The 144,179-nt window shown below is 42.9% G+C and overlaps 5 protein-coding genes across 5 annotated transcripts in view; 3 read left to right on the top strand and 2 right to left on the bottom strand.

The window, feature by feature from the left end:
• The window catches only part of LOC138971640 (NEDD8-conjugating enzyme Ubc12), a 12,141-nt gene extending 4,660 nt beyond the window's left edge, over window positions 1-7,481 (bottom strand). Inside the window, exons 1-2 of the mRNA XM_070344406.1 lie at window positions 7,248-7,481; window positions 315-409 (exon numbers count right to left, since the gene is read on the bottom strand). Of these exons, the coding sequence (XP_070200507.1) occupies window positions 315-409; window positions 7,248-7,347 (195 nt within the window). The 5' untranslated portion in view covers window positions 7,348-7,481. The remainder of the gene's footprint in view (window positions 1-314; window positions 410-7,247) is intronic.
• A 14,346-nt stretch (window positions 7,482-21,827) lies between these two features.
• Window positions 21,828-45,126, top strand: LOC138971639 (phosphatidylserine synthase 2-like). Its single transcript, XM_070344405.1, has 12 exons — window positions 21,828-22,179; window positions 26,617-26,718; window positions 27,750-27,832; window positions 28,495-28,562; window positions 29,801-29,932; window positions 31,771-31,821; window positions 34,010-34,123; window positions 34,526-34,644; window positions 35,555-35,669; window positions 42,960-43,105; window positions 43,564-43,782; window positions 44,476-45,126. Exons 1-12 carry the CDS (start codon window positions 22,031-22,033, stop codon window positions 44,606-44,608), a joined length of 1,431 nt encoding a protein of 476 aa, XP_070200506.1. The 5' UTR covers window positions 21,828-22,030; the 3' UTR covers window positions 44,609-45,126.
• A 13,091-nt stretch (window positions 45,127-58,217) lies between these two features.
• On the top strand, window positions 58,218-64,616 carry LOC138971636 (uncharacterized). The gene is made up of 6 exons (XM_070344403.1): window positions 58,218-58,526; window positions 59,577-59,676; window positions 60,631-60,753; window positions 62,487-62,643; window positions 63,551-63,618; window positions 64,179-64,616. Exons 1-6 carry the CDS (start codon window positions 58,304-58,306, stop codon window positions 64,357-64,359), a joined length of 852 nt encoding a protein of 283 aa, XP_070200504.1. The 5' UTR covers window positions 58,218-58,303; the 3' UTR covers window positions 64,360-64,616.
• A 1,757-nt stretch (window positions 64,617-66,373) lies between these two features.
• LOC138970219 (histone-lysine N-methyltransferase SETDB1-like) lies at window positions 66,374-122,655 on the top strand. Its single transcript, XM_070342716.1, has 26 exons — window positions 66,374-66,556; window positions 72,070-72,187; window positions 75,166-75,253; window positions 77,434-77,507; window positions 77,720-77,793; window positions 82,969-83,027; window positions 83,460-83,580; window positions 84,622-84,748; window positions 86,658-86,930; window positions 87,953-88,048; window positions 89,616-89,690; window positions 90,170-90,275; window positions 92,323-92,506; window positions 93,658-93,843; window positions 94,347-94,462; window positions 96,633-96,737; window positions 98,277-98,370; window positions 98,763-98,944; window positions 102,908-102,955; window positions 109,529-109,642; window positions 110,085-110,314; window positions 111,142-111,318; window positions 113,991-114,047; window positions 116,281-116,399; window positions 116,916-117,004; window positions 117,550-122,655. Exons 1-26 carry the CDS (start codon window positions 66,374-66,376, stop codon window positions 117,665-117,667), a joined length of 3,213 nt encoding a protein of 1,070 aa, XP_070198817.1. The 3' UTR covers window positions 117,668-122,655.
• A 2,442-nt stretch (window positions 122,656-125,097) lies between these two features.
• On the bottom strand, window positions 125,098-131,933 carry LOC138971635 (uncharacterized). Its single transcript, XM_070344402.1, has 5 exons — window positions 130,217-131,933; window positions 129,429-129,511; window positions 128,723-128,890; window positions 126,982-127,412; window positions 125,098-126,452 (listed from the first exon to the last, which is right to left on the bottom strand). Exons 1-5 carry the CDS (start codon window positions 130,399-130,401, stop codon window positions 126,132-126,134), a joined length of 1,188 nt encoding a protein of 395 aa, XP_070200503.1. The 5' UTR covers window positions 130,402-131,933; the 3' UTR covers window positions 125,098-126,131.
• Between the last annotated feature and the right edge of the window lie 12,246 nt (window positions 131,934-144,179).

Genomic DNA, 144,179 nt, shown 5'->3' with positions numbered 1-144,179 from the left:
TAAAAACCGGTCATACACGTAAAATTCCACTCGTGCAAAAAACACGAGTGTACGTGGGAGTTTCAGCCCACGAACGCAGAAGAAAAAAAAGAGAAAAAATATACAGGTATAACCGTTATTATATAAACCTTGAAATGACAATAAACAACACAAAAAAATTAGTCTTAGGAATGATCAATATTTTACTACAAAGATATCTGCTTAAATTGTGATAGTTTGGTAACAAACAAACATGTGATTAAAAGTTGAAAGGAATGAATGTAAACTCATTCACATTAGACAGCTTAAAATATTGAATATCTTTCAGCACATACCTCATCTGGACAAATGATGAGTTTGAAGTTCAGAAGGTCATCTGGGTCTGGGAAATCCACCTGGCATGTCTTTGGGAGGTTCAGCTCATTGATATCTGAAAAAAGACAACTGTCATTACAGTATCTCCGAGTGTCTCCACAACGTGACTCGTGCCCAACAGAAAAGATAAATGCATAGGAGAAAATATCAAACAGACATATACACGTTTGTGCCTGCGGAGATATGTACAAACTGTTTTCCATCATTTCTAAAAGCTGTTTCAGTAGTTTTCCTTTCTCGTTGTCGATTGCGGGGCGGGGATATAGCTCAGTCGGTAGCGCGCTGGATTTGTATTCAGTTGGCCGCTGTCAGCATGAGTTCGATCCCAGGTTCGGCGGAAATTTATTTCAGAGTCAACTTTGTGTGCAGACTCTCTTCGGTGTCCGAACCCTCCCCCCGTGTACACTACATTGGGTGTGCACGTTAAAGATCCCACGATTGACAACAGGGTCTTTCCTGGCAATATTGCTTAGGCACAGTTAATAATTGTCTACCTATACCCGTGTGACTTGGAATAATAGGCCGCGAAAGGTAAATATGCGCCAAAATGGCTGCAATCTACTGGCCGTATAAAATTTCATCTCACACGGCATCACTGCAGAGCGCCTAGAACTGTACCCACGGAATATGCGCGATATAAGCCTCATTGATTGATTGATTGCAAAGCTGCAGATGTTGATGTTCATGCAGGAATGCCTGACCGACTGCTTATTGTGCAGCATCACTTTTTTGAAATCACAGCTGCTGTTCATACAAAAACACGAGCAAGAAGTTTTATTTCATGTTTAAAAAAAAAACTTAATTCGTTCGATGATTTTACACGTTTTGAGGCATAGTCACACACACACACACACACACACACACACACACTCTCTCTCTCATCCTTTTTTTTGTCTGTATGGCTGTCTGCCTCTCTCTCTCTCTCTCTCTCTCTCTCTCTCTCTCTCTCTCTCTCTCTCTCTCTCTCTCTCTCTCTCTCTCTCTCTCTCTCTCTCTCTCTCTCTCTCTCTCTCTCTCTCTCTCTCTCTATCTCTCTCTTTCTCTGTCTCTCTCTTTCAAACTCACTGACTTTTTATAAGAAATAGGAGGCATGATTTGACAATAGGGTATTAATTTCTCGAACTAAACAAAGGTTTTCAAGTGAGAAATTGCAAGAACAGATAGCAATGAAACATGCATTCATGTAATTATGCTGGCAAGAAAGCAAAGCTGAAAACCAAGAAGTCCATGGACTTGCTTCTGAACTTGGCCAAACAATTATTGCAACAAATTCCAAATTAAAGCATTAATTCCTGTGTCATTTCAATAAAACTTTATATGCTAGTAAAGGCCGTTTACTTAACCTTCAGGATCCCGTTTTGGATTAAATATTTATTTTACAGGGATCACGTGACCGCCGCTCAAATAAGGGTAACCTCAAAATCGACCAGACAAAAACGGAAGGGTCGAATGAAAAATCGACAAAAAATCACAATAGGCAAAACTTTGCAGCTTTAAATGACACGGGAATTAATGCTTTAATTTGGGTTTGAAATTTGTTGCAATAATTTGTTGGCCAAGTTTATTTGCCAGTTTTGTCCTTTAATTAAAATGTTTTAAGTTGACTTGCTTCTTTAAAAAATCAATAATAATTGATTGCACAACTTAGACATTTTGACAAAAGATGCGCCTTTGTTTTCTATGTAATATAATACGATAATCTAATTTTGACCAAATTTGGACTTACTGCCTTCTGCCAATACACGGCAGCATTCTGGGAGTATGTTTCATGAACTTTACACAGCAAAATTCTGACCAAATTTAAAACATGTTTTGTATGGCCAGTAACCAACAATCATTTTAATCCTTTAACTGAATTAACATTATTTGAACACACTTACGGCCCTATGCTCCACAGGGAGTCTACAGGAATAAGTCAAGTCAAGAACACACTTACTCTTTGTTTGCAAAAGTGACCCACACAGACAGAATCTCACTAAAAGAATGGACAGTTTTACAGAGGAGGTCATACAATTTTTGCTCCTCGATTTTTGTTTCTCTTGAATTTCTCGGAAGAGGATTTTTTTCTTCTCGGGAAATGTGTAGCTTTTCTCGGAAATCCTCGGATCAGAGGAGAATTCCCATGCCTGAAGTCAGGACTAAATCCTTGCTAAATCGCCAGGACTGTTGACATGATCAACGTGGCCCTAGTAACTTCTGAGCGACTTCAGCGTACAGCGCAACAAGGCTTGGAGCCCTGGGCATTGAATATGCGGCTTACAATGCAAAAGGGAAGGAATCAGGAAATGCGCCTTCCTCCGAAAACGGCGTATGGCTGCCTAAATGGCGGGGTAAAAACGGTCATACACGTAAAATTCCACTCGTGCAAAAAACACGAGTGTACGTGGGAGTTTCAGCCCACGAACGCAGAAGAAGGAAATGCGCCTCTTTTTGATCGGGAAATAGCTTTAGTGGTGTTTTTTTTCCCCCAGATAGGTAAAACCTTGCTCCACATGCTTACATCATGAAGCAATCTTGATGCCTGCTTAACAGAACCTTTCCATGAAGTACAGTACTACAGTGGTACCTGTCACCATGTCCCATAGCAAATAGCAGCTGCCCTCTGATTAGTCCAGCAAACCAAAGGCAAAGAACAACAGACCTGTATTTTGTGTGTGTGTGTGTTTAATTTGTCAGTGTCACAGTGTGTACATATGTGTGCACTGGGTTTATGGTTCACTCCCTGGAAGGGCTTCACATCATGGGTTCTGCTGTATACTGAATCACTGCTTGACTGTGTCTGCAAACTAAGCAGCATACTGAGTCACTAATGCCAAGACACAGCATTCATCTCCAAAATATAGTGCATAAATCATTAAGTTTAACTGGACAACAAAGATGACTTTTTTTTTTAGTTTTTCAAGTTACATGTACTTCTTATAATTTACTAGCCAGAGAGCAAATTTTACTTGTCAAACCAACCATTTCAATTCAGTGTTTCAGCAACTTGACTCGCCTTTGATGAGTTGATTAACAATTCTACTCCCCATTTACAGATTTCTAGTAAAATACTCGCCACTTTCAGGCCTGAATGGGATCAAACTGACGCCTGATCCAGCCAACCGCATCTCTCACTTCAGTTAGTTGATCTTCATTTCCCTGCTGCCACAATACAACTTACAAGTCTTTTAAACTCAATTTCAGCCTGAATTTGGTACAATGGTGGATAGATCTCTATAAAATTGACTATAGAAATGAAACTACAGACATCGATCAGTTCTTCTTCACCTTTCACTCAATTATTGTGAGTCGAGGAGCATCAGGTCTACAGAACCAATACTGTACAGTACCAGGCGAAAGAAACGCAACTCATTCGCGCCCACTGTTGCAAGTGATTTTTCGTCATTTTCAAATTGTCGTAAAATATGAACCAGATAAGGTACATCAAAAAGGAAGACAGATTCGTGGAGGATATTTTACTGGCTGTACGTACCTCAAGCCAGTTAGTCTTAGTCTAAAAGTAAAACTTAATAATATACCATTTTCGGAAATTATTCTGTCACTGTCACTGTCAGTCTATTGAGTGTTGTAGGAGAGTTAACTGCGCCCCAGAACGTGAGTCAAACAATAACAATTGTAATTCAATCAAGTTGGCGTTTTAATCTTCTTCTGCGTTCGTGGGCTGAAACTCCCACGTACACTCGTGTTTTTTGCACGAGTGGAATTTTACGTGTATGACCGTTTTTTACCCCGCCATTTAGGCAGCCATACGCCGTTTTCGGAGGAATGGCGTTTTAATGAAACAGATCCTGTGATTGGTCAGAATGCCCCAACTCATTAAAAATTACCGGTCATTAATTGTCGATAACCACTCACTAAAAAAGACATTAACCACCTGCTGGCGAGGCGCATTGATACAACCTCAACTAGTCTCGGTTAGCTTTGAGGGTCATTTTACAAGTAGGAAATATGAAGGCCAACGAAATACCGAGACCATAAGGTATGCGAAGTGATGACGTCGAATATGTGACGTAAGTTGATGCCAGAATTCTTCCGGACATTGTGAGTCAATTCCAAAGATCGCTTTCGTGATGAAAAGAATTTGTTTTAGAGTTTGCTGTCCAGAAACCCGTCAAAAAAGAAGGGAAAATGTATTTGAAAGAAAACAAAACAGGAGCAGAGTGATAAGATAGGAATACAGAGACATATTTCTAGGGACTTGACCCTTGCAGGTAGGTGGACTGAAAGAAGTGTGTGAACAGAACAGAACCAATTCTGTCTGTTTACCATCGCATGAAAGCAGGAAAGAGATCGTCGTCAGATTGAATTACAATAACATTAACATGCTTCCATTTGAAACTTCTCGGTCTTCATCGTGGATTGACGGCCTCCCAAAGTCTAATTGAAGCTCTCCGTCGCTTCGCTCCGTCGGGCTTCAATTACCTTTGGTCGGGCGCCAATCCACGATGACGACCTCGAAGTTTTAAATGGAAGCATGTTAATGTGTAATTAACACATCGTCAACCAGTTAAAACCAGCTATCGCAGCAAAAAACTGACTCTGAGTCTCATGTGTATGTTATGCAGTGTCCACTCGACATAAGCCCATTTCGTTCGCAACTACTTTATATTCACATCAGACGATACAGAGTTTACGATTTGTTACGGCAATGATCGTTTCCTCACAAAGTGTTTAGCCCAAGTTTACGTGAGTTTTGCTTAAGAAACATGTGTGCTCAGCGATCACTTCAGGCCATGCATGACCAATGAATTGTGGCTCTTATTGCACAGGTTTTCAAAATAAAACAAGTCGCGTAAGGCGAAAATACAACATTTAGTCAAGTAGCTGTCGAACTCACAGAATGAAACTGAACGCAATGCAACAAGACCGTATACTCGTAGCATCGTCAGTCCACCGCTCATGGCAAAGACAGTGAAATTGACAAGAAGAGCGGGGTAGTAGTTGCGCTGAGAAGGATAGCACGCTTTTCTGTACCTCTCTTCGTTTTAACTTTCTGAGCGTGTTTTCAATCCAAACATATCATATCTATATGTTTTTGGAATCAGGAACCGACAAGGAATAAGATGAAAGTGTTTTTAAATTGAATTCGAAAATTTAATTTTTATCATAATTTTTATATTTTTAATTTTCAGAGCTTGTTTTTAATCCAAATATAACATATTTATATGTTTTTGGAATCAGAAAATGATGGAGAATAAGATGAACGTAAATTTGGATCGTTTTATAAAAAAATTTTTTTTTTTACAATTTTCAGATTTTTAATGACCAAAGTCATTAATTAATTTTTAAGCCACCAAGCTGAAATGCAATACCGAAGTCCGGGCTTCGTCGGAGATTACTTGACCAAAATTTCAACCAATTTGGTTGAAAAATGAGAGCGTGACAGTGCCGCCTCAACTTTCACGAAAAGCCGGATATGACGTCATCAAAGACAATTTATCAAAAAAATGAAAAAAACGTCTGAGGATATCATACCCAGGAACTCTCATGTCAAATTTCATAAAGATCGGTCCAGTAGTTTAGTCTGAATCGCTCTACACACACACACACACACACGGACAGACAGACACACATACACCACGACCCTCGTCTCGATTCCCCCCTCTATGTTAAAACATTTAGTCAAAACTTGACTAAATGTAAAAAGCATCATAAGATTATGACTATGACTATGAGGAGCGCACACTGCATAACAATTATGCACATCCGAGTCAGTTATTTGCTGCGGTTGCTGGTTATCTTCTTCTTCTTCTGGTTTCCACCCGCCTTCATTGGCATCATATTGAAGATTCTGGTGTACTGGAGGTTTTCTGATGCATACACAGGATTTCATCTACTAGTGCGCCCTGCGCCATTGGCGCGTTAAATCTGAAAATGTCCCATCACAATTCCCTTCAGTGCGTCAAAGGGCGCATTGAGATTACGTACCACTGCGCCACCAAATGTACACTTTACATCGGATCACTCACACACACACACACACACACAGATAACACGACATGGCGGCTAATTCTCAGATGGCACCATATTGCACCATTGTGCATCTTTGGTTAAAAATGCGTACATGCATCTTTGACGCTTCTTGCCTTTGACTATGCCCCATCGGAATTTAGTTGAGGGGGACAAATGTCCCATTGCCTTTTTCTCCCAGGCTAAACCCTGCATACATGGGGGGAGGGGGTGGGGGGGGGGCGGTCAGGAGGCTAGGGAGTGTTTTTGGAGTGGGAAAGGAGGGGGGGTTGGGGGGTGGGGAGGGGGGTGTCTATATCTGGGTTTTGAAGGCTTCCACCGAGGCTGATGATACTGCCTGTGGTGGGAGGGCATTCAACTCGCCAATGGTGCGAGGGAAGAAAGACTGCTGTCTGTATGCTGTTTTACAGGCTGGTATTTTGTTAAAGCCTCAGCATGGGTTGAGCGAGTTGATCTGGTGGGTGGAGTTGGGGCAGGTTTCCTGGTGGAGTTGATGGTGAGTTCAAGGGGGACCATCGCAGCTGCTCATACATCTGATCTCTCCAACGCTGGAGGTCTGACGATGGCGGTTGACCACCCAGCGGGCTGCCCTACGTTGCACGACTGGATGACTATGTGATATTGTTTGACTCACTGTCGGGGGTTCAACTTTTCCACAATGCTTGTAAATCCTGACAGTTATTTATGGAAGTATGACTATCATACTAAAACAGTAAAAGTAATGTAATCTAAAAATATTTAAAAAAATAAAAATAAAAAAAGGCTAAAAAATCATCAGATATTCCAATCTTTCAATCCTTTTAAAACAAGTCAAAGTTTGACGTCGAGCGATTTTACTTATTAATATTTTACCGTGTTACCGTGTGTCACTCTGTCAGCATTACTTTATTGTTTTGTCATGGTGTTCCTTTGCGTTTCCTCACCTTTTTGGATTCGCAGCTGAGCAGCTGATGCTTTCTTTCCTCTCTCCGGACCAGACTCGCCGTCCTTCTTCTGTTGCTTAAGAGAAAATAACTTAATCATGCTGACTTCCCTACAATTTTGTTTGAAATATTTCTTAAACACGAGAAGAACAATGAAAAGTAGAGTTTTTACTACGTCCTAGATTTCGCCAGTTCTGCTGCCGTGATGTTTTTAGTCTGCCTTCCGCCTGGGTTCGAAACTACAAGAAAAATCAGGATGTTTCATAAAATACCACAACTACCGTAAGGAGATTTACTCAATTTATTTGATTAAAACAAAAGCTTTTTCAGAATTAAAATATTTAGGAATTTCTTTTATTTTAGAGTTTGATGCGATAATTACGAAACTACTAACGCACGTGGCTTTATTTATATGAGTAGCGTGATTTGAGATGTCGTGGAGGTTGGGGCTCCACTACCACGAGCGATTTGTTCTTCAATCCCAGCTTCTAGGGAAAGAAGTGGAAACGGTTCTGTGAAGTTGAAAAGAGAGAAGGTTGTCCAGAGGATAGTAAAAATCAAAGGCAAGTGAAAAATCCGCTGTGATTTCGTACAGCACGCCCGACATGTCAGCCCATACTTGCTTGGCAACATCTGAACATGCATTGCAGACGATCCATTTTTGGGTGGGTTGCTAATGGGAAATAATCGGGTGACAAACAAGTACTTTTTAAATCAGTCACACCATGGTGGTGAAAATGTTGACGACATGCGAGTGTTTTTATATTTGAAGAATGATGCGACAGTGTCTTCACAATCATCAAGGTGCCAGGTGTGTGTGTGTGTTTTTCCAAGTTTTGCCTATAGGCTATAGGTCCAAATAGCAGAAATGATGAAAAAGAAGTATCACTGAGACAGACAAAATATATTACTTATTAGTGTCCTATAGGCATATATTGTTAGCCTCTTAAGGACATGACTTGGGTTATATGATATCTTAAGAGAAAGGGAGGAAAGGAAAAAGGCAAGACCGAGCAAGCCAGACCCTGGTGACTGGGACAGTATCACTCAGTGAAGAGTCACATGAAATATATCTAGGGTGGTGCCAGCTGTCATCAGATGACATACCTGAAACAACAGAAAGCTGTCCCTTCTTTGCAGACATATTTTCGCAAGAGGGATACTGGGATTGATTGTGATAACGTTGACAGATCTATCAACAAACCACAAAACATTGAAAATATATAAACTTGGCCAAAAAATTGTTGCAACAACTTTCGCACGCTAACAAAAGTGGTAAAACACAATTCATTTTAGTTCAACTTTATATGCTGGAAAAGGTCAAAGAAAGGGACACTCGGCTACATTTGGCCCTAGGTTACACAAATCAAGCACATTATAAACTTGGCAAAAAAATTATTGCAACAACTTTCGCACGCTAACAAAAGCGGTAAAACGCAATCCATTTTAGTTCAACTTTATATGCTGGAAAAGGTCATTATGTCCACCGTTTATATCATTTGTCCGATCGGTGGTAATTTGTATAGGCATCCCGTTACAGCTAGTCAAACAAGGTCACCCCTAAAATCGACCTGACAAAAATCATAGCCCCGTGTTTTAAAATCTGCAAAAAATGAGAATGTGCACTTACCAAATACATCTGGATCTGGATCTGGATCTGGATGTAGTACATTGCAGTAGCCAATAATGGCTGTCGTCGCAATGGGCGAGAGAGCGCAGCGTGACGGAGTTTAAAAACTTTCTATACATGCATGCCCTTCCAGGTTGGTGGTGTCAACTGCTGGAATTTGGGCAGTGTTTAAAAGCAGGATAAAAACACCTGGCGGTGCGCCTATGGTGGTGGGGCCCTGCCAACACCTGATGTAAATGTGTTGGCAGTTGCTGAATGTACCACGGAGTCTTGTAGGCGGTTCCATTCAGTCGGCGTCCTGACAAAAAAAGAGTTTCTATACGGTTCAGATCGGCTATCCGGAATTTTGAAGGGTCTCGAGTTGTTGTAGACTCGCTTCTCAACGGGGTTTTCTGATGTGCACCCGTAAAACTTTGTTGATATAATTTTCCGCTTGGTCTTATCTGCGGGGGTGAGGAAACTTTCTGGGGGTATAGCTGGTACTTGTCCTCCCGTTATTTTATATAGCATTGTCAGGCGGAGTTGTTTGCGCCGATCTGCAAGTGTGGGTAGGTTTAGTCGCTGTAGCATTGCTGTGATGCAGCCAGGTTCTCTGGATCTGTAGTCTTTGCAGATGAATCTGGCTGCCTTGTGCTGTACCTTCTCGATTTTGTCGATGTCCTGTTTTAGATAAGGGTCCCACACAACTGCCCCATACTCAAGGGTCGATCGGACAAGAGTGACGTACGCCATGCGTCTGCACTCTTGCGGGCAGTTGTGCAGGTTTCTTCGTAGGAATCCGAGGACGGACCCTGCCTTGTTGCAGATGTTGCAGATGTGGGGTGACCATTTCAGGTCGGAGGATATTTGGATGCCGAGATAGGTACTCTGGCTGACGTGTTTAAGGATGGTATTGTCCAGTGTGTAGAAGTACTGGGATTTGGGTTTGGTGGATAAGATGTAGCATTTCTGCGCGTTGAATCTCATGCCCCATTGTTCTGCCCAGCACTCTAGGTTCTTAAGGTCTTTTTGAAGTTCGATGTGGTCCTGGAATGAGCGTATGTCACGGTAGAGTAGGCAGTCGTCTGCGAAGAGTCGTACGTTTGCCTTCACTTGATCGGGGAGGTCGTTTATGTGCACAAGGAAGAGAAGAGGTCCAAGGACCGTTCCCTGTGGGACTCCCGAAATGACTGGGACTTCGTCGCTTGCTTCTCCTTCCAGCACCACCTTCATCTTCCGCTTTGTCAGGAAATTGGAGAGCCAGGTGTGGATGGGTCCACGGACACCGTAGTGGTCCAGCTTGCCGAGCAGCTTGTGGTGGGGGACTGTGTCGAAGGCCTTACTGAAGTCCAAAATGGCAATGTCAGTTTGCCTTCCCTGGTCGTTTGAGTGGAGGAGGTCTTGCATAGTGGTAAGCAGTTGGGTCTCGCAGGAGTGTCCGGTTCTAAATCCATGGTTTCTGACTACCATTAGAAAGGCCATTCAATTTCCAGTTCAAAGCATTTTGTTTGATGCACCTTACTTCTCTAGTCTTTGTGTAGCCTTTTGACAAAGACGGTACCTAGGGGTCAACCGTTTCAGAGGCCAAAAAAGGAACGTTTTGCGGCCATTTTTGAGGGGGTCCTCCACTCAAAGAGCCATATCTGCTCAAGTTCTCAATGAATTGCTTTAGAAATTTCAGAAGTTATGACTAATAGGCTAGGTAATATTCTAACTTGTCTTTTCAAGTCCTTTCATCGGTCCCGAAGAATTAACCTTCACCGGGCGTCATGGGTCGTGTACGCCCCAGAGCCCCACAAAATCGACTTTATCTCTGAAGCTATTTCCATTTTCTGACAGTTACGGGCCCCAGTCTTCCCCTGTTACGTGCCCCAGGCATTAAAACTTTTCTCTAACCTCCATTTTCGTGTATTTTTTAGCTAGTTTTACGTGAAAGTAGTTGGAGGTTTTTGCATTTTAGTCAAGTAACGCAGGTTTGTTCTTTCCGCTTTATTACAGTAAAACACATAGATTTCAGATGCTACTACGGTCACTCTGATCATGAGCTCTTTGAAGATGTTATTCTTTCTTTCTTTATTTGGTGTTTAACGTCGTTTTCAACCACGAAGGTTATATCGCGACGAGAAGATGTTATTAACCATGCTGTTAATGCCCATAGTGACAACAAACTTACAATACGGGTTCTCACACTAAATTCACAGACTGGGAAAAGATCATACCTACTGACAGATTTTAAAGTGGTCCCATCAATTCTTCAAAAGCATGTTAAAACTTTTATTGCAAAAGAAACCACACACACAAAAGTTAAATCGTGTTTGATGATGCAAAGAAAATAAATATTCCAGCAATAATAGGCCGTGAAAGGTGGATGCAGCGCCTAAAGGCAGTCGATCTACTGGCCGATGTGAATGCGTGATATATTGTGTAAAAAATTCCATCTCACACGGCATTAATAGGTAACATGCGCCTTGAGTCGCCTTGTGTGGTGAGATACGTGCGCGATATAAATCCTCGTAAATAAATAAATAAATAAATAAATAAATAAATAAATAAATTTATTTAAAAAAAATTTTTTTTGTCTTTTCAAGTTCTTTTATCTGTCCTGAAGAATTAACCTTCACCGGGCGTCATGGGTCGTGTACGCCCCAGAGCCCCACAAAATCGACTTTATCTCTGAAGCTATTTGGAATTTTTAATTGAGACTTCATCTAATCTCCAATCAGTGAATCACCATACGAACCTCCTGTTGCCCAACTTTTGAAAGATTATCTTTGTAAACAAACAAATAAACGATGACTTTTTTTAACTACACAGTCGTGGATGTAAGGAATTTTACGCTGTTTATCCTTATTCGGACGGCGTGGGTCGACCATACTCTGCAAAGAAGAGACAACGCGTTTATTCCTATTCGGATTGTCACAAACAGGCGATAATACCCATGCCACGAAATGTATTCCAGCAATCTAAAGTGGCACAGTTATGATCAACATTGTCGGCAACAAATTGCAGAGTCTGACTGGGGACAATGTTCCGAAGTTGAACACCTTCGGAAACTGCAGCATTTCGTTGGAATCTTTGCACCTCTGAGTAGGATGAGCAAAACCCCAGTTTATGTAAGATGTCAATGAGGTATCGTGAACCAAAAGATCTCTGCATCTGCACACCTAATCCCAACTGCAAAGGTGCGATGCGTGTAGTTTGTCTTCTTGTGTGCATGATGCTCTGCCCAATAGAAGCTGCTTTCAAGGTCGGGTCTTTACCTGACAGAATCTGGGAAATTCAGCCTGTGAAGCTGCAGTAGCCCCAGCAAGGACAGGGTACGTGCTTTTATCACAAGTAATTTCCATCACTTCGCGGCGGATCAATGAAGCTGCAGCTTTAATGACAAGAAGAGATTCATCGTAAGATTTTTACAGTTGCTGCTCCTTGTGAAAGTCATTGATTCTTAAAGCTGTTCTCTTCAGAGTCAGTACGTCAGGTTTTCCATCTGCCTCGGCAATAACGATACTATCGCCGAAATGTTCATTTAGTTTTTCATGTATGGAATATTGTAGGGACTATGCTTCTCTCCCTCCTCTGAATCGGTTTGCATTATGTTTTTCATCACCTGCACCAGTTCACGAATGGTAAGTTGTTCATACACCCTGTCTTGACAGTATTTGACTACCTCCTCGAAGGCAGACACGCGTGCCTTGTCTTCTGGTCGGCCTACACGCAATTTCTTCTTTGCAGGCTCATGTGGATGAACGAAAATCCCAGGAATCTGTATCTGTAAGCCGTGTCTGAAACTTGTTGCACATGTATGCAACATGATATCTTATGTCTTTCGCAAAGCAGTCTTGCAAGAAATCTAGCCTTGTCTGCACTTGTCTTCACCAACTGTCATCTCTTGTTTTGCAACTCAGGCTGCATCACTGTGTCTTGAAATTTGTTCTTTGTAACTTTCACAAGATTCACTCCAACAGATTTGTTCTTCTTCGAGAGATACTCACCTTTTCCACAGAAGAGACAGTGGGATCTTCAGTCATAAAGGGCTTCCTCGCATCGAAGTCGCTTCTTCAGGCTTTACTTTGGTCGGAGTTTCATTCTCGGATGTCTTCTTTAACTTTAAGCTAGTTTCAATTCTGTTGGGATCAGTGTACTCGCGACGACAGTCTTTGTGAACATAATCTCCAACATCTGCGTGCATGTTTTCTTCACCCCTTCCTTGATTTGCGGTGTTGATTCCGGCAAGCAATTTTTTGATTAGTGCTTTTGTGAACAAGAAACAATTAACAAGTGGCTCTATCCCATCTCCCCTCTTTCCCCGTCGCGATATGACCTTGATCGGTTGAAAACGACGTTAAACACCAAATAAAGAAAGTAAAGAAAGATGATTCCGGCACAACCTTTTGCCGTAAGTTTAACTAGTTCATTGCAGGACTTGATTTGGCAGATGATGCATTGTCCCTCGTCATTCTGTAAAGGTATCATATTAATGCTTAGATGAAGAAATCCAATGCACAATATTAAACAGACTGACCTCTTTTGTGATATGTTTCACCCCCAAAGCATTAGTTTTGAAGTAGAAGTAGCTTTTACACACCCGCTACTGTAAGCATGCACGCGTATAATTATACGCACGTGCGCATACGCAGTCCGCATGTAAGTACGCAAATGCACGCCGGCATGCAATTAAATGCATACACACGCATGCATACACTCACACGCATTAGCGCATATGTTCACAGGCGCTCCTAAAAAAACAACAAATTTGAACATCAAACGGAAACATTTTAGTCATATTCTTGTCATAAGTCGGCTTGCCATACTTTTCGTACACGGCGGAGAGTAAAACCCTACTTCACCCCTTAGTTTTGTTTGCTTCAGTATCAAGGCAATAAATGCAAGAGAGAAGACTAAACCAAGATGAAACAATAACAAATCTGCAGCGCTAGGCACAAACACTTGAAGTACACTCAGTGCAAGTGTTCGAATTATCGTGGTGGGTAAACTTCGAAGGCCCTACCGACCACGCTATCGCTAAATTCACTCAATAACCATGCGTACGCTATAAAAACAGCTAAATCAGTTGTGTCATCTACTTGTTGAATCTCTACATTTGGCAATAATCATTAATATTCAAGGTTCCAACACAAATTGCTCGCGTACCTCTGAGTTTTTTCTTGCCGACTGGCAATCGGCGGTGTCGTCTGCTGCAGACATTTTTTCAAGGTTATGTCAACTTCCGGTATGGAAGGCGATTTGAGTCAATTATGCGACGCAGCTCATTTCAAGCGAAGATTTAACGTTCTTCCGACATGTACAACGGCGGATTTGTTTGCCCTAACTTTATTACTACCTTGTAATTCTAAAACCGTGAAGTTTTTATTTGATTGTATTTGTTTGTATTTGTTTAACCTTTAATTTCAAAATTCTCAGACTATATATTGGGACAGGTATAGGTACACGGATGTTGCCACAAATTCATACCAATAGGACAAATGTCCTGAACTCTTTGGCATCAATAGGACATTTGACTGCTTTCTGAAATTTTAATAGGACATTATAATTTTGTGCTTTTTAAAATCATGTACACACAGACATATCAGTATATGCACCAACATTGTGTGCGTATATTGTTTTATTACTTTTGTTTCAAACAGGACACACCTAAAAAAGAAACAAACAAACTAAAAAGCAACCAAAAACTTCAGCACTCTTACTTTGATTGGCACACAATCGGTATGATTTCCTGACAGGGCTTTTTCTTTTGTTTTGTTTTTTTGTTTAACGCCCTGCCGACCACGAAGGGCCATATCAGGGCGGTGCTGCTTTGACAGTATAACGTGTGCCACACACAAGACAGAAGTCGCAGCACAGGCTTCATGTCTCACCCAGTCACATTATTCTGACACCGGACCAACCAGTCCTAGCACTAACCCCATAATGCCAGACGCCAGGCGGAGCAGCCACTAGATTGCCAATTTTAAAGTCTTAGGTATGACCCGGCCGGGGTTCGAACCCACGACCTCCTGATCACGGGGCGGACGCCTTACCACTAGGCCAACCGTGCCGGTTGGCTTTTTCTTGACAGATTCAACAAAACAGTTTGCCTATATAGATGGTCTCTTTGCTGCCAAATTCTAACCTAACCAACTAGTACTAAACAGCGTTTGTGTGATTTTCCTGCTCTACCGACACCATCTACAAGTGACGAAACTTTACTTTCCGTGATTGTGGAGGTTTCAGCGGCGACATTGTCATTGGCACTGTAATTTTCCAGAATAATGCTAGCTGTGTTTTCCCCTGTTCTTGGCCCTTATGTAGCACACGATGTCGTTGAAACGCCGAACGTGTTCAGCTTTTGCTGTTCTTTGGCAGGCTTTAGTTTTTTCGGTGGCATAATTCAGTGCCGTGCGCTTCATCTCTAACCAAAAAAAGCAAATTAAAGCAGACACGAGCCTTGGTCAGTTGGAATTGTCTCCCCTACTCCTAACTTTAGTGTGCAGCGCTGTAGACGGGTGTACGCAAACGGCTCATACCGCAAACGTTTTGGAAAATGCAAGATCTGCACTGCACAACTTCAGTGCACCTGTACGAGTAAGCGCTCGGTCGCTTTTTGAAGATATCTATTATGAAAGGAAAATTATCAAATAAACCGGCACGGTTGGCCTAGTGGTAAGGCGTCCACCCCGTGATCGGGAGGTCGTGGGTTCGAACCCCGGCCGGGTCATACCTAAGACTTTAAATTTGGCAATCTAGTGGCTGCTCCGCCTGGCGTCTGGCATTATGGGGTTAGTGCTAGGACTGGTTGGTCCTGTGTCAGAATAATGTGACTGGGTGAGACATGAAGCCTGTGCTGCGACTTCTGTCTTGTGTGTGGCGCCACGTTATATGTCAAAGCAGCACCGTGGTCGGCTGGGCGTTATTAGCAAACAAACAAACAAATAACGCACTGTCTGAAGGAATGGAGTTCTTATCAGACAATGACCGCGCTCAGTTCAAAACGATAGGACATCTGACCGCCATGCGGCTATGTGAATCGGACATTTGAGCCTTTTAATCGGTCTATGTCTGATGTCCAATGCCTAACGACATCCTTGTAGGTATAATAATACACTCAGGATGTGGTATGATATTTCGAACAGGCATACTGTGGCTGTCTTCTTTGACATTTGGCGTGTCTCATCAAAATATATTTTATATGATTATACTTATAGGTGAGGGATTATGATGAATGCATGTTATCGCGTTTTTAACGCACTGGTACTGTCGCTGTGAACTTGAGATATTTATCGTGCACATGTGACACTGAGGAGAGTGCACAACGTTGACTAATTACACTAGTCTACTTTTCAAGTGTGAAGACTTAGCTGCCATGAGCACACTGGCTTAAAAAAAGAGATTTTTATCGGCATGGGATCAACCCCAGGTTTGTCAAAAGATTTAATTGTTTCCAAGAGTCAAATTTATGCAGACTGAACACACCCGTGTGCGTCAATGGGTAGGGGAGGTGGTTTCCTTTGAATTCTACTAGAACAGCCGAACAGTTGTTTTTTGTTTTTGTTTTCTGTTCAGACACAGGATTCTAGCTGTTTCCAAACTTCTTTTAAACTTTAAAAAAAAAAATCTTAAATATCACGACAAATAAAAGTATACATATATATGAATATTGAAAGTTGTAAATATGAGGAAAAGTCAGTTGTGATTTTCCTTGCTGTCCCAATAAAACATTACAGCTTTTTTTCAGAATTTGGAACAAACAAACAACATTTCTTTGGGAAACAGATGCAAAACACACAAGCATATGTATTAACAATATTACACACACACACACACACACACACACACACAAACAAACAGTGAATTTTTCTTTTTTATCTTGCAGCTCTCTGGTGTCATCAAATTCAAGAGTAAAACAAACCTGCTAAAGGCATAAGGTTGAAAAATCCTGGATAGGGTTATGAAACCATACCAACCCTATTTTGATATTTATGCTGCCAAATTGTACTCGATCTCTTTCCCCAAATGTCATAAAATCACAAATATGAATACAAAAAATATGTTAAAATGTCACGAAACCCACAGCTGAACACTAATAATTATATGCTTGAGTGTTCGGGAAATTTTTTATAAGGGTCACTGTTTGTGTGAATCAGTCTTTAGCTTACAACAAAACTCAGTTTTCTCCTTCCTTTTAACTACCTTTTTTCCCCATGTTATCTTAATTACATCTTCTTGTTTTGTTGGCTTAACCTTTATCGGTACATGTACAACAGTTTGTGTTAGCATCGATAAGCTTTTAGTGCATTCCCACAGGTAAGTGGTGACCTATTTTTTCACAGGGGAGGAAATTTCCACATCACAAATTTGAACTTTAAGTGAATGAGAATTTTACTCTGATAAGCTCTCTTCACATGTAAGCTTTTTGGTGACTGACATCACGAACTCTGACCCCAAGCCAGGTTGCAGTGGGTTTATGGTGGTGGGAGAGATAGTACAGGCAAATCCAGCTAACTCACAAACGGTTAAGTCAAAAATTCGCTTAGCACACAAAGAAATTCTGGTCCGGAATTATCCCTCTTTATCTATGTGTACAAAGTACCCTGAGCTCGAAATGGGATTTCTCTTACGTAAGTCGAAAGACGGATAGCACACAACAGAAAGTCAGTCCCAAAGACAAAGTTTACTCTATATTTACTACAGCAACTCGAAACACGAAACTTGGCGTCTCACACTAGCGCATTGTGTAACCTTATTCCCTTCTTCTCTACACGGACGCCACACCGACTGGTCAGTCGGCACGCAATAAAGTATGAACTGAAGTTAGGAGGGGGCGAGGAGTAAGGAGGGGGCGAGGAGTAAGGAGAATTATCCAACTCCAAGAAAACATTCTGAAAAAGGTGGGGAAGTGGTGACAAGGCAGTGAACGCACTCACCATGCACTGACATCATACGAAAGCAGCCACACAAACACAGCACAGAGGCAGAGGCAGGTGTGCAGATGCTTTGTGAGAATAAGCGTTGAAAACCAGTTTGAATAAAAAAAAAAACCCAGCAGATAGAGCCGCATGTCATAATCATTCTTCTTGTCTGGCTTTATTGACTGCATGCCGATCTTGTGGCAGTGACTTTTCACTCTTCAGTCGGACTGTACACAAACAGCTCTCACTCTCCCTCACTGACTACCCTAAGCCCTACAACTGATGTTTGGAAGAGTACACCTCTCTATTTCTCTCCAATGCTCTTCCTGCTGACTTCAGTGACACCGGACACCCCACTGAGTTTAGCCAGCTACCCCCCACCCCCCCCCCCCCCCCTCTCTCTCTCTCTCCCCAGCCATGTACTGTTTGGTGCTGTGGCCAGAGAGGTGTCACCGGCTAATTGAGGCCAGCTGCACCGCTGTTCACTCAGAGCAAAACTAGTTGACTGTGTCTAACTTTTGACAAAGCAACACAACTGAAGGGTTCACAGATTAGGTAACCGACTCACTGGTCAAGGCTGCAGGGAAACAAGAGTATCTTGTCAATGAAAGAGGTTACACACAGATACCCGATGCTGAGAACGGTGGCCGATTTTTCACTCTCTTTCTCGGAGGGCCTTCATCATTGCAGGGACTGCTGTAAAGAAATGCTTGCTCAGAAACTAACTCTTTTTGCATTGAAACATGCACCAGAACTGGTGGACACCATCGACAATGTCAAACATGAAATCGAAGCAGTTTACTTGAGGAAACGGTCGTCAGCAACTCAAACTTCTCTGTTTTCTTTTTTTAAGAAAATCTGAGGTGACTTTCTTTGTGGCCCCGCCCCCTCCCTCTGTAAGGACCCCCCTCCATAAGGACCGATTTTTGTCAACATTTTCAAGGTCGCTAGAGAGGGGTTCCACTGTACTATGACCAAGTCGAAATTTCGGATAGGACACAATAACAATTCGGTCCCTTCAATTTCGTCTTATCCGGATTTGCCTGTATTAGTAGTACAGTGGTACCTGTGATGAAAGAATACCAGTGTGACCATTCAAAAGTTTCCCTTCAGTGCATTTACAGTTGTCCTCTTACCGCATGTATATATATTTATTAATATTGTACAATAACTTAAGACAATTAAAGGGACAATAGATATAGGGTCCTCTCATAGAAGATGTGTATCCTCTCAACGGATGGGCCTCAAATGACAGGTACCATTGCAGTACGGTAGTGAAGTAGTGAATACATGCCTTGGTTTAGATCATTATGTACATGTACACCAGTTAAGTTTCCATGGGGACCGGAATATACCTAACAGAAGGTTAGAGATGGGCCACTTCGTCTGTGCCCGGTGAATACAGAGCAGGGACTTATGTTTCTGAGGAAACTTCTTTTTCTAGAATTGTGAGTTTTATTTTGTTGTACGCAAGTGTGTGTGAGTGTTGTGTGCACACTAAGTGTTCATTCAATTTTCTTTTCATGTTTGCTTGCTTTTCATTTAAACTGTACAATAGCCGCCATTTATATGTATTTTTCTAGAAAACTGTAAACACCACTATAAGCATTATGCTTGTTGTTTACTCTATATGCGGTTTTTTTTAAATAATGCACAAACGTTGAATAAAACAGTTTAAACCAAGTGTTTATAGAATGTTATACAGTGGAACCTCACTTTAAGACCTCCCCAATTTTAAGACCTTGTTGGTGGGTTTATTATTAGGCCTACAAAAAAAATAGGTGTGGTTACGGTAACCCGACCTACCCTATTTTTAGGGGCCGATCATATAACTTTTTATTACATTTGTAAAAAAACCCAAAGAAAACGAGTGCAGAAAACGCAATGAAAGCGAATTAAAGCGCTTGAGTCGCACACTTATTTTCCAGTCAAGTAGGTTTAATATGTACACATTAGAAAAAAAAGTTTTAAAAAAAAAGTGATTGCCTACCTTCATACCCTATTTTTTTGGTGCTATATTACCTTAACCACACCTCTTTTTTTTGGGGGGGGCCTTAGATTTTCTGTCCATAGCGTCTATCAATTTTATCAAGGTCTTAACAAAAAAGGGGGGGGAGGGCTCTTTATACAATTTTAATCTGTTGTATATAATTATATTTGTCATGCCAGAAACTTAAAGCCAGTTTGTGAAATTCATCATTTTACATCAGCCCTGAAAATCCAACAAATGGTGTACTCACCTTTGGCTAGTGATTCTGAAAATTTACCAGCCAGAGAGCAAACTTTACTATCCAAACCAACAATTTGTTTCAGCAACTTGACTTGCATTTGGCGAGTGGATGAACATTTCTACTCGCCAGTTACATGTCTCTACTCGCCATGGCGAGTAAAATACTCGCCACTTTTAGGCCTGTACATGTTGTGTTTGGGTTCATTTTTGTTTGTTTGCTTAAATGCTGTCCCAGCCACCTAACTTTTGTTATATTAAATAACCACTGAAAGTCTAGAAAAAGCATTTAAAAAACCATGCAGTGGTACTGTTTAGCAGTTACATACAACTTTGTACGGAGTATAGGCATGAAAGCAAACCGCAGGGGAATACACAAGGTGAAGGAAGCATAAATATTGGGCATAAAATCAGTATCTAGAAAGTGTCACACTTGTCAGTTTCTTTCAACATAAAATACATCTGATGGCATAGTAAAAACATTTCAGTTTTTTAACTCCTTTTTTTTTTAAGAAATAGCAAACACTTGTTAAATGTGTTTTATACTGTATTTTACCCTTGAAGCAATACTTCTGTTTTGCTTCAACACGCTTCTTTTATATTTGAGTGTGCACAGGAACTCCAAATCTCATCATGAATAGTGGTTGGTGTTTGCAGCTTGTGTGTGGAAGATCTTCCCTCAGGCTTTTACCTGAATTCACTCTGCTTTAGAGTCACAATCCTTCTATATATATATATCCACCTTTATGGGTGCAGATATTGAAACTGCATGCGCATTAACCTGTTTAAAAGCTCTAAAGAGATACTACAGAAATGCCCATAATATTAAGAGGTGACTCTCAAATAGGCGCTCTCCCAGTTTACGTTGGGAGGATAGCCAACACTGGCTCCTGCAATGTACCTATACCAGATCCAGAGGCCTCTGAAGTTTCAGTGAAATAAAATGTTGTTAATAATATATATATAGAAATAAAAAAGTGGTGCAGTCAACAGTGTTTTAGTTTTACTTTCATCTTACTTGTGACTTTATCTTTCTTATTCCACTGATTTGCTTATCTTTCTCATTTCACTGAGTAACGTATCTAATTTCTTATTTCACTGATTTACTTCTTTTTTCTCTCTTTATGAATTACAAAAATATGTTCTTTATTGTATGTATTATGTGGAATTTATGTTGCGATTTTCCATCATCATCATCATCATCATCATTATGATATCATCTCATCATCATCATCATTATCTTCATCATCTTCATCATCATCATTTACACCATATAATCATTGTAAGCATTAGTGTAAACGTTGGTATTGTGTGAATTTTACCGTCGATCACTTTACATGTGTAACCTCAATTAACATGTTGCATGTTTCGCTTTTGATTTGTATGTTGCTTGTCATTTTGTTGTTTGTGTTTATTTGCTTGTTTGCTTACTTGTCGATTGTTTGCTGGGTCGTTCGTTTAATTTGTTTATTTGTCATGTTGCTTTACTCATGGGTGCAACTTTGCCGGCTACACGCCGGCAGCCGGTTTTTGGTTTCATCGGCTGCCGATGTTTTTGTTCCAGGAGAGTTTTCTTTGGCATTTTAAATACTAAAAAAGCTGGACCCCAACTTTTGCCGGTTTTTGGAATTTTCCAGCTTGCACCCATGTTTACTTGTTTAACATTTATTAGACATTTGTACTAGAAGTAAGGACCGGTTGTAAGAAAAGGCGTCGCCTTAAACCTCTATCCTTGAAAAATAAAGTTCCATCATCATCATCATCATCTCAATTATTTACTCATCTTTCTAATTTAACTGCATGATTTAACTAATAATTTTCTTTTTGATTTCAGGAATGTTACGTGTTGAAAGGGAACAAGCTGCGGGGACAAGACTGGAATACGGAATTTTCAAGCAGCGACCATCTTGAAAAAGAATTACTCGCAGTACTTATGTAACAAGCAGCTGTTGCAGTGACAGAAAAACTTACATAAGCATCGGCGGCTATGATTTGCATTTAGCTGAGAACTGAGGTGTGTGTGAAGTGAGAACTGTGTGATATGGCCTCGGCACGGAAGGAAGACACAAGCGACATCAAGATGCATCGAGACAAGCTTCTGCAGATGCACAGTGCCACTGCCCATGACTGGGTGTCTGACAAGGACAAGAAAAAGGACGTCTACGACGATGGGACCATGTCCTTCTTCTGGTGAGATTCTGTGTGTGTGTCTGTATGTGTATGTGTCTTGGTCAGTCTCTCTCTGTTTTATGACATACCCTCTCACTTTGTCTTTGAATATCCCTCTTCCTGAGTCTCTCTCTCTCTCTCTCTCTCTCTCTCTCTCTCTCTCTCTCTCTCTCTCTCTCTCTCTCTCGCTCTCTCTCTCTCTCTCTCTCTCTCTCTCTCTCTCTCTCTCTCTCTCTCTCTTTCTCTCTTTAAGCCATAGTAGATTAGTCTCTATTTAGGGCTTAGGCCGTTAGGGTCATGTGCAAAAACGCATATATTTATGCTTACTCTTATACCCTAGTTGAATAAAGAATTGTTATTGTCCTTTCATTTCTCTCTCTCTCTCTCTCTCTCTCTCTCTCTCTCTCTCTCTCTCTCTCTCTCTCTCTCTCTCTCTCTCTCTCTCTCTCTCTCTCTCTCTCTCTCTCTCTCTCTCTCTCTCTCTCATGCACACAGAAATTGCTAGCATAGCATGCAAATGTGTATGATTATGAGACTTATGCATTCTTGATCATAAATGCAAAATGGGTTGGTTTTATGTTCTTGGGCAATCCCTATTATTAGATCTGTTTGTGCTCGGAATTATTGATCACAAGCATAATTCACAGTGTCTTGATTTTTAGTATAGAAGATCCTGATCATTGTGGGTACCACGTCCTATGAGCACTCAGTATTCATTGCTGTAGATATATATCTTAGTGTGCTGAAACCTCTTTGGTAATTGAGCTTGAGACTGTACCATTCATAATACATACATGAAATAAGCATGCTAACTAGTTATGTTCATTCAGCTTACTTGCCATTCCTGTTCTATGGTTACACTGTACTTCATGTGATTATTCCCTTCCTCTGTTGGGCCCAAAAGAAAAATATGTCTGTTTCCGGTAACATCCCCGGAAAAAATAGTGTCGGTGGGTCCGTATTTTTTTATTTATTTTTTAAAAATTTTTTTTACCTTTTTCTTGACGTTTTTTTAATTTTGTAAAAAAAAATTTTTTAAACGCTTCCTTAGTTTACTAACAATTATTTAGCACATGTTTTTGACCTAGATATATTGAAACTAAATAAAGTGTACTTGACTTCATATTTTGTATTTTTTTGTATTTTGTATTTTTTTGGGTGCGAAAAGGGAAAAAAAACCTTTTGGGTCGGCGCTTAAAAATAGGGTCGGTCGGGTTACCGGAAACAGACATATTTTTCTTTTTGGCCTTAACACGTGTGTGTGTGTGTGGGGGGGGGGGAGGGGACTTTTGTTTCTTGTTCTTCCCATTCTTCTCATCTTTCTTATAAGTGGGGGGGGGGGGGGGGGGGGGGACAAAGATTGACAGAATGAAGTCCAGAATGGAAAAGAAATGTGAGATAGCACAGAAGTTCCTGTTGGCTGAAGTGTTGATGGAATTTTCCATAGTTTTATCAGTTCTGAGGTTGGTCTTACATGTTCCTTCCCTGCAAACATGAGGTTGGATGGAGGTCATGCAGTGTTTACTGAACTCACCCTTGCAAACATTTGCCGGAGATTAAGATGGACAGTGTCACCTCGAATTGCTGGTTCAGCATTTTATTCAGGACATACTGTTCATTCTCAAATATTTATAACAAAAATTGTACTTTTGTTCATAAAAATGTATTGGGACTTAATAGTTTGCGATCAGGGTTAACGGCTGGGGATCATGCAGAGAGTTATCAAAGAAATTAGTAACATTGTTGGTGGACCATTTGTTCTTGAGCTCTCTTCAAATAAACTGACATAAATGGTCAGTATAGACACATATCATTTTTATAAACATACAACATGTGCATGCATGCATGCATTGCTAACACACACGCAAAGTGCACACAAGTTAGAGAAAGGTTTTGAGAGAAACGGTGTACGTCTCTTTGTGTTTAAAGTAATGATTACAAAGATCTGTGGAGGGGCCTCCATCATTACAATTTTGTTGTTTAGATGTTACCCATCACAGAACTCCAGGTATGCATAATTTGGTTCTGCGAAAAGAGATTGTTATGCCTTTAACTGCTGTGACATAATTTGCATTTCCCTGCTGCTCCCTTAACATGCTGTCATTGTAGACGGACTCAGTGGCCTAGTGGATAAGACATTGGCCTCCTACAGAGTTGCCAACTGATACGGATTTCCCGTATCGGATACGGATTTTTCGTGATTTTCGAGTGATACGGCGTATCACGGGGATTGATACGGAAAAACTTCATTGATACGGGAAATTTCAAAAATGACATTTGTAAAAAAAAAAGGGGGGAGAAATATTCCGATTGGACGAAAGCGTGAGATCGGTTTCCGATCACGGGCAAAACGACTCACAAAGATCAGGAAGTAAGTCCCAGCGCATGCGCACAACGGTCGACGCATGCGCAGTCACCGTTTTCGGACACAACATCCGCTTGTTTCGCGCGATTCATCCTCACTCTGTCTTCTTTGTTCAACACGACAAGACGTCAGCATGGAAAACCCATCGAAGAAACGCAAGAGGAATGCAAGCGGTCAGCATTTGACTTTCAAATTCTGCCTTACGCGGTAATACCGCGGTGCCGCGCGCTATGTACAGTTTTTTGGCCTGATGATACAGTTTTTTGGTAATGTGATACAGGAAAACACTGATAGGGGTTGACATGTATGCTCCTAATCAGAAGCTCGTGAGTTCAGATCCTGGCTGCGGCAGCTAGTTGGGTAAAGGGTGGAGATTTTTCTGATCTCCCAGGTTAACTTATGTGCTGAACTCCTAGTGTCTTATCCCCCTTCATGTGTACATGCATGCAAGCACGTGACCAAGTGTGCACGGAAAAAATCCCGTAATCCATGACAGACAGTGGAAACACGAAAATACCCATCATGCTACCCCCGAAAGCGGCGGATGGCAGCCTGAATGGCGGGGTAAAAACAGTTGTACACGTAAGAACCCACTCGTGCAAAAACATGAGTGAACATGGGAGTTTCAGCCCATGAACAAAGAAGAAGAATAAGTATAACAAAAATTATGATTTTGGACATAAAAATTGGTTGAACTTTAGCTTATAGTTTTGGATCAGAGTTAACGATTGGGGATAATGTTGAGGGTCATCATAGAAATTAGTGAAATTGTTGGTGGACCATTTCGGCCATTGAGCTCTCTTCAAATAAACTGACATAAATTAAAATGGTCGGTATAGACACATATCATTTTCATAAACAGACATGTGCATGCATGCATTGCTAACACACACGCAAAGGCACACAAGTAGGTGTCACATTCAGAATTCAACTTCCACAAAAATGAAACGATAAAAATAATGAGAACATTTTGAGAGAAAGAGTGTAGTCTCACAGTGTCTCTTTGTGTTTAAAGTAATGATTTCAAAGATTTGTGCAGGGGCCTGGATCATTAATTTTTTTTTTAGATGTTATCCATCACAGAACTCCGGGTATGCATAATTTAGGCCTGCGAAAAGAGGTTGTTATGCCTTTAACTGCTGTGGCATAATTTGCATTTCCCTGCTGCTCCCTTAACATGCTGTCACAATGGTATTGTCAAAATCTGCTAAAGTTTAGGTATAGGTGTAACACTGGTCTTGATAAATCCAAACATGACTAGACTGCTAAGGTTTTCTCTGTACATGGGTGCTAATTTATTAAAATTAAATAAGTTATTTAGCTGATTAAAACCCACTCTTCTGCATGATTGCAGACATACTTATCTGCTCTGCAATCGGTTTTTTTTTTACTGGAATTAATACCAGAGCTACCTGACGTTCTAGTAAGTAGTATAGGGTTTATAGCTTAAAGTGTTCTCTTGACTCTTGCTCATTTCCATTCTTTACTGTTGTTGTTACCCCCCGCGGGTTAGGGGGAGTCCCATATTGGTTGGGACGAGAAAGAATTACCCGATGCTCCCCAGCATGTCGTAAGAGGCGACTAACGGATTCTGTTTCTCCTTTTACCCTTAAGTGTTTCTTGTATAGAATATTGTCAATTTTTGTAAAGATTTTAGTCAAGCAGTATGTAAGAAATGTTAAGTCCTTTGTACTTCTCCCAGTAAGGTAATATATTGTACTACTTGCAGGCCCCTGGAGCAAATTTTTGATTAGTGCTTTTGTGAACAAGAAACAATTGACAAGTGGCTCTATCCCATCTTCCCCCTTCCCCTGTCGCGATATAAACTTCGTGGTTGAAAACGACGTAAAACACCAAATAAAGAATTAGAAAGACTGTTGTTGTTTGCCTCTTTTGTATGTCAGTTGTTTGTAATTTTTTGCTGATTTTCTTTAAAAAAAAAAAAAAGTGTTTTTGCTTCTTTTTTTCTCTCTTTTTTTTGAGGGGGGGATGATGTTGTTGCTTTAAGTTGTGTTGGCATTTTTGTTTTTAAAGATTTTTATTTTATTTTCCTGTTGCGCATGTTCAGATAGTTTCTGTTGTTTTTGTTACAGGCATGCGCACACAATCACAGTACTGGTCATCTTCAGTGCAGTCCTGTTGCACGTGGCCATCTTTGAGGAGAGCGTACCTGACCGCGACTACAATGCCAAGAGGTGACAACCCTTGTTCCTCTTTAGTTTTACACTTTGTCTTGTATTTTATCAACATTTTTCTCTCTTTATTTTTCTTCGTCTTCGGTTTTCCTCCTGTTTTTATTTACGGTACTTCAATTGAGTTGTAGGCTGCACTGTTCTGACTGTACCTTGTTGTCACTGAGTTTTATACAGTGTTAAAAACATGGGTGTTTTCTTTATTTAAGATGGGAAACAAAACCATTTTCAGTACTTCGGAGGCTTAAATCAGTTTCACAGAGATGATATATATATAATATCACTTCTGTACAGGCATCACTGTAAGTATTTTCTGTACTACATGTATCTCTGGATTTATGGTATTTTATTACACATATATTTCTAGGATTGAGAAATGAGGGTACACATTCCTCTTGTAAGAGTTACTTCTGACTGGAATAGCTCAAAAAAAGACAAAGGAGACAAATGTAATTTATGTATCATTGTCAGAGAGAACCTGAGTCAAAGCTGGGGAATAAGAATTGAAATGAAACCTCCCTTGGTGTTTAGTCTTGACTGCAAAGGAAATTAGAGTGAGGGTTAAAATACATGGACAAATGCAGCAGCTGCTGCACCAAATTAGTGTGCTCTACTGTAGTTTTGATTAAGGATAGTGCTGCTTTCATAAGGAACCAGTTTACATACATGTACATTAATCAGAGTAAAACAGTGCATCAGGTGACTGATTCAGTTATTTAAGTCTTCCGTTTTGTTCACTTCATTTGATTTTTTGCACTAGTTTAAGTCTAGGATGGACAGTGGACCCCCCCCTTGACACTGTTAAGACCCCTGGTTTTTTTGTTACACCCCCCCCCCTTTTTTTTTAAGACCCTGAGTTTTTCAGATGTTGTGTTTATAACGTCTGCAAATGTACCTACATTTTAAGACTCCCCTCCCTTTTTAAGGCCTGCATGGTTTTCACTGATTGTAGGAGGTCTTAAACGGGGGGTTCCACTGTCGCTGTCTCTGTAGTGTCTTGCACAAGTGCATGCATGTCTTATTTTCCGTTTCAGAGGACTTATGGCTGTTGTCTTAGCGTTTCTGTTGTTTGGAGTCATCCACACACCCGATGGTCCTTTTATACGACCCCATCCTGGTGAGTTGTCAAGGCGACGGATAGGCTTAATTTGCATAGAGGCTGATATCATTCAAATTATAAATTTGCATAGAGGCTTATTTTATACGATGAATTTGCAAAGAGGCTGATGTTCTACAATGAATTTGCACAGACACTCATGATCTCATGCATTAAATTTGCAAAGAGGCTGATATAAACGATACACTCAACATATGGTGCAGCAATTTGGAGGTCTGTAAAAGAGTCAATGTGGAAACATGGCATACACAAAATCTAAGAAGTAAATAAATTGGAAAAGAATTTGGAACAGTAAGAATAAGATCTGATTTATTTCAGCACTTTTTTGCATGTACTGTTGCAGACTCTCGGCCATAAAAAATAAGTATACAACTACAAACAACAAATTCTTTTCATTTGGATTTATGTTTTGAAAAAAAGAAGGGATTATTTAATTAAGTAGCGCCGTACTGTTTTTTGTTGGTTTTTTTTGCACATTTTTGTACAGTACTGAATATTAACATCTGATTTTAGTGTAACATTAAAGGAGATATGGATCGGTAAAAAACCTTTTTGTTTTTTGCCACATATTTTTATTATTCATAAAAACTTGTTGTGAATAACTTTTGTGCATTAAAGGGAAACAAGAGGAAACGTGAAAAAATGCTGCATTTGTGTTCCAGCACTTTGGCGGCTGATTTTGTGTCTGAGTATTGTCTACGAACTGACACTGGTCTTCTTGCTATTCCAGGTACTTGTTGTTTTTGTGTGTGTGTGTGTGTGTGTTTGGGGGGGGGGAGGTTGTACGTAAAGGTGTGCATAACTTTCATTCTCTCTCTCTCTCTCTCTCTCTCTCTCTCTCTCTCTCTCTCTCTCTCTCTCTCTCTCTCTCTCTCTCTCTCTCTCTCTCTCTCTCTGTAAGCCATAGTAGAGATTACACACACAAACACACACAAAGACACTTGGCATTAATAGGTAACATGCGCCTTGAGTCGCCTTGTGTGGTGTCAGATACGTGCGCGATATAAATCCTCGTAAATAAATAAATGAATAAATAAATAAACACACACACACATGCACACAAGGTAGCCACAATGTGTGTGCCTACAGCATTTGAAGGGTAGGAGGAACAATGATGTGAACTGTGTGTTGTATTATAGCGTAGTCTGTCTGTCTGTTTGTTTTATGATGGGTAACATGGACAGAGCGGCTGATGGTTGTCAATGCACTGAACATTTTATGCTGCAATTCTTTGTACATGTATTCCTATTTATTTATGGTTAACTTAATAGATGATTTTTTTCAATAACTCCGTCCGGTTTGTATGGGTTGTGATAGAGTGAATACCCTTGCTTTTCCTCTGACAAATAACTTCACACGGTCTCCTGTCCCCATGTTTCCAATACACCCAGTGCTAGTGCTAGTGCTTCAATGTGTGTGAGAGTAAAAAGCAAGGGCATTCACTCTTTCACAACCCATACAAAACCGACAGAGTTATGTTTGGAATTCATCTACAGTGGAACCCCCATTTTAAGACCCCAAATTTAAGAGCTTGTTTCAGATTTTGTCTCCTCTGTCCCCCCTCTCTTTGATTTTCTCAGATTTTGTCTCCTCTGTCCCCCCCCCCCCTGTCTTTGATTTTCTCAGATTTTGTCTCCTCTGTCCCCCCCCCCCCCTGTCTTTGATTTTCTCAGATTTTGTCTCCTCTGTCCCCCCCCCCCCCCCCTGTCTTTGATTTTCTCAGATTTTGTCTCCTCTGTCCCCCCTCTCTTTGATTTTCTCAGATTTTGTCTCCTCTGTCCCCCCTCTCTTTGATTTTCTCAGATTTTGTCTCCTCTGTCCCCCCTCTCTTTGATTTTCTCAGATTTCTGGAGGTCTTTAAAGGGAGCAGTCAAGTGCTATTGTTGAACACATTTGGGTGTTTTTTGTTGTTGTTGTGGAAATTAAAAGTATTATAGCCTTACGTCCAGTGTCTTTCTGTGGTAACAGAATGTGAACGATGCTCGCCAGTTGTTGAGGCACTTTGACAGCACTCTGGGGAAAGAGATGCCTGAGAAAAGCTATGGAGGGAATTGTCTGATTTATGATGCAAACAACACCAACCCTTGGCATAATTTACAGGTACAGTACATACATGTGTGTTTTCAGTTTGGCATGCAAATCTGCTTGAGACATTAACGGTGATGATAGTCACTCAGTTGTAGGGTAAACTTGTATTCCTTGTCTGTCCTGATTCTGTTTCCCCCTCTCATTGTTTTGTTGTGTAGCGTCTTTTAAGTTACTGTTTATTTATTTCATATAATTTTATTTGTCATTTTTGCGTGTTATTGTTTAAAAAAAAAATTTTTTATCGTGCATGTTCAGTACCTGATTTTATAGTACATTTATTGTACTTGATTTTATTTTTATTCTTTTTCTTTTTCTCGATCGCTGAGACAGGGACTCTTTGCAGTACAGCGAAGACTCCGCGAAGAATTGTGCTTTATTTTATTTTACATGTATTGCAAATGTGTTTTTCTTTTTTTAATTATGATTTAATTTATTTTGCCCTTGTTGCAGCAACTATTAAAAGTGATCGCGTGCTTCGCGTTTGGTGAAAAAGCAATAGTCATTCACCTGTCATTTAATTTTTAATGGCAGGGGGAGGGGAGGGTGGGGGTGGTGTGTGTGGCTGTTCACCTGTAGTGAGATGACATTTAACTGGAGAAGTCTTCCCAATTCCCTTGTGTTACTTTGCTTATTTATTTTGGTTTTCTTTTGTTTGTTTCTTCTTCTTTATTTCCTACCTTTAATTTTTTGAGAGGGGGGGGGGGGGGTATTATGGGAATTTTTTATTTTTTTATTTAAATTTCTGTTCTGTTCTTTTTGTAACTTAAATAAAATCACTGGTAATATGCTTTAGTCATGGATGAGGGTAGCTTGTTCGCCTTTTAAGTTCTTCTCTTTTCTTCGTTATTAGATTTGTATTCCTTTTTGGGACTGGTGAGTGAATTATGATAGCTAATTGCATGTCCAACAAAGTTTTTTCATTAGTTTCTTTTCTTTTTGTAATTATTTTCCTTTTGTTTCGTTTTTGTCTCGTTTTTGTTTTTTTGCATGCAATTTTTATGCTTTTGTTAGTTTTCATTCCAGGTGTATGGGGTGGGTTGGGTTTTTTTTGGTGGGGGGGGGGGGGGGGGGGGGGAAGTGTACAAAAGAATCTTCATTGTACTGATCAATGTAACTACATAATTATACTGTTCCTTGTATTGATTTGGCCTGTTATCCGTCAATCTTTCCTGCCGTGTATTAATATTTCATGCAAGCAGGTGTGTTTGTGTGTGTGTGTGTGTTGCTGTCTCTGACTGTGTTCGTTATGTGTGCTTGTGTGTGTGTTACTCTGTGTACATGTGTGTGGCATAGCCTATTCTTTAGACCTTTACTGAAAATCAATAACCTTGCAAGAATTAATGTTTTCCAATGTACATTGATTCCATTGCATGACTGTAGTGTCCAGGCAGATTAAAAAATAAGTACAGGGAATCACTTTGGAAAAAGTGGATGCTCACCAGTGAAACATGAAATGAAAAATTAAAGAAAGAAAAGAAAAAGATACTGAGCAATTACTGTGCTGTGCTGTGACCTCTATCTCTCTCTCTCTCTCTCTCTCTCTCTCTCTCTCTCTCTCTCTCTCTCTCTCTCTCTCTCTCTCTCTCTCTCTCTCTCTCTCCCTCCCTCTCTCTCTCTTAAGCCATTGTAAGTAGAGAGTAACACACTCACACATACATACACACAAACACACACACTCTCTCTCTCTCTCTCTCTCTCTCTCTCTCTCTCTCTCTCTCTCTCTCTCTCTCTCTCTCTTTTGTGGTATTCATCTGTTTTCATGTCTGATGTATATTTACATTAGTATTTCTTTGTGAACAAAATAAAAATCCTTTCTGTAATATGAAGGTTAAATATCTACTCTGTTTCAGGATAAACTGGATGGCTTTGTGCCAACACATTTCTTCGGTTGGTGGCTAAAGGTATTATCATTGTGGTGGTGTCTGTGAACTCTCATGTATGTGCAAGTGTGTGAACAGTCGAACCTGTCCGGGCGACCACCTCTTGATAACGACTACCTGCTCATGTCGACCACCACAAAGAAACCCAATAAGAATCGAAATTCTTTTCTATATAACTCACCTTTCCATAATGACCAGCTGTTTATAAGGACCGCTTGTGGTACTCAGGTCGACGGGCGCAGTGGCGTGGTGGTAAGACGTTGGCCTCCTAATCGGAAAGTCGTGAGTTCGAATCCCGGTCGCTGCCGCCTGGTGGGTTAAGAGTGGAGATTTTTCCGATCTCTCAGGTCAACTTATGTGCAGACCTGCTAGTGACTTAACCCCCTTTGTGTGTACACGCAAGCACAAGACCAAGTGCGCACGGAAAAGATCTTGTAATCCATGTCAGAGTTCGGTGGGTTATAGAAACACGAAAATACCCAGCATGCCTCCCCCGAAATCGGCGTATGCTGCCTGAATGGCGGGGTAAAAACGGTCATACACGTACAAATCCACTCGTACTAAAAACATGAGTGAACGTGGGAGTCTTAAAGCCCATGAACGAAGAAGAAGAAGTGGTACTCAGGTCCCTTGAGTGGTCCTTCTGGACAGGTTCGACTGTAATTGTATCATTGTGTGTGTTGTTATAAAGAATTGTTACCATTACCTGATTTTTTTTGTTCCTTTAATTTCAGATGGGGTGATTTTATTCATTTCATGACATGATTTAGAGAACATAAACTGATATCCCCGAGTACGCTAGTACTTGGGTCCAGCAGACTTTAATTGTGTGTCTGTGTGTGTATCTGTGTGTGTGTCTGTCTGTCTCGACTTAACAGCTTATTGCTGGGAAACTACTGGGCGCAGTTCGTTCAAAAGTTGATACACTAACTTGATAATAGGTCCGATTGATCGTATTAAAACTTCATAATGTTACCTGGGACCTAAATGCCCCAAAAAACACAAAAGTTCTTGACGGTTGGACGAATTCAATCAGAGCGACAGCCAGCCATTGAGCTGATAGAACAGCCGAACGCGTGCGTCATGAAAAGCATGCGTATCGCTCATGGGCTCATAGAACCGCCCAGTCAGCCAGCGACAACCAGGCTTTGCGTGCGTGCGTGCTTTGCGTGCGTGTGCCACTGCGCGACCTAATTTTATGAAGCAGCAACGTTAGCAGTCTAGTCATTTGAGTTCACTGCCAATGGCTTGATGGAAAGCGCGTCCGACTATGGCCAAAGTGATCCGGGTTCGATTCCCGGCATGAGCGGTCTAATTTTTTTTTAATTCTTGTTTACTATTGTTTATTATGAACGTTTTAATGTTTTATTTTACTGTAATAATTTTTTTAATTGTGTAAAATAAATTAAAATTTTTTTAAATTTTTTTTTTAAATCCACGTGCACAAGACAAAAACTTTCATACTGGGGGAGCGAGCCATTCTGAAGAGTACTCGGGTCCAGCGCCAGCGTTTTTTTATTAATACCAGACTTGACTGAGGTTTTCAATTCAGTTCACGGGCATTCAACATACCAAACTTTGATTCATGCAGTGCTCAGATGAAAACGGTTCAATACTTCAGTACTCATTCAATCAGAAGAAGGTAGTTAATATGGCATCGGTGCCTCAAATGGTCAAACTAATGTCTGAAACCAGAGTTGTCACTTCTATGCATTGATCTATCGGAAAGACCACACGTAAAAATCCACTCGCGCTAAAAACATGAGTGAACGTGGGAGTCTAAGCCCATGAACGAAGAAGAAGAAAGACCAATTTAAGAACATTGTTATAGTGATACATATATCCTTTTTCAGACCACTGAAAATATGACAAAATCACATTTTGAAAAGGGAAAGTCTTAAAATGGAGGGAAATTTAAGAAGTTAAAAACAGAAAATGGGTGTGTGGGGGGGGGGGGGGGGGAGGGGGGCTGTTGTAAGGAGGGATTCCATTGTATTCAGGCGTTAAAATAAACGAAAATGCAAAGACGTAGCTTTTGCTTCTACTAATTCCTCCGAAAGCGGCGTATGGCTGCCTAAATGGCGGGGTAAAAACGGTCATACACGTAAAATTCCACTCGTGCAAAAACACGAGTATACGTGGGAGTTTCAGCCCACGAACGCAGAAGAAGAAGAAGCTTCTACTAATGTCCCCAACAATAATTTTTCAGACGTTGGTCCTGAGGGACTGGTGGTTGTGTACGATTCTCAGCATCATGTTCGAAGTGATGGAATACACCCTCGAACATCAGCTCCCTAACTTCAGTGAATGCTGGTGGGACCATGTAAGTTTGACTCAAATCCCTAACATTTTACCCAATATTATGGTTTTGTGTTTGATGTTGCAAGCATTTTACATCAAAGGGATAAAGACGAGGCTTATTATTATTTGTTGGATATATTTATTTCAAGAGTGATGTGTGGGGGTGGCTCAAAATGTGAGGCAGCTTATTTGTGATGAAGAATACTGGGTTCTTGCAGGTATTAAGTACTTTTTGAGAAAGTAATCAGTGTTTTTGTGTTCAGGAGATATAAGTGTTGAACTAAGTAAATCATTATTGCTTTAAAATGGCCTGCCTAGTTCCTTGAATGCATCCCAGTTCAATGTGAATAGAAACTTAATTGTTCAAAGCACATCTTTCACACCGTTGACAAGAAATGACTGTCATGTTGTCTTTGGCTTTCAGTGGATCATGGATGCTCTCCTGTGTAACGGGGGAGGAATCTACCTGGGTATGAAAACCCTCAACTATCTTTCCATGAAGCCCTACCACTGGCGGGGAATGTGGAACATTCAGTCATATGGGTCAGTTTTTCTTCATCCGTTCGATTGATATAGTATACGTTCAGCAGTGTTGGCTTTAAGCCTTCTTCTTCTGCGTTTATGGGTTGAAACTCTCTCATACACTTGGTGTTTTATTTTGCACGAGTCGGTTTTTACGGGCATGACTGCTTTTTACCCTGCCATTTAGGGAGCCATATCTGGGGCGGGGATGTCGGTAGCGCGCTGGATTTGTTTCCAGTTGGCCGCTGTCAGCGTGAGTTCGTCCCCACGTTCGGCGAGAGATTTATTTCTGAGTCAACTTTGTGTGCAGACTCTCCTCGGTGTCCGAACACCCCCGTGTGTACACGCAAGCACAAGACCAAGTGCGCACGAAAAAGATCCTTTAATCCATGTCAGAGTTCGGTGGGTTATAGAAACACGAAAATACCCAGCATGCTTCCTCCGAAAACGGCGTATGGCTGCCTAAATGGCGGGGTAAAAAAACGGTCATACACGTAAAATTCCACTCGTGCAAAAAACACGAGTGTACGTGGGAGTTTCAGCCCACGAACGCAGAAGAAGAAGAAGAAAAAGAAGCCATATGCTGTTTTTGTGGGTTGCTTTAAGCCATTTTGCGTGGTTGATGCATTTTGACACTGCGCTTGGTATGATGACTTTTTCTTTTGAAAACATGCATGCACATCAAAGCTCACTGTTTCCCCTGGGAGAAAGCAACTAGAATTTTCCAGCATTGGGATATTAAAGTTAATGAAATGAAAAAATAGGAAAGGTAAGTTGTTGGAACGTTTGTTATTGACAAAACAATCATGCAGTCAATAACAAACGTTCCAACAACTTACCTTTCTTGTTTTTTTATTCTGAATTTTGGAACATTGTCAGTCTCATTGTTTTTGGATTGTTTAATGAAATGAAAATGTGTGTTGTGTTTCAGGGGGCGCTTGAAACGACTGGCAGCACAGTTCACGCCCTACAGTTGGACGGACTTTGACTGGAAACCATCCACCAGTCTCAAGCGATGGATGGCCATGTTGGCACTCATCGCCATTGTACGCCTTCATTTTTCTTTCCTTCAGTAATGCAGTAGATTTAGAAGTACAGGACTTGAGCTTTAGATTTGTTCCAAAATTTGAAATAAAACAACAAAAATGGAATGTTTTCGAATGTTTAATTTCTGACAAAAGAAAACTTTACATTCACTGAAGTTCGACCCAATGGTCTTTTCAGTGCACAGACACTTGGGATACAAATAAGAAACTTAAGAAACTCGCTTGCAAGATGCCGGCGAGGGATTTTTGTTTTTGTTTTGTTCAGTAATACAGTAGATTTACAAGTTCTTCTTATTCTGCGTTCGACTGACTGCACGATCAAAGTCTCTCTCCGAGGTATGCCGCAAAGCTGGCCGTGCGGCGAAGTTCATCTGCCGTTCCCCAGAGTTTGGTCCGAAGGTCCGTTCCGTCTGGCCACTGCTCTCGGCGCCTTGCTTCGTGGGAGGGACAGTAGATTTAGAAGTACAGGACTTCAGCTTTAAATAAGTCCTGTTGTTTGTAAATCCCATAACAGATACGTCTGGCCACTGCTCTCGGCGCCTTGCTTCGTGGGAGGGACAGTAGATTTAGAAGTACAGGACTTCAGCTTTAAATAAGTCCTGTTGTTTGTAAATCCCATAACAGATACGTCTGGCCACTGCTCTCGGCGCCTTGCTTCGTGGGAGGGACAGTAGATTTAGAAGTACAGGACTTGAGCTTTAAATAAGTCCTGTTGTTTGTAAATCCCATAACAGAGAGACTGCAAACGCTCCAAAATTCAGAATCAGACAACAAAAATGGAATGTTTTGGAACGTTTAATTTATTACAAAACAAAACTTTACGTTCACTGTACTTGGACCCAGCGGTCTTTTAAGTGGACGGAATTGTTTTTAGGTGTGTTTCTGTCTAGCCACGAAATCTAAGAACAAAATATGTATGAGAGTTGGAAAACCGGTCATTCACCCAGCAAGGGGCAGAATCAAGACACCCAGAAAAAGAAAACGACACAGTGCATAGCTACAATCTAAATCTCAATCATATTGAAATCAGATCGGAATGCTACTGTGAGAACAAAAGGTGTGTCAGTGACTCTTAATTGCTGTTATTCCGCATCAGAGAAATACTGTGCCACCAATAACCTGATCAGCTAAGCTTTTTGCTTTCTGCTGAAAATAACATTGATTTGCTGATTGTGTAGAGAAAAAAACCCGATAGACTGAGAAGTAACGAGAATTGATCTGCCTAATTGTCCCTATTTTTGTGAGTTAATTATGTTATGATAACTAACCTATGTTCTTTTCGCCTTTAATCCAGCACATAAAATCAAAGTAAGGTGTAAATGCTGATTTAATATCATATTCTTACTCCGAATCACATTAGCATTGAGTCACCTGAGATGCTTATCACTGAAAAACGCTTACCCGGCTAAAGAATTTAAAGGGAAGCAACCCCATCACCAAAACGAAAGTGAAAGTAGCTTTGGTAATGGGCCAGTACACCGGGAGTTACCTCCCATACGGGTGTATGCCACGTCACTTCCTCTAGGAACACGTGCCTATTACCATACGTCTTTTTCACCTCGGAGAGGACGGTTCACTTTTTGACGCTCTGTGGCTGACCTTGTGTGTTTGAGTGACACCCACCGGCCACGTTACCCAGCTTGTCTGCTCGCCTTGCCTACAGTTTGGTGAGCTCGTTCCCGTTTGTTGTTGGTTGTTTGCGCTGTTTCGTTACTGTACGTTGTCCGTTTTTTACGGACTTGTGTGTCAGTGACTTGCGTGTTTCGCCATTTTGTTGTGTGAGTTAGTTAGCTAACTCGTGTGACTTTGCTAGTAGCTCTGCGTGCCCTCTTTCTGTTTGGGCAAGTGTAGCTTTAGTATTTTGTTGACGCGTAAGCGTGTGTGTTTACTGTGTTTTCAGTCGTTTTGACTTACGTTTCAGTAAATCTTTTTACTTTGCCACGTGTTGTTGACGTTTGTGTCAGTGTCTTGCGTGTCGCCATTTTGTTGTGTGAGTTAGTTTTCTAGCTCGTGTGACTTTGTTTGTAGCTCTCCGTGCCTCTGCTTGTGGGGCAAGTTTAGCTATAGTATTTTGTTAACGCATTAGTGCGTGTGTTTACTGAATTTTCCAGTCGTTTAGACTTATGTTTCAGTAAATTTTTTCGCGTTGCCACGTGTTGTCAACATGTCTGATTCAGACAAGCGCCGTGGCAAGTCGGACCCCAAGGGGAAAATTAAGGCTAAGTCTTCCTCTTCCAAAGCAACGTTACTTGTTACAGACCAAGAGCGTAACACTTTGTTGGCTGTACCAATTTCGGCGCCTAGCGCTGTTACTACTTCTGCTTCTTTTGCGGCGCCTAGCGCTACTGTTACTTCTGCACCTGTCTCTACATCGGAGACTTCGTCTTCTTTGTTAGCACCTGGACAAGGTGCGTTGGTTTCCTCTCTGTTAAAGTCACTGGTTCCAGAAATCCGCAGCTTGGTGCAGGCAGAATTTCAGCGTTCCGTCGCCAGCAGTTCGGCGTTTCCGGCATCTGGCAGTGACGTCCGGGCATTGGCTTCCGTGTCTTTGTCCTCCACTTCCGGCTTGGAGCAGCGTCCTCCCTCTTCAGCGTCGGTTGGTAAGCAGAGCTGGTCCGATAGCCCTCGTGAGGCGCCTGGACGTTCTCCTTCGGGGGACAGCTCTTTCGCATCGGGTCACGACCGATACCTTGCTGATCTTTCATTTCCGGCGATAACCTACGAGGCCCCGGACTTGTTCGAACAGCGGCGGCAGTCGGTTTCGACTGCCGCATTTCCGGCACTTGCCGGAAGTGATGATCCGTCCGCTCCGGCACGCTACGGCGGTCGCGGCAGGATGGAGTATTCACTGACTTCCGGTCCTTCCGGATCGCGAAGTCAACCAGTGCAGTCTTCACTTCCGCATTTTGCGGTTCCGTTGACTACACTTCCGGTTTCGGCCGGAAACGCTTCTTCCTCTTCTGGTGGTTCCTTCCGGATACCAGATAGTGGATTACAGCGTGCGCCTTCCGGCTTTCAAGCGCCTAGGCTTGAGCAGGCATCACTCCACTCAGTCGGGGTAGTGACGTCAGCTCATCCAGCTCCGGTTTTTGCGGATGGTCGTCCTGCTTACCCTTTACCTTCACAGGGTTTTGGGCGGCAGGATGACGTTAGTGCTCAGGCTTTTCCGGTTTCCGGTTTGCCAGGGCATGCTTCTGCTTCCGGAACTGGTGACTTCGGTCATGGTTCCACGTGTGACTATTCTGATGCTCCATCAGTGGTCAGCGAGGAGTCGCGGGGCGTGTTTCCGTCGAAGCTCAAGTCTGTTCTTGACGTCGCGGCGGAAGTAACGTCTCGTTATTTTCCTGAAGGGGTGGTGGCTGCGGACTCTTCCGCATCATTCGTTCCTTCTGCCATGGCGGACTTCCGGCCGGCACAGGAGGATGTTTCTTCCTTCCGGTTCGCCGAGTCTCCGTCAGTGGCTTACCAACTTTCGCATTCACTGGTTCGTCCAGCACATGCGGGGAGTGGTATTCGGCCAGTGCCTGTTCCGTTACTGCTTCCTTTTGGTCCAGTTCCGGAATCAGCTCAGCAGTGGGTGGCTTCAGCTGCCCAAGCCTCTTCCTTCGTGCCTACGGCCAATAGGAAGCTTGGCATGCCCAATCAGAGCCAGAATTGGCTGGCGTCTTTTGCACTCCCTAGGGCTACCCTTCCGGTTTCCCGGGAATTGCTGCCTCTTCTGACTAAACCGATCAAGCGTGATTCGGTTTTGCCGGTTTCCGAGGCTTCCCTCCTCTCTGCTGAGGAGGTTGGACGTCGGCAGATCGAACTGTCCTCCATTGCGGAGACTCTCGTTCGGGCTCTGTCTCGGGCATTGACCGATTCGCTAGTTCCTTTCACTCTCAGTGAAGAACAGAATGCGGACGATGTCTCTGCGCTTTTGACCGCATTGGCCAAGGTCAATGAGGAACAATTGCGTCTTTCCTCCCTGCAGTACACCCAAGCGGTACTCTGCAGGAGGGATCTCTTCCTCTCGCAGTCCCAATTCACGGAGCTGGCTACTAGGGAGACCTTGAGAGTCTCCCCGGTCTCAGAGGAGTCTCTCTTCTGTCCGCTGGCACTGGATGCCAGACAGAAGGAGATTCAGTCAAACAAGGACAGTCAGTTCCTTGACTACACTCTGAAGGGGGTGAAACAGTCTCAGCCTTCTAAACAGAAGCAGGCTCAGACATCGTCTAACCCCAAGCCAGCTCAGAAGCGGCAGGCTTCGCCGGCCGCTCGTGGTGGGAAGAAGAGGACGGCATCGGGGAGGGGGCGTGGCGGCTCTGGAAGTAAGCCACACCCCCAATGAAGCGCTCCCGATCTCACCTCCCTCCCGCCCTCCACCTTGGTGATGGCGGGAGGCCCCTCCCGGGCACTTTCTCGTTGGATGTCGGTAGTAGACAGCCAACGGATTGTGGGAGTGGTGAGTTCGGGCTTCCGTCTACTCTGGCGGGAGGAAAAGGCGCCTCTTACCCGAGTGCCTCCGCGGTTCAAGCCCCCCTTCTCGCAGGAAGCACGTTCCGTCTTGCAGTCGGAAATTGCCTCCCTGGAGCAGAAGGGCGCGGTGGAGAGAGTTCGGGTCCACAGCTCCCTGGGATTTTACGGGCGTCTGGTCGCTGTTCCCAAAGCATCAGGAGGATGGCGTCCCGTGTTGGATTTATCTCTCCTCAATACTTTCTTGAGGGAGATAAAATTCAAGATGGAGACGCCAGCCTCTGTCCGAGACTCTCTCCGCCCAGGAGACTGGGTGACCTCGATCGATCTCACGGACGCATACTTTCACATTCTTATGCATCCGACCGACCGGAAATGGCTTCGTTTCCGGTGGGGAGATCAGATCTACCAGTTTCGCGCACTCCCTTTCGGGCTGTCTCTCGCACCGTGGATTTTCACCATGGTGGTGAGACAGGTCTGTGCACTGGTGAGGTCCCAGGGTATCCGTCTGCGGGCTTATCTGGACGACTGGCTCATCATGAACCAGTCCCAGAGCGGCTGTTCGCAGGATACCCTCACGGTTCTTCGAGAATCCAACTGGTTGGGGTTCTCGATCAACCGGGTAAAGTCGGAGCTGACCCCGTCACAGACATTCACTTATCTGGGGATGTCTTTCGACACGGTCGCTTGGACTGTCCAGCCTTCTCAGAGAAGGGTGGACAAGCTCCAAGCTCAGATTCGCTCCACTTTACCTCTCCTGATGGCTTCCATCCGCTCGCTCGCCTCCATCTTGGGGCAGATGGAGTCTATGGCTCTTCTGGTTTCACTGGGCCGGGTCCACAAATGTCCGCTTCAGTTCGCGCTGAAGCCGTTTGTGGACTCTCCTCTGGTGGACTGGGACGCCCTCATCCCTTTGCAGGGATGGTTCCAGTCTGCGACCCTTCCGTGGTTGCACACGGAGTGGGTCTGCAGAGGTGTTCCGATCGTCGTGCCCCTCCCCGACCTGGACCTCTTTACAGATGCGTCCAGGGAGGGTTGGGGGGCACATACAGATCTTCAGACTCCTCCCTTTCCGTTACTCAGCCGAGTAATCCGGAAAGCGGAGATGGAGGAGCCGGCCCTTCTTCTTCTGGTCGCTCCTCTGTGGCCGTCGCAGGTCTGGTTTCCAGATCTTCTTCGGCTTGCCCAAGGGCCCCCCATTCCTCTCGCACTCGTGCGAGGGGAACTAGTGCAGCCCCGAACAGGCATTCCACACGAGGAGCCCAGTCTTCTGAAGCTTCACGTGTGGAAGTTGTTCGGGACTCGCTGAAGCGCTCTGGGGCGTCGTCTTTGACTCTGGACTTGGTGGCTCGCTCGCATAGAGCGTCCACCTCTTCAGTTTATGCTTCCCACTGGAAGGCATGGACTGCCTGGTGTTCAGCTAGAGGGGTGAGTTCGGTGGCTCCGCGCTCTATTCAGGTCGCTAACCACCTCTCTTTCATGTCTTCACAGGGCGCCTCAGTCTCCTCGTTGAGGGTCCGGCGCTCCGCTATCTCGGCGACTCTTCAGCAGATTGGTCGTTCTGTTCGAGTCGGGGGCGTTATAGCTGCAGTCATTAAAGGGGCTGTTCTTAAGGAAGCTAAAGCTCGTTTGCCCGCTCCCAAGTGGGACTTGTTTTTAATCCTGGAATTCCTTCGTTCTGCGGATTTTGAGCCTTTAAGCGAGGCCAGTCTGTTCAATGTCACTCGCAAAGCGCTGTTTCTCCTTTTGTTGGCTACGGCCCGACGGGGTAGCGAGGTCCACGCCCTGTCGGGTCAGCCTGGAGATATCTCCTTTGAGCCGGACGGTTCCGCATCTTTGCGTTTCCGGCCTGATTTCCTGGCCAAGAATCAGTCTCCGGGGCAGGCCTCTCCGCTGGTTAGAGTTAAGGCTCTGACCAGCGCGTTGGCCCCGGGTGACCCCGATTCGGTCAATTGCCCTGTGAGGGCACTTCGTCTGTACTTAGCCCGGACTCAGCCGATTCGGTCTAGTTCTCAGAAGTTGTTGTTTATCTCTCTCCTTACTAGGCGCGAGAAAGATTTGTCGAAGGTAACGTTGGCCCGGTGGGTGTCCTCGCTCATCAAGCAGGCTTATGAGTGGAGGCGCACAAAGAGGGGGGGGGTTATGCCCTCCTTGCCACTTGACTCGGCCCGAGCCCATGAGACGAGGGCGTGGGCATCCTCTCTGGCAGTTCTGCGCTCCAGACGTCTAGAGGAGGTGCTGACAACTGCGTATTGGCGTTCCGAAGATGTTTTCATAAACTTTTATCTTCGGGACGTCACAGCTCTTCGACAGGATGGCTCCAGAGGCCTTCCAGCGCTCATAGCAGCAGGCCAGTTCCTGTCCAGAACTTGATGGTGAGTTTTGATTCATTTCTAGCCCACCGCCTTGTTGATGTTATCTGCTAATGTGATTCGGAGTAAGAATATGATATTAAATGGAAAATTTCCTAAATAAATTATCATTTAATTAATATACTTACCCGAATCACATACTGTATTCCCTCCCACCTGCCCCGCTTATGGTTTTAAGATTTTTTAAAGCCGTATGATAATAGGCACGTGTTCCTAGAGGAAGTGACGTGGCATACACCCGTATGGGAGGTAACTCCCGGTGTACTGGCCCATTACCAAAGCTACTTTCACTTTCGTTTTGGTGATGGGGTTGCTTCCCTTTAAATTCTTTAGCCGGGTAAGCGTTTTTCAGTGATAAGCATCTCAGGTGACTCAATGCTAATGTGATTCGGGTAAGTATATTAATTAAATGATAATTTATTTAGGAAATTTTCCATTTTGTGCTGTCTGTGTCTCTTTACAGTTTCTGCTTGCGGAGCTGAACACGTTTTACCTGAAGTTCGTGTTGTGGATTCCACCTGAGCATTACCTGTGTCTTTCTCGCCTGGTCTTTTTCCTCTTTATGGGGGCCGTCGCCATGCGCGAAACCTTTCAATATCTGGACGATCCGTGAGTTCAATCAATGTTTCATCAACCCTATTCTCTTATGCTTAATTGGTGGTTTTGTGTGAGGTTGAAAGTATGGCTTTGGTGGGGTTTGTTCTTGTTTCTTGTTTTCTTTGCTTGATTGGTTGGTTTGGTGTTTTTTTCTCTCAAATTTTTGTTTGTGGATTTGTTTTCCTAGTTTGTGTGTGCGTGCCTGCGTGCTGCTGCTGCTTATTATGTTCACTGGTGTTTTCTGTTGTGATGACAGAGCTTTAGTTGCATTCAATATTTGTTCTCTGTTAGCAGTTCACAGTTATAATTGTGTATATGTTCATAGATTCATAGGCTGGTTGAAGTACAGTATTTTTATCCCGTGTTCTGCGGTGTTTAGTGTGTGTGTGTGTGTGGTGTCTCTCTCTCTCTCTCTCTCTCTCTCTCTCTCTAGACTTATATAAAAAAGCTGATTCCTCTTCATTTTCTAGAAACTGCAAGATGTTTGGGCGGCAGTCCTGGCTGATCGCAGCAATCATCATCACCGAGTTTCTCATCACGCTGAAGTTTGACTGGTACACAGTGACCAAGCCCATACCGCGGCCTGTGGCCTCAGTGTGGATGGTTGGCCTTGCGTCTCTCGTCGTCTACACAGTCTTCAAGTTCTTCATTCTGCGCGACGTCAAGAACGATGTGCCTCTTATCGACGGGTAGGTTTGGTGCAGTTGAAAATAAAGGATAGGTTTTATCGTTGAGATTGATATTCTCTACCTTCTTGTTTTGTTTTTTTCTGCCGATGTGTTGGTCTGCATGCCTGTCTCTCTCCCCCCCCCCCCCCCCCCCTTTCTCTTTCTTTTCCTCTCCCCTCTTTTTTTTCTCTCTCTCTCTCTTTCTCTCTCTAGCACACATACACACAAACACACACACACACACACACATTCTCTCTCAAAATTGTTTTATTGAAACGAACAAAAATAATTTCTGCTATTCTTATTCTTTGTGATATCTTGTAGGTCTGTGCTGTGTTGAGCTTTATTGGGCAAAAAAAATTTTTTTTTTTTTCGCCGACCCTAAAACTTTTTTTTCATTTTCTCAAAAAAAACCTGATGGCACATTTTGCTAACCATACTGAGACTAAGGGTAGTTACTTACTTACTTACTGCCTTTCACGCCTGGTGGCGTGTAGGGCAGCGACTAAGGGTAGTAACCTCCTTTAAAAGCGACTAATTTAACAAAAAATAACACACAAAAAATAACAAAGAAGCCGACCTAATGGCCCTATCTTTTTTGGTCACATTACCCTGAACCAACATACATTTCTGTTTGGCCTTAGGCTAGAGACGGTACAAAGTTGTTTCATTGTTGAGAAAACTGTAGATTATGTGTGACTGTCCATTTTTCAGCAAAACATCCACTGAGCCAGCAGCGAGGAATGGAGAGGTTAAGACAAGCAGCAGTGGGCTTCGATCTCGCAACGGCAAAAACAGCTCCGCTGCTGTCTACACTAATAATAACAACAACAACAACTCTCAATGATACCGTCTCTGTGCTAATCCTGTTTGCCTGTCTTGCTCACATCAAATATTGCCTCCATTTTTGTTATGAAGTCATTTTGGTGTTTTTGCATTTTGTCCTGCAAATTCTGCTTTGAAAGAGCTGTTGTTAGAAAAGAGCGATGTGTAGTTTGTACAGGATGTATGATAACTAATACACAGGGTACGATGGATGCTTTTTGTCGTCAAACGGAGAAAATGTGGAGGTGGTGGTTTGCACTTTTTTCTTTCATTTCTTTTTAGATTTTTCTCAGTAGATCCCTCATAATCAAAGCCAGTGTCTGATGACTGGTGCAATAGATGTTTTATTATGACTATCAGGGATTCTTTCTGTCGGTGTAAAAAGCAGCATTTTTTTGACTTTTTCTCTTTGACACTGTGCTTTGCCCTGAACTAGCATAAGCAAGGTTTTCTTCTATCTTGATTGTTACTGTTGGTGTGGTTTAGCCCAGAAAGCATAGGAGTTTATGTGGTGGGAAGGGGTAGGGTTTTGTGTTATTTTTTTATGACACCGGATTTTGAATTTTTGTTCTTGTAGGAGTTTTTGGTTTGTTTTTGTTGTTGTTTTGTTTGGGTGGGGGGGGGGGGGGGGGGGGGTTGTTATGGGCTCGGACAGTTATTATGAAAACAGTTCATCGTATCTTCATGTCAGCTTCAGATAGTAGTAGATTGAGGTAAAAATGGAATTTTGTTTGCCTGGAACTGTTTCTCTTGTTCTAGATAACTTCCCGAGGTAGAACATTTATTATTGGAAGAAACATGTATATGGCTACCTTGCCTCTTTAAAACTCTCATAGCAAGAGGGGGGGGGGGGGGGGGTGATTAGGCAGACTGAAAGGGAAAGAGATATACATTTATTCAGTTGTTATTGTTTTTGTTTTTATAAAGCTCAAACGGAGGGGACTAGGGCATTATTCCTTATTATTATGTGTGTGTGCGATATGAATATATCTGCTGAACATGAGACTTGGAGAGGCTATTGATGCCAAAAGACATGTTAATTAACACAGACATGGATGTACCTGGCACATTTCATTACTTATGTGTGTTAATTACTAATGAGTTTCAAACTTTATTAGCATCCTGCTGTGATGTTGACTGGTAGTGTGTTTGCGTTGACTGCTTGATATTAAAGAATCAGCAGATTAATTACCAGGAATGTTTTGATACCCTAGGATGTGTGCTTTAAGAAAAGATGATAATTATCAAAAGTAACCAGATATTTTTGATTGCACTTTTGAGTAACCACAGTGATATTTGCTCTGTGAAAAAAGTGTTTTGTAGCATACTCTGTTTAATAATGTGCTCATTTATTGTATACTACTGTGGCTTGTTTTGCTTGAATTGTGGTACAGGGTGACCCAAAAAAAAGAGTACCCAAACAAAACGTCATAAATTGAACAAAAATAAAGCAATCTTCATAAAATTTATTTACACACACAAGTAGCCTCTGCATGATTTGCACAGAAAATGTTAGCGTTCTAGCTTGTCTTTCAGGAAAGTTATGCTCATTCTACAGAACATGCTCCAAATGGCCTCCCTCGGATTTAAATCCCCCAGATTTCTATCTTTGGGGGTTCCTGAAAGACAACGACTACAGGAACAACCCACAGACAAGCACAGAACTCAAGAGAGCCATCACAATAACCATTCGCGGAATCTCGCAACAGGAGTGTGTGCGGGTGATTGATAACTTTGCGCGGCGAGTTCAAGTTTGCCTGCAGCGGCGCAGAGGCCATTTGGAGCATGTTCTGTAGAATGAGCATAACTTTCCTGAAAGACAAGCTAGAACGCTAAAATTTTCTGTGCAAATCATGCAGAGGCTACTTGTGTGTGTAAATAAATTTTATGAAAATTGCTTTATTTTTGTTCAATTTATGACGTTTTGTTTGGGTACTCTTTTTTTTGGGTCACCCTGTACATTCTTATAAACACACATCTGTGTATTTGCCTTTTGGTATTCATCTCGAAAAGCTTGTGCGGGAAACTGTTGAGCGCTTATTATCCTGTTTTTTTGTTGTGGTTCACCATCTACAGCTATTGGAATACGTTTTTGGTTGGAAGGCGTGTCCTCCTCTTCCCTTTTGTAAGAAATTCTAGTATGGCTATTTACAAGTTTGTCATTTTTTTCCCCATGTGGTTTAACGAGGCATTGGTTTTGATATTTATTGACAAGATGCTGAACGGAATTGTGCATTTCACTGAAGACTGCTTGTAGGAAAGGTTTTCCTTTTGTAAGGTTTTTGCTTGTTCAAGGTTTCAAGCGGAATGTATGAGTTTTTGCCTGCGTATGTGCGTGTATGCATTGGACTTTTTCTTCTTCTTGGAACTTACATTGTAACGTGCACTGTGCACCATATTATTTATTTACCACATTGTCAAATTGAATTGTTCATAGAAAATATTTCCAGATAAACAGAGACTATTTTTATGTGAAAATGTACGATTTTCATTGTTTTTTCTTTGTGCCAGTGAAGTGCTATTACTCATTGCTTTTGCTTGTTGTATTGATTGTGAAGTGATTATTTTTGATTGCAGCATGCGTCATGGTACGCTTTGCTTGAGAGTTCAGAAGGTGTAACAGCTGCTGGAGATACTTTTGTAGAACGAACATTTTGCAAGTTGGCCAGAATTGCGGATTGTAATTATAGGAATTTGGAATTCATATGGAATCATGATTTAACAGTGGGAAGAAGGGGGGGGGGGGGGGTGTATGTTCATGTGTTTTTGGGGTGTATGTGTAATCATTGGTTTTGATATTTATTGACAAGATGCTGAACAGAATTGTGCATTTCACTGAAGACTGAAGGGTTAAATTCATGGCAGGGAAATCACTCCTATACTGTGCCTTCTCTTACTTTGAAAATGTGGTATGAAACTGTGCTAGAGTTTCTCAGTAGTCCTGACAGTATTATAAACATTCTGAATGTATTTAAAGGGTTGGAGGCAGAATTCAGTGTAATGTTTTCTTATGAAATCAAATATATGATGATGGTTCAGAGATCTAGTTTTGAGATATTGTCTGAAAACATGTGGATCGAAAAAGTTTAATCCTATTTTTTCTTGTTGATATGAGTCAACTTGAAAATGTTTTTTCCCGGTTTTAATATGATTTCAGTAAATCCAAGGCCGATTGAAAGGATTTCTCTATGGAGAAAATGGACAGCATGTGCTGTTGATTGCCTTTTTCATTTTGCCTTTTGGTTTGTAACCATTTCTTCCCTTCCCACTGATTTCCTGTCATATTTTTTCAGAGCCTCGCCTCCCTTTATTTTATCTCAAGATCTCTGTCCCTTGACCAATATTGTTACAGTGGAACCCCCCTTTTAAGACCCCCCAATTTAAGATTCCCTCCCTTGTAACCCTTAGGCTGGTTGTCGCGACATATACTGTCACCTGGTTGTCACGACATATGTCGCGCTACTGGCTCAGTCTGTTTGGTCGGTTCCGATTACCTCCCATGGATGCGAAAACCTATATGACCGTTTTTCTTTATTTTTCTCTCTGTTAATTCACCAGTGGCTATGTAACATGTGTTACAGAATTGCACCAGTGTAAGGGTTAAGACCCTGTATTCTCAGATGTTCTGTTCCTAACCCCTGTAAATTTACCCCCTACCCCCCGCGGGTTAGGTGGAAGAATTTACCCGATACTCCCCAGCATGTCGTAAGAGGCGACTAACGGATTCTGTTTCTCCTTTTACCCTTGTTAAGTGTTTCTTGTATAGAATATAGTCAATGTTTGTAAAGATTTTAGTCAAGCAGTATGTAAGAAATGTTAAGTCCTTTGTACTGGAAACTTGCATTCTCCCAGTAAGGTAATATATTGTACTACGTTGCAAGCCCCTGGAGCAAATTTTATGAAGGTCTTAAAAGGAGGGTTCCACTGTATTGCGTTTTTTCTGACTACTGTACAGAATTCTCTGTTGTGGTCTGCAGTCAAATCTATGTTCAAGTGCTCATGAACTCTGTGCCTTAATTAATTACTGACTTTAAATTAAAAAGGGTTCTGCTTACAAAGCAATACATGTACCTTCTCCTTTATGACTGTCGCTTGCCAGGAATATTTGCCTTGTAAAATTGCACATCCTGGTGGTCATTTTCTGAAACCGTATACATTCGGTCCATATCTGTCATCTTCCCTACCGATCTCTTTTGCGTCGCACCGTTTGCTTGTCCAGTTTTTACCTCCAGTTTTTATCGCCGTTTAACATCCATCCTATTTTTGGCCACATACCCTGTTGCCTCATGTTTGCCCTATGTGGCATGGCTTTAAAAAGGAAACAGGAGTCGCTCAACTGTGTAAAGCTCAGCCAGAAATGTTCTTGTCATTTTCTGTGGGTGAAAGGTTTAGTTTTTTTGTAGAGCCTGACCATGACGTATTTAAAACAAAAATTCACTTTTTTATTGTGGTTGTTGAGCACTCCATCCCTTTTTTGTCAGCTCATCTCAGTGTATGCTAAGCCAAACATTAACATGCTTTATGATTCCAAAGGTATTACTGTGCCATGATGGTGAATATTTCGCTGAATATTTTGCAAGGTGAAACCCTGTTTAATACAGGGCCTTTTAATCCATGTGTGCTTTATGTGCTTGCTCGCTTGTCCATGCCAGTTAGCATTGCTTCGTGTTTTGAGTTGCTTTATCATGTGTTCGCTGGCTTGCTTGCTTGTTTTTTTGACACTGTTCATTCCATAATTGTGATAACCAGTGGAACATAATAATAGTACTTGAAGTACAGACTGTTGCTGTACCTTTATCAGGTATCAGGCATGGGAATTGTCCGCCGAATTGTCCGCAAATTTCCGCCGAATTGTTTTTTTGTTCCGCCGAGAAAAAAAATGGGGGTAGGCAAAAATGGTTCTAAAAACTTAATTATATGGCAAACTTGGAGCTAAGATGACACCAAATTGCACCATTTGTGTTCTTTGGAGAACCCCCCGCGGGTTAGGGGGAGTCCCACATTGGTTGGGACGAGAAAGAATTTACCCGATGCTCCCCAGCATGTCGTAAGAGGCGACTAATGGATTCTGTTTCTCCTTTTACCCTTGTTAAGTGTTTCTTGTATAGAATATAGTACCCCCCGCGGGTTAGGGGGAAGAATTTACCGGATGCTCCCCAGCATGTCGTAAGAGGCGACTAACGGATTCTGTTTCTCCTTTTACCCTTGTTAAGTGTTTCTTGTATAGAATATAGTCAATGTTTGTAAAGATTTTAGTCAAGCAGTATGTAAGAAATGTTAAGTCCTTTGTACTGGAAACTTGCATTCTCCCAGTAAGGTAATATATTGTACTACGTTGCAAGCCCCTGGAGCAATTTTTTGATTAGTGCTTTTGTGAACAAGAAACAACTAACAAGTGGCTCTATCCCATCTCCCCCCCTTTCCCCGTCGCGATATAACCTTCGTGGTTGAAAACGATGTTAAACACCAAATAAAGAAAGAAAGAAAGTATAGAATATAGTCAATTTTTGTAAAGATTTTAGTCAAGCAGTATGTAAGAAATGTTAAGTCCTTTGTACTGGAAACTTGCATTCTCCCAGTAAGGTAATATATTGTACTACGTTGCAAGCCCCTGGAGCAAATTTTTGATTAGTGCTTTTGTGAACAAGAAACAATTGACAAGTGGCTCTATCCCATCTCCCCCCTTTCCCCGTCGCGATATAACCTTCGTGGTTGAAAACGACGTTAAACACCAAATAAAGAAAGAAAAGAAAAGTTCTTTGGAGATAAAAAAATTCCGGACCCCGGACCCCCATAGTAAGGCTAGGTGCTTCTCGCCGTCGACTTTGTTATTACTTACAAATTTTCAGCCTTTTTTACAATTTTTAATTCCCATGCCTGCTTTATGAAGGTAGATGCCTTGCCGTGCAAGCAGTCGTGCGTGTTGAGAACCACAGATCTGTTGAGGCTTTTACGGGGAATAAGAGCATTCTTCAACTTTGCCACATGCCCTAAACCAACAGGAATTGCTGATTCCTGCGCAGAGGTGGGAATTTTGTGTTGAATTAATTTGTTCTGTCAATCTGCAAAACAGTGGAACCCCCTTTTAAGATCCTCCAGTTTAAGACCCTGTTCTCTCAGGCTTTCTGGTCATAAATTCTATAAATTTACCTCCATTTTAAGACTCCCTCCTTTTTACATTTAGTCAAGTTTTGACTAAATGTTTTAACATAGAGGGGGAATCGAGACATGGGTCGTGGTGTATGTGTGTGTGTGTCTGTGTGTCTGTCTGTCTGTCTGTCTGTGCGTGTGTGTGTGTAGAGCAATTCAGACCAAACTACTGGACCGATCTTTATGAAATTTTACATGAGAGTTCCTGGGAATGATATCCCAGGACGTTTTTTTCTTTTTTCCAATAAATACCTTTGATGACGTCATATCCGGCTTTTTGTAAAAGTTGAGGCGGCACTGTCACACCCTCATTTTTCAATCAAATTGATTGAAATTTTGGCCAAGCAATCTTCGACGAAGGCCGGACTTTGGTATTGCATTTCAGCTTGGTGGCTTAAAAATTAATTAATGACTTTGGTCATTAAAAATCTGAAAATTGTAAAAAAAAAAAAAAATTTTTATAAAACGATTCAAATTTACGTTCATCTTATTCTTCATCATTTTCTGATTCCAAAAACATATAAATATGTTATATTTGGATTAAAAACAAGCTCTGAAAATTAAAAATATAAAAATTATGATCAAAATTAAATTTTCTAAATCAATTTAAAAACACTTTCATCTTATTCCTTGTCGGTTCCTAATTCCAAAAACATATAGATATGACATGTTTGGATTAAAAACACGCTCAGAAAGTTCAAACGAAGAGAGGTACAGAAAAGCGTGCTATCCTTCTCAGCGCAACTACTACCCCGCTCTTCTTGTCAATTTCACTGCCTTTGCCACGAGCGGTGGACTGACGATGCTACGAGTATACGGTCTTGCTGAAAAATTGCATTGCGTTCAGTTTCATTCTGTGAGTTCGACAGCTTGACTAAATGTTGTATTTTCGCCTTACGCGACTTGTTAAGATCTGATTTTCTCCGATTTTTTGGAGGGTCTTGAAGGGGGGTACCACTGTATCAATTTAGCACACAGACAAAATCACACGGAATACAGCTATGCTATTATTGGTATAGTCAGGGTTCGTACAGGTCATGGAAAACCTGGAAAGTCATGGAATTTGATTTTTAATTTTCCAGGCCTGGAAAGTCATGGAATTTCAATTCAAGTCATGGAAAGTCATGGAATTTAACAAAAATAAGAAAGAAAGAAAAATTAACCTTTAGCACGCCAGCGGCGATTTTCGTTGCCCAGCCAGCAGCGATTTGCGTCGCCAGCACAAGGCTTGTTCGTATGACCAACTTCTCGTTCGTATTTGCATACGAGAATAACGGTATTTTTAACGGCACTTGAGCCAAAGTGAGGCTCACTTCCTTCCGTTATCTCGTCGTGTCGTCTGCGCTGCATTTGAGTCGGTTTCGTCAAAGTTTTCTGCTTTTGTTTTTGCATCGATAAAGTACTTTAGCGTTTCGACAAGCAAGATGGAGGATGATGAGTTTGAAACTTTCTTTCGAGTTGTTTCTTGACAACAAAAAGTATGCGGAATTGGAACGAATTACCGAGGAAGATCTTCGCAATGAACTGTGTATCGCGGTGAAAAAAATGACAGTTCGTCAAGTCACAGTGACGGTTACGAAACGGAATTTACGAAAGTGCAGATGGATACAAACAGTGGCTGGTCCAGTTTAGTGAAATGACAGGACCAGCAAACATTACCGATAATCTGACTGCGTAGCAAATGCTTGTCTTGCTTGTCGAAGAGACACTGCGTAGAAACTGACTCAAATTCAGTGCAAAGCAAGCCAGTGTCAAAACTGGCAGTGACAAGACGTAAAAAGTTTGCGTGTTCGGAAATGGCGACCTGTGGATCTAGTCATGGAAAATGTTATTGAGGCTCATGGAAAGTCATGGAAAAGTCATGGAATTTTGTTTCTAAAAACCAGTGGGGAGCCTGTATAGTGGTACCTGTGATGTGTGGCCCCTTTGATGAAAGGATACCTCCCTTAAATGGACACATTCTGTTGTCCCTTTTTCTATGATCTACCAAAATATACCTGTCATGACAGGCCACCTGCAATGTAGGGACACGTTTGGCTGGTCCCAAGGGTGTCCTTTCATTGCAGGTACCACTGTATGTCCAAGGGACATCCTTTCACTGACATACCAATAGCGGTTTAGCCTTGACAGATCTGTGGTAGTGGACATAGTTATGAACACAGAAAGAATATTATCTTGATCATTCAATATGCCCTCACGGTAAATTGATGCAAAATTTGTGTTTGTTATGAGGACATTGTGCAGAAAAAGTTATCTGATTTTTATGAAAGTATCAACTATTTTCTGTAGAAACTAGGCATGCTTTTGCAAAAGAAGCAAAAGAAGCGGTGTATTTTTCAGCGTGACATCAAAATAAACGGAGCATGGCATGACCAGCTTTTAGGATTCTATGAAATCGGACCAAAGCAGAGTATGAGAAAAAGGCAAGGCGTTTGATGACAGAAATCCCAACAATTATATAAGGTTTTGCTCTTGACATCGTCCGAGACTTTTATATGTATGTTAGCAACAATTGATGATTTTCTTCTTTTAGACCACAAAAGTGATACCAGTATTAGTTTTATTGTAATTCATTTGAGGAAAGTTGTGCAAAAGTGATTTTTTCATTTTTGGATTTACAGAGCTACAGAATTTGAGTGAATGATTTAAGCATTGCCATCGTTGCTTTCTACCGCTCTCGCTACAAATCAAAACAAAGTGTACTTCTTAGATTTTGCTACCATCTTCTCACAAGTGAGTTCTTTGTGTTTATACTTGGCATTAACATTTTGCTAATGTGCTTTACTGGGCTTGACCCGTGTTTAGTTAGGTTGTGGTGTGTAAGGTGCTTTAATGGTAATATCTTGATTGCCAAGGCCATAATCTTGCTTGTAATTGTTTTATTACAGTAAATGGTGTATGATTTTGTCACACGTAATTCTGAACGCATGCTTGCTTAGCTTAGCGATGTGTATGCGAGCATAAAATTGAATAGGCCCCATCTTGTTTAATCTTAATTAAAAATATTTATGATGGCTTTGCTACAACTGCACAGGCTCGTGATAAGCGGAAGAGTAGATGTGCCAATGCTGAAATATTGTTTTATGAAAATGCGAACACATGTTGTTTTTCTTGTTTTTTCTTTTGAAACAGATTTTTTTTTATCTAAAGATTAATTTTTCAACATCAAATGACGATTTAGTGTTTCAGTACATTTGAACAGCCTCAATCAGTCATCTGTCCATGTAGCTGGCATTAATATGGCCATGAATTGCACCTGTGAAACTATATCTGAATATTGACTGGGCATTAACAAACAAACAAACGTATTTTGTTTAATAATATGAATGTCTTGGAAAAATAATAAGAGATAAAAGAGTGTGCCGCCAAAGCCAAATGGTGAGGTTGACTCAAGTGCTTTTTTTTTTAATGTAGTATGCGAGATAATTACACGAGTGTCCAAACTTTATTGACCTGGGAGCAATTTGCACCTAAGTGAGTGATTACTAAAAAGATCAAAATTATAATAATGCCCCTATTTGGCACTTCAGGACTTTTTTTATTGTAGGTTTTTTAGATGTTGTTTTTCTTCAATTTTTTTTTTACATCAGTTCTTGCAGTGAAAGAAAAACAAAAAGAATTTGATTTTCAGTCTGATGCAATTCACCCACTATGCTTTGAAGTTTGTAGTACTGTATACTATCTTAATTACATGTATCATGCCAATTATTACCCCCCGCGGGTTAGGGGGAAGAATTTACCCGATGCTCCCCAGCATGTCGTAAGAGGCGACTAACGGATTCTGTTTCTCCTTTTACCCTTGTTCAGTGTTTCTTGTATAGAATATAGTCAATGTTTGTAAAGATTTTAGTCAAGCAGTATGTAAGAAATGTTAAGTCCTTTGTTCTGGAAACTTGCATTCTCCCAGTAAGGTCATATATTGTACTACGTTGCAAGCCCCTGGAGCAATTTTTTGATTAGTGCTTTTGTGAACAAGAAACAATTAACAAGTGGCTCTATCCCATGCCCCCCTTTCCCCGTCGCGATATAACCTTGAACAGTTGAAAACGACGTTAAACACCAAATAAAGAAAGTAAAGAAAATGCCAATTATTAAGTATATTAAATGGTGGACATATATTTTGTGGGATGTTGGGTGAAAGCAGAAGTTTTTACATGTACCTTGCTTTTTGAGTGAAACCATGTTAAACTTTGCAAACTTCAACTTTAAAATCCAGGTATGAAGCATGAATTTAAATTGTGCCACTGTGCATTCAGTATATTTTTTGTATTCATGATGAAGAGTATTTGAAACATGCTGCCTTGTAATCGGCCAGTTTTTGTCTTTTTCAGAAATGGCAGAGTTTGTTTATTGGTTTCTATTAGTGTTTGTGGATCTCTCAATTGTGTTTCAGTTGGAATTGAGCAGGGCTGAGAAAATGTGTGATTTTATGCACCTTTTGAGAAGGTGTCTGTGACTTTGTGAGTAGGGATAAAACTCATAATTTGGGTTTGGGTATACTTATCAGGGGTGAAATGTGGTGTAGAAATGTTATGGCGATAAAGAGAGTATAGTTCTTCCCATAGACCAAATAGCCTGGACCGCCAACTCGTCACGTGACCCTTCGAGGTTACGACGCCGCCTTTCAGGAGCGCTTAGCGTCCGGTTTGAAAGGCCAGCGATTCGAAGACAGTGAAAAGAAAGCACGCTCCAGTTATTTGTGACAATGGGAAGTGACAATGAACTGGATTTTCCAAAACTCCAAACTAAACTTAACAAAACTCATCGAAAAACATGTTCCATATGCACTTTTGCTGAGTTTATTTTAGCATTTTCAGAACTTACCTCGGCAACTTCTTCCATGTTTACAATCGACACCGGATATCACGTCCCCCTGATTTCTGAAAGGCTTGTAAGCGTAGGTTCCTAAATGCGAGAGGCCGCTACCTCGTAATAGAGAGAAAGAGCGGAGAGAGAGCCAGTTCGCGGTCCAGGATAAATGGTCTATGTTCTTCCGAAAGAGGACTGACCACAGTATCAGTTACTTTCTGTCGCTCAGAATCAAATAGATGTAAACAATGCTTTGATCATTTTTAAGAGCGTTGATTGAAGGAGATAAAATAACCAGAGAGTATGACATCTGTCAGATGCATGCATTGACAAAAATGAGTTTCACATGTGTGCAGCCTACATGATAATTATGCCTGTTAATTACGATACTTTGTTGATACATATTGTAAGAACATATTTTTGACTGAAAATAAAATATAGTTTACGGCTAATAAAGAAAAGCGTTCGCCTTGTTTTTTGTGTGTGCTTTTACCCCTGTATATTCACTCACACAGAGAAAGTACGTGCGTGAAAAGGGGAAAGAAAGTCAAAAAGTGTACGTTTGGGGGGATCGAGTGTGTGTGTTTGTGTACATTAAATTACTCTCTCTCTCTCTCTCTCTCTCTCTCTCTCTCTCTCTCTCTCTCTCTCTCTCTCTCTCTCTCTCTCGGACACTAACTTCAGGTTGGAAGGTTTTGGAGTCAACTTGAGGTTTATTCAAAGGTTGTTTAGTGCACAAACATTGAAACAACTCGTTTTGGGGCGTCCCACATGTAGTATTGACTTAGGGAACTGCAGTCTCTACGATATAATACAGTACACAGTGGTGGATGAGGGGGGAGGGGGGGGGGTTCTGGAAACACCCCTAACATAAAAGAAATAATGAGTGGCTGCTGACACCAGTTGATCATGTTTAAAATCAAGGATAAGGCACAATTTGTTTATAAAATAGCTAAAATTCTTCTACTACCGACCCCTGGACCCCAGGTTGTAACCCATCCCCTCTGGCTTGACTGCTTCGCCCCTGGTACAATACAATACAACAAAATGCAATACAGTACAATACAATACGATATATTTTATACAAAACAACCTAATCCAATGCAGTGCAATACTGTACAACACAATTCAATACAATACACACACTGCACATTCAAAAACATGATCCACAATTCATTCTGTGAATTTGTCAAATTGACTAAATGTATTAATTTCGTTTCACGTGACTTGTGACTGACTGCCCCACACCAGCCGAACCATTAACCAGTCACTAATGAGACAAAACTAATATCAAATGTTTGTTTGTGTTGACAAGACGAACAAAACATTGGGTTCGTAACTTTTCTTTTAATCTATGAATGACAGTTTGGATGTGGCTGTCAACAGAGCGGATCGAGAATACGGAGTATATATACTTCCAGTAGACATTTTACACGGTGATTGCTTGGCTCAGTAGATGTTTAGCACGGTGACCTTTTCCTTTCCGGTTTGTTCATAAACTTCCGGTTCAAAGCAAAAAAGAGTTCTAAGCTAACGTGAGACTGAGACTGAGGCAAGTGTGTTTGTTTTCAAAACGAATTTCCTGTTGTAAACTTTGTCTGGTGATTATAGCTGCAACGATTATTCCGTATTGAGTAAGAGTAAGTGCAACAAAGCTCTGTTACGCAGCCTGATTTCATTCCGACGGGTTCGGCGCACTGGCTGTTTCAACTTCACACCGGTACTTGCTTCGTGCTTTGTAAAGTACCTCACAGAGAAAGTACGTGCGTGAAAAGGGGAAAGAAAGTCAAAAAGTGTGTACGTTTGGGGGGAGTGTGTGTGTTTGTGTACATTAAATTACTCTCTCTCTCTCTCTCTCTCTCTCTCTCTCTCTCTCTCTCTCTCTCTCTCTCTCTAATAGAGAGAATAGTCCCTCTCTGGGCGAGGGCTGGTTGAAAAGAAGCTCGTTTATATTGCTTATGCCACAACCCTCGTAAAATAAAAATTTGATTTGATTTGATTTGATCTCTCTCTCTCTCTCTCTCTCTCTCTCTCTCTCTCTCTCTCTCTCTCTCTCTCTCTCTCTCTCTCTCTCTCTCTCTCTCTCTCTCGTTACACTAACAGTAGCATGTCTCTGCTTTGCATGCGTCACTGCCTGTCCTGTGTCCAAATTGAAGCAGAAGCTGATCCTCTAACTCTTAAGTCCTGATATGATTATGAATAACTAAAAAAAAGGTCTAAGTCCCACTTTCAGATTCCATTGCACAATTTGCAGCCTAACTCAGGAACTGCAGTTTTTTTTCTTCTACACATTTGTTAGTCAAAATTACATTCACAATTTTTGTTTGCAACTGCAAGCATAATACGTGTGCGCCACACTATTCTTTAAAGTATAAACAATGGGTCATCTCCCGTTACAGCTAGGTAGATGCATGATGTTGCATACTGAAAGAAAATGATAAAATTAAAAATGTAAGATTAATTCAGCGTGATGTCAAAACTCACTCAGAGTCTAACAGTAACAGAGAGATTGTCCATTATAATGCATAGGAATTAGGATGTTGAGTTCTGACAGCCTTCAAGTTCAAAACCACAGACTACCGATGTGCGTACATGCATGAATCTCACTCTCAGATGGTTTTGGGAGTAAATTAATTTGGATGTTCACTATTTTAACTTTTATGAAAGTTTTATAAAGTATAATTTTGTATAAACTCTGAATTGCAGGCCACTTGTGGACTGGAAGTGGAAGCCTGGCCTGGTCTGAACAAAGCTGAAGATGGCGGCGGCAGAAGCGAGGATGGAGGTGGAAGAGAAAGCGGAAGGAAAGGAGAAAGAGAAAGAACCAATGGCAGGGGACCAGATTCTGCAGATCCCCATGTCCAAGCTGGACCTGGATGACTTCATCTCGTCCGTTGTGCAGAAGCTGGTTCCTGACGATGTGGATGCTGCCAACAGGCGTCCGCTGCTGGCCGCGTCCGTCAAGATCTCCAAAGCTGAGAGTATGTGATGAGCAATACCCCCGTTCCACACAACCGTTCTAGCTTCCGTTCCCAGCCGTCCTGAGGACGGCTGCCACAACAATGAGACGCTGCGCAAACGGACGTTTTTGTCATCTTTGAGCAGCGTCTGACCGTACTAGCAGCCGTCCTCAGAACAGCTGGGAACGGAAGCTAGAACGGATGTGTGGAATGGGGGTATGACAACTCAGTGTGTGAGAGCGCTAGCGTTGCGTTACCATTGCGTTAAGTTCCATTAACAATCCATGAGTTCCGTTGCCGATGTGTTAAGGTTCCGTTACCGTTCATTTGGAACGGGCGGGGAAGGGCTAAAATTTTGAACTTGCAGCCCGAACTCACCCGTCCCAACCGTTCCTACCGTTCAAAGGAGTTCCGTTAACGTCCATTGGCGTTCCATTCAGGTCCCCTCCCGATCCCTCCCATTCCTGTGCCGTTCCTTGGTCGCTACGGGAACGGGACCTAGAACGGATGTGTGGAATGGGGGTATAAAGTTGAGGTTTTAAGTCTGCACTAGAAGCTAAGTTTGTTTGATGTACTTCAACAGTTACTGTTCAGTGTGTGTTAGGGGTGGGAGGAGGTATATCGACTTTTCTCTTCTGGTTTATCATTTTTTTATTTCTTTGTGGAAAAAAAGGAGCCTATCGAGCATTGCAGAGAAAGGGTAGCTGTCTAATGGAGGAAAAGGAAATTGTTTGCTAAAAATCTTGATTTTCGATTAAAGGAGACCACGTACCTTGTTTGTGGAACTTATCAGTTATGCGGTTGGAATAAAAATGAATATAGGGGTCATGCTCATTGCAGCATTTTGTGTAGACAATGCATTTTTCAGGTGTCATAGAATAAAATCAATGCAAAATACAATATAGGTCTTACTTTGCATCATTCTACCCTAATTTCTCAAAGTCAGTATGACCCATGAGCTTCTACTTTTAGTTTAGTTGTAGGGGCAACACTGAACACACTTCAGGTGCTTTTTCGCTGTTGTTTTTTTCTTCCTGCAGTGCTTCTATGAGTAAGTAATTTGTGTTTCAGGAAAGGCAAAGGACATCACAAAGACCTTGAATCATTCCCTGGAAAAAGTGGAGAAATATCTCCAGGAGATGAAGACGGAAGAAAAGGAGATTGAAGATGAGTAAGTGTCTCCACAATTTATTCTGATCTGCCTTGTGCAATTTAACTTAAATCTCCTGCTCAGATTTGTGAGTTACCTGTGCCGAGGAATCCAGATCGAGATTGCACTTTGTTTAATCTATGTTTAAAATGTCCAGAAGTAAGATTTGTAGATAATATTCAACTTGAGTTTGGGTATACTTATCAGGGGTGAAATTTGGTGTAGAACTAGACATCGGCCTCCTAATCGGAAGGTCTTGAGTTCAAATCTCGGCTGCTGCCGCCAGGTGGATTAAGGGTGGAGGTTTTTCCGATCTCCCAGGTCAACTTATGTGCAGACCTGCTAGTGACTTAACCCCCTTCGTGTGTACACGTAAGCACAAGACCAAGTGCGCGCGGAAAAGATCCTGTAATCCATGTCAGAGTTCGGTGGGTTATAGAAACACAAAAGTAACCAGCATGCCTCCCCTGAAATCAGCGTATGCTGCGTGAATGGCGGGATAAAAACGGTCATACACGTAAAAATCCACTCGTGCAAAAAACATGAGTGAACGTGAGAGTCTCAGCCCATGAACGAAGAAGAAGAAGTAGAACTAGAAATGTTATAATAATAATAAGAAGAATAAGGGTAGGAGTCTCATCCCATGAACGAAGAAGGAAGTGTAGAACTAGAAATGTTATTATAATAATAATAAAAATAAGGGTATTTATATGGTGCAAATCCTAATATAGTTCTAAGCGTTATGGCGATAAAGGGAGTCGTTCTTCTGAAACAGTGAAGACAGTCCAGGCAACTCGAGGGAATGCTCTTATCACCGAGGTCAAGATAATTGTTTCACTGTAAACATAAACATGGTTAAAAGAAATTTGAGAGAAAATAGCCATCGCTTGATGGCTTCACTGGATCTCCATCATACTCTGTATGTTTTTTTTGTCCAATTCATATTCTTATTTGTCATTTTTCTTGCAATTTCAGAATAACTAGGAAGGAAAAGATGTTGATGGGGAGCTTCGAGGTCATTGATGATGACAGTGACGATGATGTGACAATCACAGGCTCCAGTTTTGAGCCAAGCAAAGCAAAGATAGCACCGGCTAAGTGAGTTACTTTGATTTTTTTGAAAGGAGTGATTTACTATAGTTACAAATATAATGTACATTTTAAAGTTATTGTATGTCCTAATTTTTCAATTTTTTTTTCTTTCTTGAGGTTTCTTTTTACTTTAACATAGAGGGGGAATCGAGACGAGGGTCGTGGTGTATGTGTGTGTGTGTATGTATGTGTATGCGTGTGTGTGTGTAGAGCGATTCAGAGTAAACTTCTGGACCGATCTTTATGAAATTTGACATGAGAGTTCCTGGGTATGATATCCCCGGACCTTTTTTTCTTTTTTTCGATAAATGTCTTTGATGATGTCATATCCGGCTTTTTGTAAAAGTTGAGGCGGCACTGTCACACCCTCATTTTTCAATCAAATTGATTGAAATTTTGGCCAAGCAATCTTTGACGAAGGCCGGACTTTGGTATTGCATTTCAGCTTGGTGGCTTAAAAATTAATTAATGACTTTGGTCATTAAAAATCTTGAAAATGGTAAAAAAAAAAAAAATGTTTATAAAACGATCCAAATTTACGTTTATCTTATTCTTCATCATTTTCTGATTCCAAAAACATATAAATATGTTATATTTGGATTAAAAACAAGCTCTGAAAATTAAAAAAATTAAAAATTATGATCAAAATTAAATTTTTGAAATCAATTTAAAAACATTTTCATCTTATTCCTGTGGGTTCCTGATTCCGAAAACATATAGATATGATATGTTTGGATTAAAAACACGCTCAGAAAATTAAAATGAAGAGAGGTACAGTAAAGCGCGCTATGAAGCACAGCGCAACCGCTACCGCGCCAAACAGGCTTGTCACTTTCACTGCCTTTTGCACTAGCGGCGGACTACGTTCAATTTCATTCTGTGAGTTCCACAGCTTGACTAAATGTAGTAATTTCGCCTTACGCGACTTGTTTCTTTTGCATTTATGTAAGACTTCTTCCTTTCAGGAACTTGTTTTTTCTGTTCATAACATCTGTACAATTAGCCTTATTTTACATTCTTTCCTTTTTAAGACACGGTTTTCTCAGATATGTTAGATAGGGGGATGAGGGTGTTTGTTCCACTGTATAACTGTTGACTCTGACGATTGACTGTTTTCTGCCCAGGACTAGTGAAGCAGCAGCCCTTACCAGCCAGACATAGCTGTTTGCTCTAATAACTCCACATAACTGTTGACTCTGATAACTCCACATAACTGTTGACTCTGATGATCCGCTCTTATCAGCCCAGGAGTGGTATACAGGAAATTAAAACAGCAGCCCTTGGTAGCCAGGCATAGCTGTTGACTCTGATAACTCCACATAACTGTTCACTCTGATGATCGGCTGTTATCAGCCCAGGAGTGGTATACAGGAAATTAAAACAGCAGCCCTTAGTAGCCAGGCATAGCTGTTGACTCTGATAACTCCACATAACAGTTGACTCTGATGATTGGCTGTTATCAGCCCAGGAGTGGTATACAGGAAATTTAAAAAAATAGGACTAGTGAAGCAGCAGCCCTTAGTAGCCAGACACAGCTGTTGACTCTGATAACTCCACATAGCTGTTGACTGATAACTCCACATAGCTGTTGATTGATAACTCCACATAGCTGTTGACTGATAACTCCACATAACTGTTCACTCTAATAACTCCACATAACTGTTCACTCTGATAACTCCACATAACTGTTCACTCTGATAACTCCACATAGCTGTTGACTAATGATTGACTGTTTTCAGCCCAGGACTAGTGCAGCAGCAGCCCCCAGCAGCCAGGCAGCCCCAGCAAGCCCAGACTGTGCAGGGTAGCTTTACGGTCATGCCAGGGACCGCCTCCCCGACGCTGGCAAACATGCGAGCAGCCTTGACCAACACACTCAACAAACGGGCTGGTCAGGTACTGGTCAAACAATTGGAGTCCTCGGTCTTTGGGCAGAGCTGCCAACTGTTACAAATCAAATAATAATTACAATAACACTTTATTGTCCATTAAAATATTACATAAAAATGGAAAATTGTCATCGCCACACCCTGCCTGCCTGTAAACGATTATAACAAACATTTCATGTCAAATCAAATTAACTTTATTATCTCAAATCTGAGAAATTACATTGGTGGCACATGCTATGTTTTAAGACAAATTGTTACCCTGTAAAGCCAAGCTTACAATTGCTACGCTCAAACAAATAATCACAAGCCTGCAACAGTTTGCTGTTTCTTGCGAGTGCTGGTACTCTTCTGATTCTCACTCCGTGTAGCGATCAGAATTTGTTTTGTCCACACTGAAAAGTGGCATAGCAGACACTCACTAGTGGCCATTATGTTTCTTTTTCTAAAAAAAAATTAAAAAAATGTATACATTATTGTGCGAAATAGCTGAAATGTGGATGTGGGGATTAACTTTAGACAGTGCTACACTACAACACCATTTGCTATGCGTCAAGTTTTGACTAAAAGTTTTAACATAGAGAGGGAATCAAGACGAGGGTCGTGGTGTGTGTGTGTGTGTCTGTGTGTGTGTAGAGCGACTTATACTAAACTACTGGACCGATCTTTAGGAAATAGCAGGGTTGTTATTTGGTATCGACAGTCGGGCAACCACTGAAACTGACTTCCAATCACCAGAAACTTTGTTGTCATAGGTGCCAAATTGCCCAATTTCCCAGAGTATCGAGAGAGGATAAAATCTGAGGTTTGTGTGAAATGGGGAAAAAGTCACCACTCTTTCAGGGTTGTGATTCCTTGAATTATGCAGAGCATGAACACTAGACAAAAGATAAGCAAAATATTTTGTGTTTGTGCAGATGCAAATAGCTCCGACAAAAGCAAGATTCATACATACTGTGGACAAAGAATACACGCTGCCCACTTGGTGAGTGATATTGTACAATATTCAGTTGGTAGATAAGTTGGTTGGCTGATGGTTTTATTTTGATGTTTCTTTTTTATTCTGGTTGATGACTTGTTGCTTTTTTGTGTGTGTTGACTCGCCAGAGTAATCTGTGAGTCTTACGTGACTTGTTTCTTGCAAAATAGAAGTGTCCCCTGTTTTTTGTTAGTAAAACATTGTTATCATGTAACACTACCTGTATACTGTTGTTGTTTTTTAATTGTAAAAAAAATACATAACACCTTTAATTGTTTAGGAAGAATTTCTTAATTAGTTGGTTAAACCTACTAGAAGTCTAGTTGTAAAAAAGGGGAAGTGGGGGGGGGGGGGGGGGGGGGGGCGGGTGTATTACCTTTGTATGCGAAATAGAAAGTTTATTTTCCAAGTATGTTTGAGTGTGTGTGTCTGTTTTCAGGCATGAATAAATCTTTGCAGGCCAGATATGGGGGTTTGTTGCAAAGTGGGGGTTTGTGTGTGTGTGTGTGGATACACTCGCATGTGTGTGTTTTCATAGATATCATTTTCAAACATGAACATTGCAGGCCAGAGATAGGGTTTGGCTCCAGGGTGCTTGCAAAGAAGTTCAACGACATCTGGTACCCTGGTATGGTCACAGATTTATCAAAACCTGAGGCCTCTACACATGCAGGGGAGGCAAGTTCTGTTTGGTTTTTTTCTTCCTTCATTGACTGCAACTCCCATGTGCACTTGGATTTGGCATGAGTTTGTTTGTTTGTTTGTTTGTTTGTTTAACGCCCAGCCGAGCACGAAGGGTCATATCAGGGCGGTGCTGCTTTGACATATAACGTGCGCCACACACAAGACAGAAGTCGCAGCACAGGCTTCATGTCTCACCCAGTCACATTATTCTGACACCGGACCAACCAGTCCTAGCACTAACCCCATAATGCCAGACGCCAGGCGGAGCAGCCACGAGATTGCCAATTTTAAAGTCTTAGGTATGACCCGGCCGGGGTTCGAACCCTCGACCTCCCAATCACGGGGCGGACGCCTTACCACTAGGCCAACCGTGCTGGTTTTGGCATGAGTGAGCTATTATAATTAAAGCTATTTTCCACCCTCTATCTTTGTAAAACAGTGGAACCCCCCTTTTAAGACACCCCCCCCCCCCCCCCCCCCCCCCCCCCAATTTAAGACCTCCCCCTTTTAACTCATTGTCTCCCAGGTACGGATATATTCACACCCACTCATATAGCTCCATCTGACCAGGTACGGATATATCTGCTCAGACTGTTAGCTTCAGTCGCTTCCTGTAACGTCCATCTAACGCCTGCATTCCAGCGTGTTGATACACAGTTCTACTCAGTTACTACAATTTTCGCCTTACGCTACTTACCTAATTTTCTCAGATTTGTTAAGGTCGTAAAAGGGGGTTCCACTGTACAGTATTTACTGCCATTGGTTGAAGTTTGTTCGGTGTGAAATTGTAAATGTATGTAAGGGAAGCACAAAACTATTAATCGAGCACCATTAGGCAAAAAAAAAAGTTGTGTGTTTCTGGTCACCCGACCCTACCTAGTTTTTTCCCGCCGACCCTAGACTTTTTTTATTGCATTTGTAAAAAAAAAATAAGCGTCAAAATGAAAGTAACAGACGGCAGACGACACAAGGGGGGTAAGCCCGCATCCCTTTTGTCTCATTTGTTTTGTAATGTGTTGTCTTTCTCTTTGTATAGTAAGTCCAGTCTCTTTGCGTCCCATCGATCTTTCCTTGGAGAGTACAATCTCTGCATGTTTTCAACAGCTTCATAATATAATCCATAGAGAGAGGCATAGTTCAAATGTTCCCTTTACTGTCACAATTTTAGAAGTAGAATTAAATTACATATTCTTACTCCGAATCACATAAAAGCATTGACGCAGTCTTACATGCTAAAGGTCTGAAAAGGCTACCCGTCTTAAACAATTTTAAAGGGGAGCAACCCAACACAAAAAGTGTAAATACAGGCATGGCAATGACCACCTACCCGGGGAGTTACCTCCCATCCGGGTTACGTGACGTCACTTCCCCTGTAAACACCACATGTCTTCATACGACATTTCAGCCTACAGCAGAGAGGTCGTCGAATTTTTGGCTCCGTGTGTGGCTGAGTGCTGGTGTTTGTAAGGACACCCACCGGCCGCCTAACCCGTCTTAACGGCTTGCCTTTACGTGTTTGGTGAGCTCTTTCCATTTTGGTCATTATTTTGACAAGAATGTTGTTGTAGTTGCTGACTTTTCGTCCGTTTTGCGGACTTGTAAAAATTTTTTCAGTAACGCATTTTGGGGCTCCATGTTTGCTTGTCAGCTTAGCTGACGGCGAATGTGGCACGGCCTATATTTTGGTTAGGTAAACCTTATTTTACCTCTTTACTTGCCTTCTGCTTTGTTAGTTGGTAAGCGCTTCCTTTTTTAGTCATTAGTTTGACAGGAAGTTTGTTGTAGTTGCTAAATTTTTCGTCCGTTTTGGACTTGTTAATTTTCAGTAACTCTTTGTTTTGCCGCCTGTTGTCTGCGTCAGCGCGTCTGACGGTGAGATAACATGGCTAGGTGTGTGTCATTGGTCTTTCAGACCATTGGCATTTGTTGTTGTTTCGTACTAAGCATGTATAACCGCTTTGTCCGTTACTTATTCTGCCCCAAATTAATTTGGGGGGCAGTTTAGCACGTCTGTGACGTGTCTTGCTTCTTGCTTTCCCTCTCTTGGCATCGGAGCGCGGCGCTCTGGTGTCTATACATGTTTTGCTCTCTTTTCCCAGAGTTTCGCAGTTTGGGAGGGAAGATTGCAGCTTCACACGCCGTCTCCAGCGTTGTACTTCCGCCGGCGGCGGGTGACGGCCGCTCTTTGGCTTCCTGTCGGCCACGGCTTCCGGTCGCGGGCCTTCAGCTGCGTCTGCTGCCTCCTTGGGGGGCATGGACGGTAAGTCGAACTGCTCCACTGGCTCTCGTGAAGCCACCGGACGCTCTCTTTTGAGCAACAGTTCTTGGTCGCAGGCTCACTACCTGCAAACTTCCTGCCCGTCAGGATATGCTGCTCGTCCTAGTTCCGATCGTATAGCGAGTAGGGCTATGACTGAGCAATGGCGGCTTCCGCTTGCGGGAGTCGCGTTTCCGGGTTTACCCGGAGGCGAAGGTCAATCTGGCACACCCACGAAGGTCCCTGCTGGTGTCGACTGCAAAACTTCCTGCTAGTCAGGATATGCTGCTCTTTCTAGGCCTGATCGCACAGCGTGTACGGCCGTGACTGAGCAATGGCGGCTTCCGCTTGCGGGAGTCGCGTTTCCGGGTTTACCCGGAGGCGAAGGTCAATCTGGCACACCCACGAAGGTCCCTGCTGGTGTCGACTGCAAAACTTCCTGCTAGTCAGGATATGCTGCTCTTTCTAGGCCTGATCGCACAGCGTGTACGGCCGTGACTGAGCAAGGGCGGCTTCCGCTTGCGGGAGTCGCGTTTCCGGGTTTTCCCGGAAGCGAAGGTCAATCTGGCACACCCACGAAGGTCCCTGCTGGTGTCGACTGTGGACTGGCCTTCGGGCCACCGGGCTTCCGGCCCCAGTCCTCGCAGCAGACGCTGCCGCTGTATGCGGCTTCGTCCGTTGCTTAATCTTCTGCTCTTTCTAAGCCTGTTTGCATTGCGTGCACGGCTGTGAATAGGCAAGGGCGGCTTCCGTTTTCGGGAGTCACGCTTCCGGGTTTTCCCGAAAACGAAGGTCCTCCATCCCGTGCACTCACAGAGGTCATGGCTGGGGTTGACCGTTGACTGGCCTTCGGGCGTTCTGGCCTCGGCCTTAGTCATCGCAACAGGCGTTTCCGTTTATGCGGCTTCGTCCGTTGCTTTTCCGGCTCCGCCCGGAGTTGCCGTTCCTCCCCCTGCTGCTTCTATACGGAGGTCAGTGAGTGAGGAACAGGATACGTCCTACGGACATCCGGACAGTCGTCATTCCGGTTTACCGGGAGCATAGGTCCTCCTTTGCGATTACACTGTGTGTCTCTACTGGAGTTGACCGCGGACTAGCCTACGGGCGTTCGGTCTTCTGTCCTCAGTCCACGCAACATTTGCTTCCGCATTGTGCGGTTTTGTCTGTTGCGTTTCCGGCTTTGTCCGGATGCATTGTTCTTCTTCCTAACACTGTTAGCGAAGTGAGGAACATCGGCTGGCCTATGGGCATGCAGGCTTTCAGCCTCGGCCGGGACGGTAGTCACTTCACTGGTCGGGTGTTGCGTCTACTGTCTATTCAGTTCTGGTGGCTTCGGATGTTACCTCCTCTTTGTCATACCCTCTTATGGGAGGGGTGAGACAGGACGGTTTCCGGTTGAACGGGTTTCCGGTTTTCCGGTTATCCTGTTCAGTGGCTTTCCACTGGCAACTGTGACTTCGGTCAGTGTCAGTTCTCTGGGCTATTCCGTTATACAGTCTTTAGCCAGAGACCAGACACGTTCTGTCGAATCTCTCGGCTTCTCTCAAGGCCTCGATGGAGATTACTTCCAGATTTTTTATGGAGGGACATTGGCTTCCTCTTTGGTTGCATTCAGCGATGTCGGACTTCCGTTCCGCGAGGGAGGAGTTTTTCCTACTTCCGGTTTGATAGTCACCTTCAATGTGGGTACCATCTTCCGCAGGTTTTGGCTGGCCATCTCCTACCGGAAGTGGTATCCACGGGTTCCGGTTCTGCTACTCGGTTTTCACGGGTCAGTTCCGGAACACGCGCAGCCTCGGCTGTCTTCGGCTACACAGGCTTCGTCTTTTGTCTGTCATAGGAAGTTCTCTTGGCTGAAGCTGGGTCGGATTTTGCTGGCGTCTTTGCTCTTCCGCGTACACCTTAATGGGAACGCAGGAACTTAGAGGAATTTGGACGTCAGTTTTTGGAATTTGCCTCTTTTTCGGGGATGATTGTCAGAGCGCTCTCGCGCTCTTTCCTGGAGTCACTGAACATTCCACGCTTAGTGTGTATCAGGACTCTGATGGCATCTCCACTCGTTCAGCCTGGCTAGGGCGAACGAAGAACAAAGAGGCTGTCCTCCCTTCACCTCTCTTTATAGTCGGGTGTAGGGAGGACTTGTTTCTCTCGCATGCTCAGGTCTCTGAGCAGGCTAGGAGGGACAATTGGGCTTTGACCGGAGTAGAGGGATCTGCTTTTTGAACTTCGGTGTTTTTACCAGAAAAGAAAAGTAGATCCCGTGGGATAGAGATCAGCGGATCTCTGACTTCTCTCTACAAGGGTTAAAGCAGAGCTGGCCTCCTCACGGGAAGCAGGCTCAGGCCTTGGGACGTTTTCAGCAGGCGGCCATTGGGCAGTCTCTGTCTGATTCTCGAGAATTAGATCACCTTTGGGCAGGGAGAAGGGCAGCCTTAGCAGCAAGCCTCTCTCCCCAAGGAAGTGCCCCCGATCACACCCCCCCCCCTCCGCCCCCACTTTGGTGATGGCGGGGCGGGTCTCCTCCTTGCAAGTTTTCATTGGATGGTCTCTGTACACAGCCAATAGTTTGTGGGAGTGGTGAGGTCGGGGGACTCCCATTGATCTAATGAGGGCATATTTGCTTATGCGTCAGCCGATCCTTTCACAGTGATCTAGGCCCATCAGCTCGAGCACCCGGTGAGGTCTCTTCTGGTCGGTGCTAGCGCTGTCCTTCGGTTATACTGCTTCAGTCCTCAGTTAGTGTGACAGCAGTTCAGCCACGGGCTGCTGCAGTGGCACTTCCGGTTTTACCGGAGAGGTTGTTTCTTCCACAGACGCTTCATAGGTACGTCTGAGTTTTGGAACAACGGCTGACCTTAGGGCATCCAGGCTTTTTAGCCTCGGCTGGTGCAACGGCCATTCCACCTGTGGGCGGTGATGGTTGTTGTTTTCCCTGTTCTTGTGGTTTCGGACTTCGACTTTCTTTCCTTTATTTCATCTTGGGCAGGAGATGAGATAGGACGATTTCCGTTTGAGTGGGGCTGCTGTTTTCAGGCTTCCCCGTTCTTCTCAGTTTGCCACAAGCTGCTGGACTTGGTCCTGGTCGTCTTTTGCAGACTCTGACTCCGTCTTTCTCTAGCGATCAGACGCGTTCTGGTGTTTCGTCCAAACTTAAGTTGCGCTTGAGTTGGCCTCGGAAGTAACATTCAGATTTCCCTGAGGGGACATTGTCTTTGGCAATGCATGTTGGAGGAGTCATTCTTTGTGGCTTATCTCCTCTCTCAGGTTTTTCGCTACCCCTCTCCTTTTGGCAGAGCGGTATCTAATGTTCCCGTTTTCCTTTGCTGTGGGCTTATAGCCCAGCATATTAGGTGGCAGCCGAAACTTATGTTTCGTATATTTACCTGGTACTTTGGATACTTTGGTACATGGCTGTTCCACGGGTTTTACGGCTCTCAGCCTGAGCCTGTGCTATAGTCTTCTACTCTGCGTGGTTCGACTATGGCATTTTCGGGCTGCGGCGTTTGCCGGTTGATCGCCGTGTCTGACTCTCAGTCTTTCAGAGGTAGACAGACACGGCTAGTTGGTCGGCTGGACTCAGGAATTTCTCCTGATTTGGCTACGAAGTTTACTTGGGGTTTTTGAGTTTCCTTCATTTACCTTCAAGCAGACTGTTCTGTAACAATCTGGCTTTTAGTCATTTTGTTTAGGGTCACCGGTCACTTCAGTTTTTGACCACAGTGATTTCTTCTCTTCTGAGGCTTACGCTATTTCGTAAGCCTCTGCTTCCTCGTATTGCTTCTCTCTCTGCTTTCGCATTGACTGTTAGGGCATTACGGGCGACCGTCTCTTTTGAGATCTTCCCGTCGAGGGGGGTTCTGGTACCTTGTACTCAGGTGTATCTCTCTCTCTCTTTGTTGGGTATTGGTCATTCTGCCTTGGTTTGACCTTTATCTCTCAGTCCTTTTGGGCTTCACGCCATTCCTAAGTTTGATTACTTTGGCGTGATCGTCTTATGGTCGCCGCGAGGTTTGTCCCTCACCTCACTGATCGGAATACCTTACGCATAGATCGTTTTTCAGTGCATGTGCATTTCCTTCCATCCGAAAGGGGGGGGGGGGGGGGCAGCTTGTCTTTCCCTCTACTTGGCTCGGCTTAATCCAAGGCTGGGTTCTCTTTCTGGGTCGTTTGGTCCAGGAGATTGGAAGAAGTGCTGGGCACACATTTTTGGCTCTCTGATGTTGTCTTTCGCAACTTTGGCCTGAGAGACATCTCGGCTGTCAATCAAGACGGTTCTCAGGTCCTTTCCTGCCTTTTTGGCAGTGGGCCAGTTCCTGGCTAGGGTTTAGAGTGAGTTAGATTTTCTTTCTCACTGGGCCCTTCCCTGACCTTTTGGCAGCAGGCCAGGGTTTTGGCAAGGTTTTAAGAGTGTGTTTGGTTTTTCATTCCCACCGCCTTGTTGAAGCTATCTGCTTTTATGTGATTCGGAGTAAGAATATGTAATTTAATCGAAAATTTTTAAGTAAATTTTCATTTCATTAATATACTTACCCGAATCACATAGTGTATTCCCTCCCGCCAACCCCGCATATGATTTTTTAGTCTATTAAGTCGTATGAAGACATGTGGTGTTTACAGGGGAAGTGACGTCACGTAACCCGGATGGGAGGTAACTCCCCGGGTAGGTGGTCATTGCCATGCCTGTATTTACACTTTTTGTGTTGGGTTGCTCCCCTTTAAAATTGTTTAAGACGGGTAGCCTTTTCAGACCTTTAGCATGTAAGACTGCGTCAATGCTTTTATGTGATTCGGGTAAGTATATTAATGAAATGAAAATTTACTTAAAAATTTTCGATTTAAAAAGTCGTGTAAAAGCATGTACATGTACATTCTGATCAATCTCCGTGTCCGTCAAAAAATACACTGCACACACTAACACTGCCGCGACACACCTACAAAGCTGTTTTGAAAAAGTCCAGAATGTTTGTCTGACGCTGCTCAGAATTGGCACACTTCTCCACTGTACACTCCAATTTGGAGATCATATCCAAGTCACAGACATCGCTGCACTTTGCCTGCAAGTAGTGACGTAGGGTATTGGCAGCAACACGTGCTTCTGTGGCAGTTGGTGTTGGGAGCGGTTCTTGATCAACACAGCGGCGGTGGCTGTTCCGTGCACCTCCCGCTGTTTGTTCAGAGTTCGCTCATCACGCGATGTGCACTTGTGTTTGTGTATTTTTGTGTATTTTTGTCTTTGGAGACAATTATTGACATCAGTTCGTTGTAGCGTTGTGACTTTTAGAGACAAAACGGCTCTGGGGCAATGAAAACGTGTTTGTTAAGATCGGGGTTCGTTATGCAAATGAGTTCAAAAGGTTCGATGTAGCTGGAAAGTAACAAGTAAGAAATAGAAGGCTGTCTGCCGGGAAATCAATGGCAGTTTGTTAAAAGAGGGATTTCTTTATACCTAGGTTCGTTATAGCTGGATTCCACTGTATAGTGAAAGAGTTAAGAAAGGAATGTGATTTTGTTTTCAGTGGAAATTCCGTGTGAAGTTTGACGGGAAAGGGCTGAAGGTCCTGACAGGTCTCCACATCGCGTACCGAGATTCCATCAGCCCCAAGGCCTTCCTGAAAGTGGGCACCAGAGTTGCAGGTACACAATGCAATACAATTACTGTACTATTCAGACTATAAGGCACAACTTTTCTCATCAACTTTTACCCCTGCGCCCTGTTGACCGTTATCGCCTTCTGTGTGGCTGAAGAAGAGTACACATGTACCCACATCGCTATACAAGGAAACATAACACTCCCTCTCTTGTGATGTGCATGTTTCTGCTACTATGACCTTACCAAAGTTTCCTCTCAGACATCAAAGGTGTCGGTCTCATTGTCGAAAACTCTGTCATTGACCGGGGTCAGAAGGTCAGTGTCTGTAAACTACGGCAGGCAGCTGGTCTCAGCTGAAATATCGGTCATTGACCCGAGGTCAAAAGGCCAGTCAGCAGAGGTTTTGATCTAACAGCACATTGGAAGCTAACATATTTCCACTCTGTATACATCCTTTGACTTGCAGTCAATACAGGGGAAGCGCTTATTGTGTGGATTATTCTCATTTTAACCTTAAAAATGGGAGTTGCGCCTTTTAGATTTACAGTGAAGCGCCTTGTAGTCTGAAAAATATGGTATATGTACTCTATCTCCCAAGAGAAATGAAAGTGTGATGTCAGAATTCGGTTGTGAAATGCTGTTCTTACAGTTATACCACCGCCACCACCACTGCAACCCCTTATCCACCAGAAACTCCTACCCCCCACTCCACCCCCAGTTATGTTTTAGCACTTTATTTCCACCTGATGAATCTTTATACAGTGGAACCTTTCAGAACCTCCAAAAATCTAATAAAAATCGGGTCTTAAAAAAGAGGGAGTCTTAAAATGGAGGTCATTTTACAGAGGTTATGAACAAGTCTGAGAAATCAGGGTCTTAAAAGGGAGGGAGTCTTATATTGGGGGGTCTTAAAAGGGGGGTTCCACTGTATTGCATGCAGGAATCGGACTCCTGCACTCTAAATTGAAGTGTTCCAAGTTTGAACACCCTTTCTGTGACCAGTTTTAAACACAATGTGACATAGTAGTATTAGACTTAGTGCATTGTTCTTCTAGCAAAAGTAGCGTGCATGGTTAATTTCAACACTAGTGTTTACCATGTGTGCTACTTTTGCTAGTAGAATTATGTACTACTAGAGGAATACCCGCTTCGCCGGGTAGCCGGCTTTGCCGGGATGAAATACTTAGAGCCGTACGCCGGCTTTGCCGGGTCCGAACAATGGACCCGCCAAGCTTAGGTCCCTCCCAGATTCGTGGAATGGGAACAGCACGAAAATGATTCAGTGGCCATAATGCCATTCCTGACCATATCGAGTCCCATCCTTGTCGACGAATGTAACCGTGTTAATCACCTTTGGAGGCGAACTCCACTCAAACAGGATTGAGCAATTTAGAGCTTATCTCTAAGCCCTTTTGATCTGTTATGGCTTCTCAAAGGAAGGCCAGTACATACAAATACACAAAAGCCGCCAGACCACATCACAAACAGAACTGAAAAATCCACAGGTGTTGCCCACATAGAGAGAGAGACACACACACACACACACACACACAAACACAGAGAAGCCGTATATATAGAGAGATAGATGACAGTGTATTTTTCGCGTGGCTATAAATTGATTCGACCTTTGCACTTTTACAGTGAGGATAATTTACGGGTCCAATTTATGTTCTGGACACTGCGGTGACCTTCTAAAAATAGTAACAGAACGCCGGGAATATCCGAAGATGCCCCACTCATACTATAGTGCACCATACGAAGGAAGGGAGGTAAACACTGAAAACCTGGAGAAGATAAGGAAGAGTTACTTATAATGGTGAAATGAACACAAAAACCAAAATTGGTTTAGCGCTGCGCGCTGAGAGCACGTGTTGAAATATCTCATCGATGATATTGTGTCCGGGGTGTAGCTGAATACGGTGTCCAAATTTGAAAAAGATCCACCGAGAACTTTGGCGTTGTGATGTGGTGTAGCGGCTTTGGTGTGTCGGTATGGGGGCCCGGGTAGCTGAGGTGGAACCAAAATCGGTTCAGCGCTGCGCGCTGAGAGCACGTGTTGAAATATCGACCAGGTTGTGTCCTGTCCCGGGTCTACCTGAATATGCCCACCAAATTTGAAGCAGATCCATCGAGAACTTTGGCCGTGCATCGCGCACAACCACACACACACACACACACAGACAGACAGACAGACAGACAGACACAAGTCGTATATATATATAGATGTCTCACTGTATTCTTCTTCTTTCTTCTTCAGCGTTCCAGAATTGTTCTGGTTACGTGTGAGCTCGTTTGCCCATTTGGGTTCTCCACACTATACTCTGAGAGTATAGTCAGCTCACTCCGCTTTCGTTGAGTAGGCATGCTGGGTATTTTCGTGTTTCCATAACCCACCGAACTCCGACATGGATTACAGGATCTTTTCCGTGCGCACTTGGTCTTGTGCTTGCGTGTACACACAAGGGGGGTTAAGTCACCAGCAGGTCTGCACATAAGTTGACCTGGGAGATCGGAAAAATCTCCACTCTTAACCCACCAGGCGGCAGCGACCGGGATTCGAACTCATGACCTCCCGATTAGCAGGCCGATGTCTAACCATTACGCCACTGCGCCACAGTATTCAAAACTGGTTACAGAAAGGATGTTTAAAAGGGGAACACTTCAGTTTAGAGAGTACTGCTTTGTGCTAGTTCCAGAGGTGATAGCATCGAAATGGAATTACAACAATATACAGCAGCTATCAACAAGTTAAGTATGTGGTGTTTCTAATTAGCAGTGAATACTTTCACAAAAATTTCCTTATGTGTATTGAGATCCACAACGCAAAAGATGACATTTTCTTGGGAACATAACTTGCCCTCCAAGTAAGTCCTGCAAATCGGGGATAATGCGGCTCCAGCTGAGATGGTGTGAAGGTGCATGCTTGTGGAACGGGCTGTAAGGAATACAAGACAGCGATGTCTGTTGATGAATGGGATTGTAATGTGCATTAGCTGTGCTGTTCATTTAGCACATGTTACAGCGCTGTATCGAGATGACGAATCCACTGCCGGGAGTTCCATCTACGCTGGCATTGTGGCAGAAGCTCCCAGCCTCAAGAACCAGAAAAGGTATGGAGTTTCCGTGTGCATGGAACAAATAAGGCCAAAAAAAAAAATAGGTCTGTTTACGGTAACCCGACCGACCCTATTTTTTTCGCGCGACCCTAGACTTTTTTTTGGCATTTGGGGGAGAAAAAAAAAATCTTTTGGTTTTTTTTGCAAAATAACGTAAAAATGTGGTTTTTTGGAGAAAAAAATAAAAATAAAAATACCGACCTACCGACCCTATTTTTTTGGCCTATGTTACCGTAAACAGACCTATTTTTTTTTTTGGCCTAACTGTAAAGTATGTTGCATTTAACTGGGTCTTGTTGTTCTTGTTGTCGTTGTCCTTTTAATAGAATTGTTTTCTGGTTTTTTTTTCGTATATGCAACTGCAAGGAGTGTATGGATGAATGAGTGAGGACAATTACCATTGACTGTTATGCTATATCTTGTTTTTGTGGTTGGGGGGAAATGTTGGTACATTGTTCATTTCTTTTTGTGTATTTTGTATAATGGCGTGTTTGCTTATTGGGAGCAGCTTTGTTCTTAAAGTGTTCGAGGCTCCTTGCTTTTTTCTAACATTTGCTGTGAGTGGTGAACGTTTTTTGTTTTGTTTTGTACATGTTATTCTGGGCGGAGAAATAGCTCAGTCGGTAGCGATGCTGGCTTCAAAACCAGTTGTCGGTGTCGGCGTGGGTTCGATCCCCACGTTCGGCGAGGGATTTATTTCCAAGAGTCAACTTTGTGCAGACTCTCCTCAGTGTGCACGATAAAGAACCCAAGTTCACAGCGAAAGTCTCAGTGCTTCGAAACATGAATACACGCATGCAGGAGAGAAAAAAAAAGGGTAGCGCCGTATACTGTATGGCAGCTCGCTATTCCCAGGGAGAAAACAGCCTGAATTTCCATGAGTGTAACCTCACAGGACTATATGTAGAGGTTACATGCCGAGTCTCAGTGATTATAAAAAATAATGGTCGAAGTTAGCGGATCATGAAAAATGCGAGCTTCAGCGAGCTTTTTCATGACCGCGAACTGAGACAATTATTTTTAATAATCACTGAGACGAGGTATGTAACCTCTTTATTCCTCCTTTCTTCAGTTATTCAAAGAAAAGAGGAGTTTTTGTGCGAAAGTTTGATCGAATCAAATTCACCCAACCAGTCTATCTGCGCAGGCGATCGATTAATACGCGGTTGCATAGTTCCGTGCAAATCATTCAATTCTGTTGACACTTCTTGTCAGTTTCCATGTTTTGAACTAAAATCAAGTACACAGTTATGTTGTCATTCTGCTGTGGCGGTAAAGGCAGATAGTGTGTGTTCTGTTCATGTTTTGGTATCGCTCAGGAAATGTTCTTTCCTCGAATGTGACTAGCAGACGAAGTTTTACACCCGTGTTCCAACGTGAAAAACTGTATGAAGTTCAGTTTTCTGGGGCAAAATAGTGTATGAAACCGCTGCATGTTCTTTAAGTTGATTAAATGTTTGCAATTGATTGCGTGTGATCTGTTAATAAAATGAAATATTGTTGAAAACTGACCGTCGGATTGCAGTCTTGTCGATGCAGCCGAAATCTGGAAGGGGAACTACTTGTGTCGCTAGACAAAGTATGAGAGTTACTTTTCCTTGGAATCTTGCTCGGGATAAACGATTGTGCACGGCAGATCTGAATTCAGAAAACAACCAAACTCATGGATTTTATATTGAGATTCATGAGTTCAAGCCTGTAGTTGCTGGTTTAAATGCGGTATGGTTGTATTGTTTGCTCCAGAAATGTATATTTTGTACATTAGAGTGTTCTGAACTTTTGAGTCGCAAAAAGTAGATCCACAATGTGTACAGTCTCTACCCATGAGCTATCGAAGATTCAGGCCCGTTGTTGGGTAAGTGATTTTGGTTGTTGGGTAAGTTACCGAAAAATAACTAGCCCTACAAGTTTACAGAGAGAAAGAAGCAGAGGGGGGAATAATAATTTGTTATCCTTCTGTTGTTGAGATTGCTCTAGATTGTGTCATTAGCCAATTGTTGATGTTTTTGATCAAGAAATTGTATTGTTGGTTGTAAGTGAACATTGAATCTGTTTATCCAGATTGTAGATGTTGTAAGTGAACATTGAATTGTTTATCCAGATTGTAGATGTTACTTGATTTCAGTGATTGTGATTGAGTACTAGTGTGAATGAGTACTGTACTTGTTTTTCAGATTCCTGGTGTTCTTTGATGACGGCTATGCACAGTACTGCTGGGCCAAAGAGCTGCACAAAGTGTACTATCAGAGTGAGTCATTATACTTTATTTCTATTTTTGGCCAAAATATGAGGCAATTTGGAAAAGTTATGAAACTAATGACTTGGTATATATGATTAAAAACAGGTAATGGCATGAAAATAAATGTTGTTATATGAATGCTAGGATGAAGTTGAGGGTAGGCGTTGTGAGAGAGTGGCACTGGGGCATACCCTGACGTGACTACCTTTCTATTTCAACAGGTGAAAATGTATGGGAGGATATTCACCCAGACTCTCAAGAGTTCATCAAGGAATACCTGAAACAGTACCCTGAGGTAAGTCAGTGAAAAATAGTCATTTACATCATGCAAACTGTATTTGTTAAAAAACATCAGTGTACGTGGGAGTTTAGCCCATGAACGCAGAAGAAGAAGAAGTATCTGTTACAGTTTAAATCTTCACCCAGGCATACCTGTCAAGCTCTTGTGGACTCTCACCTTAAGATTTTGCTCACAAAACCATAAGTTTGCCATGCACCAAAACGCATAAGACAACGTGCAAAACTGCAGAAGTCGTTAGATTAATCACCACAAGAACTAAATACATGCATACATACACACAAAAGCAAGAAATCAGCCTTATTTCACACACAATAAAAAAAACACCACTTTTCTCAACACTGAACTGCACTGTTTTGTGTAATTTTGAAATGCAAAGCATGTTTAAATGTAAATTGTACCGAGAATCACCTAAATTGTACAAAGACGGCACACATCCAACCAGACACATTTACACCCCTCACAAAAATTTCACCAGAATGCACAAAAACACCACATGATAGAAAAGGCACAAGACAAGTGTGTTTTAACAACATGCATTCATTGAGCACATGCACAGTGATGCAATCATGAATGGAAACCCCCACCACAATGTGCAAAAGAGAACATTTTAGCCAAACAGAACATGTAAAACACACAAGTTACAAGCCAGAAACTCATGTGTGTCTCAACAATCAAGGACAAATACCAGATCAACAAAAATATGACATGTGAATGCTTTAGTTTGAGGTCGCGCATGTTCTAAAAACAAGTCGTATATAATAATGATCGGTTGTGACAAACATCCGGTGCCAACTTTCGCTCTCTACCTCTTCGAAAATGCATCACAACTCCCTTATTTTTATTTATATGGCTTCACACTTGGTACAACGTGAGAAATTACTGTGTAGATACTAGAACAATTAAGTAGATGTGCAACGCCAAGGCACTGCATACCCCAGCGAAAGACAAACTTCTCTCTTACTCTCTCTCTTTCTCTCTCAAACACACACACACACACACACACACACACACACACACACACACACACGAACACACACACACACACACACACACACACACACGCGCACACACACACACCCCAAGTTACACACGTACACACATACACACTCACTCACACGCACTCACTCACTCTCACAAACACTTCATACACACAAAACACACCCCCATACGCACATATAGACAGACGGACATAAACACCTTTGCAAACAAACACACATACACACACACATACACTTACGCACACGCACATACACACACCCACCCACTCTCTCTCCGACTTTCTCTCTCTTTCTCTCTTATACAAACAGACACACACACACACACACACTGTACATACGCACGCACACACACACACACACACACACACACACACACACACACACACACACACATTGACTCACACAAATCTCATGCACACAAAACACACACTCATACGCACATAGACCGGCACGGTTGGCCTAGTGGTAAGGCGTCCGCCCCGTGATCGGGAGGTCGTGGGTTCGAACCCCGGCCGGGTCATACCTAAGACTTTAAAATTGGCAATCTAGTGGCTGCTCCGCTTGGCGTCTGGCATTATGGGGTTAGTGCTGGGACTGGTTGGTCCGGTGTCAGAATACTGTGACTGGGTGAGACATGAAGCCTGTGCTGCGACTTCTGTCTTGTGTGTGGCGCACGTTATATGTCAAAGCAGCACCGCCCTGATTTGGCCCTTCGTGGTCGGCTGGGCGTTAAGCAAACAAACAAACAAATACGCACATAGACAGTCGAACACACACACCTTTACAAACAAACACCATATACACACAAACATACACACAAACTCAGACACACACAAACATACACACAAACACATTCACACACACACACACACACACACACTCTCTCTCTCTCAAACACACACATACACACACACACCCACGCACACACACACACACACACCCCAAGTCACACACACACACATACACACACTCACTCACACGCACTCACTCACTCTCTCACAAAAACTTCATACACACAAAACACACACCCATACGCACATATGGACAGACGGACATACACACCTTTACAAACAAACACACATACACGCACACACATACACTTATGCCCACACACACACTCACACACACACGAGTACAGACTCGTGCGCGCACACACACACACACCACACACATACGAGTACAGACTCATGCACGCGTGCGCACGCACACACACACACACACACACACACACACACAAACAAATACGCACACACACACACACACACACACACACACACACACACACACACACACACACACACACACACACACAGTAACACTAACACATGTGCTCAAAATGAACACAAACACACACGCTGCGCGAGAGAGAAAGACTACAGGGAGGCATGACGTCATAATGCAATAATTGACGTCAAAGACTTTTGACCGTGACGTAATCTTCTCACGCGAGCTTTATCCATAGTCTTGAACAACCACACACAAATAGACTTGGAAAGTACAGAATTTTTACCCGTCCAAAGCGGCCTTGGGTGGCGTTTGCTGAAAAAATGGGGGCGACTATTGCACCCACCGTATTTTTGTTAGTATGGTCCCAATTTTTGGTGAACTTCCATCTCCAACTGTAGCACGTAGCCGGGCACAAAGAATCCTTCTTTATCATGTATTATCGGTGTGAACATTTCTCAAGTCGATTACAGTATGTGGGATACCTCCAGCTTCGCTGGGACAAAAATATGACATGTAAATGCTTTAGTTTGAGGTCGCGCGTGTTTTAAAACAAGTCCAACATGATCGGATGTGACAGAAATCCTTTCACTTTCAATTGCAAGCTGTTCGAAAATGCATCACAACTCCCTTAGTTTCATTTCTATGGCTTAAAACTTCGCACAACGTGAGAAAATACCTTGAAGATACCGAGAACAACAACAATAGTACATGTAACTGCTTTAATTTGTGGTCGCGTGTGGTCAAGCGTGGTCGCACAGTACTCGGTCAGATCGCGCTGACGGTGTGCACATGCGTGTTGCCTTGTACTTCTGCCGGAACAGTTACCGCGAGATTTTGTAGCTGTTACTTTGTTCTCGGACGAACCTTTGTGATCTTTTTTTATTTGACCAAATTGTTTTGTAAAAACCGTAAGATCTTCGGCATACGCCGTAAGACTTGAAAAACATCAAAATTCCATAAGAATTACGCGAAAAACGCAAGACTTGACAGGTATGCCCAGGCTTGACTTCAGTGGATCCCCTTTAACCCCTTGACTGCCGCGATTTTTTTCATTTGCCGCATTCTATTTGCCAGGGACGAAAGTCATAACACAGTATACTGTTACTAAAAGTGCTATAACTTTTGTATTTTTTGAATTAGAGATGTCAAATTTTACACAAATGTTCATCAGATATGTAACTTTTAGAAAATAAAATCAAATAAAATTAACACATTACTAAAAGTGTGATTCTGCTTGAAAGCGTGTGCATTGTGTATGAAAATCAGCGTTTTCATATGTCACATTATGTCCAAGACAAAAAGATGGGAGGTTTACATTAGCTGTTTACTCACCAAGTCACTGCCAGAACACAAACTTTGTGTGGTAGGCCCTGAAGCACACGGACAGACACAAGCCTGGTATAAAATCCCCATCACCTGATGCACCTACCACGTTTCTCACAACAAGAGGATGGTGACCACTTCTTTCATCTTCGTCACTCGAAACTGAAGACTCTCCATCATCATATAGATCCCCATCAACACTGTCATCATTGTTCATAATCTCATTCAAAACTTCTAGAGCTGATAAGCGCTGGAAGGGCCGTTTTCTTCCACCAGAATTCGAACATCCACCGAGGTCCGCCATCTTTGGTCGCATTGATAACTTTGTTTTGGTAATCTCGAGAAATCACGTTCAATTCGCGGAAAAATAAACTGAAACCAGATTGTTAAAGGTGTGCAACTCCTCCCCAGTGTTTCTTCCAACACTGGGAGCACTTGCCTCCCTTTAATCGTGTTTGTGCTTCTCATAAACCAACGACGCCCTAAGTACGTATGTGACTCCTAGATATGCGTCCGGGATATCAAGTGTACCTACGAGTGACACACGTAGCAGGCAGTCAAGGGGTTAAGACTGCCGAAAGTGAGAAATCAGGTCTTAAAAGGATGAGAGTCTGAAAACGGGGGTAAATGTTCGAACAGAAAATCTGAAAGTCTTAAATTTGGGGTCTTAAAAATAGACTTGTCATGTGTACCAAGTAAGCAAAGAGAAGCATGTGTCTGTCTGGCGCATTTTAGGGGAGAAAAGTTTAGGGGAGAAAAGCAGTGTTTGTTGAAACAATTACGCAGGTAAAAAGACAAGTTTTTGAAAGTTTCCATGGGTTTTGATTTCACTCTCTTGGTTGGCTAGATCGACATCCTGAACATGCTCACCTTTAGCTTGTCCTTAATTGAGCCCAAGGTCGACTATGCAAAGACTTCGCAAAGTCTTTTTTCCCGAAAACTCACTGCTAAAGCTCCGTTGGGCCAGCTTCAAGAAGTATATTTCTGTAGTTGACTTCGCTCAGTTAAATCATTGTCTCCCAGGTACGGATATATCCGTACCCACTCATATGACTATCTGACCAGGTACAGATATATCCGCTCAGACTGTTAGCTTCAGTCGCTTCCTGTGACGTCCATCTAACGCCAGCATTCCAGCGCGTTGATACACAGTTACGACACAGTTACTACAATTTTGGGTGACCTGCTACAGCACAGCTGGTCTCGGCAAAAAAAAACAACTGGGTCAACATAGGTGGGGTAGAAAGTGTTAAGGACAGGCTTTAACCATGAATTTCTGATGAAAGAGTTGTTTCCTTTTTTTTTGTAGAAAATATTTTTCTTTGTTGTTTGTGATACAGTGGAATCCCCCTTTTTACGACCTCCAAAAATCTGAGAAAATCAGGGCTTTAAAAGGAGGGAGTCTTGAAATATAGTTAAATTTACAGAGGATATGAACAGAAAATATGAACAAAATAAGGTTTAATAAGGAGGGAGTCTTGAAATGTAGTTAAATTTACCGAGGATATGAACAGAAAATATGAACAAAATAAGGTTTAATAAGGAGGGAGTCTTAAAACGGGTGGTCTCACAAGTGGGGTTCCACTGTATTCATAGCGGGATCTCTGTCTTTTTTCCACAGAGACCAATGGTTCGCCTTATGAACGGACAGATCGTGAAAACTGAGTGGAACGGACGCTGGTGAGTGGACATCACATTTTACTGACACTTTGTGTCACTTTCTTTTATTCACTCTGTCCTGATTAAATAGCGTCGGACAGATCGGACCCAGATTTGTTTTTAACCCAGTATTTTGTGGGTTGCCAAAGTTTCTCTGTTAAGATAAAGAATTTATCTAATATCAAACACAATCAGACTGTGTTTCTAACATTTGTCTAATCAGACAAAAGAGAAGTCCCTTGCTTGGCCATTTTCCTGCAATGATACAGTGAAAAACGGCCCAGGAGGTGTCTGTCAATATGACCTGTGTTGTATAATCTTTCAGAAATAGTTTTGGATTTATTTTTTCTTTCAGAAATGTGTTACACCGTTGCAGTGAAATGATGTTGGTCTGTTTGTTTTTCTGTGCGGGGATGTATGTCATATATGTAATCAAATGGTTGCTGTCGCTAGGTGGACAGCCAAAGTGATGGAGGTAGACGCCAGTCTGGTCAAGATGTATTTCCAGGCCGACAAACGCACAGAGTGGATCTACCGGGGCTCCACCCGCCTCGAACCCCTCTTCAAAGCACTAGTGAGATTTTTTAATCTGCAGGCACAAAAAAAGAGGTGAAGTTGGGACGGTAGGGGCTGCTATGCAGAAGTAAAGTTGGGAATGGAACACTGGGGGCTGAACTCTATGCAGAAGTAAAGTTGGGAATGGAACACTGGGGGCTGAACTCTTTGCAGAAGTAAAGTTGAGAATGGAACACTGGGGGCTGAACTCTATGCAGAAGTAAAGTTGGGAATGGAACACTGGGGGTGAACTCTGTGCAGTAGTAAAGTTGGGAATGGAACACTGGGGCTGAACTCTTTGCAGAAGTAAAGTTGGGAATGGAACACTGGGGGTGAACTCTTTGCAGAAGTAAAGTTGGGAATGGAAAACTGGGGGCTGAACTCTATGCAGAAGTAAAGTTGGGAATGGAACACTGGGGCTGAACTCTGTGCAGTAGTAAAGTTGGGAATGGAAAACTGGGGGCTGAACTCTATGCAGAAGTAAAGTTGGGCATGGAACACAAGGGGCTGAACTCTGTGCAGTAGTAAAGTTGGGAATGGAAAACTGGGGGCTGAACTCTGTGCAGAAGTAAAGTTTGGAATGGAACACAAGGGGCTGAACTCTGTGCAGTAGTAAAGTTGGGAATGGGATAGAATTACATTGGAAGGTCAAATGTCCGGTTTGGTTTCAGGTGCAAACAGTATCTAAATGAAAAGTATTTTATTTGTGTTAAATGCTTATGCACCTTTAAGTTTTTAACAAGTGATGTATCTTACTTTTAGCATTTTTTACTCATCTATTACTGATTTTTGCAATTGTGCATATTCAGTTTGAGGTCGTGCATCACCCGCAACCGTTTGAAAATGTTACAGTTGAAAAATAATGTCAGTTGATTGCTAAAGGCAGTGCTGACCACAGGAAGTTCGCACCATATGAAGATATATTTTTGATGAAGTTCTGCTTTAAATTGCTGAGATGTGTTTTGAAAAGCCCAGGATATTCACATACAGTAGGGTTCACGATACGACAAGACTATATATTTTTGCAAACGAACAGCCTTTTTTTTTCCGTACAATTTAGGCTAACGCAGAAGCAATCAAGGCGGCTGGAACGTCGAAGGGGAGGCGACTCAACATGGGCATGAAGGGACCCAGTAAGCCAACGGTGGAGTACACTCGTGGAACTTCATCAGATGACTCGCAGAAAAGTGAGTTGATGTGGGCATGATAGGTAAACTTGTGCAGGCTGAATGCATTCTACAGACACCGCCCAGATACGAGGGCTGTTACATTATTATTTAGAATCCAGGCTCCTGGCAATATGGCGTTAAATACAAAAGCATGCCGTCAAATAATAGACTATCGTGAGGCTTGACACAAAAAAATGAAGTTCCAGAGTTATGTCGTTTTCATATGGTCTACTCGGGAAGATACTGACCGCGCAATGTATAAGATTGCGTCATGAAGCTCAATTTCGCGATTTCGGAGCCATAACTTACAATAACTGCAAAACAAGGGTTAAAAGAGGCCGATGTGCATGAAAGTGTGATGGAATGTTTTAGAATGAACGCTCTTTGTAGAGCCGTGGTGTAAAACTTGTACAGCAAATTCAAACGGGGTAGACGGAGCCTCGAAAATGATACCCACCCTGGTCTACTCATTTCATCCGTTATCCTTGAAAACATTGGCGCTGTTGAACAGATAAAAAGAGAAGATCACTCAATCATAATCAGGGAGATGCAATATGCCCTTGGCATTAAAAGCTCTGCATTTGAAAAGATCTTACACAAATATTAATGGCCCCAAAACGATTTGCCGGTTGGGTACCACATAAACCCAGTGACGGGAAAAATAGGGGTAGGGCAGAGTGTTGCCTGACAATACTTGAACAAATCAGCAGTGGCTTGTCCAAATCAACATGGAATATCGTCAGTGGTGACAAAACCTGGATTGATTAGTTCCACTCTGAAACCAAACAACTGTCGTCTGTTCGGGTGTTTAACCAGGTGACCCAACCCCTGCCAAGTTCAAGTAACAAGAAGCCCTAAAAATTGTTTGCATCTTTTGTCGCTAAATCAAGGCATTTAAACACTGTGACTCTTGAGGACAGGCATACAGTTACGTCTGACTGCTGTGTCCACCACTAATGGTCGAAAATATTTGAGGCTTGGCACAAACACCGTCCAAACACGGGTATTCGAGGGCTTACGCTGTAACATGACAGCGCACCTGTGTATACTGCCTTTGCGACAACAGATTTCTTAGCACCAAAGGGAGCACTGTTGCTGGTTGCATCCACCCTATTTTCTTGACATCTCCCCAGGCTAGTTCAGCCTGTTCTCGGATTTCAAGAAATAGCCGCGGAAACCCGGTTAGAGACCCCTGAAGACTCTATCCGAGCCTTCACGAGGGCCATACCAGGTATAGCTGATGTCACGTGGTCCCAGGCCAGAATGAGAACGTTTGAGAGGATGACCGGTTGGGTGTTCGGCTGGGGAAGGATTGATCTAGAAAATAGCCTGGTTAGATTGTTGGTATGTGTTTCCGTTTCTGAGATTCTAAATAATTATGGAACAGCCTACGTAGGTGGGTGGACGTGGGTTTGATAGGTTAACTTGTGCAGACCGAATGCCTTCTACAGATACCGCTCAGAAAGGTAGGCCTGCTGTCGATCTTGGTGGGGATGCTTATACCAAATACAGAATAATTTATACAGATGACACATTCAAAAGAAAATGTCCAAGACAGTTTTTTTGTTCTCCGGGAGCTTCCACAGATGACTCGCAAAAAGGTGTGTTGATGTGAACTTCATAGGTAAACTTGCACAGGTCGAATGCATTCAACAGATGGCTCCAAGATACATAGGTTTGATTTGGTCATGGTGGGTAAGTTGATACGGGTGAACTTGATGTGGTTAACTTGTACAGACTACTTACATTCAAAAGAAGATGGCCAAAACTGTGGGGTTGATATGTACTGAATAGGTAAACTTGCACACAGTCTACACACTCACCATGAGTTTTGGGTGTCACTTCAAGTTTTGTGCTAGGATGATATGTTAGCAGTGTGTAAACAACATTTCCATCATCTCACTTCATTTCTGTCTTCATCACTCAGCAGCGGCTAACAAGGGGCAACCTCCCAAACCACCAACAGCATCAGCAACAACAACAACGCAAACAGGACAACAGCCAGGGGGAGAGAAGAAGCGTCCTGTGGCACGGAAGAGCACGTCCGGGGTCCCCAGCCAGTTCAAACCACCCAAGGGCCCTCGCTCAGTGGTGGCAGAAGAGAATTTCCCTGGCACCTTACCGGGTTGGAAGGCCCCGTGGCTCCAAAAGGATCGCCGACAGGCAGCACAGCCACAGCAGAAGAAACCCCAGGGTGCAGGTGAGATGATGTGTGTATGCAGTAGATTGTACCTTGACTGGTAAGTTGACTGAAGAAATTGATGGATACCAGGTGCTTGTAAAGGGATGTGGGAGAAAAGGGAAAACTGCGATTAGAAGGTGAGGAGATTGCGGTGTGTGTGTTTGTGTGTGTGTGTGCGTGTGCGGTGTGTGTGTTTGTGTGTTTGTGTGTGTGTGCGTGTGTGTGTATGTGTGTGTGTTCTTGTGTGTGTGCATGTGTGTGCGTGCGTGTGTGCATGCATGCGAGTGTGCATGTCTCAGCATTTCCATTTGTGTCTGTACCAGTGCTGTGTGTGTTACTGTTAGAGTCTATACTTCTTGCCGCCAGGACTGTCTGCCGTCATGAACGCTTTATTGCAATATATACAGACTCTTCTTTCTCTGCATCTGCAGGCTACAACTCCATCATAGTTCATATCGATGTCGTCATGGAATTTTGGCGTAACTCATTTTAGACAGCTTTTCAGCAGAATGCTATAACTGATTATTTTTTTATTATGAAACAAGAGTTTATACAGAGACGGAAGCCATGTCCCACCCCCGTGTCATCACAATGGCACGTAAAAGACCTTGGTCATTCTGCCATAAGTGCAGGTGGCTGAATACACCTAAACACGCAGACACCTGGGTAGCGCGACTCCGTTGCTGCTAGCTTTCCACTGGGAGGAAGCGACCCGAATTTCCCAGCGATGGGACAATAAAGTAATGAAAAATGAAAAATGAAAATGAAAAATATTTGTACCTGGTATGGATCGACAGATAAAATAATGATTAATCATGTATTGTCCATCGTATTTTAGATTATATTTCTCACTGAGAATGATTTACTTAGTCTAAAGCACAAAAACATCAAAATCGCCAAGAATCGAGTTACGCCAAAATTCCGGGAGGATGACGATACACACATTGCGAGTAGACTTTAACCTGTGTGTTTACCTGTCTTAGGAGCAGCCATACTCCATCTTCAGGGGTTTTCTTAACGCTGTCTTGTGGTGTGTGCAGGTGGCGAAGGGTTTGAAGCGAGCAGCATCAGCAGTAACAAGCAGGGCAAGGACATGGCGAGCGTGCTGCAGGAGAGGCTTTCTACCGTGGATCATAGTACGCAGTGTAGTCACTTTGCTGACTCCTTTTGCATTCATTTTGCCTGTTGGCTGTCATTTGAATTTTGCGTTTCTGTGTGATTAATCGTTTTTGATTCTCTCTGTTTTTGTCTGTTTTGGCTCATTTTAGTTTCTGTCTGTGTCAGTCTGTCTCCCTCTCTCTTTCTACTTCACCCCTCTCTATTTCTACCCCACCCCTCTCTCTTTCTACCCCACCCCTCTCTCTCTTCGTCTTTGTCTCTCTCCCTCTCTCTGTCTGTCTCTCTCCCTCTCTCTGTCTGTCTCTCTCCCTCTCTCTGTCTGTCTCTCTCCCTCTCTCTGTCTGTCTCTCTCCCTCTTACAAACCATTACATTACATCATTATTTTGTGATAGGGTGGAGTGGAAGGGGGAAAATAGGCCAGGAAGCATAAATGAGACGCCAAGACAGAGGTTGCGATAACGTGAAGTTCCTTCCTCAATATACAGCCGCACACAACTCGTCAGAACTTGAATTACAATCCCGGTCGAAAGTCACTTCGCTTATAAAAACCCAGCTCTAAAACGTTTGTTCAACTGAACACACACACACAAAGTCTCTCTAAACAATCCTCGACTGATCACTCCTTCGCCAAAATACAGTTATAATGGCCCAAACTACACTACGTGCATTGATTATTTCAGAAACACAAACATCGTTCAACTACAACTAAAACATCACAATCCAAGATACGCACACTGACACGTCTTCACACTTCGAAATCACACCGGGTACTCTTCTAGCCCACGCTATTATTCTGACTCACGCGCGCACCCGTTCAAACAATCAACCAATAAGAAACCAGCCTCCATACACACCTACAATTAGCTACAACACACAATAATCCTAGCGGGAGACACAACTTGGGTCAGGGGAAGATAATAGACAGGGAGTAAAAGAGAGGGACAACAGTACATGAAATCGCCACACGGCTACAATTTAATAAAGCTACCCACAGATATGGGTCGGTCAACTTGATCCCACCAATTCCACGAATTGACCTGTATAAGACCAGTCTTGCTTTTTCGGGTACTTCAGTTTGGAATTCACTTCCATCATCCTTTAAGCACTTAAAGTCATTAAAAAGTTTTTAAAAATGTGTTAAAAACCACTTAATGTCTGAGTAGTTTAACGCCTTTTGATTTACCACACTTAGTATTACGTCAAAGATATGCTGTGCAATGTATATTCTGAACATATTTTTATTGTACTATTGCTACATGTTCGATTGCTACCAGCTTGTATTTATAATTACCTGCATAGTATGCATTTGATTTTATGAATAACCACATATGTTTGCTCTTTCCGTGCATAAAACACGAGCGTACGTGGGAGTTTCAGCCCATGAAAGAAGAAGAAGAAGAAGACAGAGTGAATCTCAAACAGTTGCTCTTATTTCAGTATGTGACATCACTTCAAAGGGATTAATTCGGGACTGTGTCACCACAATTTTTATTTATCTTTCTTACCTTGGAACTAGGCAGAGTTTGTTAGTTTGAGAGGGAGTACTCGAAACATGCTAATTCAATGTCTCTGTTTCATTGCAGTGGATGACGGAGAGGCACTGGGAGAGCGCTTGGACACAGTCATCGACACGAAAGGGAAAGAGCGCAAAAAGTTTGGTAAGGATCATATCTGTAGGTTGTGTGTGTGTGTGTGTGTGTGTGTGTGTGTGTGTGTGTGTGTGTTTGTCAGTGTGTGTGTGTTTGTGTGTGTGTGTGTGTTTGTGTGTGTGTATGTGTGTGTATGTGTGTGTGTGTGTGTGTGTGTGTGTGTGTGTGTGTGTGTGTGAGAGATCTAGATCAGCACTTTTCAGGACGTGTACGGGAACGTGTACGGGCAACGTCATCAAATCTAGTTTGTACGTCACGCGTTTGCCAAGATCTGCAGTCTTGGTGGGAGCAAAACAACGTATGCATTTGGAACATTGGAGAAAAAAGTTAGTCACGGGTGACGCAATATCTACACGTACACGTACAGGTCTTTGCTACACGTTCGACCATCTAGAACACTGTATTAGACAGTGGGAACCTTTGGACTTGACCTGAAGGTTGGAACACATTGTTGCTGATGTTAATGAAAGTATCATTTGTTGTTTCAGTGCCCCATTCATGTTGCCCTCAGTGTGTGAAGGATGTGGAGGAGGACAAAGAAAAGAACGTGGGCAAAAATCCTCTGCTCTTCCCCCTTCTGTGTGGATGGGAAAGGTGGGTGCACCTGGTTTTCTGCATTTTGGAGGCCAAAAGAAGAGGTTGATGTTTGAAAGTGTCTCTGAAAGATAAATGAAAAGACCAAACAATAATGTACTCATGTGTTTGACGAAGACGATACGAATAACAAAGCACGACGTTTCGACCACTGGGGTCTTCCTCAGGCACAAAACTGAAAGAGTTTGACATTCACATCCAATCCCTGGAGCAGCTTCCTCAAAACAAACCCTACTGGCGCAGTCTGACTGGTTCTGGTGCCCAGACCGCTGAAGTCAAGAGAACTGCTGTTGCAGAACAAAAGCGTTCACTCGGCAAAGCCAGAGCTGCCAGTACTCCAAGTGCCGAACCTTCCCATGTGTGTCCTTCATGTGGGAGAGGACTCATTGCCCGAATAGGCCTCATCTGCCTCCTCCAGACCCATCAGACCAGACACCCAAGCAAACCATGAATCTCTGGTCATCTTCAAGAACGAAGGACGAACAACATATGCATTTACTAACACAACATGGTTGTTTCTGTTACAGTCATTGTAGATTTCATTGGGATTGTGTACCTTCTCAATAGATGAAGGTTGGACGGGCGCAGTGGCAAGACGTCGGCCTCCTAATCGGGAGGTCGTGAGTTAGAATCCCGGTCGCTGCCGCCTGGTGGGTTAAGAGTGGAGATTTTTCCGATCTCCCAGGTCAACTTATGTGCAGACCTGCTAGTGACTTAACCCCCTTCGTGTGTACACGCAAGCACAAGACCAAGTGCGCACGAAAAAGATCCTGTAATCCATGTCAGTGGGTTATGGAAACACAAAAATACCCAGCATGCCTACTCAACGAAAGCGGAGTGAAGCTGACTATGCTCTCAGAGTATAGTTTGGGGAACCCAAATGGGCAAACGAGCTCACACGTAACCAGAAAATTCTGGAACACTGAAGAAGAAGAAGAAGATGAAAGTTGGAAATAACTCAGGATTCTTTTTAGGGGAGGGTGGGGGGGGACAGGGCCGTTGAAGAGTTGTGCCCCTTCAAAACAGAGAGGAAGGCAATGACGGTGTCACAGTGAAAACTGAGCTCTGATGTGTATGTCAAGTAGTGTTCGCTTGATATGAATCCCTTTTCTGTCAAAAATATGCTGGCCGTGCATTCGTGTCTCCACAGCTCAGTGGCTGCGGGTGATTTCCTCACAGCCAATAAACAAAACTGACAGAATTATTTCTGGAAATCTTCTATTTCAGCAACTGCAAGTTGAGTCTTTGGTCGTATCATGTTATCAACGGACATTTTTTGATGGGTGTTTGAATTTGAATCAAATCAGTGGGATTGTGTGTAGGTGGCGAAAGTGGATGACTTGAACATTAAATTTATTTTTTATTTTTTATAAAAGATGTCGCCAAAATGATTTACTGCAGCGGTACCTGCAATGAAAGGACACCTTTTGGGACCAACCGAAAGTGTCCCCACATTGCAGGCAGCCTTAAATGACAGGTATATTTGTATGAAGTAAATAGGCAGAGGGACAACAGAAGGTGTCCTTTCATGGGAGGTGTCCTCACGGGAGGGGCCACTTAACACAGGTGCCACTGTAGAATCTTTGGGAAAAAAATGAAAATGAAAGAGATGCAGTAAATCAGTCCTTGCAGCAGCGTTTTGCAAGTACAGCAGTACCTGCGATGTGTGGACCCTCCCATGAGAGGACACCTCCCTTAAAAGGACACCTTCTCTTGTCCCTTTTGATATTATCTCTGCCAAAGAATACCTGTCATGAAAGGCCACCTGCAATGTAGGGACACTTGGCTGGTCCCAAGGGTGTCCTTTCATCACAGGTACCACTGTATAACATACATATAAAATCAAATAACATTTTGCAATCATGATGCATTCCATAAAATAAGTCACAGACCAGAACTTCTGACTTCGGCCAAAATGTTTTCCAAGATGGATGCAACCTAATAAAGTTAGCAGATTGCATATAATCATAGTCTTTTCAGAGAGCTTGGTAAAGGATGCTGTTACTGGAAAAAGCACTGAACAAACAAGCTATTGTGACTGTTGCAGACAAATCACCAAGATGCGTCCAACTGGCAGAAAGGGTGTCATCTTCCGGACTCCGTGCGGGCGACGTTTGCGGTGCATCGAAGAAATTGACGACTTCCTGGCCATCACAGAATCTCAGCTGTTCATTGACCATTTCTGTTTTGACCCCTGGCTTCACGTGCACACAGAGTTTGTACCTGTCAAGGTGAGCTATGCAGTGTTGTTCCCAGGCCTCGGTCTTCAGTCTTATACACATACAGTGCTTTTTTGAAAGCTGTGATAAAGTGTTCAAAAGATGTCTATGAAATGAGCTATTTGAAGAAACAGATCATGAAGAAACAGGCAGCCAGCAGCAAGATATAGAGAAAGAGCACACACACACAGACACACACACACACACTCACACTCACACTCACACTCACACACTCACACACTCATCTGTTTTCAGGCTTTCTTGATCTGACGCATTGTCCTGACCCCAGACTGGTCGAATGTTTGATAGCTTTTACACATAGGATATCTTCCAACACAACAACGTTTTGCTGTCGGGACAATTTGACCTATATATAAATATGTTTTGAAGCCAGGTCCAACTGACCTATTGTCTTCTGTGTCTGGGAACAACACTGGCTATGACTGTATTGTGTGTGAAGAGACACATTCTGGAAATAACTCTGTTGGGTTTGCATGTGTTGTGAAAGAGTGAATACTCTTGCTTTTAGTGAGGCAAGCTTTTTACATATGTTTCAGTCACACCCCTCGCTAGTGACTGGCCTATAATGTCACATTGGAAAGTTTGACTTGCTAAAAGAAAGAACATTTCACACCCCATACAAACCTGACAGAGTGATTTCTGAGCATCATCATTTGATGTGTGCCAATTTGTTTCTTCTTTCAAATTCGTTTTCATGTTGGAGATCATAAAGGGATGATTTGAGTGGATGCCTTTTTTAACTACAACATCAGGGTAAAACATTCCCAACACGCACACACACACACACTCACACACTCATTCACTCACTCACTCACAACACAGTGATGACGCTAATATTGTTTCAAACTGGTACACAAACTTTTATGATGAAAACTATCCAGAAAAAAAGGTAGACTGGTCATTGGAAGCAGTAAGAGTCCAACTACTGGTTTTGTTGTTTTACCAGCGAAAAAAACGGTAGTTCTAAAAATCAACCAGTAGGTTATACGGCAGCCAATTATTTTCCGGTATTTTTTCATTTGAACCGGTAAAATACCGGTAATTACCGGTTAACGCCAATACTGCAACATGCACACATTCAATACTGTCAGTCCTCATACACGAACAGCATGTTCAATTCCGGACCAATTTTTCATTTGCAGACATTCTGTGACATCAAAGACTTATCTTACGGCAAAGAGAAGGTCCCTATCTCCTGCGTCAACGCCATTGACCGCGAGTATCCAGCATACGTGGAATATTCCAGCTACAGAATTCCAGCCACAGGCGTCAAGATTCCTCTGGATGATGAGTTTCTTCAGTGTTGCGACTGCACGGACAACTGCAGGGTAAAGAGAGACAGAGAGATTAGCTTTGCAATCACAGATTGATTTCATTCAAGTAATTTTATGAAAAACAAAAACATTTGGTAACATATTTACAACTACTTTTTAAGAGACATTTTTAGTTCCTGTACTTCAGTAACGACATAGACTTGTTAGCCTATCAGGGTTTCATTTACTAGTGCGCCCTGCGCCATTGGCTCATTAAATCTGAAAATGTCCCATCACAATTCCCTTCAGTGCGTCAAAGGGCGAGATAAGCAAGGGTAAGGATTTACGCCCATGAACAAGATAATTACAATTATAAAAAGAAGATATGCAAGTTACATTTTTGTTAGAAAGTTTATGGTTCGTAAGGATGAGAAGGTACAACAGTCTTTTTGATTGGTTTGTACTTACTTTCCTTTTCAGAGATAATTGAAACGTCAGTGTTGTTTTAGCTTGATCAGCCGTTTTGGATTCAGGTTTGTGAGCTTTTCTGCAATGGAGCAACTTTTGTGTTGTGACAGGACCGGTCAAAGTGCGCGTGTCAGCAGCTGACAATTGAGAACACCGAGTGGATCGGAGAAAGAGATCCCGACGCAGGCTACCAACACAGGCGTCTCCAAGAACCCATCTTTACTGGGTAACCTAGCTTTTACCCTCTTGTTTTTGTTGACTCACATGCGAAGCAAAAGTGAGTCTATGTACTCACCCGAGTCGTCCGTCCGTCCGTCCGTCCGTCCGTCCGGACGTCCGTCCGTCCGTCCGGAAAACTTTAACGTTGGATATTTCTTGGACACTATTCAGTCTATCAGTACCAAATTTGGCAAGATGGTGTATGATGACAAGGCCCCAAAAAACATACATAGCATCTTGACCTTGCTTCAAGGTCAAGGTCGCAGGGGCCATAAATGTTGCCTAAAAAACAGCTATTTTTCATATTTTTCCCATTTTCTCTGAAGTTTTTGAGATTCAATACCTCACCTATATATGATATATAGGGCAAAGTAAGCCCCATCTTTTGATACCAGTTTGGTTTACCTTGCTTCAAGGTCAAGGTCACAGGAGCTCTTCAAAGTTGGATTGTATACATATTTTGAAGTGACCTTGACCCTGAACTATGGAAGATAACTGTTTCAAACTTAAAAATTATGTGGGGCACATGTTATGCTTTCATCATGAGACACATTCGGTCACATATGATCAAGGTCAAGGTCACTTTGACCCTTATGAAATGTGACCAAAATAAGGTAGTGAACCACTGAAAGTGACCATATCTCATGGTAGAAAGAGCCAATAAGCACCATTGTACTTCCTATGTCTTGAATTAACAGCTTTGTGTTGCATGACCTTAGATGACCTTGACCTTGGGTCAAGGTCACATGTATTTTGGTAGGAAAAATGTGTAAAGCATGTGAGTCGTATGGGCTTTGCCCTTCTTGTTGGTGTTGTTGTGTTGTTGTTGTCATTGTCGTCGATGGGCGCAATGGCATAGTGGATAAGACATCAGCCTCCTGAGCGGAAGGGTGTGGGTTCGAATCCCGGGCCTCTGGTGGGTTTAGGGTTGAGATTTTTCCGATCTACCAGGTCAACTTATGTGCAGACCTGCTAGTGCCTTATTCCCTTCGTGTGTACACGCAAGCACAAGACCAAGTGCACATGGGAAAAAACCCTGTAATCCATGTCAGAATGTGGTGGGTTATAGAAACACAAAAATACCAAGCATGCATTCTCTGAAAGCAGCGTATGGCTCCCTAAATGACGGGGTAAAAATGGTCATACACATCAAAATCCGTGGGAGTTTCAGCCCATGAAAGATGTTGCTGTTGTTGTTGTTGTTGTTGTTGTTGTTGTTGTTGTTGTTGTTGTTGTTGTTGTTGTTGTTGTTGTTGTTGTTGTTGTATGATCCTCTTAACAAAGATCAGACAGAAGAAGACTGAACATGGGCTGTAGTTTTGGTATCATGGTTAAGCATCAAGTATGGCCTAGGCAAAATGTAACTGTCAGTGCCTACCACCACATACTCTCGGGCACGTTTTTGTCTCAAATCAGTTGAAAATGAAAGTGTACTTTACACGCAAAATTATAATCAGAGATGTTAGCCTAGGCTGTTTGCTGTGCATCTAGTCAGATTGTTGATAACAAGCATGCAAAAGGTCTGACTTTGTTGCTTCAGCTAATAAAAGGTTCAGGCTTTTCATTTACAGTTGCATCCGACAGGTAAAAGACATTGGAAGAAATATTTGATCTTTTTAAACAATTTTTCACAGCCAAGCTGATTGTCCATGTCTGTAATCTAAAAACAAAGAGACTGCCAACGTTCCAAAATTAGGAATAGAAAAAATAAGAAAGGTAAGTTGTTTTGTCAAGTTGGTAGAGCACTGGACTTGTGATCCTAAGGTCGCTGGTTCGAATTGGGGCCGGGATGGACACGGGTCAACTTTATGTGCCAGACCCAGAGACGGAAGCCATGTCCCACCCCCTTGTCACCACATGGCACGTAAAAGATCTTGGTCGATCTGCCTTAAGTGCAGGTGGCTAAATACACCTAAACACGCAGACACCTGGATAGTGCGACTCCGTTGCTGCTAGCTTTCCACTGGGAGGAAGCGACCCGAAATTCCCAGCGATGGGACAATAAAGTAATGAAAAAGAAAATGAAATGAAGATAAGTGTTGTGTAATTAGTGTTTCTCTGTGCACTTAAAGGACGTCTGGGTCGATATATTTGCAAAAGTAACGTTTTGTTTTGTCAATAATTAAATGTTCCAACAACTAACCTTTCTTGGTTTTTGTCCATGTCTGTGTTTGCAGGTTGGTTGAATGCAACGCTCGCTGTAAGTGTGACAGTCGCTGCAGAAACAGAGTGGCGCAGAACGGTCTCAGCTGTCGTCTGCAAGTCTTCAAGACGGAAAAACGGTAATTGTTGCTGCTGTTGTTTTGAAGTAATGTACTGTTCAGTGGAACCCGCTTTTAGGACCTCCAACATTCTGCAAAAAGGATGTCATTTACACAGGTTGTCAATACAAAATCTGAACAAAAAAGGATGTCATTTACACAGGTTGTCAATACAAAATCTGAACAAAAAAGGATGTCATTTACACAGGTTGTCAATACAAAATCTGAACAAAAAAGGATGTCATTTACACAGGTTGTCAATACAAAATCTGAACAAAAAAGGATGTCATTTACACAGGTTGTCAATACAAAATCTGAACAAAAAAGGATGTCATTTACACAGGTTGTCGATACAAAATCTGAACAAAAAAGGATGTCATTTACACAGGTTGTCAATACAAAATCTGAACAAAAAAGGATGTCATTTACACAGGTTGTCAATACAAAATCTGAACAAAAAAGGATGTCATTTACACAGGTTGTCAATACAAAATCTGAACAAAAAAGGATGTCATTTACACAGGTTGTCAATACAAAATCTGAACAAAAAAGGATGTCATTTACACAGGTTGTCAATACAAAATCTGAACAAAAAAGGCACACACACAAAAAAAGCCAGATCTTAAAAGAGGGGTTTGACTGTACATTTTGGTACGCAGACTTCAGACCAATATTGTGCACAACTTAGTTTCAAGCAACAGCATAAACATGGTGGGGTTTGACGGACATTTCTGGTTTAGATATTGTTGTTTTTATTCTGCAGTCATTCTGTGTGCAGCCATGATTTAAAAGTGAAGGTTTCAGCATCAAATGCATGGACGACTCAGATCTGATTGTGTCTTTGTCAAATGACTCTCAGTACTGAGCTGCAGGTACTCACTCACCTGATATCACGAATATCATTTCCTGCAATGTCCTCACAACACATCCTCGCACGTTCAGCCAAGTTTTTTTTAAACTTGGTCTTGTCCCGGAGAAAGGGACATGTTCAGAACGGAACTTTAGATATAAGGATATGAAATAATCGTACATTTGACTCAAGACAGTGATGACATTTCTCTTAACTCTTTTCCAGATTGACGGGCGCAGTGGCGTGGTGGTAAGACGTCGGCCTCCTAATCGGGAGGTTGTGAGTTCGAATCCCGGTCGCTGCCGCCTGGTGGGTTAAGAGTGGAGATTTTTTTGATCTCCCAGGTCAACTTATGTGCAGACCTGCTAGTGACTTAACCCCCTTCGTGTGTGCACGCAAGCACATGAACAAGTGCGCACGAAAAAGATCCTGTAATCCATGTCGGAGTTCGATGGGTTATGGAAACACGAAAATACCCAGCATGCCTACTCAACGAAAGCAGAGTGAGCTGACTATGCTCTCAGAGCATAGTGTGAGGAACCCAAATGGGCAAACGAGCTCACACGTAACCAGAAAAATTCTGGAACGCTGAAGAAGAAGAAGAAGAAGATAAGGCAAAGTTTAAGCCAATGGGAAAGGCTTGATAAGACCTGTCACCCAGTTTCACACAGGCCTTTGGTTCATTTTCTCTGCCTTTGTTTTGCTTACAGTGGATGGGGCCTGAGGTGTTTGAACGACATTCCCAAAGGAGGCTTCATCTGTATCTACGCTGGTCAGCTTCTCACCGACATGGGTGCAAATTTTGTAAGTCGTCTTAGCTTCTTTCCTTGTCAGTGGTCCCAGCGACAAGCGGGGGTGGGGAAATACCTCAGTCGGTAGCGTCGCTGGCTTTAAGACCCTAATTGTTGTTGAGTGATGTTTAAAGTGGCACGCACGCACGCATGCACACACACACACGCACGCACGCACATACGCATGCACGCATGCATGCATGCACACATGCACGCACGCACACACACACACACACACACACATACACACACATACACACACGCACGCATGCACGTACACACGCACACACACACACACACACACACACACACACACACACACACACACACACACACACACATATGCATGCAGATTACAAACTTCTCACAGCTAGATAAAAAAAATCCTGATATTTCGTCAAACAGGATGGCAAGCAGTACGGAGATGAATATCTCGCAGAGCTGGACTTCATCGAGGTGGTTGAGCGTCAGAAAGAAGGCTACGAGAGCGACGTCGAGGAAATCGTTAACGACAACGCTGAAGAAGACGACGACGAAGATTACCGGAACGATAACCCGCAAGAAGATAGTGGCAACTCTAGTGATAGGTGTGTTTGGTGTGTTTGTTGTACACTAGTGATAGGTGTGTTTTGTGTGTTTGTTGTATACGAGTGATAGGTGTGTTTTGTGTGTTTGTTGTACACTAGTGATAGGTGTGTTTTGTGTGTTTGTTGTACACTAGTGATAGGTGTGTTTTGTGTGTTTGTTGTAAACAAGTGATAGGTGTGTTTTGTGTTTGTTGTACACTAGTGATAGGTGTGTTTTGTGTGTTTGTTGTACACGAGTGATAGGTGTGTTTTGTGTGTTTGTTGTACACTAGTGATAGGTGTGTTTTGTGTGTTTGTTGTACACTAGTGATAGGTGTGTTTTGTGTGTTTGTTGTACACTAGTGATAGGTGTGTTTTGTGTGTTCGTTGTACACTAGTGATAGGTGTGTTTTGTGTGTTTGTTGTACACTAGTGATATGTGTGTTTTGTGTGTTTGTTGTACACTAGTGATAGGTGTGTTTGTTGTACACTAGTGATAGGTGTGTTTGTTGTACACGAGTGATAGGTATGTTTTGTATGTTTGTTGTACACTAGTGATAGGTGTCAGACATGGGATTCTTCCGTAAATTTACGGAATTCCGTAAATTTTTAGGCTCCAGCGATCATTCTTGAGATTCGTGCAAATCCGCTGAGAAAATTTTGGGGTATATGTAGGTATAGACCCAAGTTTTTCGGCCGGTCCGCTGATCGCGACGCTCCATTCCATACTATTCTTGAACGGTTGGTTCCTAAAACGGTCAGACTGTTGCTGGTCGATCCGTATGGGAACGCGCTCTTTGTCTCCTACAGTCACCGTTTCAACGTAGCTATCGGGGATTCAGTATAAGCATACCGTATGAGAATGATTCGGCGCCATTTTTACATCGCTTCGAGCCACCTGCCAAAATGATGAGGAAGCTAAAGCGAGACGAAACCGTTCTAGCCCGGGAAATTGACCAGCAGAAGTACAAGAAAAATCTCTGGAGATTCGACTGGCTCGATGAAGTTGTATCATTGAGCTGGAAATACGAGAAAGGCCAGAAGACACAAGACGTGAAACTGAAAGTTGGCGATGCTTTTGCTAAAATCAACTTGCCGGGAAAAGCTCAGTGCACTTTGTGCAACGATGTTAATGTTATCAACTACGGCTCCAATGGAAAGACTGCCCTCAAAAGGCACTTGAAAAGCAACAAGCACCTGACTATCCTGAAAACCCAGTCGGGTAATCAGTCACTGGGGTCGTTTGGCACCGACAAGGTAAGAACATTGAAACCACACCGTCACACGCCACCACCCCCCCCCCCCCACCCCCCACCCCCACCTCTCTCTCTCTCTCTCTCTCTCTCTCTCTCTCTCTCTCTCTCTCTCTTTCTCCTCCTTATTTTGAGTCTTAGCGTAAAATTAATTTGAGAAACATGGGAAGGAAGAGAAGGGGGGGGGGCTATGATTAAGCTGAAATATGCATTTCAGGGCCATTTTTGTGTGTCTAAAACACTAAAAATCTTCAGCTTCTGGGGGCTTTGCCCCCAGACCCCGACCAGGGGCATCGCCCCTGGACCCTACTGGGGGCCGCAGAAGGCCCCCAGACCCCCACCGTCTTTTTCCTTAATTATCACTTTTTCTGAATCCCATGTCTGAGGTGTGTTTTGTGTTTGTTGTACACGAGTGATAGGTGTTTTGTGTTTGTTGTACACTAGTGATAGGTGTGTTTTGTGTTTGTTGTACACTAGTGATAGGTGTGTTTTGTGTTTGTTGTACACTAGTGATAGGTGTTTTGTGTTTGTTGTACACTAGTGATAGGTGTTTTGTGTTTGTTGTACACGAGTGATAAGTGTGTTTTGTGTGTTTGTTGTACACGAGTGATAGGTGTGTTTTGTGTGTTTGTTGTACACTAGTGATAGGTGTTTTGTGTTTGTTGTACACGAGTGATAAGTGTGTTTTGTGTGTTTGTTGTACACGAGTGATAGGTGTGTTTTGTGTGTTTGTTGTACACTAGTGATAGGTGTGTTTTGTGTGTTTGTTGTACACGAGTGATAGGTGTTTTGTGTTTGTTGTACACTAGTGATAGGTGTGTTTTGTGTTTGTTGTACACTAGTGATAGGTGTTTTGTGTTTGTTGTACACTAGTGATAGGTGTTTTGTGTTTGTTGTACACGAGTGATAAGTGTGTTTTGTGTGTTTGTTGTACACAAGTGATAGGTGTGTTTTGTGTGTTTGTTGTACACTAGTGAAAGGTGTGTTTTGTGTGTTTGTTGTACACGAGTGATAGGTGTGTTTTGTATGTTTGTTGTACACTAGTGATAGGTGGGTTTGTTGTACACTAGTGATAGGTGTGTTGTGTGTGTTTGTTAAACAGTATTACCTGCGATGAAAGAACACCCTTGGGACCAGGCAAAAGTGTCCGTGAATTGCAGGTGTTATGCTTTTAGTTTGGCATGCTACGTTTTGAGACTAATTGCTACACTCATTTGCTACTCTGAAAATTCCATAAATAACTAAATTGCTACATTTGAGGCTTCACAAGGGTTGGCAGGCCTGCAGGTGGCCTGTCATGTCAGGTATTCTGAAGTCAGGATAATAGAGAAAGGGACAACAGAAATTGTCATCATTTTCACGAGTTTTCATTCACAAACACCTGGTAAATAAATCTCATGTTCCCCATGCAATAACTCGAGGTGGTAAATGGGTTTGAGTTTTCATGTGAAACGTGGATTGTCAAAGTAAAAGCCAATCAGGCTGATTGTTTGATGTGTGGAACCATCGTGGCTTTGGATTTGTGTTTCCGAGGACAACGATTGTAAGCATTCACTCTCAAAGACCCAATCAATGTTGATAATTACCGCGGCGACTCATGGTCAATTTGCAACTTATCTCTGTAATCGCAAAATCCACAACGAAAAGTCATAAACACTTAAAAGAAAAGAAATATGCTCAACACTTACTGAATTCACAGGTATGATCGCAGCTCTGTACATTTTCAGACTGGAAGAAAAGCGTCAACAAGCTACGTTTGACGTCACATACAAGTTTGACGTGTTATCTCGTGCTACTGTGACGATGCTTTGTGGCCCGGAGTTGGATTCTAAAAATTCGTCTCCCTGTGGGTTATTGTGCATTTTGTTGCACAACCAAAATGATGACAAAAACGATGTTTGGTGGCTTGTCGTCAGACCAGCACTTTGTTGTTGGTCCTCGGGGAGCATATCGCCTTTTGTCTCATATTTATCAACCGCGGCCTTCGGCCTTGGTCGATAAAGATGAAACAAAAGACGATATGGTCCCCTTGGACCAACAAAAAAGCTGGTCTGTCAACAAGCCACCAAACATCTTATAGTGTCCTTTGGTGGGAGGCATTCTCGAACAGGACGAGCCTTGCATCACAGGTTCCACTGTGGGGGGGAGGGGGGGGGGGGGGGGGGGGGGAGAGTTTGAGGAGCATAGTGCCGAGTTTACCCTGTGGAAGGGACGTCACATTCTGAAAGAAGAGTGACGGTTTGAGTTTCACTCAGTAGAACGGTGAACATCACATGGGGCATAATTAAGTTATTGCCGTTTGAGCCTTGTTGTGTGTTTTGGAGAGAAAGGTGATGTAATGGGTGTGTGTTTTAGTTTGTGTGGTAATGGGGGAGGGGGGGGGTTAGAGGCAGTATGTGTGTTGTTCTGAAGACATTTTGATATATATGCGTTTGTGTGTTTTATTAAAGTATTGTTGGGTGGAAAGGAAAGAGGGAGAGAGTGTGTGTGTGTGTGTGTGTGTGTGTGTGTGTGTGTGTGTGTGTGTGTGTGTGTGTGTGTGTGTGTGTGTTACATACAAAGAAGAGATTTGGGGTTCAGAGTCTGAGTAAGACATGATCTAGATTTGTTGTACTTGGTTGCTGTTCATCTTCTGGGTGTCTACTTTTTATTATTGAAAAGCATTTCAGAAGCATCACAGTGAACCTTTGCTTCAAATATACTTTATAATGATGTGTTATGTGTTTTACAGCGACTTTGAGGCAGGAGGAAGGGTGGAATCCAAGGTGCATGCCACAAGGTGAGAGTGCAGATTTTGAAACCAGTTGATAAAGTGTGGACAGGGTAGGGAGGGGAAGAAGGTACCTGTTTCTATTGATCTTTCGCAGAATGCTAATTTTATTCTATTTAAGCTTTTTTGTAACTATCAGGGGGGGTGGGGGGGGGGGGGGGGGGGAGAGATAGCTCAGTTGGTAGCAGTGCTGGCTTGAAACCATTTTTTTGCAAAGGCTTGAGTTCAACCCCCACGTTTGGTGATGGATTTATTTCCTAGAGTCAACTTTGTGCAGACTATCCCCTTGTGCAAGCACGCACCGGACCAAGAGCCCAAGTTCACAGTCAAAGTCTTAAGGCTAGAAAACATCAACACACACATGCACAGGACAATGAGCCCAAGTTCACAGTCAAAGTCTTAAGGCTAGAAAACATCAACACACACATGCACAGGACCAAGAGCCCAAGTTCACAGTCAAAGTCTTAAGGCTAGAAAACATCAACACACACACGCACAGGACCAAGAGCCCAAGTTCACAGTCAAAGTCTTAAGGCTAGAAAACATCAACACACACATGCACAGGACCAAGAGCCCAAGTTCACAGTCAAAGTCTTGAGGCTAGAAAACATCAACACACACATGCACAGGACCAAGAGCCCAAGTTCACAGTCAAAGTCTTGAGGCTAGAAAACATCAACACACACATGCACAGGACCAAGAGCCCAAGTTCACAGTCAAAGTCTTGAGGCTAGAAAACATCAACACACACATGCACAGGACCAAGAGCCCAAGTTCACAGTCAAAGTCTTGAGGCTAGAAAACATCAACACACACATGCACAGGACCAAGAGCCCAAGTTCACAGTCAAAGTCTTGAGGCTAGAAAACATCAACACACACATGCACAGGACCAAGAGCCCAAGTTCACAGTCAAAGTCTTGAGGCTAGAAAACATCAACACACACATGCACAGGACCAAGAGTCCAAGTTCACAGTCAAAGTCTTGAGGCTAGAAAACATCAACACACACATGCACAGGACCAAGAGCCCAAGTTCACAGTCAAAGTCTTGAGGCTAGAAAACATCAACACACACATGCACAGGACCAAGAGCCCAAGTTCACAGTCAAAGTCTTGAGGCTAGAAAACATCAACACACACATGCACAGGACCAAGAGCCCAAGTTCACAGTCAAAGTCTTAAGGCTAGAAAACATCAACACACACATGCACAGGACCAAGAGCCCAAGTTCACAGTCAAAGTCTTAAGGCTAGAAAACATCAACACACACATGCACAGGACCAAGAGCCCAAGTTCACAGTCAAAGTCTTAAGGCTAGAAAACATCAACACACACATGCACAGGACCAAGAGCCCAAGTTAACAGTCAAAGTCTTGAGGCTAGAAAACATCAACACACACATGCACAGGACCAAGAGCCCAAGTTCACAGTCAAAGTCTTGAGGCTAGAAAACATCAACACACACATGCACAGGACCAAGAGCCCAAGTTCACAGTCAAAGTCTTAAGGCTAGAAAACATCAACACACACATGCACAGGACCAAGAGCCCAAGTTCACAGTCAAAGTTTTAAGGCTAGAAAACATCAACACACACATGCACAGGACCAAGAGCCCAAGTTCACAGTCAAAGTCTTAAGGCTAGAAAACATCAACACACACATGCACAGGACCAAGAGCCCAAGTTCACAGTCAAAGTCTTAAGGCTAGAAAACATCAACACACACATGCACAGGACAAAGAGCCCAAGTTCACAGTCAAAGTCTTAAGGCTAGAAAACATCAACACACACATGCACAGGACCAAGAGCCCAAGTTCACAGTCAAAGTCTTAAGGCTAGAAAACATCAACACACACATGCACAGGACGAAGAGCCCAAGTTCACAGTCAAAGTCTTAAGGCTAGAAAACATCAACACACACATGCACAGGACCAAGAGCCCAAGTTCACAGTGAAAGTCTTAAGGCTAGAAAACATCAACACACACATGCACAGGACCAAGAGCCCAAGTTCACAGTCAAAGTCTTAAGGCTAGAAAACATCAACACACACATGCACAGGACCAAGAGCCCAAGTTCACAGTCAAAGTCTTAAGGCTAGAAAACATCAACACACACATGCACAGGACCAAGAGCCCAAGTTCACAGTCAAAGTCTTGAGGCTAGAAAACATCAACACACACATGCACAGGACCAAGAGCCCAAGTTCACAGTCAAAGTCTTGAGGCTAGAAAACATCAACACACACATGCACAGGACCAAGAGCCCAAGTTCACAGTCAAAGTCTTAAGGCTAGAAAACATCAACACACACATGCACAGGACCAAGAGCCCAAGTTCACAGTCAAAGTCTTGAGGCTAGAAAACATCAACACACACATGCACAGGACCAAGAGCCCAAGTTCACAGTCAAAGTCTTAAGGCTAGAAAACATCAACACACACATGCACAGGACCAAGAGCCCAAGTTCACAGTCAAAGTCTTAAGGCTAGAAAACATCAACACACACATGCACAGGACCAAGAGCCCAAGTTCACAGTCAAGTCTTAAGGCTAGAAAACATCAACACACACATGCACAGGACAAAGAGCCCAAGTTCACAGTCAAAGTCTTAAGGCTAGAAAACATCAACACACACATGCACCGGACCAAGAGCCCAAGTTCACAGTCAAGTCTTAAGGCTAGAAAACATCAACACACACATGCACAGGACAATGAGCCCAAGTTCACAGTCAAAGTCTTAAGGCTAGAAAACATCAACACACACATGCACAGGACCAAGAGCCCAAGTTCACAGTCAAAGTCTTAAGGCTAGAAAACATCAACACACACACGCACAGGACCAAGAGCCCAAGTTCACAGTCAAAGTCTTGAGGCTAGAAAACATCAACACACACATGCACAGGACCAAGAGCCCAAGTTCACAGTCAAAGTCTTGAGGCTAGAAAACATCAACACACACATGCACAGGACCAAGAGCCCAAGTTCACAGTCAAAGTCTTGAGGCTAGAAAACATCAACACACACATGCACAGGACCAAGAGCCCAAGTTCACAGTCAAAGTCTTGAGGCTAGAAAACATCAACACACACATGCACAGGACCAAGAGCCCAAGTTCACAGTCAAAGTCTTGAGGCTAGAAAACATCAACACACACATGCACAGGACCAAGAGCCCAAGTTCACAGTCAAAGTCTTGAGGCTAGAAAACATCAACACACACATGCACAGGACCAAGAGTCCAAGTTCACAGTCAAAGTCTTGAGGCTAGAAAACATCAACACACACATGCACAGGACCAAGAGCCCAAGTTCACAGTCAAAGTCTTGAGGCTAGAAAACATCAACACACACATGCACAGGACCAAGAGCCCAAGTTCACAGTCAAAGTCTTGAGGCTAGAAAACATCAACACACACATGCACAGGACCAAGAGCCCAAGTTCACAGTCAAAGTCTTAAGGCTAGAAAACATCAACACACACATGCACAGGACCAAGAGCCCAAGTTCACAGTCAAAGTCTTGAGGCTAGAAAACATCAACACACACATGCACAGGACCAAGAGCCCAAGTTCACAGTCAAAGTCTTAAGGCTAGAAAACATCAACACACACATGCACAGGACCAAGAGCCCAAGTTCACAGTCAAAGTCTTAAGGCTAGAAAACATCAACACACACATGCACAGGACCAAGAGCCCAAGTTCACAGTCAAAGTCTTAAGGCTAGAAAACATCAACACACACATGCACAGGACCAAGAGCCCAAGTTCACAGTCAAAGTCTTGAGGCTAGAAAACATCAACACACACATGCACAGGACCAAGAGCCCAAGTTCACAGTCAAAGTCTTGAGGCTAGAAAACATCAACACACACATGCACAGGACCAAGAGCCCAAGTTCACAGTCAAAGTCTTAAGGCTAGAAAACATCAACACACACATGCACAGGACCAAGAGCCCAAGTTCACAGTCAAAGTTTTAAGGCTAGAAAACATCAACACACACATGCACAGGACCAAGAGCCCAAGTTCACAGTCAAAGTCTTAAGGCTAGAAAACATCAACACACACATGCACAGGACCAAGAGCCCAAGTTCACAGTCAAAGTCTTAAGGCTAGAAAACATCAACACACACATGCACAGGACCAAGAGCCCAAGTTCACAGTCAAAGTCTTAAGGCTAGAAAACATCAACACACACATGCACAGGACCAAGAGCCCAAGTTCACAGTCAAAGTCTTAAGGCTAGAAAACATCAACACACACATGCACAGGACCAAGAGCCCAAGTTCACAGTCAAAGTCTTAAGGCTAGAAAACATCAACACACACATGCACAGGACCAAGAGCCCAAGTTCACAGTCAAAGTCTTGAGGCTAGAAAACATCAACACACACATGCACAGGACCAAGAGCCCAAGTTCACAGTCAAAGTCTTGAGGCTAGAAAACATCAACACACACATGCACAGGACCAAGAGCCCAAGTTCACAGTCAAAGTCTTGAGGCTAGAAAACATCAACACACACATGCACAGGACCAAGAGCCCAAGTTCACAGTCAAAGTCTTAAGGCTAGAAAACATCAACACACACATGCACAGGACCAAGAGCCCAAGTTCACAGTCAAAGTCTTAAGGCTAGAAAACATCAACACACACATGCACAGGACCAAGAGCCCAAGTTCACAGTCAAAGTCTTAAGGCTAGAAAACATCAACACACACATGCACAGGACCAAGAGCCCAAGTTCACAGTCAAAGTCTTAAGGCTAGAAAACATCAACACACACATGCACAGGACCAAGAGCCCAAGTTCACAGTCAAAGTCTTAAGGCTAGAAAACATCAACACACACATGCACAGGACCAAGAGCCCAAGTTCACAGTCAAAGTCTTAAGGCTAGAAAACATCAACACACACATGCACAGGACCAAGAGCCCAAGTTCACAGTCAAAGTCTTAAGGCTAGAAAACATCAACACACACATGCACAGGACCAAGAGCCCAAGTTCACAGTCAAAGTCTTAAGGCTAGAAAACATCAACACACACATGCACAGGACCAAGAGCCCAAGTTCACAGTCAAAGTCTTGAGGCTAGAAAACATCAACACACACATGCACAGGACCAAGAGCCCAAGTTCACAGTCAAAGTCTTGAGGCTAGAAAACATCAACACACACATGCACAGGACCAAGAGCCCAAGTTCACAGTCAAAGTCTTAAGGCTAGAAAACATCAACACACACATGCACAGGACCAAGAGCCCAAGTTCACAGTCAAGTCTTAAGGCTAGAAAACATCAACACACACATGCACAGGACAAAGAGCCCAAGTTCACAGTCAAAGTCTTAAGGCTAGAAAACATCAACACACACATGCACAGGACCAAGAGCCCAAGTTCACAGTCAAAGTCTTAAGGCTAGAAAACATCAACACACACATGCACAGGACGAAGAGCCCAAGTTCACAGTCAAAGTCTTAAGGCTAGAAAACATCAACACACACATGCACAGGACCAAGAGCCCAAGTTCACAGTCAAAGTCTTGAGGCTAGAAAACATCAACACACACATGCACAGGACCAAGAGCCCAAGTTCACAGTCAAAGTCTTAAGGCTAGAAAACATCAACACACACATGCACAGGACCAAGAGCCCAAGTTCACAGTCAAGTCTTAAGGCTAGAAAACATCAACACACACATGCACAGGACAAAGAGCCCAAGTTCACAGTCAAAGTCTTAAGGCTAGAAAACATCAACACACACATGCACAGGACCAAGAGCCCAAGTTCACAGTCAAAGTCTTAAGGCTAGAAAACATCAACACACACATGCACAGGACGAAGAGCCCAAGTTCACAGTCAAAGTCTTAAGGCTAGAAAACATCAACACACACATGCACAGGACCAAGAGCCCAAGTTCACAGTCAAAGTCTTAAGGCTAGAAAACATCAACACACACATGCACAGGACCAAGAGCCCAAGTTCACAGTCAAAGTCTTAAGGCTAGAAAACATCAACACACACATGCACAGGACCAAGAGCCCAAGTTCACAGTCAAAGTCTTGAGGCTAGAAAACATCAACACACACATGCACAGGACCAAGAGCCCAAGTTCACAGTGAAAGTATTAAGGCTAGAAAACATCAACACACACATGCAGAGAAAAGGATTGGGTTTTGAGAGAAAAAGAAAAAGTACCTGAACAGTGTGTTGTTCGTCCTTCGTTCCCGAAGATGATCACAGACTCATGGTACGCTTGGATGTCTTGTCTGATGGGTTCTGAGTTGGCAGTTGAGGCCTACCCAGGCCAGGAAACACCCCCGGAAGATACGGCTGCTGGGGCTCTGGCAGCGCTGGCTTTTGTTCTGCATCGGCAATTCATTGGGCTTCAAAAAAAAAGAAGATTAAAACCCAACTGATCAGACAATGCCATAAGGAAGGGTGGCTTAGGTCGGTTGGTCTTACAAATAATAATAATGAGGATATTTATATGGCGCAAATCCTAATACAGTTCTAAGCACCTCACAAAAACATACATAAATATATTATTCTTATCACTTACAAGTGTCTGATCTTTTGGGATTATGTTGTCAGGAGGAAAAAACCGACAGAAGACACATCGGATGGAGAACACAAGGACGGCAAGATAAAACCGGAACCTTTGACTAAACTGGTGCTGAAACGACAGTCCACGGATAGTGGGGAATGGTAAAGTGTTCCTTTGGTCTGGTGCTTGTTTCTGATCCAACTTGTGGTGGCTTGTCATGTGGCTGTGGTACACAGTGCATTGGGGGGGGGGGCGTTTTGTGTGTGGTGTGCTTGTGAGACTCTGTGTGTGTGTGGTGTGTGTGTGTGTGTGTGTGGTGTGTTTGTGAGACTCTGTGTGTGTGTGTGTGTGTGTGTGTGTGTGTGTGTGTGTGTGTGTTTGCTGTCTTTAGGTAACTTGGAGTCAAGGCTTGCACTGACTTTGAATGATTTGTGTTGGAAAAATTCAGGTCTGAAAAAGGAGGGAGTCATGAAATGGGGGTAAATTTACAGAGGTTATGAAGAGAACATGTGAACAAGCAAGGTGTGAAAAGGGGGAGGTCTGAAACTGGAGGTGTGAAAGGTGTGAAAAGAGGTGTTGCACTGTGTCCGTCTTTTTGCACAGGACGAGGGAAGAGAAGAAAGCCGGGACATCGACCGTCACAAAGGTTGAATCGACAGAGGACTCTCCCATCGAGATCGACAATGACGAGGACAGTGGCAAAGACAACGAGAAGATGAAAGAAGATCCGATGGACACCGATGAGCTTCCCGACTTGGACAAACCTGCCGACAAAGAGGAGGAAGAGAAGACCACGGCACAGCCTGCAGTGAAGACAGAATCCATCAAAACAGGTGATTTGCATACTTGTATGCATCCACGCATGTGTTCGTTGACGTTACCTTCACTTTTAGCTATTTTGGGGTAACAAAAATGTCATTACAAGAGGTTTCATGTTTGACTCGGGTGAGTTTGAGTTTGTTTGTTTTGTCTGGAATTACAGCTTTCTCTGTGTTTGGTGTAACACTGTTTTCTTGCAGCATGCACTGCTCTTGTGCAATTTTGTGACATCACTGCAGCAAATTCATGTCAGACTCGTAGACATGTAAGGAAAATGAGGCCAGTCTGATTTTGCTGATGCATCATCAAACTGCAATAGGTAATGCGTCTTAACCCCTTCACTGCCACAGTATAACAGCATTATCCGAACGGTCTATGAGAAAGAACTGTGTTTAGAACCCCTACAAGTACTTGGACAGTGGTTACCTCCCATTTAGTTTTCAGAAATGTCCTGAAATGTTGTTGACACAAATCCCACGTATGAGATACGGTTATGGGCGTAGGACAAACCGAAAATGACCACGTATTACATACGGGGTGGGCAGTGAAGGGGTTAATAGAAACTCAGATCTGTAGACATACATTGGGATCTGTTTGCTTTATAGCGAATGAGAAGAAGAAGAAGAAGTCTGCTTCTCCACTCTACCCCTCCCCTCACAATACCAACCCCCATTTCGCAAGGGTAAGAATGAACTGACAAGTTTCTGATGAGTTTTTTGTGTGTATGTTCCAATAGTTGCAGGACATTTAGGTTATTGTTTGTATTGAAATTTCAGGTGCTGCTGTTCGCTAGCAAGTAGCATGCCTGCTGTGTTATAAGTCACAGCAATTATTATTTCAGAAATGAAAGTTGAGCCAGACCACAGCCCACAGCTGTCGCTAGATGCTGAGGAAAGTGACAGCAGACAGCTGTTTGAAACCGACAGCGCTAAGCTGTCGCTCTCTGGGAGCGCTAAGCTCTCTCAAGCTGACGACAAAAAGCCGTCAAATACTGACAGCACAGAAATTGCTCACCGAGGTAGGTGAGGCGAAGCCGATGAAGTGACCTGCCGGCCTGACATCACTTGGCTGCCAGCATAGCGCTTAGTTTGCTCTGGCACTGTACATAGTGGTTGCAAAGAATGACTGCCCCTGCTGTGTAGCTGTCAGGGGGGTATATTCACCCCCTCTGCACAGTCGGTTTAGCCCAAGCGTAAAGTAGAAACTGAACTTGTTCTTTTTTCTTTGTAGCTGAAAGTATCTTTGGGGCTTGTGTTCAGTTTCTTAGATATTTTCTGTTCTTTTATTTTATTTTTTTAAATTTTTTGTTGTTGTGCTGTCTTACTTGACCACGATTTTAATTTAAAGACATTTTTAGAAGATGAAGAAGCAACATGATTTCAGATTATTTGAAATTATTAAGTATTCTGAATTTTACTACTGAAGAATGAAATTAATAACTCAATCATAATGAGTCATACACACTTACAGATGAAACATAATTATATAGAATCATGGTCTTGAAAGCTGCAATGGCTTGGATAAATCTCTGTAGTAAGCAAACTGGGTTAAAGGAAGTATTTTGCAAAGAATTCTTGCACGCTCTGAGCAATAACCTGGGGGGTTTAAAATACTAGCATCTTTCCCATGGTTTGAATGGGTTATCCAATGCACTTACTCTCACCATGAAATGGTGCTGGTTTTCCTAAAATAATCAGCGATAAAACCCTGCTGTCAACTTGTGCTTGAAATCTTTGACAAGTGTATGAACGCTACTAGCTTGCTTACTTGAAATCCTCTTTTTCATACATGATTGGCAAAGCACAGACGACTTGAGTTTTGCCTTGCCTTGCCTTGCCTTGCTTGGTCTTGTCTTGTCTTGTCTTGTCTTGTCTTGTCTTGTCTTGTCTTGTCTTGCACAACGGGTGACGGAAAAGCAAGGTTTATTGTTTTTACACTCTTGTTACTTGATGGTACAAGCTGTCATTGTGTTTGCGCTTTAAAGTTTAACCCTGGGTGATGCTTTGGCTGTTAGGGGCAGAATATACCTGCGCAGTTTCAGCGGCACAGATGACGCACTGCATATTATTGATGCTGCGATAGGGATTATGATGAGTACTTGGCCTGTTTTCCTTTCACGCAACGTGTAGCGGGCTGGGGCAATCTGCAGTGCGTCGTCTGTCCTGCTGAAGTTACCTATATGGGTGAGCGCCGGGCCTTACATGTACTGTCTGTGTGGAGGGGGTCCTTTGTAAAGCTTCAGTCACACACGCGATTCAATCTTGAGCCGATCGCACATCACATCGTAGGCCATTGATCCGTCACACGATGAACAATAGACGAACGATTGACTAACGATTGACGAACGATAACTCCATGCGAGCGGGGCGGAAGTGACGTGTCACAGTGAACACGGCAAACGCGCTTTGCGAGAGCAGACGCTAATGTTCGAACATCGCTCTACCTTTCTGAAAAATACCTTTCAGCATTTCGCCTTTGCGAGAAATAAAGTTTCCAGACAGTTGCAATTAATGTTTTCCGACCGCTGTACACGCCTAAAACATCTCCTTTATATCTGAGTAAGAAACTGTTCCTCCAAAAAGTTTTGAATCGACGAAGAGACGCTGTCCGCCACTGTCCGCCATTATTTTACGTCACGGCGTGAAGGCCGCAACTACGCGTTCTGATTGGCTCTGCCCCTGCGATTGACTGACGACTGGGTCGCAGGAATAGAACAAGTTCTAAAGCTCAAAGCTACGAGGGTATCGCATGAGACTGAGTCGCAGACTTGTCGTAGCTATTTTCCACGACTCGGTCGCCCGTGTGACAGGGTAAATCTCACGATTGAATCGCGTGTGTGACTACCCTCTAAGACTGCTTGACCTGAGCTTGTGTGTTTTGCCTTGCTTTCTTTCTCGACATCAGCCAGGGTTGAGTTATACATTTTGCTCGTGTTGTTTTCATTTTATTGCTGTTTTTGGCTCACGTAAGTGTAGCCTATGCGATGCTAACTTTTGTCTGTCTGTGCGTGCGTGCGTGCGTGCGTATGTATGTATGTCTGTGGTAGAAACTTTAACATTTGACTGAACACCGAAATACTAATTTTACCTGGTTATTATTCAAGCAACAGCATCAAAGTATTGAAGCAATGATCAACATTTCGTCGGCACGTATGTAGTTAAAGTGTGTATCCAAAGAAAACGGCTGGTGGGGGGTTTTGGAGGGGTAAAAACAGGTGACTGGATTGTGTCGTGTGTGGTATGTAGACCAGGTCAGGGGTCAAAGGTTAGGTCAGATCGCGTGAAGGATTGTGGTATAGATACAGTTATCACCGAGCTGCAGTTCTCCGATTCGGAGAAGACGATTTCACATTGTTCGGTTTCGTAGCGCCAGAAAAATAGATAAAGAAGATACCAAAGGAGATTTCCTACAGGTTAATCTGCACAGCATGTTTCCAGTGTCAGTGCGAGGAAGCGCTGTCGAAAGCGCAGTGTCGATCTGGCCATCTGGCAGTCGTGTCCCCGTAAGTAGGCTACAGACAGACAGATCTAGATCTAGTGTCTCGCACTCTTGCACCGTGTCACCTATGCTTACTGTGTGTGTGTATGTGTGACGGAGTGATTGAGTTTGTGTTACTGTTTGTCGATTTCTTACGTGAGCCTTGAAGGCTTCGCCTCTTGTTAATTCTGACGTTACTGTGAATTGTTTCAGCCCGAAAGAGCACGGGTGGGTCACGATTCAAGAACCTGCCCAACCCACGTATGCAAGGTATTGTATCTTTGTTTTTGTGTCTGCATCATGTCTGTATGTGTTCGTATCCTAGGCATACAAGTCACTTTCTTGGAAATGAGAACAAATGATGTCTATTTTTGACTCACATGCGAAGCAAAAGTGAGTCTATGTACTCACCCGAGTCGTCCGTCCGTCCGTCCGTCCGTCCGTCCGTCCGTCCGTCCGGACGTCCGGACATCCGTCCGTCCGGAAAACTTTAACGTTGGATATTTCTTGGACACTATTCAGTCTATCAGTACCAAATTTGGCAAGATGGTGTATGATGACAAGGCCCCAAAAAACATACATAGCATCTTGACCTTGCTTCAAGGTCAAGGACGCAGGGGCCATAAATGTTGCCTAAAAAACAGCTATTTTTCACATTTTTCCCATTTTCTCTGAAGTTTTTGAGATTCAATACCTCACCTACATATGATATATAGGGCAAAGTAAGCCCCATCTTTTGATACCAGTTTGGTTTACTTTGCTTCAAGGTCAAGGTCACAGGAGCTCTTCAAAGTTGGATTGTATACATATTTTGAAGTGACCTTGACCCTGAACTATGGAAGATAACTGTTTCAAACTTAAAAATTATGTGGGGCACATGTTATGCTTTCATCATGAGACACATTTGGTCACATATGATCAAGGTCAAGGTCACTTTGACCCTTATGAAATGTGACCAAAATAAGGTAGTGAACCACTAAAAGTGACCATATCTCATGGTAGAAAGAGCCAATAAGCACCATTGTACTTCCTATGTCTTGAATTAACAGCTTTGTGTTGCATGACCTTGGATGACCTTGACCTTGGGTCAAGGTCACATGTATTTTGGTAGGAAAAATGTGTAAAGCAGTTCTTAGTGTATGATGTCATTGCTAGGTTTAGTTACCCTAAAGGTCGAGGTCAAGCATGTGAGTCGTATGGGCTTTGCCCTTCTTGTTGTGTGTTGAAATGAGTCCATAATATGATCAGTAGCACAATTCTTTGAAATGCTCACTGAAAAATTGATGATCGTTTGTTTTCTTCTTGGAAAAAAACTCTTGTTGCTGCTAGCTGTTCACTAGGAGGATGCAACCTGAATTTCTCTGCAATGGGATAAGAAATCATAACATTAAAAAGATGGGTGTGGGAGCAATGGCCTTGTGAATAAGACACAGCCTCACATGCGGAACCGGCACGGTTGGCCTAGTGGTAAGGCGTCCGGCCCGTGATCGGGAGGTCGTGGGTTCGAACCCCGGCCGGGTCATACCAAAGACTTTAAAATTGGCAATCTAGTGGCTGCTCCGCCTGGCGTCTGGCGTTATGGGGTTAGTGCTAGGACTGGTTGGTCCGGTGTCAGAATAATGTGACTGGGTGAGACATGAAGCTTGTGCTGCGACTTCTGTCTTGTGTGTGGCGCACGTTATATGTCAAAGCAGCACCGCCCTGATATGGCCCTTCGTGGTCGGCTGGGCGTTAAGCAAACAAACAAACAAACAAACAAACAAACAAACAAACAAAACCACATGCGGAAGGTTGAGTGTTCAAATCCTGGTGGGTTATGGTTGTAGGTTTTTCCAATCTCCCAGGTCAACTTATGTGCAGACCTGCTGGCGCCTTACTCCCCTTTGAGTGTACACGCAAGTACAAGACCAAGTTCACAATGAAAACATACTGTAATTTATGTCAGAGCTCATTGGGTTATAGAAACACGAAAATACCAAGCATGCATCTCCTGGAATTGGTGTATGGCTGTCTAAATGGCGGGGTAAAAACGGTCATAGACGTAAAAGCCCTCTCGTGCTAAAAAGACAAGAGTATATGGGAATTTCAGCCCATGAACGCAGAAGAAGAAGAATCACAAAAATACCAAGTACACAACAGTGTACATGGGAGTTTCAACCCATGAACGCAGAAGGAGAAGAAAAAGAAAATGACGTAAAAGAGGGGTTCCACTGTACAGACAACTTGTACACTGTACCGTTATTTTTTATTCAATTTTTTTAATTTTTAATTTTTATTGTTTTCATCCTCTCTTGCTTGTCCCGACGCTTGTTCCCCCTCCCAGTATGCTCTCACGCCGCCCCGTCCCAGCATTCACTGCAACATCCACCCCTGAACTTCGTTCCGCCGCCAGACACTGTACCGTTATTTGTTTCGTCTTCTTCGTCCTTCTTCATACAGTATTTTTGGGTCTTTTTATTGAAATAAAATGAGTGTAAATGCCATGTGCGTGGTGTTGTTTCAGCAGACTCTGAGGAGGAGGACGTGAAACCAAAGCCAGGGACACGACTTTTCTTCAAAGACGCGTCTTCCTGTTACATCATGGACGCCAAGTCCGTGGGCAACATCGGCCGCTACCTCAACGTACGCGCACTGTCACACAATACAATATGATACAATACAATAATACTTAATTATCTCAAAAGAGAAATTACATTGTGGCTGAACACATAATAACATTAAAACACATCCATGCTGAATGCATAATAACATTAACACACATCAATATAAACAACAATTACACACACACACACATTTTTTTGGTACATTGGAAGCCGTCTTTTAGGACGTCCTGATTTCACATTCCCCCTTTTAAGACTCCCCCCTCCCCTCTTCCTTAAGACTCCCCCCTCCCCTCTTCCTGAAGACTCCCCCCTCCCCTCTTCCTTAAGACTTTGATTTGAGACTTCCCCTTCTAAGTCCCTTCAATTAAAGAACCCCCCCCCACACACACACACACACATTAAGACCCTTTGATTTAAGACTCCCATGTTATGACCACGCTCCTCCAATTAAAGACCTCTCTTTTTGCTTCAGGTCGCTTTAAAAAAAAAACTAAGGTTTAATTGTCTCACTTTCCCTTGTTTTGTTTTTTTACAGCATAGCTGCAGTCCGAATGTGTTTGTTCAGAACATCTTTGTGGATACTCATGACCTGCGCTTTCCCTGGGTGGCCTTCTTCGCTGGACAGTACGTGTCTGCTGCATTTTGTTTGTCTTATATGAATTATGTGTATGCTTCCTTGTTTTGTGTGTGTGTGTGTGTGTGTGTATGTGAGTATGTGTGTGTGTGTGTGTGTGTGTATGTGAGTGTGTGTGTATGTATGTGAGTGTGTGTTTGTGTGAGTATGTATGTGTGTCCATGTGTGTGTGTGTGTTCGTGTGCTGCTAATGTTACCTTGGACATTTGTTTTTAGTCTAGTTATTATACTTTTCATGTTTCCATGTTGTTACTGTTAATAGTGCTGTCATGATGACAAAGCTGGTCAGGCAAAAAAGATCCTTTTATCATGAGGCAACTTGATGCTGCATTCTCCATTCAAACCGCCAGAACTGGATCCCATAAGAGTGTTCCCATTAACTGGAGGGGGGGGGGGTAAGGAGGGAGGAAGTCTTCTATTAAAGGGGAGAGTCTTAAAATGGGGTTGGACTGTAATGGGACATGACGAAGGCGAGTCGTATAAGTGTTTGCTTTTCTTGTAAATCCTAGCAGTAACACGTCTTCCTGTGTTGCAGGTACATCCGTGCAGGCACGGAGCTGACGTGGGACTACAACTATGAGGTGGGTAGTGTGCCCGACAAGGTGCTCTACTGCTACTGTGGCTCACCCATGTGTAGAGGACGTCTCTTGTAGCACACACACAGCTCATTGATACTCTACTGCTACTGCGGCTCACCCATGTGTCGAGGGTGTCTCTTGTAGCACTCACTTGTGTTCCAAATGAAGGTGTACAATGCAGCAAAATGGCCTTTATGGTTCTACCAAGTGTAGAGGTCTACTGTAGTTGAAACAGTTCCGGAATACTCTGTTGTGTTCTCAATGTATGTGTACAAGCTGCTCTACTGTTACTGTGGCTCACCCATGTGTAGAGGGCATCTTTTTTAGAACACACAGCTCATCAATACTCTCTCGTGTTCCAAATGAAGGTGTACGATGCGGCAAATGGCCTTTATGGTTCTACAGTGTGTGTAGGTTTACTGCACTTGAAATAGTTCTGAGATACTTTATTGCGTTTCAATTGAACTGTACTAAGTGCTCTACTGCTACTGCGGCTCACCCATGTGTAGAGGGCGTCTCTTGTAGCACATGCAGCTCATTAATACTTTTTGTGTTCCAAATGAAGGTGTACAATGCGGCAATTGGCCTTTATGTGGAGGTTTACTGAAGTTGAATCAGTTCTCGGATACTTTATTGCGTTTCAATTGAACTGGACAAAGTGCTTTACTGCTACTGCGGCTCACCCATGTGTGGAGGGCGTCTTTCGAAGCACGCACAGCATTGTGCATGTGAACAATGGGGCAAATGGCCTTTATGGTTCTACCGTATGTAGAGGTCTACTGTAGTTGCAACAGTTCTGGAATACTGTGTTGTGTTCTGAATGTTTGTGGAGAATGTGGCAACTGGCCTTTATGGTTCTACTGTGTGTGGGGGTATACTGAAGTTGAAACAGTTCTGGGCTACTTTATTGTGAACTGGACAAGGTGCTTTACAATACAATACAATACAATACAATAACTTTATTAATCTCTAAAAGAGAAATTGCATTGCTGAGCGTTTGTGTCCGTAATAATAACATACATAAAACATTCAAAATCAACATTTGTTCTTTGTCCTGAGAAAATACAGCACATTGGTTATCACATAAGAAAGTATATTAAAAATAAATTAACATGCATTCACCATCAACAATGCACAAACGAAAGTCAGCACCTTGCCGGTTATCACATATTGTCTAAGAGAGTAGAATAAGAGTATATAATCATGCAAAACAAAATCAACAATACTGAAACAATACAGAACACTGACCCCGTGCATCAGAGCGACAACACCAGCATCTACCGCCCCACCTGAGAATTGAAGATGTGAATTGCAGATGGAATGAACGAATTTCTGTAGCGTGTGGATCTTGCGGTTGGTTGTCTGAATCTGTTGCTCCTGTCTGTCCGTCTACTGTCAAATTCCGGTCTGAGTGGGTGCGAGTCGTCAGCCAAAATCTTCTGTACCTTGTCAGTCAGTCGTCGTTCATGTGTTGATGTGAAATTGTCCTGCTTCCTCCCAACCACCCCACTTGCTTTCCTGATGAATTTATCTAATCTATCCCTGTCTTGCTTGTTGATGTTGCCACCCCAACACACGGAGCCAAAGTACAACACACTATTGCACGTTGAAGTGTAAAACATCTGAAGGATTTCTTGTCTGATGTTAAAAGACCTGAGTTTTCTCAAAAAGTACAGGCGAGAGTGGAGTTTCTTCACAAGGGCATCAGAGTTTGGTTTCCATGTCAACTTATTGTCTATAATCACCCCCAAATACTTATACTGCTCTACCTTCTCTACGACCTCCCCCTTGATCACTATCTCCCTGTGTACATGTTCCCCCCTCCTGTTGTCCATTATCATTTCCTTTGTCTTCCCCACATTAAGCTCTAAATAGTTGTTTTCACACCACCCCACAAACCTATCTACCTCCTGCCTGTAGTCAGAGTCGTGGTCATCAGTCAGCAGTCCGGTCAGTCCAGTGTCGTCAGCAAACTTGGTTATGGGGCAGGAGTCACTAGAACTTCTAAAATCTGCTGTGTAGAGAGAAAAAAGAAAAGGTGAGAGTACTGTGCCTTGTGGTGCCCCTGTGTTTGTGCAGATTGTGTCTGAAACTGATTGCCCCCCCACCCTAACATACTGTGGCCTGTTTGTCAGGTAGTCGATAACCCAGAGGATGGTGGCTGCTGGGACATTCATGCTAAAAAGCTTCTCCGCCATTAAATGAGGCTGTATAGTATTAAAAGCGCTGGAAAAATCAAAGAACATCAAGCTACTGTGGGTCTCCCATGTGTAGAAGACAAGTGCTGTAGTGAAAACAGTTATGATTGATACGGTCCTGCCAGTCAAAGACTTCTGACAAAAGAGAAGAGGGAAACACTCTGCTGCTACCGTGGTTTCCTGTGTGTTTAGACTTTAGAGGATGTTTACTATGATGGAACTGTTTCAGTGTAAACAGTCTTACTCTGTTGTAAGCTGTAAGTCTGCCTGCCAAGGGTGTGAAAAGAGGACTGAAATAAGAGACCTAGACAAAGCGTAATGTCCTTACATTGCAGGTGGCCTGTCATGATAGGTACATGTACTGCATAGGCAATTAGCTCACTGTTTCTAAGGAAATCAAAAAAAGCTGTGTCCTTCAAAATGGGCTACACATAGTCCCAGTCTAGCAACAATGGGGGTCCTGATTCGGCCTAAATGGTCCGCTGGACCCATTAAGCAACAGTTAACTAACTAACTAGCAACAATGCCACTGTTTTTTACATTTAGTCAAGTTTTGACTAAATGTTTTAACATAGAGGGGGAATCGAGACGAGGGTCGTGGTGTATGTGTGTCTCTGTGTCTGTGTCTGTGTCTGTGTGTGTGTGTGTCTGTGCGTGTGTGTGTGTAGAGCGATTCAGAGTAAACTACTGGACCGATCTTTATGAAATTTTACATGAGAGTTCCTGGGTATGAAATCCCCAGATGATTTTTTTCATTTTTTTGGATAAATGTCTTTGGTGACGTCATATCCGGCTTTTTGTAAAAGTTGAGGCGGCACTGTCACACTTTCATTTTTCAATGAAATTGATTGAAATTTTGGCCAAGCAATCTTCGACGAAGGCCGGACTTTGGTATTGCATTTCAGCTTGGTGGCTTAAAAATTAATTAATGACTTTGGTCATTAAAAATCTGAAAATTGTAATTAAAATTATTTTTTTTATAAAAGGATCTAAAATTACGTTCATCTTATTTTTCATCATTTTCTGATTCCAAAAACATATGAATATGTTATATTCGCATTAAAAACAAGCTCTGAACATTAAAAATATAAAAATTATGATCAAAATTAAATTTCCAAAATCGATTTAAAAACATTTTGTCTTATTCCTTGTCGGTTCCTGATTCCAAAAACATATAGATATGATATGTTTGGATTAAAAACACGCTCAGAAAGTTAAAACGAAGCGAGGTACAGGAAAGCGTGCTATGCAGCACAGCGTAACCACTACCGCGCTAAACCAGGCTCGTTAATTTCACTGCCTTTTGCACGAGCGGCGGACTACGGTCATTGTGAAAAAATGCAGTGCGTTCAGTTTCCTTCTGTGAGTTCCACAGCTTGACTAAATGTAGTAATTTCGCCTTACGCAGCTTGTTTAACTGCCTCCACTCGCCAAGGGATCAAGTGAGGCATGAGAGTTTTGTTTTACACAGAATGGTTCTAGACCAAGCTCAGGACTTACCAAGACAACAGTGTAAGGCTGTGTGTGTGTGAAAGGGATGTTGAGTAGTAACAGTCCTCGCTGCAGCGGCATGCAGACTTCACCCTACAGACCGGATTCAAGTTTTAGCCTGGCTGGGAAGAAGAAGAGTACAGGTTAGTAGTAACATCCCAGCTGTAGCGGCAACTGGACTATTTCTCACCTGCCAGTACCAGCCAACGGCTCAAGTGAGTGTGTGGGGATTCTAGACTGAGTGCAAGACATGAAAGGGTACCTGCCATGAAAGGACACCCGTGAGACCAGCCAAAAGTGTCCTTACATTGGAGGTGGCCTGTCAGGATAGGTACTTTTTGGTAAAACGAAATAAGAATAATACTTGTGCTGTAGTCATAAACATTTTGGTAAAGATGATATTAATAGATAAAGGGACAAGAGAAGGTGTCCTTTCTTGGGAGGCGTCTTCTCATCGGAGGGGCCTCGCATTGCAGGTACCACTGTACTAGTATCCTACCATTATCTACAATTTTTGACTGTATGTTGTGATTTGTCTGTGTGCTAAAGCAGTGTTTTGTAATCGTTCTACTGTTAGTATTCAGGCATGGGAATTGTCCGCCGAAAGGCACATTTTCGCTGAATTTTTTTTTCGTTCCGCCGAAAAAGCAAAAGTATCCGCCGAAAAAATAAACAGGGGAGGCAAAAATGGTTCTAAAAACTGAATTTAACGGGAAACCTGAAGCTTAGATGACACCAAATTGCATCATTTGGGTTCTTTTGAGAAATTGTCTCCGGACCCCCCTAGTAAGGCTAGGCGCTTCGCGCCGCCGACTTTAATATTACTTACAACATGTCAGCCTTTTTTACTTTTTTCAATTCCCATGCCCGACACTGTATTGAAATGACCTGCAGTTGTTGTTTGAGGATGGTAAACTAAAGGCAACTATACAACACGTTTTTCATAAGGCTCTCAATTTCAGTGTTTTCACTGTTAATTCGTTTACCCATCATATTGGAATTAAAATTGTCTTCTTGGAACCGCAAACAAGATTCAAAAACAGATGAAAGCAAGAGGACCTTTTAAAAATGGGCAGATAAGCTGTGCTCAAAACACAGTGTGATCTTATTATCTACCTTAGTCCCAGAATTGAGTTATGGTGGGTTTTTTCCATTCTTTGTTTGTTTATGTTCATGGTTGTTTTTCTTGTTTGGTGTTAAATGTTGTTGAAGAAAGCTTGGAAGAAGGGACCATTTTATAAACGTGCAAGTTGCAAATGTGAGTTTCATGTACAATTGAAGTATTGACTGATGATTGAATGCTTGTTTGTTTGTTCAAAGTTTGTTTTAAGGTTGTACATTTGTTGTGTCTGACTATAAATGTGTTGAACGGTTCTGAAGAAAATTCATTTTTGGTGTGTGTGTGTGTGATTGTGTGAGTGTGAGTGAGTGAGTGTGTGAGTATGTGTGTGTGTGTGTGAGTATGTGTGAGTATGTGTGTGTGTGTGTGTGTGTGAGTGTGTGTGTGAGCGAGACAGAGAGGACAGCAAGTTGAGCAATAGGCATAACTAAAAAATAATCTAAAAGAAACAATTCCATTAGTGTTTTCAATTTAATAATCATTTTACAATATACAGCATGATTTATCAAGAGCCTAACAAATTTGTGGACAAGTCTCAATTCACAATGCATGTACAATGACTTGAAACGAGCACCAAAATAGCAAAAATGTTCTCAACTTGAATGTGGTGATACATATATCCTAATAACATTTTAGAAAAATAATGCAAACAATTTTCGGTGGAAAAATAACGGGATGTCCAATAAGATTCCAACCTCAAAAAATCTCATTCAAGGTCAAATTACCCCCCGCAGGTTAGGGGGAAGAATTTACCCGATGCTCCCCAGCATGTCGTAAGAGGCGACTAACGGATTCTGTTTCTCCTTTTACCCTTGTTAAGTGTTTCTTGTAAAGAATATAGTCAATTTTTGTAAAGATTTTAGTCAAGCAGTATGTAAGAAATGTTAAGTCCTTTGTACTGGAAACTTGCATTCTCCCAGTAAGGTAATATATTGTACTACGTTGCAAGCCCCTGGAGCAAATTTTTGATTAGTGCTTTTGTGAACAAGAAACTATTGACAAGTGGCTCTATCCCCTCTCCCCCCTTTCCCCGTCGCGATATAACCTTCGTGGTTGAAAACGACGTTAAACACCAAATAAAGAAAGAAAGGTCAAATTTTCCCACATAAAAAAAAGTAAATTACAGAGATTCCCTATTGAACATGCACATGAAAGACAACGCTTGTGGAAAAACATGCGGTAAGACCTCAACAGGTACAATCAATATGTGAAACAATACCATGTATCAAGAAAGTGTAACATTTGTTCTTGTTTTGTAGATGTGACCAAAGAACATTTTCATGTCAAAGCTGGTTGTCAGTGTGCGTGCAAGACCTTTCATCTGATTAATTACTCCTGTGTTAGATGCAAAATCTTGCACACTCTCTGACAAGATGAAGAATCAGACAGTGAAAACTGTGGCAGTATGTGGATTAACTGATGCATTTTGACACAAATAATGGCAGTGAAACGCAAAATCTACATGAAACTCATCATTCTTATCAAAGAAAACAATGGCAGTATGTGGATAACCTGATGCATTTTTACACACAAATTGGCAGTAAAAAGCAGAAAATCAACATGAAGCTCATCATTCTTATCAATGAAAACAATGGCAGTACCGTACTTTCCGGGTCATAAGGCGCGACTTTTTTCCTCGAGTTCGACCCCTGCGTCTTGTATAACGAAGCGCCTAATCCGTGTATGAAATACGAAAAAAAATCAAAGAGACCGCCTGAGTACCAGTCAAACAACTTGTGATAATGCATGTTTCAGCTACTAGGTACTGCCCTGGCCAAGTTTCCTCGAGCTCTCAAGCCACCCAGCTATCACAATGGACCTGCCTTTGATCTCGCCGCACACACAGAGCACACATATTTCCACTCTGTTAAACTCGGTCACTGACCGGTCACTGACCCCGGTGCAGGAAGTGTTTCCTCTCTCAGATATGACAGGGGAACCACCTCTCATGGCAAAAACTGGGTCATTTCCACTCTGTATTCTTCCTTTGATGTGCGGCTTATTTTCATTCTTCGACCGTTTGTTACTGGTATACTTTTTCAATTTTGGTGCGCCCTATCGGCCCCCTGCGCCCAATGGGTGACTGGATTACAATTTTTGTTAAAAAGAAGGGGGTGCGCCTTATGCGCTGTAGCGCCTTGTCACCCGGAAAGTACGGTATGTGGTTTAATTGACAAATTTTGACACCAAAATTGGCAGTGAAATGCAAAACGCAAAATCTACATGAAGCTCATCATTCTTGTCAATGAAAACAATGGCAGTATGGCAATCAATTGATGCATTTTGAAACAAAATGGCAATGGAATGCAAAATGGAAATTTTGCATGAAGCTTACCACTGTTGCAAAAATGTCATACATGCGTTAAGGCACCAAAATGTGAGTGAAATGCAAAACGAAAAATGTACATGAAGCTTCCATTTTAAATGTAGGCAATTTCATTGCACACCACCCTATCAGGGCTGAATATTGGCGGTCGCCCGATCGCCCCCGGCGGGTTCAAATCGCGTCGGGCGGGTTCCAAATTCCTCTGAAATCGCCCGCCGGGCGGGTTCAAATTTCGCTGAAGCACAAAGTCGTTAGGCAACGTAGTTAATCGGAACGGCCGGCAAACAAATATCTCTCGCGGGCGATCTCAAAATCTGTCACTTCTCTACTGCCCACTCATCCCCCCCCCCCTTTTTTAGAAGGACTCAGGACTACCACCAATCAAGGCCAGACACATTGGCTAGACAGCTACCCCCCTCCGCCTCACTTGACCACCCCTCCAGTGCCACGAGCCGCTGGCGATTGCATCAGCAGTCAAAATAGCTACCACCCCCTCCCACCACCCTCTTTGTGTTATTTTGATTTCTTGTTTCTTTGTGGCGGCTTTTATTTTAAATTCTTTATTAAAACAAGGTTAATTATCATTATATTAAAATATAGCATTTTAGTCATCAAGTTTTGTGTGTGTTTCTGGTAGTTATTAGTAGTGCAAATCCACATGTATGCATAATAAGTATGAATGTACGTCTTTTGTGTATGTGGTTAGCACGCAACGAGCCACTGGGGCGGTTGTAAGAAATCCCGGCCGGTTGGGGGCCGCTTGGGATTTTGGGGGGCCGGTTCAATTTTTGACTTACTGGCCCCCCTGGCCAGTAGCAAAAAAAAGTTAAGGTACACCCCTGCCCTATACTAAGAAAGTAACTGTAAATTCATCACACATAATGGATAATTAACCTACATAATACCAGGAACAAACATATGCAGGCTCTCTATGCAAACTGGAAGCAAAGCAAGTACTTATGAGCCACAGTTTTCACAAAACGTTTCAGCAACATTAATCTTAGCCCCATCCTACCTGTCTGACCTGTTCACACTCTATACACCCTCACGATCCCTCCGCTCCTCTGTAGACACTAGAATATTCCGTCTATATTCTTTTAGTCGCAAACAGCACGGCCAGAGAGCCTTCTCCCACTCTGCTGCCGTTGCGTGGAACTCTCTCCCTTACTCTATCCGACACTGCCAATACAGTGCAAACCGCTGTTATAAGACCTCACCTACTATCATACCTCATTTTTCCAGATGTTTTTCTCAGTGTCACTAAATTGATCTTCATTTTAAAGACTCCCTCTCTCTTTTAGGACCCAGAGTTGTCAGATTTGAGGTCTTAACAAAGAGGTACATGTGTACCACTGTATCCACATCCTCGGCAAAATTTAACATCAACACCTTCACCAACCAACACTAACTCACATCCTCCATGGCCTCGTTCAGAAGTCTCACTGCCCTTGTCAATTTGAACTTTTCACACAAACGGCGCAGGTGCACCACCGCCGCTTTTCCTCTCTCAGAAACACCGCTGCTAGCGGGCGTCTTTGCTGTGTGTCCGTCCTGTGGAACACTGTCACTGCTGGCGGAGACGGGCAGAGTGTGAACTAACGTGTGCACGAGGTAGCCGAGGAAAGGACGTCGTCTTCTGTCCAGGAAGGACAGGATGGGGAGGAAGAGAGGGGGGTTGGTGGTCTTGTCTTTGTTACTTGATTCTGTCTGCCGAGGATTTTCATACTGAAAAGAAAAAGTAATTGATTAGATAAAATAAAAACATGTGGATAAATTGAATAATGAATGACGCAAATGAATGAAGGAAGGAAGGAAGGAAGGAAGGAAGGAAGGGAGGAAGGAAGGGAGGAAGGAAGGGAGGAAGGAAGGAAGGGAGGAAGGAAGGAATAAAGGAAGGGAGGAAGGAAGGAAGGAAGGAAGGGAGGAAGGGAGGAAGGAAGGAAGGAAGGAAGGAAGGAATAAAGGAACAGATCAATAAACAAATAAATCAATGAAGGGAGTATGTTAAAAATAACATTGTATACATCAGTTCTCTCTCTCTCTCTCTCTCTCTCTCTCTCTCTCTCTCTCTCTCTCTCTCTCTCTCTCTCTCTCTCTCTCTCTCTCTCTCTCTCTCTCTCTCTCTCTCTCTCTCTCTCTCTCTCTCTCTCCTCTCTCTCTCTCTCTCTCTCTCTCTCTCTCTCTCTCTCTCTCTCTCTGAGAAATAAATATGTAAGTAAGGAAGAAAGTAAGTGCATGTAACACACACACTCACCAACTTCAAAGTGTCCACAAAGTCCAGGAAGAAGGCCTGCAACAGTTCAAACAGAATCCTGAGCTGCTGTTTCTCGGAGGCATGAGCATCTTCACCATCCCCCTCCCCCTCCTTCTTCTTCTCCCCGTCGACATCTCCACCCCTCCTTTCAGCCCTCCCATCTTCCTCCCCCTCCTTCTTGCTACTTTCTCCTCGTCCTTCCTTCCGAGATGAACTGTCTGCCCGACTTGCGGAGACGTGTGCCTGCTCTTCGCTGTGTTGTCTGTCCATGGAGCGTCGGTCAACCGAGCGTCTGGTCTCATCTTCCGTGGAGTCTTGTCTGGCAGCCCCTGTGCGGGCTGGGTCTGGGATACCGAGAGCGTTGCCGTAGTGACTGCTGGCGTGAAACACCCCATCCAGGATTTTCAACATCTGTCCCAGTAAGGTTGACTCTGTGGGGGAGACAAAATAATTTCAAAATTTTTTAAGATCTTTTATTCAGAAATTACGATCACTTCATATCTTTTGTTTAAAAACAGCATTAGTTTGGAATCTCCCTGTTTTTTTAATTTTATGACACATTAATCTTCTTATTCTGACAAGGCACCTGATACTATGTCAGATCGAAAGAATGCAAAATCTCTTGTAAACGCTTCATTTGGATGAATTGGTTTAAAAATGATGTCAGCATCTTACTTTGAAGCACTCGGATATAATGTGTTGATTTTAAACAATGCCAGTTACTTCCCTTCGTTTTTAGATAAAAGTTACCCTGGGCTTATCGTTGCTTTTTCAAAATCTCAGATGTATGCTCCTGGTCACTTCTAAAATAAGATACGTTAAATAGAAACAGTATTTTCCCTACACTTTTGAATTCATTCTCTTTCAAATGAAAAAAAATAAAGGTAATGTTGAACTTTAGGGTTGTAAATTCATAACTCACAATCCAGAGGCATTTTACACTTATTTTTGATATAAGTCCCTTTAATCAAACCAAAAAATATTTATCGTGGAATCAATTGACAGATTGAGCTCAGCTCCAAACTAAATCATAATAAAGTAATTTGGTCATTTGATAGACGAAAATGACGAGAAAATGCATATGTAATATCAACAGTTGCCTCCCCTCCTTCAAAAACGTGGCTGTGCCAGTGGATGTTTTCTTTGTAAAACCCATGTAAAACAAAAGGCATCTGTAAAGTCCATTCCGTGATTTCAAAGGTATCAAAAATGACTTGCCAAGCTTACGAGAGCAGGTTCTGCAAAATTGGAGGCTTAAAGGACGGGCGCAGAGGCGTGGTGGTAAGACGTCGGCCTCCTAATCGGGAGATCGTGAGTTTGAATCCCGGTCGCTGCCGCCTGGTGGGTTAAGAGTAGAGAGTTTTCCGATCTCCCAGGTCAACTTATGTGCAGACCTGCTAGTGACATAACCCCCTTCGTGTGTACACACAAGCACAAGACCAAGTGCGCACGGAAAAGATCCTGTAATCCATGTCAGTGTTCGGTGGGTTATAGAAACACGAAAATACCCAGCATGCCTCCCCCGAAATCGGCGTATGCTGCCTGAATGGCAGGGTAAAAACGGTCATACACGTAAAATTCCACTCGTGCTAAAAACATTCGTGAACATGGGAGTCTAAGCCCATGAACGAAGAAGGAGGAGGCTTAAAGGCCACTGGATTGTGAGCTATGAATTTACAACGCTAAAGTTCACTATTACCAAATTAAACTACTATCTGTACTATTTAGTGACATGACTCACTAGAGGAAAGCTTGTCAGCCACAGAAGAGTCGGATGTGATCAGAACGTGAATAATGGAGATGACGGAGCACAGGCAAGGGAGATGATCCTCCACGCTGACAATCTCGTAGTCACAGACGTAGGACAGGTGATGCAGTAGAGGTTCCAGCACGCTCTCAGCATTCTCCACTGTAAGAGGCAGAAATAAGGCATGTGGATTTCGTTTCATGCATACAGAATTATGTTAGTACAGTGCATTGTAGGCCAATCACTAGTGAGTGTGTCTCCACATGTGATTAGCAATCTGTGCACTGAGAGACACGACCAATCGGGAATGCCAATAGTCAGCTCCGATGTGCGTACCTTTGAGTGAAAAAAGCGTTATAACACACTGATAGTGCAGAAAGCACAGGTAGGAGCTAATTCTCACTTGGATGTCAGTCCTTTGCATGATTTCACCGGCACATTTAGCCCTTTGTAACACCAACACAAAACTGAGAAAATCAAGTCTTAAAAGTGTGGGAGGGGGGGGGGGTTGTCTCTTAAAAATGGAGGTAAAGTTACAGACCATATAAACAGAAAATGGTAAATCGTTTTCATTTTCACACATTTATTGTGCCATTGCTGGGAAATTTAGGTCGCATACACACATACGCATGCACACAAACACACACACACATGAGCACTCGCGAGCACACAAACACACACACACACACACACATCTCACCCAGGGCCTGAACGCCTTGCTGTGATGTGGACAGCAGCTGGAAGACGTGCATGAAGGGCTGCAACTCCTCACTGTCGTGGTACCTGTCACCACAGTCATGCCAGACCATTAGCCAGACTGTTAGCCAGACTGTTAGCCAGACCATTACCTAGCTGGATAATGAGAGGAGTTTTCTTGCTTTCAGAAGCCCCCGCCACCTTACCCGGCAAAGGTACCCATTTCCCTCAAGGAGAGACCCAAAATACCCCTTTCAAATGCAAAATTACAACAGCACCCCCCCCCCCCCCCCTGTCTCTTTGTGGAAGCCCCTCCCATTCCCACATTAAGTACAGTCCTGGGGTCATCTGAACAAGAATGCGACGTCCTTATGGAATTTTGGCGTAACTCATTTCAGCTTTTCAGCAGAAGACCAAAACTGATTATTTTTCTTGTGGTAAGAAAGATAAAAGAATGTTAAATCATGTATTGTCTATCGTATTATGGAGAACATGATACTTCTTACTGAGAATGATTTACTTAGTCAAAAGCACAAAAACATCAAAAACGCCAAGAATCGAGTTACGCCAAAATTCCAAGAGGACGACGAATGTATGTCTATCTCCTGTCTCCCTGTCTGTCTGTACATTGGTAATTCCGTTGGTCTGTCAGTCTGTCAGGTCACAAACTCTCCAGAACATGCATTTGCAGACACAGACACATGCACACATGCTTATAAGCATGCATGAACACACACTCACACACACAGACATAGATCTATTACATGAGTCCCTCTACAAGACAGCACTGACCCAATCTGATGAATGGCCTCTAGCACGGCCTCCACGAGGGCAGAGGATGCCCACTTCTGACACAGCTCATCCGACACATCCAGCAACACATCCACCATGTCGCCTGTACTCTTCAGTAACTCGTCTGAAACACACAATGTCACACACGGTATGACACAGCTCATCTGACACATCCAGCAACACATCCACCATGTCTCCTGTACTCTTCAGTAACTTGTCTGAAACACACAATGTCAATGACACACACGGTATGACATAACTCATCTGACACATCCAGCAACACATCCACCATGTCTCCTGTACTCTTCAGTAACTCGTCTGAAACACACAATGTCAATGACACACACGGTATGACACAGCTCATCTGACACATCCAGCAACACATCCACCATGTCTCCTGTACTCTTCAGTAACTTGTCTGAAACACACAATGTCAATGACACACACGGTATGACATAACTCATCTGACACATCCAGCAACACATCCACCATGTCTCCTGTACTCTTCAGTAACTCGTCTGAAACACACAATGTCAATGACACACACGGTATGACACAGCTCATCTGACACATCCAGCAACACATCCACCATGTCTCCTGTACTCTTCAGTAACTTGTCTGAAACACACAATGTCAATGACACACACGGTATGACATAACTCATCTGACACATCCAGCAACACATCCACCATGTCTCCTGTACTCTTCAGTAACTCGTCTGAAACACACAATGTCAATGACACACACGGTATGACACAGCTCATCTGACACATCCAGCAACACATCCACCATGTCTCCTGTACTCTTCAGTAACTTGTCTGAAACACACAATGTCAATGACACACACGGTATGACATAACTCATCTGACACATCCAGCAACACATCCACCATGTCTCCTGTACTCTTCAGTAACTTGTCTGAAACACACAATGTCAATGACACACACGGTATGACATAACTCATCTGACACATCCAGCAACACATCCACCATGTCTCCTGTACTCTTCAGTAACTCGTCTGAAACACACAATGTCAATGACACACACGGTATGACATAACTCATCTGACACATCCAGCAACACATCCACCATGTCTCCTGTACTCTTCAGTAACTTGTCTGAAACACACAATGCCAAGGACACACACGGTATGACATAACTCATCTGACACATCCAGCAACACATCCACCATGTCTCCTGTACTCTTCAGTAACTTGTCTGAAACACACAATGTCAATGACACACACGGTATGACATAACTCATCTGACACATCCAGCAACACATCCACCATGTCTCCTGTACTCTTCAGTAACTCGTCTGAAACACACAATGTCAATGACACACACGGTATGACACAGCTCATCTGACACATCCAGCAACACATCCACCATGTCTCCTGTACTCTTCAGTAACTTGTCTGAAACACACAATGCCAAGGACACACACGGTATGACATAACTCATCTGACACATCCAGCAACACATCCACCATGTCTCCTGTACTCTTCAGTAACTCCTCTGAAACACAGAGACACACACACATCACCAAATCTCTCTCTCTCACTCTCTCTTTCTGTCTGTATCCCCCTTTCTCTCTCTCACGCATGCAAGTACACACACACACACACACACACATATGCACACACACGTACACAAACACACACACAAATGCATATGGACAGACAAACAGAGAGGTCGCTGACACACAAGCAGGCAACACAGATTGAGCCAGGCCAAGCAAGAAAAATAAAACGAAACAGACAGACAACCAGTCATAACCACTGGAGCGCATAATCATCACTGGTCCTTCACAAGATCTTCTATTCACTTAGATTCCAAATTGCAAGGAAAATGATACTCTAATCACAAATATTTCCGAGGAATCTGCACAACCCGTCATTCAACTTGTCTATTAAAACATGTTTGGAACATACTCATTTTGTCTGCAAGACGTGATAAAAACAGCAGAGAAAATCTTAAGCCTTTACATGATTGTTCTGGTTACTGGCCCTGTTAGACACATCCTGTCTACAGCCTCTTTTTCCCCTTTTCTTGTGTTGGGGTTATCTTCATATTTCTTTCCTTTAATTCCTTAAACCAACACAGTACTTTGTGGGTGCATACAGGTAACAACACTTGCATGCAATGTCCATAACTCTGGCTTATTTTTTAAAGGGTGTATGTCCATAAAATTTCATAATTTGTTCAAGGACCCATTAATGCACAGTCTGGTTGTCTGACAGTGCATGGTTGTCTGACAGTGCATGGTTGTCTGACAGTGCATGGTTGTCTGACAGTGCATGGTTGTCTGACAGTGCATGGTTGTCTGACAGTGCATGGTTGCATGTATGTACATGCTTCTGTGTGTGTGTTTTCTTCTTTCTCTCCTTCAAGGGCGGATCCAGGATCTTAAGGAGGGGGGGGGGGGGCACACCCAAACTTTTTTGCACAAACTTGAAGGTGCAAAGCACCCTAATTGAGGTCGTGAAGCGCCCTAACATGCTAGGGGGGTCCGGGGGCATGTCCCCCCGGAATTTGTTTTTTCAAGGAAGCAAAATGCTGCAATCTAGGGCCACCTGAGCTCAGAAACTGTCATTTAATTATATATATATCTCTCTCTCTTTTTTTCCCTCTTTGCCCCCCCCCCCCCCCTAAATCCGCCACTGTCCTTAAACACTTTTTTTTTTTAAAGAATCACACACACACACACACACACACACGCATACACAACACAAACCCCCATCCCCTCAGATTGCTTCATTATCTTGTCATTTATTATTTCATTATCTCAAAGAACCACCAATGCCTTGGATATGGAAATATTAAAATCAAAACCAAGTTAACTTAAAACCAAAAATTAAAGCACAAAACTGTTGGTGAAGAAACCACCATTATAAACAAAGCAGTACAGTAGTACAGTTCACACGACCTTTGGGTCACACACACACTGACCGGATTCCCCCCAATCCCCCCCCCCCCCCCTACAAACTCTTCTGGCATTTTGCCATTATGTCGTGTTTGCTGAGATAAAACCATTATTAGGGCACAAGGCCACATGAATGTAGATATATACTGATACATATCGCACTGACCTGTTTGTCATTTACAAAACTCGTGACAAAACGCAATAAAGTATACTGCTGTTTTATCAGCTATACCATCTGTGTGCCATGTCACCCGAATTTAATCAGACATAACCTGTTTGTCATTACAAAACTCACGACAAAACCGAACAAATTATACTGCTCTTTAATCAGCTATACCATCTGTGACCCATGTCACCTGCGTTTAATCCGAAGAGTCTATTGTAGGAACACAAAACGCCAGAAAGAACAAGGGCACAGTCATAATGCTGGCTTGTCTCGGAGTGGTAACAAATTCGGGCAATATTGACAATGTGGTGGTGGGGACCGATTTGGGTCCTCGACGGCTCAGCGGTACCACTTGCCACAGGACTGCGACGTCGACGAGCGGGGGTCCCCGATCTCTCAGCGGATAACCAACACTGCCGCTATTGTCACCGACGGGACAGTCAGTCCTTGTACTGAGCGATGGGTTGGATAGAAATTTGGAGGCTGCCGAGCCAGTTTGTTTTCTTTGCTAAATCTCTCTGACTTTCGAAATAGGCGTACTCAAAGAAAATGGTTTATACCCCCCCACACACACACACACATACACAAACCCACCATTCCTACAAGCGTAACACTGCGACATCATGCTATGTCTGTCAATTTAACGTTTGCGATTCGTGGCTACATCAAGCGAGATCGCCGCCGTTCATACATCCACTTTCCGACAAGGTGCTCCATCTTTAGTACCGTTAGACCGTGTTGTAACTCCCCCCCCCCCCCCCACATTGATCGACGGACCAATGACTTAACATCATTCCACAAACCAAATAGGACAATGGAGATTTTAAACACAATATATCAATGCCAAATACAGTCGAGAGAGACGTCCCGACAACGGAATGCCAGACGGTTAAATATTTAGGGAAGAATGTGGTAAAGTCCGTTACCACCCGTCCACGTACGTACGTACGTTCTCCTTCGCGACCGGGCCTTATCAGACAGTGTTTAGCTCGAACTTGCAAAATACAAGTCCGCAAGTCCGTGGTGTTTAGTGCAACTACGGAGAATACATTTACTTGTCAGGTAAATGAAACAAAAAGCTACAGACTGAGGAAAAGGATTTTTTTTTGGTATCAGTTGAGCAATTGATAAAGCCTGTGGGTAGACTAATAGGGTCTGCGCAGGTTAAATAAAATATGTACCACTGTTTTCATGGAGCGCTTCTTTGTGTGTGTTTTCTTCTTCCCATTTAATGGCAACATGCAGTTCCGTCACCATAAATTCACGCCTGTCTTTACCACGCTGACATGTCACACGCATTGAAACTGACGCAATGACGGTGTCCTGGGGAATGCTAAGCTAATAGCACATTCACACGTGTTACTAAAATAAAACAGCGGGGTGCACCATGCATGCTTGTCCGTTATGCCGGTAATATAAATACATAAAGTGTACTTTGATTAAACAACGTAATACCCATTGCAAGTTGTTTTTCATTGTACAAAGCCTCACGTGGAAAGAGAAAATAGGAAAACTCTCTCTCTCTCTGACACACACTCACACACCGGCACAACCACCACCACCAGCAACAACAACAACACATACACACTACCACCACCATCAACACCATCCTCACACTGACATACACACACACAAACACACCACCCCCATCACCACCACCGTCGAACTTTCTGCAAAGTTCAGGTCTCCTATCATGTTATAATATAATGATGATATTATCACGGGTTATTATATAAGTCTGGGGTCGGCTAGCTCCCTTGCGGGTGAAAAGCAAAAAGCCGACAGCTCCTGTCTCTTGCATTATGAGTATGTTGAAAAACACCAGTGATCCACGAGTAATCCTATACTTCTACGAGGTTGCCCCAACAACGCACAGAAAGCTGATTCCTGAGTGCCAAGTCCAACGATCGACACTGTCCAGCTGTCTGCTGTCATGGCCTGCCGGGTTGTCGTCCGTTGCACCTTCACATCGTCATCACCACTGAAACTGGCTCCATCAATTAGCCAGATTCAGCAAAATCTTCAGTGTAGTTAAGTCGTCGAAGCGTCCGCGGAGTTTAAGACGTCGGGTTAGGATGTGATAGGTTGTGGTGTAGGGCATAAATTGGCTTGGGAGTAGTTGTTTGATATCATAACCATGAATTTAAATAATGATAGGTATGTGCATGGTCAGGTTGATTTATTGATGGCCACAGGGGGGGCTATCTATTGGAATGCGTTCGGAGAGGTGACATGAGTCGTTTGTTACCGTTCTCACGAGATCAGTTGTTGAAACCAACTTTGTCATCTGTGCTGTTCCGGAAATGAGCCGCGCTTTTTTGGAATTCAAACAGTAGGCCTATCATGTCACTGTTGTCCCATTTGCGCTGTTTCGGAAATGAGCTGCACCTCGTCTGTCTGTTTATAGCAACACACACTGTCTGTCACGTACACTCCATGCAAGTCTCTCCGTCTCTCTCTCGCTCTGCCATAGTGTCTGTGTGTGTATCCGTCTCTCTCTCAATCTCTTTCTCTCTGTCTCTCTCTCGATCTCATGCGCTCTCTCTCTCGAGTCATTTTCTCTCACCCGGTGTTCATTTATCTGTTTCTCCGTCTCGAGTCACTCTCTGTCTATCTGTCTGTCTGTCTGTCTCTTTCTCTGTCTCTCTCTGTTTGTGTGTCTTTGTCTGTGTCTCCCTCTGAGTCTCTCCGCCTCTGTCTTTCTATGTCTGTCTCTGTCTCTGTCTCTCGCTCTCGCTCTCTCTCTCTCTCTCTCTCTCTCTCTCTCTCTCTCTCTCTCTCATCCGACTCCTGGCACACAGGTCAAAGGTAGAGGTGTCAGTCTTGTGTTAACTTGAGTGCACGTGTACCCAGCAGGAGGGGGGTGATTCGGGTCAGAAGTGAGATAAGCACTTTGGTCTTCAGTCTTTGGGTTCTTGCTTTCAGTGGAGAAGATGCCAACATGAAATTGCACAATGCTCTACTATTTATTGTCCTTGTCTATCAGACACGAAGAAGGGAAACTACAATCGCCCCAGGCCATATATACTCTTTGTTTCCTGAGCCTGGACCATTGAGACGGTTACCTCATAGATCTGTTCATTCTTCAGTTTGTCGGTGTCAAAAGTTATACCCCCATTGCACACAACCGTTCTAGGTCCCGTTCCTGTACCAACCAAGGACAGCTGCCACAACAATGGAACGCTGCGCAAACGGCCGTTTTTTGCATCTTTCAACAGCGTCTGACCATAGTGGCAGCCGTCCTTCGGTACGGGAACGGGACCTAGAACGGATGTGTGGAATGTGGGTATGACAACTCAGTGTGTGAGAGCGCTACCGTTGCGTTACCGTTGTTTTAAGTTCCTTTAACGATCCAAGCGTTCCGTTACCGATGGGTTGAGGTTCCATTACCGTTCATTCTAATCGGGAGGGGAACGGCTAAAAATGTGAACATGCAGCCCAAACTCAACCGTCCCTACCGACCATACCGTTCAAAGCAGTTCCGTTAACGATCATTTACGTTCCAATGCGGTTCTCTCCCGATCCCTCCCGTGCCCGCACCGTTCCTTGGTCGGTACGGGAACGGGACCTAGATCGGCTGTGTGGAATGGGGGTATAAGACTCGACCACTTGGCTTATGGTTGAGACAGCTGGAAGATCTCCGGATATAATTAAAGAGGAGTAGTCTTCCTTTTAGAAAATGTGTACTCTGCCTTGCAGATTAGAAGTTTGTGCTGTCGGGGCTGGGTAAAGGGAGTGGAGGTGAAGGGGGGGGGGGGGGGGCGGAGTGGGGTAAGCGAGACGAAAGAGGAAACTGGACAGGGAAAAGTCACTGCCTGAAGCATTCAATAAAGCCACACAAAAAAGAAATTACGACATGCAGGCCTGGTTTTTAAATCATATTTTTGCAAAGTATCTGCACAAGTTTGTGTGCCTCTGTGAGTGTGTTCGTGGCTGCTTTCATGGAGTGCCTGTATCCTCAGGAATTTGAGGATTTCTTTTATCTCTCTTTTTCTGACACCGTTGATTTAACGTCATTTCAAACAGGACACGTGTTTTTCCTTTCAGTTATAAGTTATAGTAGTTTGACCTTATTGTTTTAGGACAAGTAGAGCTCGTTGACCAGTAGCAAAGACTCACTCAGTCCGTCAGTGTGTCTGAGTGTGTGTGATGGGGGGGGGGCCTCTCCCGTGACCGGCCACACACACATACACCCACACACAAGTAGTATATACTACTCACACACTCACACTCGCACACAATTATGTACAGGCTTTCCGGTGGAAGTAGTTGTTTTACTATTGGAATATCGTCGGAAGATCAAGTTGATGGGATATTTTGTTTTGTTAATGGTGGATTATTTTGAGTGTTCCTTGTTTTAAGAATAAAGACCTGAGGTCAGCTCTTGCGACTGGCCGCAGGGTGGTATCACGGTTTGATATTGATGTTATTATTATAATGTATTATTATTGTTTTATGTGAGTAAATGTGTGTACGTTGTAGGCAAACCTGATGCAGACAAATTCTCTTGGCCATCGCGTAGTACAATCGTAGCTGAGTTAGCGTTATTTCGCAGGTGCCACGATGCTGGACCCTGTGACGTCAGTCTCCCCAAATGGGAAGACGGCACAGAGCCCAAGCTTACTTAATCTAGGGAGATAGGGAAGACAAAAAGACGGACTGCAGAGAATTCTTAGAGGACGGAGCTATAGACCAGACCAGAGGAAATAGAGCTATGGAAATAGAGTAAAGGAGTGTTGACCAGCAGAAAAGAAATACAAGTTACTACTTAGAATAAGTTAGCACAGAGACAAGTGATAGGATACTACAGTTGAAGTACAGTGCCAACAGAACAGTCTGCATCAGGTAAGCAAGTACGCACGTTGTTTCCCCTTATGTGTCAAGTTGTACCCCAAATAAAAAGAAGAAATTGTTGCTCTTGGTTTCGTTTGCATTCTTAAGATTGTTCTTTGTCTCCATTATAAAGATCTGTCTGTCCTCTCAACACTCATAAAGCCAAGCGAGTAAAAAAGTAATTATGAACATCTTTGATAAACATCTTTAACCTTTGCCGGATGCCGCTTTTGACTACACACGCCCGACGATGCGGGTTTGTCTGAACCCATACATTTGAAAGAGGGTTTTTACCGTTTATTTCTCTAACGACGATGCGGGTTTGTCTGAACCCATACATTTGAAAGAGGGTTTTTACCGTTTATTTCTCTAACGACGGGGTGGGTTCAGGGAAACCCACAGCGCTACTTCAGTGGGTGCATCGAGTTTCTCCCTTCACCGACTTCTTGCAGGGGAGGGAGAGGCGGAGGGAGAGACTGAGAGAGACTGAGAGAGACTGAGAGACTAAGAAAGAGAGAGAGAGAGAGACTAAGAAAGAGAGAGAGAGAGAGAGAGACTAAGAAAGAGAGAGAGAGAGACTAAGAAAGAGAGAGAGACTAAAAAAGAGAGAGAGAAAGAGAGAGAGACTAAGAAAGAGAGAGACTAAGAAAGAGAGAGAGAGAGACTAAGAAAGAGAGAGAGAGAGAGAGACTAAGAAAGAGAGAGAGAGAGACTAAGAAAGAGAGAGAGAGAGAGACTAAGAAAGAGAGAGAGAGAGACTAAGAAAGAGAGAGAGAGACTAAGAAAGAGAGAGAGAGACTAAGAAAGAGAGAGAGAGAGAGACTAAGAAAGAGAGAGAGGGAGACTAAGAAAGAGAGAGAGAGAGAGACTAAGAAAGAGAGAGACTAAGAAAGAGAGAGAGAGACTAAGAAAGAGAGAGAGAGAGACTAAGAAAGAGAGAGAGACTAAGAAAGAGAGAGAGAGAGACTAAGAAAGAGAGAGAGAGAGAGACTAAGAGAGAGAGAGAGACTAAGAGAGAGAGAGAGAGAGACAAAGAAAGAGAGAGAGAGAGACTAAGAAAGAGAGAGAGAGAGAGACTAGAAAGAGAGAGAGAGACTAAGAAAGAGAGAGAGAGAGAGACTAAGAAAGAGAGAGAGAGAGAGACTAAGAAAGAGAGAGAGAGAGACTAAGAAAGAGAGAGAGAGAGACTAAGAAAGAGAGAGGGAGACTAAAAAAGAGAGAGAGAGAGACTAAGAAAGAGAGAGAGAGACTAAGAAAGAGAGAGAGAGAGAGAGACTAAGAAAGAGAGAGAGAGAGACTAAGAAAGAGAGAGAGAGAGACTAAGAAAGAGAGAGAGAGAGACTAAGAAAGAGAGAGAGAGAGACTAAGAAAGAGAGAGAGAGAGACTAAGAAAGAGAGAGAGAGAGACTAAGAAAGAGAGAGAGAGATTAAGAAAGAGAGAGAGGGAGATTAAGAAAGAGAGAGAGAGAGAGAGAGACTAAGAAAGAGAGAGACTAAGAAAGAGAGAGAGAGAGACTAAGAAAGAGAGAGAGAGAGAGACTAAGAAAGAGAGAGAGACTAAGAAAGAGAGAGAGAGAGACTAAGAAAGAGAGAGAGAGAGAGACTAAGAAAGAGAGAGAGAGATTAAGAAAGAGAGAGAGAGACTAAGAAAGAGAGAGAGAGAGAGACTAAGAAAGAGAGAGAGTAAGAAAGAGAGAGACTAAGAAAGAGAGAGAGAGAGACTAAGAAAGAGAGAGAGAGACTAAGAAAGAGAGAGAGAGAGAGAGAGAGAGAGACTAAGAAAGAGAGAGAGAGAGACTAAGAAAGAGAGAGAGGGAGACTAAGAAAGAGAGAGAGAGAGAGACTAAGAAAGAGAGAGATAGAGAGACTAAGAAAGAGAGAGAGAGAGACTAAGAAAGAGAGAGAGAGACTAAGAAAGAGAGAGAGACTAAGAAAGAGAGAGAGAGAGACTAAGAAAGAGAGAGAGAGAGAGACTAAGAAAGAGAGAGAGACTAAGAAAGAGAGAGAGAGAGACAAAGAAAGAGAGAGAGAGAGATTAAGAAAGAGAGAGAGAGAGAGACTAAGAAAGAGAGAGAGAGACTAAGAAAGAGAGAGAGAGAGAGACTAAGAAAGAGAGAGAGAGAGAGACTAAGAATGAGAGAGAGAGAGACTAAGAAAGAGAGAGAGAGAGACTAAGAAAGAGAGAGAGAGACTAAGAAAAAGAGAGAGAGAGAGACTAAGAAAGAGAGAGAGACTAAGAAAGAGAGAGAGAGAGACTAAGAAAGAGAGAGAGAGAGACTAAGAAAGAGAGAGAGAGACTAAGAAAGAGAGAGAGAGAGACTAAGAAAGAGAGAGAGAGACTAAGAAAGAGAGAGAGAGACTAAGAAAGAGAGAGACTAAGAAAGAGAGAGACTAAGAAAGAGAGAGAGACTAAGAAAGAGAGAGAGAGAGAGAGAGACTAAGAAAGAGAGAGAGAGAGACTAAGAAAGAGAGAGAGAGAGAGACTAAGAAAGAGAGAGAGAGACTAAGAAAGAGAGAGAGAGACTAAGAAAGAGAGAGAGAGACTAAGAAAGAGAGAGAGAGAGACTAAGAAAGAGAGAGAGGGAGACTAAGAAAGAGAGAGAGACTAAGAAAGAGAGAGACTAAGAAAGAGAGAGAGAGAGACTAAGAAAGAGAGAGAGAGAGACTAAGAAAGAGAGAGAGACTAAGAAAGAGAGAGAGAGAGACTAAGAAAGAGAGAGAGAGAGAGACTAAGAAAGAGAGAGAGACTAAGAAAGAGAGAGAGAGAGACAAAGAAAGAGAGAGAGAGAGACTAAGAAAGAGAGAGAGAGAGACTAAGAAAGAGAGAGAGAGACTAAGAAAGAGAGAGAGAGAGACTAAGAAAGAGAGAGAGAGAGAGACTAAGAAAGAGAGAGAGAGACTAAGAAAGAGAGAGAGAGAGACTAAGAAAGAGAGAGAGAGACTAAAAAAGAGAGAGAGAGACTAAGAAAGAGAGAGAGAGACTAAGAAAGAGAGAGAGAGAGACTAAGAAAGAGAGAGAGAGAGACTAAGAAAGAGAGAGAGAGAGACTAAGAAAGAGAGAGAGAGAGACTAAGAAAGAGAGAGAGAGAGACTAAGAAAGAGAGAGAGAGACTAAGAAAGAGAGAGAGAGACTAAGAAAGAGAGAGAGAGAGACTAAGAAAGAGAGAGAGAGAGAGACTAAGAAAGAGAGAGAGAGACTAAGAAAGAGAGAGAGAGAGACTAAGAAAGAGAGAGAGAGAGACTAAGAAAGAGAGAGAGGGAGACTAAGAAAGAGAGAGAGAGAGACTAAGAAAGAGAGAGAGAGAGACTAAGAAAGAGAGAGAGAGAGACTAAGAACGAGAGAGAGAGAGACTAAGAAAGAGAGAGAGACTAAGAAAGAGAGAGAGAGAGACTAAGAAAGAGAGAGAGACTCAGAAAGAGACTAAGAAAGAGAGAGAGACTCAGAAAGAGAGAGAGACTAAGAAAGAGAGACTAAGAAAGAGAGAGACTAAGAAAGAGAGAGAGACTAAGAAAGAGAGAGAGAGACTAAGAAAGAGAGAGAGACTAAGAAAGAGAGAGAGAGAGAGACAGAGAGAGAGAGACAGAGAGAGAGACAGAGACTAAGAAAGAGAGAGAGAGAGACTAAGAAAGAGAGAGAGAGAGAGACTAAGAAAGAGAGAGAGAGACTAAGAAAGAAAGAGAGAGAGATAGACTAAGAAAGAGAGAGAGAGAGAGACTAAGAAAGAGAGAGAGAGAGACTAAGAAAGAGAGAGAGAGACTAAGAAAGAGAGAGAGAGAGACTAAGAAAGAGAGAGAGAGACTAAGAAAGAGAGAGAGAGAGACTAAGAAAGAGAGACAGAGAGAGAGACTAAGAGAGAGAGACAGAGAGAGAGACTAAGAGAGAGAGAGAGACAGAGAGACAGAGACAGAGAGAGAGAGAGACAGAGAGAGAGAGAGAGAGACAGAGACAGACAGTCAGATAGACAGACAGTCAGATAGACGGATAGACAGATAGACAGACAGAGCAACTGACAACAGACATACAGACAGAGAGATACGGACAGACAGACAGAGAGACAGACAGTCTCTTGGAGACAAACAGGCAGACAGACACTGTTCCGCCGCTTTGGTAATTATGGGTGTAGCAGAACCCGCGCCGTCGGCAGAGGGATAGTTACAATCACTACTACTCTTTAAAAGTATGGGTTTGTGTGAACCCGCGCCATCGGTAGTGTTTATGTAAATTATCATAATCAATTAATTTTAATGTTTTGTCATGTACACACTAAAAATTTGCAGACAGAGAGCAAATTAGGTGTGTCAGAGATACTTAAAATTTCAAAACGATACCTTTAATGCTTCCAGAGTTACAATGATTTTAGTGTGTCTCTGGGTACAGGTGAACCCAGGAAGCACAGCAAAGGTTAAAGATCATGAAGTCGCAAACACGACCCCGCGATAATATCATGACCATCTGGCCCTCTGGTTTCATGTTGACTGGCAGTTATCGACACACTTATCGTCAGCAATGTGTATCTCAGGTTCAGCAATCCAACGTCACCTAGTTTTCACCGAAGCATATCAACCTCTCCTTTACAACTCCCGCTATTTACAAACCTTTTCTCCATACATACACTATTTTCTCACATTTTCTCCGCTCCATAAAGTCTGCAACTGAACAAATTACCATCATTTCCAGCCTCAATCAATGATAACTCGTGCCACTGCATGATGACAACTCGTAAAGCGATAAATGGCGCCACTCAAAACACTTTTTGTCAGCCGAACATTCATATCTTTTCAAAAAAACATACCCCCTTTCAAAATTGAATAAATGCCCAGATAAAGATTCTGTGCCACGTTTGTAGCACTACCAATTTGTACCCCCCAAAAATTATATCTTTTCGATTATCTTCTGAAGTTTAAAATTAAATTAAATTAAAGATTAACTGTCGCGTTGGCCGCACCAAAGCCAAGGTATTCTACTGCTACACTTTATAAACACAATATATCTTTGGTAGCACTATCAATCTTTGTTAAATCCATACCACTACCGTACTTGTGTCAGAGATATCTTTGGTAGCACTACCAATGTATGGGTATCCATACCACTACCGTACTTGTGTCAGAGATATCTTTGGTAGCACTACCAATGTATGTGTATCCATACCACTACCGTACTTGTGTCAGAGATATCTTTGGTAGCACTACCAATGTATGTGTATCCATACCACTACCGTACTTGTGTCAGAGATATCTTTGGTAGCACTACCAATGTATGTGTATCCATACCACTACCGTAGGCGTACTTAGGTCAGAGATATCTTTGGTAGCACTACCAAATTATTTGTATCTATACCACTACCGTACTCAAAAGAGGTACCAGGAAAAAAATTGAAAATCAAGAAAAACTGATACTCAGATTGCACCGGATTGCCCCATTTTCCTTGATTGTTATCAGAGTTTTACGGGGGGGGGGGGGGGGGGCATACCCCCGGACCCCCCTAGAAGCCGGCCTTTGTCTTCTAAGTGACTGTTTTGGAAAGTAGTTGGGTAATTTGTTGGCTCATGTGGCACCAGATCGGTCAATTGCCGTTATTTTGATCCAAATTTGTCTTCTTAAATTTACTGAAGTTTCTTGGCTCAGATTGCACCAGTTTGCTCCACTTTCCTTGTTTTTAATCAACATTTCCGGGGGGGGGGGGGCATTCCCCCGTACCCTCCTATGAGATTTCGAACGCTTCACACCCTCAACTACACGCTTCGTGTCGTCTAATTATCCCTAAAAGAAATTTGGACCCCCCCCCCCCCTAAAAATGATGTGATCCGCCCATGGGTAAGTGCCACAGTATGTGCGAACTTGACTGACCGCAATGATAACCAAGAGTCAAGGAGAGAGGCGTACGTTTCGATACATATCAGGTCACGGTGTTCACGTGATTTGGTGTGTGTGTGTGAAGGGAGTGTGTGGGGGTGTGTGTGGGTGTGTGTGTGTGTTTGTGTGTGCGCGTGTGTGTGTGTGTGTGTGTGTGTGTGTGAAGGGTGTGTGTGTTTGAGGG

Source organism: Littorina saxatilis, linkage group LG7 (assembly GCF_037325665.1).
Source record: "Littorina saxatilis isolate snail1 linkage group LG7, US_GU_Lsax_2.0, whole genome shotgun sequence".
Lineage (NCBI taxonomy): Eukaryota > Metazoa > Mollusca > Gastropoda > Littorinimorpha > Littorinidae > Littorina > Littorina saxatilis.
Note: the sequence above shows the minus strand (reverse complement) of the source record. Positions and strands in the feature narration are given on the sequence as shown.

Bases quoted from the DNA above. Each gene is read 5' to 3' on its own strand.
- LOC138970219 (XM_070342716.1), top strand. From the start codon at position 66,374: ATGTTTTGCTCTCTTTTCCCAGAGTTTCGCAGTTTGGGAGGGAAGATT. The intron at 77,794-82,968 runs GTAAGTCAGTGA...TTTTTTCCACAG, and splicing joins ACCTGAAACAGTACCCTGAG to AGACCAATGGTTCGCCTTAT. The intron at 109,643-110,084 runs GTAAAGTGTTCC...CTTTTTGCACAG, and splicing joins TCCACGGATAGTGGGGAATG to GACGAGGGAAGAGAAGAAAG.
- LOC138971639 (XM_070344405.1), top strand. From the start codon at position 22,031: ATGGCCTCGGCACGGAAGGAAGACACAAGCGACATCAAGATGCATCGA. The intron at 34,124-34,525 runs GTAAGTTTGACT...TTTGGCTTTCAG, and splicing joins GTGAATGCTGGTGGGACCAT to TGGATCATGGATGCTCTCCT. The intron at 34,645-35,554 runs GTCAGTTTTTCT...GTTGTGTTTCAG, and splicing joins TGGAACATTCAGTCATATGG to GGGGCGCTTGAAACGACTGG.
- LOC138971636 (XM_070344403.1), top strand. From the start codon at position 58,304: ATGGCGGCGGCAGAAGCGAGGATGGAGGTGGAAGAGAAAGCGGAAGGA. The intron at 59,677-60,630 runs GTAAGTGTCTCC...TTGCAATTTCAG, and splicing joins GAAAAGGAGATTGAAGATGA to AATAACTAGGAAGGAAAAGA. The intron at 63,619-64,178 runs GTGAGTGATATT...TGAACATTGCAG, and splicing joins GAATACACGCTGCCCACTTG to GCCAGAGATAGGGTTTGGCT.
- LOC138971635 (XM_070344402.1), bottom strand. From the start codon at position 130,401: ATGTGTTGCTGGATGTGTCAGATGAGCTGTGTCATACCGTGTGTGACA. The intron at 129,512-130,216 runs GTCAGTGCTGTC...CTGTGGTGACAG, and splicing joins GAGGCCATTCATCAGATTGG to GTACCACGACAGTGAGGAGT. The intron at 126,453-126,981 runs GTGAGTGTGTGT...TTTTCTTTTCAG, and splicing joins TTGTGGACACTTTGAAGTTG to TATGAAAATCCTCGGCAGAC.